General features: G+C 36.0%; 2 protein-coding genes and 1 pseudogene across 5 annotated transcripts; 2 read left to right on the top strand and 1 right to left on the bottom strand.

Annotated features, from left to right (window-relative positions):
* Window positions 1-11,070: 11,070 nt before the first annotated feature.
* Window positions 11,071-28,271, bottom strand: RBM11 (RNA binding motif protein 11). Of its 3 annotated transcripts, none has more exons than XM_072614696.1 (6): window positions 27,883-28,271; window positions 26,101-26,217; window positions 18,045-18,207; window positions 16,056-16,128; window positions 14,366-14,456; window positions 11,071-12,043 (listed from the first exon to the last, which is right to left on the bottom strand). In XM_072614696.1, exons 1-6 carry the CDS (start codon window positions 27,979-27,981, stop codon window positions 11,762-11,764), a joined length of 825 nt encoding a protein of 274 aa, XP_072470797.1. In that variant the 5' UTR covers window positions 27,982-28,271; the 3' UTR covers window positions 11,071-11,761. The 3 variants fall into 3 exon arrangements, with proteins under 3 accessions (XP_072470797.1, XP_072470796.1, XP_072470798.1); XM_072614695.1 differs by having other exon boundaries at window positions 11,071-12,046; window positions 27,883-28,267; XM_072614697.1 differs by lacking the exon at window positions 26,101-26,217 and having other exon boundaries at window positions 11,071-12,046; window positions 27,883-28,266.
* Window positions 28,272-45,719: 17,448 nt separating this feature from the next.
* Window positions 45,720-119,367, top strand: LOC140506957 (lipase member I-like). Of its 2 annotated transcripts, XM_072614693.1 has the most exons (10): window positions 45,720-45,876; window positions 70,202-70,587; window positions 80,634-80,742; window positions 82,691-82,792; window positions 83,772-83,861; window positions 88,014-88,181; window positions 97,869-97,964; window positions 106,070-106,181; window positions 109,704-109,883; window positions 116,962-119,367. In XM_072614693.1, the coding sequence occupies exons 1-10, from the start codon at window positions 45,768-45,770 to the stop codon at window positions 117,047-117,049; spliced, it is 1,440 nt and encodes a 479-aa protein (XP_072470794.1). In that variant the 5' UTR covers window positions 45,720-45,767; the 3' UTR covers window positions 117,050-119,367. The 2 variants fall into 2 exon arrangements, with proteins under 2 accessions (XP_072470794.1, XP_072470795.1); XM_072614694.1 differs by lacking the exon at window positions 82,691-82,792.
* Window positions 56,493-57,022, top strand: LOC140503791 (small ribosomal subunit protein uS17 pseudogene; annotated as a pseudogene).
* Window positions 119,368-144,179: the final 24,812 nt, after the last annotated feature.

Below are 144,179 nucleotides of genomic sequence, written 5' to 3'. Positions count from 1 at the left end.
ATTGTGTATTACCCTTTCATCTGGACTTTCCAACTGTTTTATTCTGTTGCAGACTTCAGATTAGGCTAGAATCTGGGCTAGACCCCACTCAGCACCCATGGTCAAATTCTCTTAGGAACTGTTTGCTTCTCAACTTGTTTCTTCTTCAGAACACTGCCTATTCTCTTCACAGTGGAATAGTTTACCCTGGAAGTGTGATCCAGAACTGGATAGTGAATGACAAGAGTTATTAATTAGAACCAGTGCCCACTCCTACCCGAAATCCAAGTCTTTCTGCATCTGAGACCTCTTTTTTTCTGTTTTGCACAGACTTAATCTTCTTTCAGTTCTTGTGTTATGGAATGATTCATGAGGCATGGCCTCTAGACATTTTTCCCCCAATGTCCATAAGACTCTTTGCTTCCCTATTCTGACTTGGAAATATGATTCACTGAGTTTTTTTTTTTTTATATTTCCAAGTCATGACTTATTGATGATACAGTTTTAAGATCTTTGTGGAGGAGCAGTGTTGGGGAAGTTCACCCTTACTTCTTGCTGTTCTGCTATTTTGACTCTGCCCCTTCTATTGAGAACAGTCTTTAGATTAAAGGATGATTTTTAAAATCTTTAACAAATTCATTTTATCTAGAATTTGTATATTTCATTTTTTTTAATGGGTGAGAATTGAACTCTAGCTTTTTCAGAGACAGAACAATTTTAAGTACTGTGTTCCTCATTTTGAGGTTTCCATAAACTTTTCCTAAGTTCTACATTCAGTCCAACTTACCTATGTACTGCAGTGTCTGACTTCAAAATTTGATGGTTCAAAGTCTGATTTTCTGCTATTCCTTTTCATACAGAAATTTGTTTCTTTTCTTTTTTTGTATGTATCTTTAAATACATATTTAATATTTTATTTCTCCCTTCTTCCATTTCTAACCTTCAGTTTTTTTTATTAAGAAACTCAAATACTCTCCATCCCTTCCTCTCTTCTCCTATCCCTTCCCTGGTACATCAAGAAATTTGAAATGGGTTATGCATGTGCAGTCATGCAAAACATATTTCCATATTAGTCATGTTGTAAAAGAAAATACAGACAAAAAATTAAAAAATAAAGTTTAAAAAATGCTTCCATCTGCATTCAGATTCCATAAGCTCCTTCTCTAGAAGTGGATAGCATTTTCATGATAAGTCTTTCCGAATTATCTTGGATCATTTTACTGCTGAGAATAGCCAAGTCATCAACAGTTGGTCAGCATATAGTATTGCTCTTGATGTGTATAATGTTCTCCTGGTTCTGCTCATTTCATTCTGCATCAGTTCCTGTAAGTCTTCTCAGGTTTTTCTGAAAGCATCCTGTCTATCATATCATATAACAGCATTTAGGGTGAGCCATTCCTCAGTTGATGGGCAACCCCTCAATTTCTAATTCTTTACTACCACTAAAAGAGCTGCTATAAATGTGTGTATGTATGTAATATACATACACACATACATATATATGTATATTTCCTTTTCATTTTGTTTTTTTTTTTAATCTCTGTGACATAGACATAGTAGTTCTATTGTTGAGTCAAAGAGCATGCATGGCTTTATAGCCCTTTGGGCATAGTCCCAAATTACTCTGCAAATCAATTTCAAACTCCACCAACAGCTCATTAGTGTCTCAATTTCCCATGTCCCCTCCAACATTTGTCATTTTTTTCTGTCATATTAGCTAATCTGATAATTGTGGGGTGGTACCTAAGAGCTTTTTTCATTTCTCTGGTCAATAGTGATTTAGAGCATTTTTTCATATGACTACAAATAGCTTTGATTTCTTAATCTGAAAACTGTTCATATCCTTTGACCATTTATCAATTGGAGAATGGCTCTCATTTTTTGTTCTCTTACATATTTCTCTCATTTCAGTTCTCTTACATATTTGAGAAATGAGGTCTTTATCAGAGAAACTTGCTACAATTTTTTCACAATTATGATTACTGTGCATTTCCTTGTCCTATCTTCCCCCTGTTTATTCTACTCTTTCTCTCCTTTCCCTCTGTTCATCCTCAAAAGCATTTTGCTTCACCTACTCCAATCTGCCCTCCCTATTACCTCCAAACACATCTCTTATTCCCTTACCCTCCTATTTCCCTATAGGGTAATATAGATTGCTATACCCAACTGAGGGTGTATATTGTTCCCTCTTTGAGCACTCCTTTTAAGGTTCAAGCACTCCCCCTACCTCTCGTATCTCTACCCCATAAAAGTCCTTTTGCACCTCTTTCATGTGAAATTAAGTACCCCATTCTACTTTTCCCTTTTCCCCTTTTCCCAGTGCACTCCTCTTTCTCACCCCTTAATTTCATTTTTTTAGATATCATCCCATCATATTCAATTTATACCCATGTCCTCAATCGACATGTATTCCTCCTAACTGCTCTAATAATGAGAAAGTTCTTAGGAGTTACAAGTATTATCTTTCTGTATAGGAATATGAATAGTTTAACCTTATGAATCCCTTATGATTTCCTGTTTACCTTTTTATGCTTCTCTTGATTCTTGTATTTGAAAGTCAAATATTTTATTCAACTCTGGGGTTTTCATCAGGAGTGCTTGAAAGTCCTCTATTTCATTGAATGCATTGAATATCCATTTTTCCCCTGAAGGATTATACTCAGTTTTTCTGAGTGATTCTTGGTTGTAATCCTAGCTCTTTTGCCCCCTGGAACATCATATTACAAGCTCTCTGATGAAGAAGCTGCTAAATCTAACATTTTCCTGACTGTGGTTCTGCAGTACTTCAATTACTTCTTTCTGGGTGCTTGTAATACTTTCTCCTTCACCTGGGGGCTGTGGCTATAATGATCCTAGGAGTTTCCATTTGGGGATCTTTTTCAGGAGGTGATCGGTAGATTCTTTCAATTTCTATTTCACCTTCTGGTACTAGACTATTAAGGAAGTTTTTCTTGATAATTTATTGAAAGACGATGTCTAGGCTCTTTTTTTTTTAATCATGGCTTTCAGGTAGTCCAATACTTCATAAAATATTTCTCCTCAATCTATTTTCCAGGTCAGTTGTTTTCCCAATGAGATATTTCATATTTTCTTCTATTTTTTTCATGCTGTTGATTCTGTTTTATTGCTTCTTGATGTCCTGTAAACTCATCAGGTTCCACTTGCCAAATCTTAATTTTTAAGGGATTATTTTCTTCAGTGAATTTTTGTACTTCCTTTTCCATTTGGCTAATTCTGCTTTTCTAAGAATTCTTCTCTTCATTGGATTTTTGTGCATTTATTGACCATTTGACCTATTCTGTGTTTTTAAGGTGTTATTTTCTTCAGTATTTTTTGTGCCTTTTTAATGAAGCACATTACTCTTTTTTCATTCTTTTCTTGCATCACTGTTATTTCCCCCCTGTAATTTTGCCTCAACCTCTCTTATTTGATTTTTAGACTCCTTTTTGAGCTCTTTTAGGAATTCTTTTGGGGCCTAAGATGAATTCATATTTTTTTCTTTAAGGCAACAAGCACCAAGAAAGGCCTGAAACTTGGTACAGAGATTGCTAGTAAGAGTCTCTGAACCATTCCATAGGGCTGTGGAATTTCCAAACAATTAAGAACAACTTTAAATATCTGCTCATGGACAAACCCTACCTGAGGTTCTGATGTTTTTGTTTTTTCTTCAAGAAATGATTGTTCTCTTTTTCAAAGATCACAGGGGCAATTGAGCCAAAAAGTTACAGACTTTCAGCAGGTCCCATGTGGTCAGATCAAAGGCTTGATCTGATTAATACTTTCCTAGGTAGCACAGACATGGACTTGCCACTGGGTGGCACACCAGTAGACAGTATTCTACTTTTCTTCCAGCTAGCTGGAAGCCTCAAAATTTTTAGAGTGATCGCACTGCTAACCTAGGGCTGCTTTGGCTGTACACTGAGGTCATAAACAGATATGGTTATACTGCTGGCTTAACAGCCATTTGTGTCTAGGACTAGGTTCTTAATCTGCTTTATGAAGCACTGGGCATCGAAGCTGAGTTCACAATATACTCTGGATAGTTCACTATACTGTTTGCCCGGTCATTTTCTGAACTCTGGGAGACCCTATGCCACTGGACCTGAACCCAAAGCTCAGACCAGTCTGAGTGACAATGAGCTGATGTCCTAGCTCTCTTTAGGACCCCAGGCTCAGTCTAGGTAACCCTGTAAAGTGCTGATTCAACACTTTACGCATTACCTCATTTGATCCCTATAACCTAGGAGGTATGTACTATTATTATCCCATCTTACAAATTAGAAAATTGAGTCACAGAGATGTTAAATGACTTGCCAAGTACTAGGGAATGTCTGAACTCAGGTTTTTCTGACTCCACATCCTGTACTCATTTCATTGTGTCACCTAGCCTTAAAGTAGTCCATCTCAATATTTAAACATTCAATAAATCAATGGATACACAACTTTGCAAAATCATTCACTGGCTTGGCCAACAAGCATTTAAATGCTTAAAATTGTGTGTGTCATTTTGTAATTAAGCCTGTGGACACAAAGAAAGATCAAAACAGCACCAATTCTCTGAGAGCTAACATTCCAATTAGGAGACAACACACAAACAAGTATACAATAACAAGACATATGTAGAATAAATTGGAGGTAATCTCAGAGGTAAAGTCATTAAAGGAGAGGAATAAAGGCTTATTGTAGGAGATGGGATTTTAATGGAGACTTGAAATACAGGGAACCCAGGAGGTGATGAGGGAGAACGTTCCAGGTATGGGAGACTTCCAGGAAAAACACACGCAGTTGGAAGATGCAGTGTCATGTGTGAGGAAAATCAAGGAGGTCAAAGTCTCTGTGATATAGAATATCTGTAAGGAATAAAGTGTAGGAAGATTTGGAAGATGGGAAGGTTCTAGGTTGTGAAGGGCTTTAAAAAACAGAATATTTTCTATTTGACTCCGGAGTTAATAGAGAATGACTGGAGTTTATTGAATGGAGGAGGAGAGGGTAACAGGATTAGAACAGCACTTTAAGAAAATTACTTTTATATATGAATGGAGGATGATCTAGAGTAGTGATAGACTGCAGGCAAGGGGAGACTATTGCAATAATCCAAACATGAGATAATGAGGGTCTGTGCCTAAGTAGACCTTTCTTTTATGCCTACAACCACCAGGCTGTCAAAGTGTAACCTGAAAGGACAAAGGCAGTCCCTTCTTCACCCTCCAGAGAACAAGGAAGAGAGAAGCATAGTCTTTAGTCACTCATTTTTAAAGGTTTACTGACTAGGCCACTCCTCTTAGTTATGTGACTAAACACTTCTAATGCAGCTTTAATACAGTCTCCCCTCTTTCGCACTAGTCCAAGCCATCATGGAGTGGGAGACCAAGAGACTGCCCAGAGTTTGCTGTGTTAACCTAAAGATACAAGTCATTCAGAGGTACGCTTTCCTAGAAGTGACCAGGGGGAAAGCTCAGCACTTTATGAGGCTGGTAGATGATGAGTCAAGCAGAACTAATTCCACATCCATCCTCAGATGCTTACTATCTGTGTGGTTCTGGGCAAATCACTGAACCTCTCTGTTCCTGAATTTCCCCTCATCTGTAAAGTAGGGATAATGATAGAACCTACCTCCCAAGATTGTTGCATAATGTTTGTACAGCATTTTCCAAACCTTAAAGAGCTAATTCTCCTTCTTCCATGACTTCTAGCTTTCACTTTCATCACGCCACTGAAAATGTCTATAAGGTTATCAGTGACTAATTCCCAAATGCAATGGGCTTCTCTTAGTCTTTATCTTTCTTGACTTCTCAGCTATATTTTATTGTTGTCTATTTCTTCCTCTTGGGTAATCTTCCCTCTCTGAGTTTTCAAAACAGTGCACTGTCCTGTTTCTCCTACTATTTTCTGATCACTTCAAAGTGTTTTTTAATGAATAATAATCCATGTTTCAGCTACTATGTATGGATTTGCCTAAGGGCTAGAGTCTCTTTTTTTTCTCTAAACCCTCTCACCTGAGTTAATCTCATCAGCTCACATCTATCACCTCTATAAAGATGATTTCTATCTATAAACATACCCACAAGGTTATTCTCTGAAATATAGCCCTATATCATAACTATTGAACATTTCCAACTGTTGTCTCATAAGCATCTAAACTCAGCATATCTAAAACAGAACTTATCTCCGCCTCAAACAAACAAACTTCCCTTCTTCAAATGTTCCTATTTCTATTTCAGGGCCTCAGGTTCCAGGTTTACAATCCAGAAGTTGGCCTTAATTCTTTCCTCTCTTTCACTCTTCACATAGATTGTATTAGGGAGAAGGGGCCCGAGTTAAAGGAATAGCTTTATTGTTCCCAGTGCCCTGCAGTATGCAATGGTTCAGGAACTGTATGCATTTATCACCAGCTTAGAGCTCATTACTTAGAGGCTAGAAAAAATGGCTCAGAACTGATCATCTTTGTGATGAGATGAATGACAACCTATTTGGAGATGCATGTGCTCATTAATTTTCTCAGGCACACGAATCTTGTGACATCGTTACTGGGTCACCCAGAAAGGTGTCAGATAACATAAAAATGTTGAGCAAACTCAAAAAATAAAGTCTCCTTTATTAAGGACAAGTTTTTATATTTGAGGAATACTAGTTATTCCTTCAACTAAAAGGTACTAAGGAAACATTGCTGTCACATAATTTAAATAATGTAACCGTGTATTCAATAACTTCTGAAGACTGCTTCTTAGCAGCTTTTAAAAGATAATTTTTGTATTGCTACTATTTAGATATAGAGATTAGATAGGGTGAAAAATGACTTTCTAAAATGGAAAATTTCTCACCCTTGAAATAATATTGGACTTGACAGTGAATTTTCACTACTTGGTAATGGCTTGGTAAGAGTAATTTATGCTTTGGAGGGAAAAGAATAAAATTTTTAAAAGCCCAGGTAATAGAGGTTAGAGAAGTTATATATGGTAATATGATTTTTGTTAAATATAATTTTCTCTTTTGACTAAAATTTGGAATAAAATCAATGACTGAAATCAATCTATGGAAAAAATCCGTTTTTTCTATTGAGAATACTTTTATTATTGTAGAGTTATCATATACACAACAGAATTAAATTAGGAATGTTTACAAACAGATGGCTTTTAAAACCTTCATTACCTTCACACGCTGAACCCTCACCGATTTTTCAAGGAGCAACTCATCAAGAGGTTGTAATTATTGCCTTGTGAACAAACAGAGTTTTGATTAAATAACTTTAGTGGCAAGAATTGAGAACTGGAACTTGCTCTCCAAAGGTCAAAACATTTTAAATACTCTGTATAGCACATATACTTGCTGCTCTTAAACCTAAAAGGTCCATTCTCTTCTAAACGTAACCAAAAATAAATCTGAACCTGATTTAAAAATTTAGTTCAGCAGTACTTATAGGTCCTATTTATTAAAATTACACAGGAATAAATATGTACATTCAACACATTCTCTTAATACACAGAGTGGCTCCTTGGTAGTATTTTTTTTTTGCCTTGATTAGCAAGGAAAGAAAGAAATAAAAAGAAAGGAAGGAAGGAACGAAGGAAGGAAGGAAGGAAGGAAGGAAGGAAGGAAGGAAGGAAGGAAGGAAGGAAGGAAGGAAGGAAGGAAGGAACGAAGGAACGAAGGAACGAAGGAGGGAAGAGAAAAAGTTAATAAAATGTTATATGCCTAGTATTTTCAAGGTTTTGTTTTCCAATTTTTAAAGCAGACCTGATAGAAATATGCAGATAAAGCTGATACACCTTGAGTGAAAAATGTTTTTCAAGACATTTCAGGTTTTAGCACTAATTCAAGATTCCTTCCAACACCAAAAGTGACTACAGCACAGACTTTGACTAAAGTTTTGTAAAAATCTAAAATATCTCCTTTGGAAGTTAATTACCATCCCATAACAAGATCATATACATACAGACATACATACACACATATATACATATGTATATATAATATACATATTCTTTCATAGGGTAAAAGACATGATCTAAGAAGCTAGATAACATTTTATATAAACAATGAGTTGAGACAGATCTAAATGCCATAGTCTAATATTGAGAAATGGTTATTGTTGGCATGGAAAATTCATGAAAATTTTACTTAAGTAGGAATAATTCTTAATAAATAATATCCAAAATACTCTATATCCTAAGCTATTAGCCCTGAGAATTTAGGAAGTTCAAAAAAAAATTAGCACCACTTGTAGAGCAAGGGAGAAGGGAAAGGGGGATAAAAGGTTTAAGAGGCAAGTACCCAACAAGTAACCAAGGTTCTAGTCTTTTAAACACTTGTCCACCAAATTTGGAGATATTGCAATTTTAGAAACATAAGACTCCAGAACGGAAGGAAATGTAAATCATGAAAATGATGAATAAGATGAACCAATTTTTCTACATTGTCCCCTATGCAAGAAAATGATTCCATAGTCTGAATTAAGGAGAATTGGTTTTTTTTTTTCCCCTCAAAAACAAATTCTAACATTTTATTATTTTTAGTAAGAAGTAAATTAAAACATCAGCTTTTTTCCTCCTCTGCTTAAGAGAGCCATCCACTGTTTTCCGTCTCCCTCAACTAGTTTGGGAGGAAGGCAGTGGGCCCAGAATTACCAGGTATTCCTATCATATGTATGTGTGACTATCTCTATGGATATGTATGTTTGTATGTATATATGCATGCATGCATGTGTGTATGTATGTACGTATGTACTATCTATGACAGTTCCAACTCCACTGAAAACACACATCTCCTGTATCTGGGTTATAAGGTGACTCAGAAGATTTGGAAGAGGAGGAGCAAACAGCCCCAAGCACCCTTCTCCCTAAAGGTTCACCAACACACAGCTTATTGCATTGAAGAAAGAAGTGCCAGGAAATGGGTTCAGGGAGGGGAGAAAGTAACTTAGTCCAGAAAGTCTGAGAAGCTGCTTTGGGGGCCCTTGGCCTTCTCACACATTTGCTTTCTTTTTTTTTTTTTTTGGCATGACCACAACCTGCACTACAGCTCACCCTCACTAGCAAGGGAGGCTTTAGTCCTGTGAGAAAGACAAGAAACATTTTTATATCTTTTCAACAAAGGAAAACAAGGAAAAGACAATGTAAATACCCACATTTCCATATATTAAAAAAGCTAAAACACCAGAAAATTAAATAGAACAGCTGCAGGAAGCTATTAGGTGGCAAAAGTGGGTGGTACGTGCCCAATTTTTTCAATTTTGCTTATTTTACCTCAACATTTCTTGTGTCTATAACCACTTCATATGGCTGCCACCTTGGTGCCTTGCAACCTCTTGCCTGGACTATTATAATGGCCCCCTAATTATATTTTAGGACAAAGGGTTTTAGATGAAATAGGTTTGTTAATGAGTTACACCATAAACTCTAAGTCACAACAAACGTCTTAATTCATGAACTGAACTGAATGAAACAAATTATTATTGCATGCAAAATATACAGATGAATAACATAATTCCTGCCCTTGAAGAATATATAGTCATTTGGGGGGTTTGAAGAGGTTGGAAGGAAAAAAATATAAATGGACACATAATTATGATATAAAACAGAATTTATTGCCGTAAAGGAAGTACAAACAAATTTTTATTGCTTTTGAAAGAACAAATGATCATGTGGGTAAGTGAATTCAGGAAAGACTTCTTGAATGAAGGCAGATGGTAGTTGAACTTTGCTTTAAAGGACAGGATTTTAACAGGCAGAGATCAGCGGTGATGGCATAAATAAACAGCAGGACCAAAAATTGAGAAGAGGGAAAAAAACAGGACATGTTTGGGGAATGGCTCATAGTCAAATCTGGGTAAACCATAGAATATATAAAAGGGAATAAGTAACGTGAAATAAGTCTGGAAAGACAGAATAGGGTTAGAATAGGAAGGCCTACCTTATGAAGTCTGAACTTGTTTGTTTTGTTTTTAAGAACGACAACTTTTGCTGCTGCTATAAAAAAGACTATTTCCCCCTCTGAATTAATTCCAAAATTAATTTTCTTCAAAAATTGAAAAGAAAAGAAAGTTTACTTTTCTTTTCCAGTTTGCATAGAAAATGAAGAATTAACCATATTATATAATATTTAAAGGCAGCCAGGGAGATCTAGGTTAAATTCTCATCTCTAATACATATTGGCTGTACTAACTAGATGGCCTTGGCCAGTCACTTAACCTTTTAATATTCTAGACAATTTTAACTGCCTAAGATGATGAGTTGCAAAGAGTGTGCCAACCTTTTTGGTAGAAGGAATTTCATTATCTAATAGTTCTTTATAGCAATGAAATCATATTTAATTTCTACACATTTCTAACATTTTAAATTTTCATGATGTTTAAAACTCCATGTTTAAAATTCCACAGTCTTCACATATTTAATTAAACATTTTAATAATAATAACAATCCAACATTATTAGCTAGCATTTATGTGGCGCTTTAATATTTGCTAAGCGCTTTACAAAGTTTAACCAATTCATGTGTTACAACAACTCTGAAAAGTATGTGCTATTATTATTATTATCCTTTTTACAGTAGAGGATACTGAGGCACAGAGAACTTAAGTGACTTGCCTAGAAGTCACATATTTAGTATTTGAATTCAGGTCTTCTTTGCTATAAGCATTGAGATTTATCCTTAGTATAACCTAGCCACCAGCAAATTATTTGTAGCTCTTTGAATATATGACTTTTAGTTTAAATATGAATCTACATATTTCAAGTTTTAGGGAAATGATTGTCTTAGTAAATTACGGTGAAATAAGTCTTTAAATATTAATGATTAGCTTATTGATCTGGAGATCAATGATTTCATGCAAATCTATTTCAATTAACTTTGGTAAATAGAACAATTATTTGTTCAGGTCTTTGGTGTAGCTATAGAATTAATCTGATAAAAGACATAACTTTGAACAGCATATAATAAATGTAATTTGTTGCACATTATGAGTATTAATCATTGAAATTCATTTATTATGATAAATTGTTGAATAAATTTTTTCATGTTACTACTGGCATAATTTCTTATTCCAAAATAAATTTGCTGATTTATCCTGAAATAATAATTCTATAATGATCTGAGTTGCAAAACAAAAAAATTATTTAGAGATATCAAACTTGAATAAACTGAAAAAAAGATTAAGTTCACTTGGTAAGGAGTTAGATTATCAAGACTGAAATCGATACTAGCAAATTAGTTGATACATTTTATTGATATATTATAATTGAAAGCTTATTTGCATATGATTTAGTAATAAAAAAGAGAAATTCAACCTTATATAGCTCATGTATACACACCTGATAACCCATCAGCTTATTCCCACAAGCCAAGAGAGTCAATAAGTAGTTTTCTGACTATCAGTCTTTCATTAGAATCACATATACCTCAAAGATCCATAACAAAAAAGCTGAATCAAAGAATAGGATAATTATGGAAAGTGTGAGGAAGGAGAATAAAACCTACTTATTCATTAGGAAAAAATGCATTTTTTTATCCCTGCTTATATTTGTTGATTGATTGGCTTAGTAAAACCCATTTCCATGAACAAAGTGTATTTTTTCGCTGAGGCTGTAGTGACTCCCATGAATAGATTACAAGCATACTGATATATCACTTCAAGTTTTCTTCCTTTGAGGCATGAAATTAATTAACAATATCAAAATGGTCATATAAAACATTTAAGAATAAGTCAGAAATCATAATTATTCTAACTGTGCAAAAATGCAATTTTCTTTCAAGTATAATAGAGATTAATCTTTCATTCAAATACAAGATTAATTTCTTTTTCTCTTCTTATACCTTCTGTATTTTTGGTTACATTCTTTTACTTTCCCTATGTCATCTTCTGTGCTACTATCACTTGTTTCCAGCTGCCATTTTCTTTTATTCACTGGGTAAAAGTCCCGGTCACTTGGTTGGTGAACAAACTCAAAAGACCTTGATCTAGCATCCAAATCTGAAAGAGGATTTAACATGGATAATACAGAAAAGCTTGAGGCTAGTGGTGGTGTCATCTGGCATATTGAAGACTGTGCCATCAGATTGTACGTAGGATACTGCTATGATTTAAAAAAAGATTTATGTATAAGAAGACAATAAATGCAACAATTTCTATATACTAGATACATAAGTGCTTATTAAACCAGCATTTATTGGAAAACATGACTATGCATAATAGAGAAGTTTCTGAAATAGACATAAAAGGTAATCAAAATACATTACATAACACTACAATATAGATAGATGAGGTAGGGAGAAACTGCCTTAGTTATTTATTTTAAATTCAGCTTGTTTTACAGTTAAAGGAATTAAGGTTCCACTCAGCTATAAGGATCAGACCTTTAGAATAGAGAAAAAACAAAGTGGATGAAAAACATCTATCAGTCAGCCCATTATCTTGGTTATCAGCTGCAGGACAGTAAGAGGAGACTATTCAGCCTGAATAGGATTTGAATAAATGAAAGCCTTTAAAAAATACCTAACTATTCAACCACACATTTACTTAATGCCAATACTATCTTTTTAATGTGATGTGACTGCAAATCATATAATGCCCCAATTTAGACTATAAAATTCCAAATGCAATAAAGGGATCCATGTTAATGTTAAGTAAGCTAAAAAATGTTACCAAGGATCATTCATACTTAGAAGAAGTAGTAGAAGCAGAAGTAGGGTCAAATTCAAATAGAAAGTAGGGTTAGTTCATGCAGAAGTATCCTTTCAGAGTATATACTGACGTAGTTTTAAAATGTTGTGTTATCGATGTTTTATTGTATTTTTATTTATTCTGTTAAATATTTTGTATTTCCAGTTTAATTTGGTTCAGCAGCATTTGGGAGGCCCACAGGCCATGTTTAACACCTCTGGTGCAGTGGATAGAGAGTAAGCCTCAAAACCAGGATCTTGGTGTAAGTTCTGTCTCTGAAACACACCAGCTATGTAACCCTGGACAACTCAATCTATCAATGCTCTAAAAAAATCTTTAAAATTACAAGTTGCAGAAATGGTACCAATTTGTATCAGTAGAAAGGAGTTGCTTCATCCAGAAATTCCTTATGCTTATGAAAGCATGGCTATCCTTAAACTAAGTTATACTTGAGAAATAGTGTATATCAAAATAGAAAAAAAATATATGTGAACAGAAAAGGAAATGGAATAGACATCTATGAGCAAACCAAGTAATACATAGTCACAACATTAAATGGTTGAGTGGAACTCCTCTAGCAGTGTAGGTAAATTTTTCAAGGACAATTCATGAGAAAAGAAACAAGAACCATATGATAAGAATTGATTTGCATCCATAGAAGGAATAGCCACACTGAAGAAATCTCAAATACAATCAATTTAAAAGGTATACTTAAGCAATAACCTCTTCATTACTGAGGGATGGCTCAGTGTGTACGGGACATGGGGAAGGACATATTTAGGGAGGAATGCCATGAAATCAAAAGATATCAATAAAATAAGATTTTAAGAGAGAGAAAAAATCTGAAGCTATCCTTCCACTTAACTATATATATATAACTTCTGTCTTGTTTCATTTGAAATAAGAATATCAGTATGGATGTGGTACAGTTTCTCTACTAGTATGCTCAGTCACTGATTTAATGACCACAAGCTTGAACCACAAACAGCCAACTTAAAGTTTACAGAATAGTTCAAAATGATATCAATATGGTAATTTTCTTTCTCCTTCTGTAATGTTCTACCCCACAATTGCATTATAATAATATACAATAAAAACTTACACTACTTTTCATAATTAGATCAACCACAGAAAGCAGGTTATAATAGATACAATATTAAAAAAGCATTCAGCTAACAGTGGTCTTTATATTTTTAAGACTGCACTATATACCCTACTGGTCTCTACCTTTCTAATGACAGATTTTGGTTATTGGAATTCCTCCTTGCCATCTGCTTGTTGAGATGACAGATATGTGGAGATTCAGTGTAAAGGTAATGCAAGCAGTATATCAACACACTATAAGAGATAAGATGAAAGTGACACACCAACTTCCTCAGAATACCTTGTGGCTTTAGAACACCTGGATTTGCTCTACGCAGTTCTTCCTCTTTCTTCATATTTTAACTTGATGCTACAAACTGTGCCAAATTAATGAAAAGCCACGTATGGAAAGAGCTGGTTTGGGCATTAGGAAGACATGGGCTCAAGTTCTGACTGTAACACATATTCGCTACATGATCATAGCAAGCCTAGTGCTCCAGGTATTGTATCTCTAAGACTCTAAGTTATGGAGGAATTGGTGATGTGCATCAGGTGAAAGAAATCTCTACACTGCAATTTTCCTATGCTGAACAAACCACAAGTAAAAGCTAGTCCCTCTCCCTAACCAACAACAATAACAACAACTTACCACATTCTGAGAGCCAAATCCCTGAGTAAAGTTACCATCATTTGCTGTAAAGGTTTGTATGGGAAATGGTCTTGATAAAAAGTCTTCATTTCTATAAAAGAGGTAGGAACACTGAAATCTGGAGATTTACACATTATTTTAAACACAAACACACACACACATACACACACACACACACACACACACACACACACACACACACACACACACACACACACACACACACACACACACACACACACACACACACCCCTCTTCTAGGAAGCAGCATATGCCGAAAAGTCAAACCACCACCACCACCATAACCGTGACTACCATTGGACCCCAATAGAGACATCTCAGGATCTTTTGGAATAGCAATTCTTCTAGCCCTTGAGAAGCACTACCTTTGGAGATACAATGCGGTAACTTCCTGCAGATGCTAAAAACCACATCTTTTAAAAACCTAGAAAAGAGAATTCGTCCCACTAAAATCCATGGTATTGTCAAATGGTTCAACATGAGAAATTGATATGATTTTAGCAGTTTAAGTTATACTAAAGAAGAAATATTTGTCTCTGATTTGCAATTGCACCCTAAGAAAATGGGATTTTCCCATTTAACTTGCAGCTGAAATCTTCTATGTTATCTCTCATATTGGAATATTACCTCCTTGAGATCATGGACTGTTTCAATTTTCTAAATACACCTCCAAAGCAAAGATCTGTGTTTAAATCCAGGTTCAAACTTTTACCAGCTTTGTGACTCCGGGCAATTCACTTAACTTCTGCCTGCTTCAATTTCCTCAAATGCAAACTGTAAATAATAACAATATGGAACTCTCCAGGTTGTGTGAATTAAATGATATTTGTAAAAGGCTTAGCATGGTATCTGAAACACAGTAGGTGCTTAGTAAGTGCTCGTTCCCTTCCTTTCTCTTTCACTCTAAAACCAGTTTGTCTAATGTGTTCCTGAATTTTTATAGCTTTCCTCCCACTTCCTTCCACTTCTGAATTTTCTAAAAAGTACTAAGATTTTTACTTCAGTTGTTCCCATGACAACAATGGGTAGAGAAAGGAAAGGGACAGGAAGAACCAGGGTCTACATCAGCTATTTTTATGGATGGATCAGGCACTGTCTAAATCTAAACAAAAGCAATAGCTGCCTAAGTAGGGCATGATATCTTCTTTTTAGAGTTTCCCTTTGGAATTATTACAGTTGGATTTCAACAGCATGAAAATATTAAAGGAGGAACACAGTGTGATTTTTCTCTAAGCCCTACCACCCTTTAGGCACAGTCTTAGAGATTAAGTGGATAGATATCTGCTTCAGATTGGATCACTAAAAATAGTGCAAGCTATAAGACCAGTCTACCAATCTTTAATCCAGCAATATAGTTATTAAAAAAATATAAAATATTGAACGTACTACCACTTGCAGTTGAAAATGATAAAGTTTGTATTTCTTTTAAAATATTCTATTTTCACTTCTCTTTGACTATAACAGGCCTACCTTACTTTATTCTTGAATTTTTGGTAGCAAGGTTTTACACGTTTTACACATGCACATGTGCACACACAGAGAGATGGGTGAATATGCATGTACATCTGTATATGCATATATAAACATATGTATATACATTTCCAACCTTCATTTTCATTGGAATAAGTATATTTCTATCAAATTTTATTTCTACAAATTATTTCATTACCTGTATATTTGTGAATTTATATTAATACAGTTCTCAGCAACTTGGTTACTCAACTCAGCTGAATGTGAACTCCCTACAAAAAACCAAAAGATTATGTTAGTTTTAATTTCCTAACTAGTTTTTTCTAATTTATCATTATATCTAGTAAAGGTTGTGATTAAAAACAGATACATGTAATATATGTCTATGACCTGAGATGAAGGGATAGTATAGAGTTCTTCCATCAAACACACACATATACGCACAAAACACACACACATACATGATTCTTATTGAATTATAAGTACTATATATTCAGTGTGACTGCATTTCATAAAAATTGCATCAGTACAAGACCATAGAAAATATTATTTACATCTTTAAAATGATCAGTGCTACTCTCTCTTTTATGTAAAAAGTCTTAACTTCAAACCTTCAATGATATAGAAAATGCAACTCTATATTGGGGAATGAAAGAGAAGGATGGGGTATGACATAATGTTGGGTGAATCTTTAGGTATGGCGAACAGCTATATGCCCTACCGAAACCATCCGCTGAGCTCTTTAAAAAGCATGTAACAAGATTACACCCAAAGAGATTACCTGTTTAGCTAATTTTCTACTTGTCAGAAATAGAGACAAGAAGCTCTTCTCCCAAGAAAGCAATGTTTCCAGTCCAAAGTGGAAAATCAGACGATAGGAAATGTAAACAAACCACTGGTTGTATTGTTAATGTATTTTTAATGAAATTAATATATTTTTAATGAAATGGGAAGATATTTCCCATCCATTAATAAGCCTATGTGACATGCTCAAGTCACATGGAAGCCTAAGTCACATGAATTTGAGTCACATGATGCCTGTGGTGGGAGGAGCTTACTGAGGAGGTAGAACAGGATGGGGTGGAGCAGGAAGAGCAGAACAGGAAGAGCCGGAGCTAGAGCAGAGCTGAGAGGAAGTTGGTCAGACTAGTTAGAGCTGGGAAGGACAGAGGAAGCAGACAGCTGGCTGTGAGTGAGAGAAGGGCGTTTTACTTAGGGGAGCCTGTTTATAGGAAGGCCTGATAATGTGTATACTCTTCTTGGTTACCATGATGGATTTCGTTTTTTACTGTTAGGATTTGGCTTTCTGGTGTTTGGATAAATGTTTTGTTTCTGTCTTCCATGTTACATTTTGTGATTCAGAATTGTGCTGGTACATTCATAGGCATTGTGGATATCGCATTGGCGCTACGCTGGTTCAGATTCTTTGACATATTAAGAGTGGATTATAAATGCTTATCTAGAGACATAGCTCCAGAAAACTCCAAAACACACAGCACTATTGTTACAAGATTCTCCAAGTCCTAAGAGATGTGGTGTCACTATACAACAATGCACAACAGTATTGATGAAAAAAAGATGACAGAATCATTGATAACTGCAAATATGGAAGGAAGCATCTCTCAGTAAAGTATTCAATAAAATTGTTTTTAGTCATTCCCGTCTCTTTTGTGGATGACAAATCCACTGTTGATCATGCTACTCATAGAAGTTTTTCTCACTGGACTAGAGATTTGGTTATAGGGTGGCTTTTACTAGGCAGGAAAGCACAGCAAAGGGGTCAAATATTTCATAATCAACAATGTACAAGGGAACAAAAAACTTACAATTCTAATATTAAAAATCCCCTAGACCCATGGATCTGGCTAATTCAGAAGCCTCAATTAGATGAATGATGGTATATCATATTAGAACAAAATGGCAAAGACCCCAAGAGATCATGTCATCTAAATATTTCATGCAATAGATGAAGAAACCAGGATATAAAGGGACTTAGTGATTCATTCACACAATAAGTTTGTGGCATAGTCAGGATGATAGCTCAACCCATTATTCTTTAGATCCTTTCTCAGAAAATTTGGTAGAACATTTAGGATTATCTGTTTGACATATGAATTAATAACAAAATAAAACAGAAATACCACATTTTAAATTGTCATAATGTGAATTCAAAAAGTATAGGACTTACCAAATCTATACTGCACATTAATTGGTCTACCATATAAACGAATTCCATTTAACAAAGCTATAGCATAGGATACTGATTCTTGATGTTTAAAACAGACAAATCCAAAAGGTTTGGGTTTTCCTTCTTTGTCCTTACATATGGTCACTCTGGTTAGTGGTCCAGCCTGCAAGGAACTTAAAAGTTATTTTGTAATAAATCTGAAAAGTTATCCTTTACTCTTATGCCAGTTGGTAATTATCAATCATGACCTCAAAGATGACTAATAATAGATACATACAAATTCATATAGCTAAATATTCTTCATATCCTACGTTCTGGTAATGTATTAGACTAATGTAAACCTGTCTCATGGTTTGCTGGAAAACAAGAAATCACTTACAGAATTTAATAGAATATGCCATCATTATTAACTCAGGCATCTTATAATATGTACTCTTAAATACTAATAAAAGCATCTCATATTTGAAACCATTTAGAGAATTTGTCTTCAAAAAGTATGTTTTATTTCTATAAATATGAACATGTAATCTTTGTTATATAAGATAAAAAAGATATAAAGTTATAAAGATAAGTACTTTAGAAGAACATCAACAACAATGTGTGGTTCAATTCCAAATAGTTTAAGTATTTTTCACATTTTGAATGACAAACTCTATTTAAATAAAAATCTTACATGGCCCAAATGGAAATCTAAAATACATAGTCAATGTCGTAACTTTGAAAAACAGATAAGTTCTTAAACATAATATATGATCCCTTTATATCAGAGGTGTCAAACTCACTGCAGGACAATGCCTGAACCAGATTAAAATATAATCAGCAAATGTTTAACAAAGCGAATAAAAATATAATACAATATAATGTCAATTTTGACTGTAGATGACATAGCACTCTTACCAAAATTGAAAAAGAAGTGAGTAGAACAAGTGACCTTTTAACATTCAGTTTTCTTCCTTATATACACTGTCAACATTCAAAGGGAAAAAAAAAACTTCAGGTCCCAGAGAATCAGATTTACATAAAAGGGACTTTGAATTATAGAATTTCACATTTGGAAGAGATAAGGTAGAACTTCACATCAACAAGAGTCTCCTCTAATACATACATATACATACATACATATATATACATATATACACACATATATTTCTATATATATACATATATATGTATATAAAACATGTTCATCTGGTTTCTGCTTGAAAGCCTGTTATGAAAGGAAAACTAATACCTACCACAACATTTCAATTTCCTCTTCTGCATAGCTCTAATTGTTCAGAAGTTTTCTTTACCTCAATTCTACTGTCATCCCTACAGTAATTTATCTATTTGCAACTCTGACTGATTTCTCCTCATTACACCATCTGTGACAAAACAAAACTGATTTATTCCTTCTTCCACATGAGAATTTTTCAAATGCTTGAACAAAGTCTCTGTCACTATTCCAGGCCACATATAACCAATTCCTTCAACTGATCTTCACATGTCTTGACCCTGAGCACTTTCATCCTTGCTTCATCAAACACGTTGTTCACATTTCTGTAAAACTATTACCCACATCATTCCAACAATGTGGTTCCTCAATCAATCAATAAACATTAATTCATATTTGTTATGAATAAATAACATTAATTCATATTTATTATTATTAGCCTACTTAAGGCCAAACACTGTGCTAAGCACTGAGGATACAAAAAGACACAAAAGACAGTCCTTGCCCTCAAGGAGCTTATAATCTAATGCAACAAACAAAATGCAAACAAATATAAACAAAGCAAGCTAAAGCATTAAAATTAAGAGGGGCTGGGAAAGGCTTCCTATAGGAGATGGCGGTATTTTAGCTGGGTCTTAAAAGAAGCCAGGGAGATCTGGAGTTGGAGCAGATGAGAGATAGGAAGATGAGGTTAGTCTAGCCTGTTCTATTTCTTTAAATAAAGGCATATTAGCTCTTTATGATCAGTTTCTTTTTCTAGACACATTTTAACTAGGTTTTTAATAAGTAATTATTGGGAAAATCCTAGCTTTTAAGTCAAGCTCACGGGCTGCAAATTTTTCACACTGCAGTCTCGTCTTTATTTTTGAAAGTTGGTATAGTATTTTTAAAATCTCTAATCCTTCTTCACCTCTTCCATTCTTCCCAATTTTTCTAAAATCACTGACAAGAGTGTAACAATCACACCTACTAGTTCTTTTACTACATTAAGACGTAGTTCATCTGTGATTGACATCAATTGCAGTTAGAGGCTATCATGCTATCTCCCTACTTATCTTTGGAATCAGCTCTCAAATAGCTATCTTGGTTGGGTCCAAAGGTAATCCTCCTTGTCTAAGGAAACAGAAGTAATAAAAACTGAGCTGTTCTACTTTCTATTCAGCATTATCCATTCTATCCACACCAATTACCCTCCTGTTAAGGTGGTATTATTCATGCATTTTTGTATGATGGATGCTCTCACACCAGGGATGCTGGCTCTTAACAAAGCCTAGAACCAGAACAGCCCACCCTGACCCTAAAGCTCTGTCTGTATGGATGTTTTTTCTCTCAACTACTAGGAAAAGTAGGTATAATCCTTGTTCCTTGCAGCAACTTCCAAACCTTCCTTCAAGCAACTTTCCCCTTTTGAGGTTCACTCCATCCTTCTATATCACCTTGTCCATATGACTGCTGCTATTGAGCAGCCCTAAGGCTATTCTCTCATCTTCTTCAAGTTCAGCCTAAATCATATGTGGTGTTGCTATCTAATTCTGAGTTCTCACTTGGTGACGTCAGTATGTATGTTGTTGTTACCTTGAAAACTCTCATTACCTGGTTTAATCACCTGCTCAACTCCTGTGACTTGGGTCAGTCATGTCAAATTAGATACCCACAAAACTCCTACTTTGAGTGCAGCCTGAGCCAGATTAAAATGTAACTGGGAAATGTTTAACAAAATAAATTTTAAAATACAATTCAATGTACATAATGTCCATTTGCATTGTTCTAAATCAATCTGTGGCCCGCAGGGATCCTTTCTATTTGAATGCAATTTCAATGACATACACCTTCAATCAATCTTGGTTATGAAGGTATGATCATGATCTTGATCAACTTGACCCAGAACTTCAAAACTCTCTTATAACAACCTTTTTGTCCTTCCATTTTTTTTTTTTTGGCCTCACTTTGTCGAAACATCCTTCCTTTTTGAGCTCTAGTCACTCCACTTTTCCCAGTTCTCTTATCCACTGTTGCTCTGGCCTTACTTTCACCCCTTTGAAATCAAGATAGATAGTTAATCAATTTAATTTATACTGTCATCTATCCTTGCATCCCTTGCCTTATTGCCACTTATGTTGAGGTTTAAGGGTGTTGGGACCGCAAAATAGTGACATGTAGATCATGCCCAAATGAATTCTACCTAAACCTTCTTTCATTCAAAGACAAGGATTATTAGAACACCGACAGAGAGTGGGCATGATTCTAAAAATCTGCCATATTGGTCAAACTCTTAAGGAATCTAAACATTAGCTAGACTCAAAGAGTTTGAGCATTTGTGACACTTGTATTGACAAGCAGGCCAGATTGAATCTGAACACTTTAAGGGAGGCAAGATGGATCTTTTATACAGAAGACCATGGGAACAGTGAAGGGTTCTAGATGGAATTCAGGAAGTGGTAGTCTAGGGTGGGGTCAGGTGAAAACAATGAAAGGGCAGTTCATTAACTGGGAAGGGCAGATTGCCCCAAGTGAACACCTGGGACTTGGGCTATGTGGGAAAGTTCAGCATTTCTTCCTTTTTCTGATCTAGATCCCATAGACATGGGCTTTTCCTTTGGGGATTCAGATTCTATTCCCATCATTCATGCCTTGTTAAAACTGTACCCTGAATTATTCCTACTGTTATTCCTTCTGTATTCCAAACTAAATAATGCTGAATGACACAAGAAGAAAACACATAACTATATCAATTAAGTCCACTACAAATCTATGAAGTTTTATAGACTTACAGCTAGAAGGGACCTTAGAAGTCACTGAGCCCAATTTTCTGATTTTATAGATGAGGAAACTCAGGCACAGATAAGTTAAGTGATTTGCCCAGGGTCATATTGCTAGTGGTGAATTTGCGCAGAATTTGAATTCAGGTCTTCCTGACTGCAAGTCTAGACTCTACTGTCTTCCATGACAGTGATGTTAAACTCAAATAGAAACGGGAACCACTGATCCATACATAAGGATCTTGGAGGATTGTATATTGACTTACTTTTAAAATATAATATTATCTGTATTTTATTATGTTTTTATTTGTTTTGGTAAATATTTCCCAATTACATTTTAATCTGGTCCAGGCTGCAGCTGGGAGTATTGCTGACCCACTAACTGTGAAATCCTATAACCATTGGCTCTTTCCCTGCTATCTATAAACATAATTAGATCTCAGTCATTCTAAAAAAAATCTTTGCTTGCCCTACTATCCTCTCATCCTAGATCTTTCCTCCCTTTCATAGACAAATTCCTGTTTGTGTGTGAAAAAAAAAAGCTATACTGGTTGCCTCTCCTTCTTAACTTCCCCTTGACTTTTCAACCCTTTGTAATTTGACAACTTTACTGAACTGTTTTCTCCAAGGTAATTGGTGATCTCTTAATTCTAATCAACTTTTCTCAGTCCTCACATTTCCTGACCTCTTATAGCTTCTAACATTGTTGATCAAATCCTCCTGGATACTTACTGCTCTTTAAGATTTTGTGACATTTCTCTCTCCTAGTTCTATACAAATGTCTAATGCCCTCATATCTCTCCTGAGATGCAGTCCTATAGTACCAACTACCTATTGGACATCAATTAAAAAAAAAAAAAAGCATTGTCAATAACGTGCTAGGCACTGTGGAAACAAATACAAATGAGCCAGAGATACACATATAAAAGCAAAACAATCCCAGACCGAAAGGTGTTTACATTTTACTGGAGGAGCTGACCTTAAAATCTATGAAATAATACCTTAAAATGTCCAGATCAGAATTCATCCTTCTCATCAATCTCCTCTGACACTTTTAATGTTCTCTACTGCTATGAAAGTCACCCATGTTCACAACCTCAGAGTTGCTCTCCATCCATCCCGTTCCATTCTCTAGTTGCTATATCTTGTCATTTCTACCCACACATCTCACCATACATTTTCTCTATTCATGCAGCTACCATCTTCATTTAGGCTTTCATCACTTTTGCTTAAATTACTTCACTGGTCTCCTATTAGGTCTCTGTGCTTCAAATCTCTCTAATCTATCTTCCAAGGAACTGTCAAAAAGAAATTTTCCAAAAGTTCAAATCTGACCATGTTACTCTCTTATTCAAAAAGTAAAATAATAGTATTTGTGTGTCTGTATGTAGTCAATAAGATAATATACAAGTTTCTTTATTTGGCTTTAAAATGCTGAATAATCTGGCTCCAGACTATGATAGTACAGACTCTTCACCAAACTGACTTATTTGACATTCCCTGTATAAGAAATTCCACTTCTTATCTCCACACCTTTACACAGACCTGTAAGTCTTTTTGAATGTTTAAGTTTCTTGAATGCTTAGTTTACATACAATAACTTTTACAAGAAGCCTTTCCTTTTTTTTACCTCATTCCTAAAATTACATTTGAAAAATTATATATTTTATTTTTGTACCTATTAGTTCCACAGAGTAGGATATTAGCTCCTTGAGACTATTTTTCATTTCTGACATTGTACATATAGATACATAATAGATACATATAAATTCATATAGCTAAATATTCTTCATATCCTATGTTCTGGTAATGTATTAGACTAATGTCAGCCTGTCTCATGGTTTGCCAGAAAACAAGAAATTACTTACAGAATTTAACAAAATATGCCATCATTATTAACTTAGGCATCACCTACCCATATCTGGCACAAAATGGGTATTTAAAAACACTTGTTTCCTTTCATTTATCTTTCTGGGTGTCAAGCTTTAAAAGGCACATTGAAATCTTCTACTATTATATAATTCAGTTCCTTTTCTTTATGAGTTCATGCTGCATCAGTTCAATTTTTCCACTTCACTTGTGATTCTTTAAGTTGCCTTTAAGGCTCAAGACCCTTAATGCAATTTTATTTACTTGATAATTCCTTTTTATTTTTTCTATCCTGTAGACCAATCTTTCTAAACAATAGCTTCGAAACATAAATTTACTTTGTTTTGTAATTGTATTTGTTTACTTTCTTGTACTTTTATTGTTAGAAGTGCTTACATCTCAAGAATTCAGCTTCATGTCTTTTTTTTCAGAAATATATTATTTTTTTTGTTTTAAATACATCCTTTTTCATTGACTGTTAGGTTCAAGTTTGTAGGATGTGACATTTTGGATTGCAGTTTGATCTTTATACATTGTATGTGTGTGTGTGTGTGTGTGTGTGTGTGTGTGTGTGTGTGTGTGAGAGAGAGAGAGAGAGAGAGAGAGAGAGAGAGAGAGAGAGAGAGACTTCATTTCTTGCAACTGTGGCATAAATTTGTCACAGTTTCTATTTCCTTCACATTTGAATGGTCTGTCTCCAACCTGCTTATAAAATTTATCAAATTTTGTTATCAAATATCAAAACTATTAAATTTAACTATTCTACATCTGGGAGTTGGAAACTTTTTCCCCCAGATTAATATTTTGTATTGTCTCAATGGATGCTTTGTTTTCTGTATGTAGAAGTTCTGCACAGTTCTCTTTTATGATTTCTTGCATTGCAGTAGATTTTTTAAAAATTTGCTGAATTCTATGATCCTTATTTCTGTATACCCCATCTTCAAAGTTAGTTATTTGGGATTGCTTAGAATTAATGTGTTCTTTTAACATTGTCTCTTTTCCTTCCCTTGGGTCAAAATGTCCTGCATATTAATATTTTCATATTCTAAATGTTTGAGTTTCTGAGTTTTGTCATCACAGATTTTTTTCTGCTCTTTTTAATCCTACATTGAGAATTCTAATTTCTGATCTAAATTCATTCCTAATTTCTTCCTTTGAGAATTTCTTTTCTTTTGAACTACTTTGGAGTTTCTTCTTGTTTCATAATCTTAGAGTCCCCAGTTTCTGTCCTTCATTTGGAATTAGTGATTCATTTTCCTTCCCATTATTAAGAGAATTTCGTTTTCTTTGATGTTTTACCAGCTGTTCATCCTGTTTTCTAGAATGCTTCCTGCTTTTCCTCCTTCTATGGTGCACTTTTATTGAGGCTTTTTATCTTGATATATTTGATATTTCAGCCTACTTTCTGCATCCCCATTCATTCACCTTCAGGTTTCCTCCCTTTCACAGCTATGGAAACCCCAAACTGGGCTACAGGACTGCCTCCAACCTTAGTTCTAGGTTGCATTCCAGCCTTTCCTTACATATTGCACATTATTTCCCTTTATACACTCAACATTACAGGAAAACCAGCCTCTTGCTATTTCTCACTGACATTCCACCCCCACCCCCTAAATCCATGCTTTGTACATCTTGTATGTGTGGAATAGACTACTACTTAACCATTGCCTCTCAGAAAACCTAGCCTCCTTCAAAGCTCAGCTCCAGCACTACCTCCTACAGAAGCCCTTTTCTGTTCCCTCCAATCCATCATGCCTCACTCCCCAAAGTTCTATATATTTCCTTTGTATACATTTTGTATTTCTAGATGGCCCTAATGTAATGTAAGCTCCTTGAGGGAAAGGACTGTTTAGTTTCTGTCTTTATAGTTCCTACATGTAGTTAACTCCATGATAGTGAATTCTTTAAATTGTGTTCTACCAGTAATATCACTGAAATGATTCCTATGATATCTGCTGGGACCCTCCTCTATGAACAGACCTTTTCTACTGCTCCGTTCCCTAAGCTTCAAATATGCTTTGTTTATCCAAAACCAAAACTCTCCACAAAATCTCTCTCTTGACATTGTCATACCTTAAATTCTAAAGTTCTCTCTCTTCCTCTTCACTGTAAAAGTTCTACTGGCCAAATAGCTTATACTTACTGCCTCTACATCATCATCCTCCAACTTACTCAACCCCATTGCATTCTTTTTAATTTTACTACTCTCCCCAACCTGCTTTGCTCTTTCAAAGGTCATTAATGATTTCCTTGTTGCCAAATCCACTGGCTTTTCCCAAAAGAAGGTAGGGGTGACATCTTTAGATATGATGAAAAAGTTCATAATCTCAAACTGAAAGAGAGGAAAGACAAAGTAAAGAAAGTTAGGAAGTGATTTTTAAATAAAAATGTTAATTCAAAAACAACTTTTCTTCAGCTTTTATGGTTATCATATAGCCCACCTTCTTCATAATTTCCCATAATGTTTACTTCATGGGTTTTCATTCAATAAGGATTTACTATTATGAATATAAAAATTGCTGCAAAAACCAGTAACAGCAAAAAATGACAAGAAAAAAGGTGCTGTTGTGAACTCTTACAAACTACACCCTTAGGAAAAGCAGTCAAAGGGGGAAAAGGGTATGCAATAAACTGCCAATATAAGGCTATTTCTGAAAAAATAAAGGTCTACTACCCAATTTTATTTAGCTGAATAACCTTATACTTCAAAGTGTCAACATACTTTGAAAGACTCATTGACTTTAGTGTATGGAGTTCATCCCACTGCTATGTTTATTAGTTTTTTAAAAAACTGAATTCCAGACTATTTGAAATAAACTACCTCTGACACTATTGTCATAGTTTATTTTACAAATTATTTCTTCAGATACATTTATATTGGCACTCCTCATTTTCACAGTGTATTGATATGCTCAATTTGGTTTCCTAGTAATATGTTAAATTAAAAAAAGAAAAAGCTTTTCTGTTGTTCAAACCCACAGCAGGAGTTTTTCTTTTTAACTACTGAATAAGTAAATGTGAAGACTAATTGATATTTCCACCAAAGCTTGGCTAGACTGGCTCATTTCATCAAGACTCCCTGTTTTCATATACTTAAAAAAAAGAAAACGATGATGATGAAATTTTGGTTCCTTCTTTTGGAAGACAAGTCTGAATTTGGATCTAACAGCCCTGAGATGACATCTCAGCTCTGAGACATCCCTCCCTTTAGTTTCCTCATCTCTAAAAATAAAGGAATTGGATGACCTTTAAAACTATGATCCAATGATGATAAGAGTGTTTTGTTTTGTTCTGTTTTTAGTGCTAAAAGAAAAAGCTTGACTTAATTTAGCCTGGAGAACATGATATAGGTTTATAGATTTAGAACTGGAAGGGAACTCAGAAGTCATTAACCTCAATATCCTAATCTTATGGATGATGAAACCAAGTCCCCAAAAGGTTAAAGAACTCACCTTAAATCACCCAGGAAGTAAAAGGCAGAAGTAGCACTGGAACTCATATCTTCTGATTCCATCATGATACAATTGAAAGAGCACTACAGAGGAGGACTCCAGAGGAGCACTCCCACTATAGAGGAGCCAGTTTCAAATACTACCTCTGTTGCCTACCACCTATGTGACCTTGAGAAAAATCACTTTACTATACACTGGGCCTTAGTTTCCTCTTTTGTAAAATGAAGGTGTTTCATCAGGTGATCTTTAAAGTCTCTTTCAGTTCCACATGATCCCTTCACCTTTGAGATGGCTATGAAAGCCTTCCATTGCACCACTCTGCCTTACGACCCAAGTTCAAACCTTTACACCTGGCCCTAAATTCCTGAGACTAGGGCTACAGAGACTGGACTTTTAAAACAGAAGCAGGAGGAATGGGAAGTGAGCAAAACAAGGAAGGCGCTACTCTGTCCTCTGAGCTGGAAGAGCCAGGCCCGGCCGGGGTAGGCCCGCAGGCCCAGCCAGCACCTCCTCCGCAAACGCCTAGAGGAAAGAAGGCATGTTACCTGCAGGAACAGCTCATAGAGGATCTCCTCTCGCACCCTAGCCTCTAAATTTCCCACGAAGACCGTCCGGTCAGCAGCCTTCTCCCGTGTGTCTGACATCTCTCTGCGACCGCAGCTCCTTTCCCTTCGCCGCGCTTCAAGCCAGAGCACCAGGTGCGGGCAAAGCCTCCTCCTCCTCCTCCTCCTCTAACCCGTCACCATAGCGATGGGGCACGCCTCCCAGTGACTGGTCAGAGCTCCCACCAATCCGCTTCCCCTCCCAGCTTTAGCGCTCCGCCGGGCTCAAAGCTAAAGGATGCTGAGCGAGGATGGAGGAGATGGAAAGGTAAAACTGAGGAACAGCTGCTTCTGGTCCGTTATTTTATGTACCCATCGTATTTATAAGACACTACTGGATGTCCATTCAGGATAGAACCTGCAAGATTTCAGAGTAGATTCAGAAAGAAGTAGATGTCAGGGTAGACGCTAATGTGCAGTAGATAAAGATGGGACTTCAAGTGAGCACCTACATATTTAAAAACCAACTTCTTTGTGCGTTTTATTACAGAGAAACTAAGTCACAGGATCATTGTGAGGATAAAATGAGAGAATACTCTCTGTAATATTAAAGAACTATAAAGGGTTAGTAAAGCTTGTTCACAGAGACTTGTGCTTGAAGGAAGAACTGGAACTCAGGGGTGGAGAACCTGCAACCCCGAGGCCACTTGTGTCCCTCTAGGTCCTCGAGTGAGGTCCTTTGACCGAATCCAAACTTCACAGAACAAATCTACTTAATAAAATAACTAATTGTTCTTATAATTAATAATAAAAATATCCAAACTCTGAAGTTTGGATTTGTGACATGTGACCTCAGGTTGCAGGTTCCCCACTCCTGAACTAGTTTCTTCTGGTAAGGGAGAAAGAAAGAAAGAAAGAAAGAAAGAAAGAAAGAAAGAAAGAAAGAAAGAAAGAAAGAAAGAAAGAAAGAAAGAAAGAAAGAAAGAAAGGAAGGAAGGAAGGAAGGAAGGAAGGAAGGAAGGAAGGAAGGAAGGAAGGAAGGAAGGAAGGAAGAAAGAAAGGAAGAAAGAAAGAAAGAAAGGAAGGAAGGAAGGAAGGAAGGAAGGAAGGAAGGAAGGAAGGAAGGAAGGAAGGAAGAGAGAGAGAAAGGAAGAAAGAAAGAAAGAAAGAAAGAAAGAAAGAAAGAGAGAGAGAAAGGAAGAAAGAAAGAGAGAGAGAGAAAGGAAGAAAGAAAGAAAGAAAGAAAGAAAGAAAGAAAGAAAGAAAGAAAGAAAGAAAGAAAGAGAAGGAAAGAAAGAAAGAAAGAAAGAAAGAAAGAAAGAAAGAAAGAAAGAAAGAAAGGAAGAAAGAAAGAAAGAAAGGAGGGAGAGAGGGAGGAAGGAAGGAAGATAAGCAAGAGCTAGCTATACAAATATGATGCAGTCATTATAAGTAGTAGCATATATGACTAGCTCCCACATGCATCCTGATCTAGCTATTAGGATTCCTAAAGTCTCAATCTTTAAATTATTTGATTCTCAGATCATGAAACGAGATTTCTTCATTTTTTTTAATAGCTGAAGCATCTTCCTGTGCTTGGCATCCTCTGGAGATACCGATTATTATAGATCCTTAAGCAGGAAAGCATCAGAAAAAAAATCTGTTGCCAAAGTAAGTACTGCATACAATGTTTGCAAATCTGTAATATTTAAAAAATAATACTTTTGAAAGAAACATCAGAAAACAGATAAACTTCATTTTTCAGGTGGGGAGGGCTGGAAGCAAGGATTTAATCAATGATTTAATGATATGTAAACAGCAACCTTTCTCTAACATGGGGAGTTACTTGAGAAACTGAGAGTTAAACTGGTCCCAAATCTCACAGCTAGTACATATCAGATAAAAACAGAAACCTTCACTTTACTTCAGACGTACATAAGAGCTTAACACATTTGATCTTGAACATTCCCCTTCCATTATTAAAAATTCCAAATTTTTTGCTAAATCATCTTACCATTACATTCCTTCCTATGATTCACTTTTCTTACTAAGTACTCTAAGTGGCTGTACTTTGTATACTGTGTATTTAATAGCTTTGTACTCCATGTCTCATTTTAGAAATGTTTGATTGAATCAAACCTGAGCTTTAAGTAATCTTTCCTATGAGTCCTGGGAGTGGCTGAACAGGGCTTAAAAAGAACCAAAGAGTTCAAGAAAGAGCCTAGCTTCTTTCTCTAGATGCCAGCCTCCTTAGAATTGAGCCCAGGCAATGTGCCTATGTTTGAGTCCAGAGCTAAGAAAGGCCCTTTTATAAAGAAAAAAAGGATGAGTGCCTCAGCTCCCCAAGTCCAGAAACAATCATCCTTACTCATTTTAGTTAATTTAAATTAAGCCCTTACTCAGGTAAGGCATTTCTTTTACTTTTGTTTCTTTTGTAATTGCCCTTCTGTATTATTCAACACAACAGCAAGGAAAACAACAAAAAGAAATGATATTCTCAAAGTACCTCACACACCTTTGTACTTTTACAGCATTTAAATATTTTTACAAAGGGTGGTTCACTGGATGGAGAAGGTGGAAATGGATATATTTAAAGATGAAATTTATATTCTTCTAAAGTTCTCTTCTCTCTTCCAACTTCCCACACCATCCCTACCACTCCTCTTCCCACTATCTCAGCAAAAATCCTCTCTTGAGAAAACACAGATTTAAGACAACCCAAGATGGAGGAAATAGTGCAGGCCAGCTCACTTCCAAAACTACTCCCTAAAGATATGGAAAACACACCAAAACCAATCCTGATAGGGAATCCAAGGAAAAATCAGTGAATCATGTTTTCAGCTTTGGTCAGGAGAGAGAGACAGACAGACAGACAGACAGACAGATAGACAGACAGAGGGAGGAAGAGAGAGATCTGTAGACACAAAAGATGGTGTTTACCTATGAGAGCACTCTATGGAGCTTGCCAGTACAAAAACTGAACTGGAGCTCAGTACTATGTACTAGGGCAAGAAAAGTTGTGAGATACAGCACAGAGGTTCCTAAAGCTGTGTTGAGAACAAGAGTAGATGCTGATGATTTAAGAGATTCAGGGACCCCTTAAGGACTGAAGTATAGGAGAGTGTCCTCTGGAATGATTTCACTGACTCAAACATTCTTCAAGTCAAGGTGGCAAAAATTTATTATAATGATATTGGAGTCAGCCAAGCTCCTTAAGGCAATTCCTTAACAGGAATGATGCTAAAGAAGCTTATACAGGAAAAGTAGTGGATTATCTGGCAGATATGCTTATTAGGTGACAACTTACAACCTTGATCACAGGCATCATTCACTACTGGAAACCAGGGGAAGGAGTTTGTCAGGGGTGTATTTTTGGTCTGTTACATCTATAGCAAGATAGCTTTGAGAGGTGATGTCTATAGCTTGACCTCTGGATTGAATATGATAACTGGAAATCAATACATGATAATTCTCTGGTTACAAGATCATCTCGTTTTTGCAAGAGAATTTCTTCAGCAGTTGGCTTGTTCTTGTGATATGGAAAGATAGTTTGTTTTGCTGGGGGCCTGCTCATAACTAATTGTGGGGGAAGGTAGTTTGCATTACTAGGACCCACTTATGAGCTATTGCTCGGCATAGTGTCCTTGGGCTGGGGAAAAACTTTTAAGGATAGTGTTTTGAACCTAGGGAGGAATGTGATCTTGGAATTGGAGTCCAATCACAAGCACTCAAGCACCCCATCAGTGCCAACTGGAAGCTCTGACTCATACCCCAGATTTGAGTGACAAATCAAGTGAGTAGTAAAGTCTAGACCTGTTCCTATGTACTGAGTAAAGTAAGAACAAAATTGACATTCAGCCCAGTACTCAATCTGAAGCCTACTGTGGAATAGTCAGGGCAGGGAGTTCAGACCAAGGGGAAGCCTGTTGGGAATTTTGTAGCCTTTCAGCTATGTGTTGGTAGATATGTCTACTAGCAGTCTGCTAGAATTGTAAACAGGGGCAAACACACAGTTGTGTTCCATATACCCAGATTTATGTCAGCACCTTGCAAAGATCAGACCACTTCGGGTCCATTGAAAGTTTTGAGGTTACTAGCCTGAGCTTCCTCTAAAATCCTTGAAGAAGACAATATTAAATAGTCAAAAAAAGCAGTGGCAGAACCTATTGGAATGCAAAATATCAATAGATATAGAAAAATGGTTTGACAACATACAAAACCCTTTCCTGTTAAAAAAAAAAAAAACCTAGAAAACATGGGAATAAGTGGACCTTTCCTTAACTTAAGTATAATTCACCTAAAATCAATTACCAGAATTATATGTAATGGAGATAAGCTTCATTCCTTTAGTATTAAGTCCTTTCTAGAAAGACTAAGAGACAAGCAAGCGTGCCTGTTATCCGTATTCCTTGTTTGAAATAGTGCTAGAAATGATAAACATCTAAACAAGACAAGAAAAATAAATTGAGGAATAAGTAAATGCAAAGAGGAAACACAATCAGTATTTGTTGCAGATATGATGGTTTACTTAGAAGATACTATAAGTTAATTGAAACATAACTTCAGGAATTGCTAGGACCAGTGCAGCTGGACAGCTCCAGGGCTGTTACGAGGCTCACAGAGCAAGGATGAAAAGACAGGTGGGACACAGCAGTCTGAACAAGCTGAGTTTATTCTAGACATACCAAGCCAATAAATCAGAGGGGTCAAGGTGCTTAAATAGTAAAAAACCATAGGGGTAGCAATTGAGGCATGAAACAGAACAGATGGTGATAAGTAGAAAGGGAGGCCTCAAGGCCTCTTTATCGAAATGTTATCCTGTATAGCAGGGGCCTTGTTTCCTGGAACTTCAACACCCGAATTCCAGGATGTGCACCTGAGAACAATATATCACTTAACTTCTCAAGTCAGCTATTATTTTCCCTTGGAGGAGGGGAACTCTTGATCAGGGGCTCTTTCAAACCCCTCAAGGTTCTCTACAAGGAATGTTGCAGGCTAGAAAATCAACCTGCATAAATAATTAGCCTTTCTGTGTATTACCAATACAACCCAGCATTAAGATAAAAGTATTTCATTAAAATGACCACAGAATGTGTAAAATATATGGGAGGATATACTTGACAAGACGTACAGGAACTCTATAAATATAATACACTCTTTCTGCAAATAAGAATAGATGTATATAGAGAGATATTCTTTGCTCACAGGTAGACTGAGTCTTTATAATAAAAGTGAAAGTACTGTCTAAATTACTTTCCAATTCCATAACAAACTACTAAAACATTATTTTATAGACATAGAAAAAATAATAGCAAAACTGGAAGAAAAAAAATCTCCAGGGAAATTAAAAAAAAAAAATAATAGAAAGAAGAGGGCCTGTCAGTCCTGGATCTAAAACTATACTTTGTTGTTTTTCAGTCATTTTGGTCATGTCTGACTCTATGATGCCATCTGGAGTTTTCTTGGCAGAGATAATAGAGTGATGTGCCGTTTGCTTTTTTTAGCTTCATTTTACAGGTGAGGAAACTGAGGCAAACCAGTTAAATGATTTGCCCAGAGTTAAGCAGTTAGTAAATGTCTGAGGCCAGACTCGAACTCAGATCTTCCTGACTCCAGGACTGGGATTCTATCCATTGTGCCATCTAGCTGCCTCTCTCCTCCAAAATTCTTTGATATTACTTAACAAATAGAGGCCAATGAATGAAACAGATTAAGTATACAGTATACCAAAGGAAATAAACACAGTAAACCAGTCAGTGCTTGATGAACCTAAATACCACAACTACTCACTATTGGTAAAAACGACTCTGAAAACTTGAAGCCAGTCAGAAACTTGGTTTAACCCAATATTTTACACTATATAGCAAGGTGAATGCCATGATTTAGACACAAAGAAGGGCATCATAAATAAATTAGAGGAGCAAAGAGCAAACAAGAAAGTACATTTTAATTCTATGGCTACAGAAAGAAGCAACAGAATCACAGAATATGAAATGGATAATTTAGTTATATAAAATTTAAAAGTTTTTGTACAAACAAAAGCTTTGCAGCTAAAATTAGAAGAGTAGCAAGCCAAATCATTAAGAATTTATTAAACACTATGTGTCAGGCATTATCCTAAGTTCTAGGGATACAAAGGAGGATAAAAACATTCCTTGCCCTGAAGGAACTCATAATGCAAAGAGGAGACAACATGTCAATGACTATATGCAAAGATGATATATACAAGATAAATTGAAATTAGCCTCAGAATCAATAGGAAGTCCCAGGAAAGGGCTCTTGTAGAAGGTTGCAATTTAGCTGAAGAAGGAAACCAGGGAAGTCAGGAGGCAGACATGTAGGAGAAAAAGCATACCAGGTACAGAGAATAACCACTAAAAATGCCAGTGGTAGAAGATGGAGTACAAGGCATAACAAGGAAGCCATTGTCACCATGCATGTTACAGAGTACATGTAAGAAAACAAGTATAAGACCAGAAAAGTAGGACAGGTTAGGTTATCAAAGGTTTTAACAGCCAAATAGAGAATTGTATATTTAATTAGACTCTCTATTACCTCGAGGTGATAGGTAATTCAGAAAAAAAATATGTATTTCAGTATGAGACCCGATAAAGGCCTCATTTCCAAGATATGTAGGGAATTCCTTCAAATTTATAAGAATAAGCCACTTCCCTAATTTATAAATGTTCAAAATATATAAGTAAGTCTTCAGAGGGAGACATTCAAACTATTGTTAGTCTTGGGAAAAAAATGCTACAAGTTGCTAATAATTAGAGAAATGAAAATCAAAAGAACCTTGAAGTTTTTATCTCATGCCCATTTAATTGGTCAAGCTGATCAAAAAAAGGAAAAATCACTGATCCATACAATGACCAATCATAATTCCAGAGGGCCTATGATGAAACATACTATTCATATGCTAATAGTGAGGTGATAGACTCGGTATGAAGATTAAAGCATTTATTTTTAGGAAATGGCCAAATTGATTTAATTGACTGTGTATTTCTTACAAGATTTTTATTTACATATTTTCAGTGGGGAAGGGGACATGAGAGATAGAGAGAAATTTTTTTTATAATTAAAATGCAATTTAAGTTATTTTTTAAAGTGAATGTTATTCATTATGAGATCCTTTTTCTGCCCTACTCTATACTTCAGAATTCCTTGACATCATCTCCCATTCTTTCCTCCATTACTTTTACTTCAGTCTGATGAAGAGATGACCTCAATGCAGCCAGCTTCTTAACTGATACCCTTGCTCTCAGTCCTTGAACAGATTTCTGGAGAAGTGAGGCTGGTGACCTGCACAGCCCTCCCTCATTCAAAACAAAGTCAAGTGCAAGTCATGTCATCATTTCTCTGAAGGCATAGTCTTTTTCGACAATGAAGGATGAACATAATCCTGTGAGTAGATGCAGCTGGCTGAATGGGGACTCAGACCTTCTCTCCAAAGGAAGATAAATTTATATGACCAAAAGATGCCCCGTTGACTTGGGTTTTACTGGCTCCCTCCCCTCCCCTTCCCTTGTCCTGTCCTTGCTCAAAAAACTAAAACTTACTACACTCTGAAGCTGGGATGCCAATGTGCCCCTGCCTAAGGGCTCCTCTGGACCTTCCTACCTTTGAAGTGATTATCAATACTAATTGCTGCTTTTCCCTCCCAGCCTAAAGTCTTTCTTTTTCTTGGCCTCATTAAAGGGGCCATGCCCTGGATACTTCTCAAACAGGCCTATTCAATGAATGGGCATTGCCTCACCTTAAGTGAGTACCTGCAAAGATCTTGGTCTAAAGGACCCAAGATCTTCAGTCTCCCAGTGCACCTGGGTTATCTCCAGTCATCCTGATGAATATCTGGTCACTGAATTCAGATGGCTCTGGAGGAGAAGTGAGTCTGGTGACCTGCACAGCCCTCCCTCACTCAAAACAAAGTCAAGTGCAAGTCATGTCATCATTTCTCTGATGGCTTGGTCTTCTTCGGCAACAAGGAACGAACACAATCCCATCCTCTCTCTTACTCTGTCTGTGTCTTTACTCCTCTCTCCCTCTGTCTCTCTCTCTCTCACACACACCCACACTCCCACCCCTCCAATCTCCCCCCCCCCATCACCACTAGCAACAATTCCTGACCAAAAGACATCAATACATGGATGGGAGATGGCAGTAGAAATCTAGTAGAGGTAATAGCAAAAAGCCTGACAAAGGGAATTAGGACCTGAATTCAGTGACAGAGTGCCTACCAGAGATTCAATGCTTCTTTTCTATGGCTATATAACAACATAGGAATGTACATAAAAAGAGGGTGGGGTGAGAAGCAGGGAGATTGAGAAAAGGGTACTTCTCCAAGGTCTGGCAGTGGAGGAAAGGTAACCTCTGTTGTCTCAGAATGAAAAAAGCCTGCAGGAGAGTGGGCAGAGGGAAAAGGAACTCTTACTCTGGAGGTAGGGGAGGATTCCAGTAATGAATTCTACTATGTGGGAAGAGAAGTGGTCAGTGAATAGATATGAACATCTCATACTAGTTGAGGCCAGGAGTATCTGGTACTTGAAAAGTCTACTTATCCTACATCAGGATGGAGGAAGTTGGAACCCATGCAGGCAACTGGTACTTGGAGAAGTGAGAGAGCATGGACACAGGAGGAGTTTAACAGGCAAATGTAGAAAAAAAAGTTCAAAATGAGAGGCTATAGATCATTTGGGCTCTGTGTGTGTGTGTGTGTCTGTGTGTGTGTGTGTGTGTGTGTGTGTGTGTGAGAGAGAGACAGAGAGAGAGAGAGAGAGAGAGAGAGAGACCGTGGGGTAGTGTTCTTTCTAGCATCTGTGATAATTGCTGTCATTCTGGAAGTGATGTGTAATGGAAAAGGGGAATCCGTGGTATAAACCATACAAGTCAGAGGCAGAAAGCACTGAGAGGGAAGACCTTAGAGTGAAAAACCTTGGGAACATTGATTGAATGAAGAACAGAGTGAGGAGAGACCAGATAATTTTAAGAATCAATAAGACATTGACAGTCTAGAGTAAACAAAAAGAAAAGATGAATAATGAAGAGAATGAGAGAAATCTTTTTTTTTTTGGAAAAAAGTGCAAAAATATAAATTTTAAAATGAAGGAGCAGAATTACCTAAAGGGGAGGAGAGGAAGAGACCATCTACTTAACTAAGAGAAAGGAAAAGGGGAAAGAAATATATAACCGGAGAAAAACAGCACAGAAAAAGAACTAACAAAACCCTAAAGGGAAAAGAGTAACACCTGAGAAGAGGGAATCAGAGGTGGGGAGAGAATCAGTGGGGACAGCACCACCTTAAAAAATTATTAAAGTAACTGATGGAAAATAATGCTATGTTTACAGAAAAAGCGGGGCAGGGGAGTTGGGGAATCATAACTTGAAATATTTTAGAGCCAGATGGAAATATAAACCAGAAGAAAATATAAACCGTCTCCTAACTTTAAATGTGGGTGGTTTAAAAAATCAAGTAGAATGAAAAGGTGAAATTTTACTCCTTTTTTTGTTTTCATCTAGGTATTTAATTCTTCCCTTCTTTATTAATGTTCAGATCATCAAGTAAAATCTTCCTCTTCCCTCTCCTTATTAATTTATTTTTATTTATTAGCTTTTAAAATGTCTTTTTCTGTCCTTTTTTTTTCATCCCCTTGGCTTGATTTTGTGTATGCCTTTGTTTTAGTTATTTATTTTTGTTTCTTATAAGCAATAGACTGTAGGGTTTTGTTATCTTATCCAGTTCTCCGCAGGAATTCCTTCCCTGAATGTTGGTCATGAAAGCATGAATGGTTGTCTATTGAGCATTACAACTCCCAGGTCTTCTGTGCCTAACATATAGACCACTTAAATTATATATTGCTGATGATAAAATTCTTTCTCTTTCTCTACTTCCTTTTTCATACTCTAATGAATATTAAGAAAAATGGTAAAATATATAAAGGTTATGATAGAGAGAAATACTTAGGTGACAGCCATAATAGATCTGTAGTGAAGAAGACAATCCAAATCCATCCACAGACACTAGCTAAATGATTCTGGGCTACTTAATCTTTCTCAGCCTCAGTTTTCTTTTTTGTAAAGTAAGTGTAACAATAGTACCTGCTTCTAGGGATTGTTATGAGGATAGGATGAAATCATATTTGGAAAGTATTTTTGCAAACCTTAAAGCTCTATCTAAATGCTATCATTATTAAATTTCTTAATTATAAATTATTCTCTCAGTTATGACCCAGAAGCTTCTCAAGTAAATACTTTTACTTTCCTATTAGAAAGATGACACTGATCTGAGCATCTTAGTAACTAAACTTCACTCTACTCCTTTCTAGAAGAATTTCTATAAAATGTCTGGATAGGCTTTATTCTCCCTGTTTATAAAATGAAAAAGGATACACAATACCTACATTCTCATATCTAAAATTTAATGTCCACAGTTTTCTTTCGTTTCCTCTTTCCTCCACAGTAGTTATTGTACATCTAGGCTTTAGCAGTTAGGAGTAGAGCCCTTATCCATTTCTTCTCCTCTCATTACTTCCCTTAAGAGAATTGGAATTTGGGTTGTGTCTTCAGTATTGTTTGTAAATAGGTCAATTGGAATTCAGTTTATTTCGGAACATATTGTAAATGTTTAGCTACATATTCATTAATGATTATAAAACTTTAGTTTTGCTGTCTGTCTGTCTCTTTTGATCTGTTAATGATTTTAGCTTGATAATTACACAGTACAATCTCCGTGTTCCAGGCAGGAAGAAACAATTCAAGCAGATGAATCTGCAGCACCTCCACTCAATAGTTCATCTATTGAGCAACTATGCTGTTTCCTGATGCAAATCACAGAAACCTTGAGAACTAATAAATCCATTAGTCATGACTATAAATAAGTAATCCTTGATTACTGTGTATAGTGCACATATTGGAAATGGTAGCCACATAAGGTTTAGTTATTTGAATACAGAGTGAAAACAAATAAAACTACTGATCTTTAAAATTTCTGTAGCATTACCTAAGATCATGGAATTTAGAAAGAATGTTAGAAACTATGTAAACCATCCTCATTATACAAGTAGGAGAAATTGAAAGGAAATTGACTTCTTATGGTAATGCAGGTGATAGAAGTAATGTTTAAACCTAGGTCTGCTTCAGTCTAGTCAATGAACAGCATTTATTTCTGAACACTACTCTCCAATCTGCCCTCTCTTCTTTCAGTCTCTCTCCCCCTCCCACTTTTCTTAACTCTCTCTACTCCTACCTCCCTACAGGACAAGGTACACTTCTATGCCCAAATGATTGTGCATGCCATGCCCTCTTTGAGCCAGTTCCAATGAGAGTAAGGTGCAAGTGATGCCCACCACCATCTTCACCTCTGCTGTAATGTCTTTTGTGCTTCTTCATGAGAGATAATTTACACCATTCTGTCTTTCCCTTCCTTCTGTACCCAGTGTACTCCTCTTTCTTATCTCATCATTATTTTTATGTCATTTCCTCAAATTTACCTTATATCCATATCCTCTATCTATGTGTATTCCTTCTATCTGTACTATTAGTGATACCACTTTTTTAAGAATTACAAGTAGCAGGGCGGAGCCAAGATGGCGGAGTAGAAAGACACACATACGCTAGCTCCGAACCCACAGCCCATAAAATATCTGTAAAAAAAAAACTCCCAACAAATTCTGGAGCAGCAGAAGCCACAGAACAACAGAGCAGAGGAGATTTCTGTTCCAGAGAGCCTGCAAACCTCTCCCAAAAGGTCCTTCACGCTGTGGACGTGGAGCCAAGCCCAGCCCTGCCAAGGCCGTGCGGCGCTGAGAGGAGCAGATCCCAGTGTGCTTCAGGGGCAGAATCTCCAGCAGCCACACGGGTCCCTCCACCCACAGGTGACAGGGGTCGGTGAGAGGGTCTCTTTGGCGGGTAGAGAGGGGAGTGAGGTGCCCCCATAACTCAGGCCCCCTCGGGAGGCAGCAGCTGAGGCAGCGGCAGACCAGGGCTCCCCAAGAAGGCAGGAGCCTGGATCCATTGTTGAAGGTCTCTGCATAAACCCCCTGAGGGAACTGAGCCCGTGAGGCGGCCCTGCCCCCACCTGAGCAGCTGAACTTGATCTCACACTGAATAGCAGCCCTGCCCCCAACAAAGCCCTGAGGCTGGGAAGCAGCATTTGAATCTCAGACCCCAAGTGCTGGCTGGGAGGATCTGGAGGCCAAGTGGGTGTGAAGAGAATACTCAGAAGTCAAGTCACTGGCTGGGAAAATGCCCAGAAAAGGGAAAAAAAATAAGACTATAGAAGGTTACTTTCTTGGTGAGCAGATATATCCTCCCTTCTTTTCTACTGAGGAAGAACAATGCTTACCATCAGGGAAAGACCCAGAAGTCAAGGCTTCTGTATCCCAGCCCACTCAATGGGCTCAGGCCATGGAAGAGCTCAAAAAGAATTTTGAAAATCAAATTAGAGAGGTGGAGGAAAAACTGGGAAGAGAAATGAGAGAGATGCAAGCAAAGTATGAAAAGCAAATAAACACCCTGCAAAAAAATGCTGAAGAAAATAACACCTTGAAAAATAGGCTAACTCAACTGGCAAAAGAGGTGCAAAAAGCCAATGAGGAGAAGAATGCTTTCAAAAGCAGAATTAGCCAAATGGAAAAGGAGATTCAAAAGCTCACTGAAGAAAATAGTTCTTTCAAAACTAGAATGGAACAGATGGAGGCTAATGACTTTATGAGAAACCAAGAAATCACAAAACAAAACCAAAAGAATGAAAAAATGGAAGATAATGTGAAATACCTCATTGGAAAAACAACTGACCTGGAAAATAGATCCAGGAGAGACAATTTAAAAATTATGGGACTACCTGAAAGCCATGATCAAAAAAAGAGCCTAGACATCATCTTTCATGAAATTATCAAGGAAAACTGCCCTGGGATTCTAGAATCAGAGGGCAAAATAAGTCTTCAAGGAATCCACAGAACACCGCCTGAAAGAGATCCAAAAAGAGAAACTCCTAGGAACATTGTGGCCAAATTCCAGAGTTCCCAGGTCAAGGAGAAAATATTGCAAGCAGCTAGAAAGAAACAATTCAAGTATTGTGGAAATACAATCAGGATAACACAAGATCTAGCAGCTTCTACATTAAGGGATCAAAGGGAGTGGAATAGGATATTCCAGAAGTCAAAGGAACTAGGACTGGGACCAAGAATCACCTACCCAGCAAAACTGAGTATAATACTTCAGGGGAAAAATTGGTCTTTCAATGAAATAGAGGACTTTCAAGCATTCTTGATGAAAAGACCAGAGCTGAAAAGAAAATTTGACTTTCAAACACAAGAATGAAGAGAAGCATGAAAAGGTAAACAGCAAAGAGAAGTCATAAGGGACTTATAAAAGTTGAACTGTTTACATTCCTACATGGAAAGACAATATTTGTAACTCTTGAAACTATTCAGTATCTGGGTACTGGGTGGGATTACATACACACACACATGCACACACACACACACACACACACACATAGAGACAGAGTGCACAGAGTGAATTGAAGAGGATGGGATCACATCTTAAAAAACTGAAATCAAGCAGTGAGAGAGAAATATATTGGGAGGAGAAAGGGAGTAATGGAATGGGGCAAATTATCTCTCATAAAAGAGGCAAGCAAAAGACTTATTAGAGGAGGGACAAAGAGGAGAGGTGAGAGAAAAACATGAAGTTTACTCTCATCACATTCCACTAAAGGAAGGAATCAAATGCACACTCATTTTGGTATGAAAACCTATCTTACAATACAGGAAAGTGGGGGATAAGGGGATAAGCAGGGTCAGGGGGACGATGGAAGGGAGGGCATGGGGAGGAGGGAGCAATTCAAGGTTGACAGTCATGGAGAGGGACAGGATCAAAAGAGAGAACAGAAGTAATTGGGGGCAGGATAGGATGGAGGGAAATACGGTTAGTCTTATACAACACGACTATTATGGAAGTCATTTGCAAAACTACACAGATTTGGCCTATATTGAATTGCTTGCCTTCCAAAGGGAGGGGGTGGGAGGGAGGGAGGATAAGAAGTTGGAATTCAAAGTTTTAGGAACAACTGTCAAGTACTGTTCTTGCCACTAGGAAATAAGAAATACAGGTAAAGGGGTATAGAAAGTTATTTGGCCCTACAGGACAGAGGAGAGGATGGAGACAAGGGCAGAGAGGGATGATAGAGGAGAGAGCAGATTGGTGATGGGGGCAATTGGAATGCTCGGTGTTTTGGGGTGGGGGGAGGAGACAAGGGGGAAGAAAATTTGGAACGCAAAATTCTGTGAAAATGAATGATAAAAGTTAAATAAATAAATTAAAAAAAAAAAAAGAATTACAAGTAGCATCTTCCTAAGTAGGCATGGAAACAGTTTAGCCTTATTGAATCCCCCTTTTGTTTTTGATTTTCTTTTTACCTTTTTATGCTTCTTGTATTTGAAAATCTTTTTTTTTTTTTTTTTGGTTCAGCTCTTGTCTTTTCATCAGGAAAGCTTAAAAGTCCTCTCTTTCATTGGGTGACCATTTTTTCCTCTGAAGTTTTGCTGAAGGTGAGAAGGTGATTCTTGTTTGGAATTCTAGCGTTTTTGCCTTCCACAATATCCTATTCCATGCCCCCTGACTATTTCATGTAGAAGCTGCTAAATTCTGTGTAATTCAGACTGTGGTTCTATGATATATGAATTATTGCTTTCTGACTGCTTACAATACTTTCTCCTTGATGTGGGAGTTCTGGAATTTGACTATAATAATTCAAGGAGTTTTTATTTTAGGATCTCTTTCAGTAGGTGATCAGTGGATTCTTTCTATTTTACCCTTTGTTTCTAGGATAACAGGTCAGTTTTCTTTAATAATTTCTTAAAGTATAATGTCCAGATCCATTTTTTGATCATGGCTTTCAAGCAGTACAATAATACTTAAATCATCTCTCCTGGATCTGTTTCCTAGGTTAGTTGTTTTTTTAATGGGATTTTAACATTTTCTTCTTTTTTCAGTTTTGATTTTGTTTGATTGATTCTTGATGTCTCATGGAGTCATTACCTTCTACTTGTTCAATTATCATTTTTAAGGAGTTATTTTCGTCAGTTGGCTTTTTTACCTCCTTTTTCATTTGGTCAATCCCACTTTTTAGGGAATTGTTTTACTTAGTAAATTTTTGTACATATTTTTCCATAAGGCCATTAGCCCATCATTTAATAAAAATTTCAGCAGCTCAATTAGCACAGTGTCTGTGAACACCCACCAGTGGTTATCTGTCTTAGGGAGGGGAGGAACAACCTTAGTACAATTAAGGTAAGAACCCTCTTGACTCAATTTCCCATGAAAGACATTTTCCTCTGGTTACTTCTGAGCCTGACTATGACATCTTGTCATACAATTGGCTACTTATGACTCATACCTGAAATTAAGTAGAACTGATTTTGCTATGTGCCTTTCCCCTCACATAGCAAACTCCATTGTTAAGGACAGGTGTAAAATTATGCCTCATTTTTGTCATTGTAAGAGATACATAAGAGATAAACCCTAGTGGTGACTTTTGATAGTATAGTACTACCATATTGAGGAATTTTGAATTGTCATTTGAATCACAAATAATAGAGACCATGAGGTTTTACAATTTATGAGGCATGTAGTTTATGGGAAATCATACTACAACATCCTTTCATTATGTTAACATGGTAATAATATCATCATAAAAAGTCAATTGATGCAAGATGTGAATTAGTGGGAGATGTGACTTAATAAGAGATGTGACACAGTTTTCAAAAGTGGGTTAAGAATTTTACATGTAAAAATTTCATTGATCATTGTGAAGAAGGTAAAATTATTTTCTTATTTAAAACACTATCTGATAATTTTAAGAGATTAAAATTTTCCAGTTCAGGGTCTTGTGAGGTAACAATTGAAATTTGCTAAAGTGTCAAGTGATGTATGTGACGATTCTTTCATAGCTCTATTTTACTATTTGATTTACTTTTCGTTTGATTATAGGAGTATGCTCCTTCTTTAAGAAGAGCCAGCCTAAAGGAAGTCAGATTAACACTCTCTTAAATCTAAGTTACCAATAAATTTAGTGAATAGATAGATTGAGAAGACTTTATCATTTAATAGCAGAAAATAATTTACAAGAATAAAATAGTCATAAGTTTATAAGGTTTTTCGAAAGGCTAAATTTCCCTTTCTAGCAGAAAATGGGGCTGGACAGAGTTCAAGTTCCCTTTTCTGGCAGCTGGAGAAAAGTTAACCAGAGGTTAAATTCTTCTTTCCAGTCTGAGTGGGCAAGCTTCTTTTTTTTCATAGGCTAGAGTCTAACTTGAGTAATGGAATATTCTAGGGAAGATGGGGTGTGACTGCTAACCATAACCACAAGTTGTTCTTTCCCAGTACACTTTCTGGTTATAAAAGGCACTGCCTTCAGAAAAAGACTTATGGCAAAAGATTAATAAAGTCTGGGAGAAGCTAACTAGTCAGGTGACCTGCCTTGTCCAATTGAATATGTTGGAAATAAGTTTCTGTCACTTTTTAAATTCTTCTTTTTGTTATAAAAATCATCTCTGTAAATCACTATTTGTCTCTGACCTGGGAGCAGTTAGGTAACCTGATTTGATATGCAAATGCTAGCTTTGTAAAATACATCATAGATGGCTCACTGACTTTGTCCTCAGTTTCTTTTTTTTATTTCAAATAATCAATTTTAATGCCAGTTAGAAAAGTGCAGGCTTAAATACCTCCTGGCAACTATATATCCCATCTTCCTTTGTCATTTTACGTTCTTCATCACAGACAGGCTATAAAATAAAATCCACAATAGAATCTTATTGAAATGCCTTTGGGGATCACCCCGAACTCTTAGTGTTTTACAAACATAGTTTTATGCACATACAAACGCAGATGTTATGCCATAATCTAGAAGACTTTTGATAGTAACATTATTGGTAGTACATTAATAATAGAGAAATGTAGATTTAAATAAATACATGACAAAGTAATATAGTAGAAGTGTGTTAGATTTGTAGTCAAACTTACCATGTTCAAATTTCTCATCTGCCACTTAATAAAATGTATGATTTTACATAAGTCACTTAATCTAGATCAGTGTTTTTTTTTATTCTATAAAATAGAATTGGACTAGATAACTTATAAAGTCTCTCTGGGAGCTAAATTTATCACCCTAGAGGGGAGCCAGATTTGAAAAATTGGTTAAGATCCTTGATAATAAACACTGAGTGTAGAATGAGATAGAAGGATGAGACAGTGGATAGGGTTCTGGTATAGGATTCAGAAAAACCTGATTTCAAGTTTTTGCAATCTCTAAAACCATATAAATGCTAGCTGTTATTTATTTCCTTATCTCTGATGCCGACAAAAATAAGAAAGAGTCTAATAGTTTGACATTTAAAATACTTCTATGGTTTAAGAGTAGAAAATAGTGATAAACAGGAGAAATATCCTACAGGGACAAACTGGAGAAGGCGAATTTTGCATCAGAGAAGGCCAGTTTTATAATCAGAATAAGCACACAGCTTGAGTTCTTCTGAATCCTACCGTACTTTCTCAATGTGCCAAATACCAAATGTGCCATAAGCTTCCAATATCCACAATCCTTGACTATTTTGGACATTCCATTGACTGAGATCACCAAGAATGATGCAATTAGTTTCTATTTTTTTTCTAAATTCTACATATCTGGCAAAGAATATGGTTTGCAAAATGTTTATGGACCACAAATTAAACTAAGGGAACAGAAAGTACCTCAACTTCTTAAGCAAAGAGGGAGGAGACTAGAGGGCAAAAAGTGAAAAAAACATTTCAGGGTGTGTTTTTTTTTTTTAAGACTACAACCATTTCCTGCCACTCACTTTGCTTTTTTGAGGGAAATGTAACTCTCATGCAAGGAGAAAGGTTGATCCATGAAGGAATATTTTTCCTTTATAAAACTGGATGTTTATTCTACTTTTCACCAATTCCAAATGTTGAGACTATACATCTTGCTCAGTTTGATGTGCTGGACAAGTTCTGGTAAGATATCTATTAGCAATTTATTTATACTTACACACACAATATTTATATATATTTATATGTATAAATATATAATATAAACTCAGTATTTATATGAAAATGAGTTATCTACAATGTCTAGATAAAAGCAGGCAAAATGGTGGGAAAACTTCATATTTATTAGTGTTAAAATGCTGAATATAAATTTGATTGCTATGGAAAAAGAACACATTTTACCATGAATTTAGACTTACATGTTGTATTTCTTTTCCAGCATAAATCCACAATGTAATGCATGTTTTTGTTAGACACCACAAAACACTCATCTTATGGTAAAGAAAAATTCCAAATTTAAAAGCTTTGACCATGAATAATTTTAATGTGAGCGTTTGTGGTAGTGGAACACTTAGATGGATGATAAAATGTATTTATATTACTCATGAGGCTATAATCATACCAACTTAAAATATGATTTACTTTTTTTATCCTTGTTTTTAAAGTTTTAGGTATCCCTCAGTCCCAAGAAATGTTTGAATTTTATATTTTGATTTTTGGGGGTTTTTTGCAGTTATAAATTAAATGCCCTCTTTATCCATTGGGGTGTGTGTGTGTGTGTGTGTGTGTGTGTGTGTGTGTGTGTGTGTGTGTGTGTGTGTGTGCGTGTGTGTGTGTGTGTGTGTTGTGCTGTGTGTTTTGTTTTGGGGTATTGTTCTTTGGACATTCTACTTGTCTGGCACCTCAAAGTGAAAAAGAATTAACTTTCTTTTCATATATGAGATTTCAATACATATGCTAAATTGTCAGCTATGATAATCAGGACTTTCTGTTGTAACACCAGCTAAATACTAGTCCAGAATTTCTAATGTAACTAGTGGCAGTTGATGAAAGATTGTCCTTTTATCAACAGTTTCTTTCTAGCAAAATGCTAAATGAAACACAGAAACAGACCTTTTAAATATTAACAGTGACAATTAGCGACCAGTAATGAATGACACTTTAATCATATTCAGATGATTAATATTATAAACAGCAAAAGATATAGAGACAATTTTTGGGAGGAGGGGTGGAGGGGATTAGTGTTCTAAAAGACAGAAGATAAATCAACAGCTAACAATTCAAGAGTAAGGAGTTAACAAGCCACTCCACCTCCCCTCCTTCCATTATCTTCTCTCCCCTTTATATTCAGTATAATAATTATAGCTAGTATTTAAATAGTATTTTACCCAAGTGCTGTCCCATTTAATACTTACAATGCCATTAGGATGAGGAAACTGAGGCTAGCAGAGATTTATGACTTGCCCAGAGTCAGACAGCAAGTGCCTAAAGTAGGAGTATGTATATTTACTTAAATCCCCCAGGAAATAATTTCATTTCTGCACTTCACATTACCTTTAGAGAAAGACTCAACATTAATAATATTATAAACAAAATCACATCAATTTAAATAAACATGTATTAAATATCTATTACATGCAAGGTACTGTGCTATGTATGTACCACACTCCTTGCAGAACAATAGAAAACAAACAAGGAATGTACATAGTACTGAGGAGATATGACATGTACAAAGCTCAGTGAATACAAAGTATTTTGAGGAGAAAGACAGTATGGATAGCTAAGAGTACGAGGCAAGGCTTCACTGAGGATGTGGCAACAGAAATTAAGGAGATGATCCTCAGAGATAGAGAGGTGGGTTAGTGTTAATATAGGAAGGAAGAGGCAGTTTGCAGATTTTGAGTAGGTGACCTATGGAATGCCAGTGGGAAAATAAGAGGGCATTTGAGCTGAAATGAGTAATACAAGAAGGGCTGTAGTATACTATAGAATACATTAGTATAGTAAACGTGATTTGAACTAGTTGGTGGAAAACCTCAAATGCCTAGTTAAGGAATTTTTATTTTATTCCAAAGACAATAGGGGCCTTTTATGGCTTTTCCCGGGATGAAGTAGGAGGAACGATGTGGTTAGATTTGCATATTAGGAAGACTAGAAGCAAAATTATTGAAGCATTTCAACATAGTGGTGTTGAGGACTTGAGAGAAATGTGAACTGGGAAATTAGAGAATTAATGATTAAAAATCTTGCATGTTTTTCTATAATGACGACTGTGTTTAAAGTGATTTACTCTGCTTTGGAAATGACAAAATGAAACAATTAGACACAGTCCTACTTATCCTTTTTTAATTATTGCCATTGCATTTAATTATTGCAAAGACAAAACAGGAAGTCTAGAATCCCATCTGTCCAGTGCCTACCTTGTTTTGTTGTCCTGTAAGCTTTGTCTGTTTTGAATATTTTATACTTGTGTTACAGTTTTAGGGTTAGAGTATTTTAAATATTTATTTCCTCATTCTACTTCCTGTATGCATGGTGCAGAAGCAGCTGTCTTAACCAGAAGATATAATTGCATAACTATTCTAAAATTTGAGTAAGAAATGTGTCTTAGATATAATGGCACCATTTTAATTCCCACTGAGGAAATACTCAGAGTTTTCAGGAATAAATATAGATGTCCATGACAAGAATGGCTTAGATTTTGTAGGATGGGAGCCTGATTGAGGAGGACTTCTCCTCCATACATGCACACACATGTATGTGGTATATACATATATATGTATGTATATGTATTATGAATAGGGGTAGGGGCACATGTAGGTATGTGAGTATATTCCCTCCCCAGCAACAAAGAATGAAAAAAAGAAAGAGAAAATGTTCAGCAAAAGTATATATACATTTTTTTGATGTGTTCTGAAAAGACAGTGGAGTAGGTCAGAAATTTCCAGGCTCTCCAGATTTCATCCATAAGGAGACAGAAAATCACCACAAAATGAACATAGAGCAGAAAAAAATAAAGGAGTAAATGTAGCCCCAAAGTGATATTCACAGTGCCTATGGTGGCCATGAATATGCCAGCACAGTTCTGAATTGCAAAGTACAACAGACTCTCCACATAGAAGACAGAGCCAAAACATTTATTCAAATACCAGAAAGCCAAATCCATCATAGTAACCAAGTCTATATATATTATCAAGCCTTCCCACAAACACTAACAATCCTAGCTGCCTGCTTTGTCTGTTCTTCCCAGCTCTGACTAGTCTGACCAACTTCTTCTCAGCTCTGCTCCAACCCCACCTCTTCCTGTTCCACTCTTTTCTGTTCAACCTGCTTAGCAAGCTCCTCTCACCACAGGCTTCATGTGACTAAAACTCACGTGACTTAGGCTTCTATGTGACCTAAATAGGTCACATAGGCCTACTAATGGATGGGAAATGTCTTCTCATTCCATTAAAAATACATTAATTCTATTAAAATACATTAACAATATAGTAAAGCAATTGTCCCTCCTAAGAAATCTTAAGAAGACCTCAGAAAAGATACCAGGAGCTGAAATTTGGTCTGAGTGAAGTGTTAACACCTCTAGGAGACTCTAATGAATTGACAAACTGAATTCTGAGGGAGACAGACTAGCCCTCAAAAAATTTTACCTCAACTTTTATATCATTCACTGACTCTAGAAATTTCACCTTAAGAACTTTCACCTCACAAAATTTTACCTCAAACTTTCATCCAAAGAAAAGCAGAGATTGAATGAGGGAATATTGAGGGGCCCCATGCTATTTCCAGAAGTCAGGCCTAGTGGTACTGACCAGGCATGATCCCGAACTGTGGGTATGAGTGACAAGGAGCAAGTACAAGTCTGATGAGTGCAGTATCACAGAGAGCAAGAATATTTTTGGAACAGCATGGTTGGGGATTAGGGGAGGAAAAGAAGAGTCTTTGCAGTTGAACATCCTTCTTGCCTTGTCCAGAATTCAGAAAATAAATCTAAGAAGGACCTGAGGAGTAGGGCAACATTACCCACAATTTGGGATTAAAACAGAATGATAATAAACTGCTAAAAAAAATAAAATAAGACAAATTAAAAATAAATATGAGTAAGTAAAGGTAAAAGAATCTGACCATTAATAGCTACTTTGGTGTAAAAGAACCCGTTCGTGCCCTAAAGAGTAATATCAGTGGTCACATATACAAAATGAAATCCTAGAAGAACTTGAAAAGGAATTCAAAAATCAAATAAGAGAGAACAAGGAAAAATTAGGAAAAAAATAAAAGCAATTCAAGAGAATTATGAAAAGAAAGTTAACCAAGTAGAAAAAGAGATGCAAAATCTTAAGGAAAAAAATGACTCCTTGAAAACTAGCATTGGGCAAGTGGAATAAAATGAGGCAATAAGACACCAAGATATAATAAAACTAAAGAAAATAGAAGAGAATCTGAAACATCTTCTTAGAAAACAACTGATCTAGAGAACAGATCAAGGGGAGATAATATAAGAATTGTCAGACTACCTATGATCAAAAAATAATCTGGAGATAATATTATAAGAAATTATTAAGGAAGAATGCCCTGAAGTTCTAGAACAAGAAGGTAAAGTAGAAACAGAAAAAATCCACTGATCACCACTTGAAAGAGATTCTAGGAAGAACACTTACAGGAATGTCATATCCAAATTTCAAAATTCCCAGGTTAAAAAGAAACTGTTGCAAGCAACAAGAAAAAAAACACTATTTAAATACTGTGGGAAAGTAATCAGGATTTCACAATACCTACCAGCTTCTACATTAAAAGACTATATGTCCTGGAATATTATATTTCAAAGAGCAAAGGTGCTTGCCTTGCATCCAAGAATAACATTCAGCAAAGTTGGGTATAATCCGAAATTTTTAAAAAAGGATATTTGATAAACTAAAAGACTTTCGGATATTTGTAACAAATAGACCAAAACTCAATGGAAATTTTGATATAAAAGATTCAGAAGAAATGTAAGGAAATCATCAAAGACTAATGATAAGACACTGATTAAGGTCAAATTGTTTATATGAAAATGCTATTGATATTCATAATTATTGGCTATTATTAATAGTAATAGTATTCTTAAAACTGCTATTACTAAGGGAGTTTGAAAGAAGGATTCGGGATGAGTTGGGTATAATGAGGTGATTCTAAAAAACAAAATTGGTCAGGAAAAGCTTAAAAGAGTAAATTATCCCATAAAAACAGGGCATGAAAGAAAGAACTAATACAGAGGAAGCAGGTGGGAGGGCAGGTAATATTGGAACCTTACACTCCTCTGGGTTGAAGAGGAAACAATGTATGCATCTGAAGATTTTTAGAAGTCTGAAGTTCTAGAGAGGTGAGAAAATGAGGGGATAGGCATGGGTAGGGACTTCTAGATAGGGTGCATAGATTAAGATTAAGAAGGTGGAGTGAACAGATCAAGGAAGGAACTTTTAGAAGAATGGGTAAAATAAAGACTAAGAGTAAGGGGAGAAGATAAGGTAAAGGGGACAGAGAAGCTGAAAAGGAAAATAGTGAATAAATCTAAGATGGAAGGAAATTCACAGATAGTAATTATTACTTTGAATGTGAATGGGATGAACTGACCAATAAAACAGGAACAGATAGTACAATGGATTAAAAATAAGAATCCAACAATATGTTGTTTACAAGAAACACGTTTTAAAATGTGAGACACACAGAATTAAAATGGAGGGTTAGAACAGAATTTATTATAATTCAGATGGTGCAAAAAAGGCAGGGATAGTAATCATGATTTTAGACAAAGTTATGACTAAAATAGATTTAATTAAAAGAGATAAAGAAAATTAGATTTTGATAAAAGGTACCATAGACAATGAAGCAATATCAATACTGAATCTATATTCACTAAATACTGTAGCATCTAAATTTGTAAAAGCTAAATGAATTACAGATGGAGATAGATAATAGTACTATAATAGTAGGACACTTTAATCTTCCCCTCTCAGAATTTAATGAATCTAACAAAAAAAATAAGAAAAAAGTTAAGGAAATTAATGGAATTTTAAATAAACCAGATATGATAGATGTCTGGGGAAAAAATGAATGGAAATAGAAAGGAATATACCTTTTTCTCAGCAGTTTATGGTACCTTTACAAAGATTAACTATAGTAGATAAAAATTTTATAGTTAAAAGCAGAAAAGTAGAAATATTAAAAGTATCCCTTTCAGGTCACAATGCAATAAAAATTATATTTAATAAGGGATCAAGGAAACACACATTAAAATTTAATTGGATATTACACAACCTAATCTTAAAGAATTAGTTGGTTAAAGAGCAAATGATAGAAACAATTATTTCATTAAAGAGAAAGACAATATTGAGACAATATTTCATAACCTAAGGGATATAGCAAAAATAGTGATTAGAGGAAATTTTACACCTCTAAATGCTAACATCAATAAAATAGAGAAAGAGCAGACTAATGAATTTGGTATGCAATTTTAAAACTTAGAAAAAGAAAAAATTTAAAATCCCCAATTAAACACTAAATTGGAAAGCCTAAAAATTAAAAGTGAGATTAGTAAAAATGAAAGTAAAAAATTGAATTAATAAATGCAACTAGGAGTTGGTTTTATGAAAAAATAAAATAGATAAACAATTGGTTAATTTTATTTTAAAAAGAGAGAAGAAAACCAAATCTCTAGTATTAAAAAATCAAAAGAGTGAATATATCAGCTTGAAAATAAAATTAAAGCAATTATAAAGAGTTATTTTGCCCAATTATATGCCAATAAATTTAACAATTTAGTTAAAATGGAAGAGTTTTTACAAAAATATAAATTGCCTAGGTTAATAGAAGAAGAAATAGAATATTTAAATTGACCTATTTTAGACAAAGAAATTGAACAGGCCATAAATGAACTTCCTAAGACAAATGCACTAGGGTCAGAAGGATTTACAAGTGAATTTTATCATTTAATGATCAACTAATTCCAATATTAAATGCATTATTTGGAATAATAGGTAAAGAAGAGATTCTACCAAACTCCCTTTATCAAACAAACATGTTACTGATAGCTAAACCAGAAAAAGTAAAAACATAAAAAGAAAATTACAGACCAATTTCATTCATGAATATGGATGCAAAAATCCTAAATAAAATACTAGCTAAAAGATCACCACAATTTTATTACAAAGATTACACATTATGATCAAGTGTGATATATACCAGGAATACAAAAATGGTTTAACATAAGGAAACTATTAACATAATTGGTTATATCAATAAATAAAAATTTAAAAAATCATGTGATTATATCAATAGATGCAGAAAAAGCTTTTGACAAAGTTTAACACTCATTTCCACTAAAAAAAATTTGAATATAAAAATACTAACAGCACTTGAAAGTATTGGTATAAAGGAATTTTTCCTTAAATTGATGAAAAGCATTTATCTAGAGTCATTAATAGCAAATGTTGGAGAGGACATTGGGAAATTGAGACATCAGTTCATGGTTGATGGAACTGTAAAATGATCCAATCATTTTGGAGAACAATCTGGAATTATGCCCAAGGAGTTATTAAATGATCTATATCCTCTGACTCAGCAATACCACTACTTGGTCTATTTCCAAAGATAATTAGGGGAAAAGGAAAAGAATTTATATGTTCTAAAATATTCATAACATCTCTCTTTGTGGTGGCAAAGAACTGGAAATTGCAGGGATGCCCACCAATTGGGGAATGACTGAACAAGTTGTGGCATATAATTGTGAAGGAATACTACTGTGTTATTAGAAATGGTGAGCTCAATGATTTTAGAAAAACATGGAAAGATTTGCATGAAATAATGGAGTGGAATGGAGTGGAACCAAAAGAATATTGCATATAGTAACAGCAATATTGTTTTTGTTTTGTTTTGTTTTTTATTTAACTTTTAACATTTATTTTCACAAAGTTTTGGGTTACAAATTTTCTCCCCTTTTATCCCCTCCTCCCCCCAACCCCAAGCATTCTAATTGCCCCTGTGACCAATCTGCTCTCTCTTCTATCCTCCCTCTCTGCCCTTGTCTCCGTCTTCTCTTTTGTCCTGTAGGGCCAGATAGCTTTCTTTACCCCTTAACCTGTATTTCTTATTTCCTAGTGGTAAGAACATTACAGTTGATCCTAACACTTTGAGTTCCAACTTCTTTACCTCCCTCCCTCTCCACCCCTTCCCTTTGGAGGACAAGCAATTCAATATAGGACAAATCTGTGTAGTTTTGGAAATGACTTCCATAATAGTTGTGTTGTATAGGACTAACTATATTTCCCTCCATCCTATCCTGTCCCCCATTACTTCTATTCTCTTATGATCCTTTCCCTCCCCATGAGTGTCGACCTCGGATTGCACCCTCCTCCCCATGCCCTCCCTTCTATCATCCCCCCCACCCTGCTTATCCCCTTATCCCCCACTCTCCTGTATTGTGAGATAGATTTTCCTATCAAATTGAGTGTGCATTTTGTTCTTTCCTTTAGTGGAATGTGATGAGAGTAGACCTCATGATTTTCTCTCACCTCCCCTCTTTATCCCTCCACTAATAAGTCTTTGCTTGCCTCTTTTATGAGAGATAATTTGCCCCATTCAATTTCTCCCTTTCTCCTCCCAATATTTCTCTCTCACTGCTTGATTTCATTTTTTTTTTAAGATATGATCCCATCCTCTTCAATTCACTCTGTGCCCTCTGTATCTATGTATGTGTGCGTGTGTGCATGTGTGTGTGTGTACTCCCACCCAGTACCCAGATACTGAAATGTTTCAAGAGTTACAAATACTGTCTTTCCATGTAGGAATGTAAACAGTTCCACTTTAGTAAGTCCCTTATGACTTCTCTTTGCTGTTCACCTTTTCATGGTTCTCTTCATTCTTGTGTTTGAAAGTCAAATTTTCTTTTCAGCTCTGGTCTTTTCATCAAGAAAACCTGAAAATCCTCCATTTCATTGAAAGACCATTTTTTCTCCTGAAGTATTACACTCAGTTTTGCTGGGTAGGTGATTCTTGGTTTTAGTCCTAGTTCCTTTGACTTCTGGAATATCCTATTCCATTCCCTTCGATCCCTTAATGTAGAGGGTGCTAGATCTTGTGTTATCCTGATTGTATTTCCACAATACTTGAATTGTTTCTTTCTAGCTGCTTGCAATATTTTCTCTTTCACCTGGGAATTCTGGAATTTGGCCACAATGCTCCTAGGAGTTTCTCTTTTTGGATCTCTTTCATGCGGTGTTCTGTGGATTCCTTGAATATTTATTTTGCCCTCTGGTTCTAGAATCTCAGGGCAGTTTTCCTTGATAATTTCATGGAAGATGATGTCTAGGCTCTTCTTTTGATCATGGTTTTCAGGTAGTCCCAGAATTTTTACATTGTCTCTCCTGAATCTATTTTCCAGGTCAGTTGTTTTTCCAATAAGATATTTCACATTATCTTCCATTTTTCCAATCTTCTCGCTATGTTCTGTGATATCTGTCTTTCTCACAAAGTCCTTAGCATCCATCTGTGCCATTCTAGTTTTGAAAGAATTATTTTCTTCAGTGAGCTTTTGAATCTCCTTTTCCATTTGGCTAATTCTGCTTTTGAAAGCATTCTTCTCCTCATTGGCTTTTTGAACCTCTTTTGCCAATTGAGTTAGGCTAGTTTTCAAGGTGTTAATTTCTTCAACATTTTTTTGGTTCTCCTTTAGCAGGGAGCTGATCTGCTTTTCATGCTTCTCTTTCATCCCTCTCATTTCTCTTCCCAGTTTTTCCTCCACCTCTCTAACTTGATTTTCAAAATTCTTTTTGAGCTCTTCCATGGCCTGAGCCCATTGGGTGGGCTGGGACACAGAAGCCTTGATTTCTGTGTCTTTGCCTGATGGTAAGCATTGTTCTTCCTCATCAGAAAGGAAGGGAGGAAATGTCTGTTCTCCAAGAAAGTAGCCATCAATAGTTTTATTTCTTTTCCCTTTTCTGGGCATTCTCCCCAGCCAGTGACTTGACCTCTGAATATTCTCCTCACACCCACCTCGCCTCCTGGTCCTCCCAGCTAGCGTTTGGGGACTGGGATTCAAATGCTGCTTCCCACCTTAGGGCTTTTGGCGGGGGCAGGGCTGCTATTCAGTGTGAGAATTAAGTTCAGGTGGTCAGGTTGGGGCAGGGCCGCCTCTCAGGCTCAGTTCCCTCAGAGGGTTTATGTACAGACCTTCCACAATGGATCCAGGCTTCCACACGCTTGGGGAGCCCCTGTCTGGAGCCGCCTCTCAGCTTCTATCTCCCGGGGGGGCCCGAGCCATGGGGGCACCCCACTCCCCTCTCGACCCTCCAAAGAGACTCTCTCACTGACCCCTGTCACCTGTGGGTGGAGGGGCCTGTGCCGCCGCTGGAGATCCCGTCCCCGTAGCCCGCTGGGATCTTTTCCTCACCGTGTTGCGGGCGCTGCAGGGCTGCACTCAGCTCCCAGTCCTGGCGCCCAGTCCGCAGCGCAAAGGACCCCCTGCGAGAGGTTTGCAGGTCTCTCCGGAACAGAAATCTCCCGTGCTCCAATATTCCGTGGCCTCTGGGTGCAGAATTCACTGTGAGTTGATCCCCTCTAGCCATTCTGTGGGTTGTGGGTTCGGAGCTATGTGTATGTGCATCTTTCTACTCCACCATCTTGGCTCCGCCCCAGCAATATTGTTTTAAGAATGACTTTGAGACTGTACGGCCCTTGCCTCGTGTTTAAGGAGATCCCAATGGGGCTTTCCAGTCTCCTTCTGTCAGTCTGTCCAAGAGAAGAGGAGCGAGAGAGGAGCAAAGCAGGGCATGGTGGACATCCAGACCTAGTGTGCCTACAAGAAACAGTCAACCATCTTCCAAAACAGTAAGTGAGTGCCTCTTGGGGACACAGCCAAAGACAAGCTGCCCACATACAACAAGAACATTGGGCTGGGCTTCAAGACCCCCAAAGAGGCCATCAAGGGCACCCATGTTGACAAAAAGTCCCCCTTCACCATCAATATCTCCATCAGAGTCAGCATCCTGTCTGGTGTGGTGACCAAGATGAAGATGCAAAGAACATCATCATCCACCAGGACTACCTACATCAGATCCTCAAATACAACTGATTGGAGAAACGCCACAAGAACGTGTCTGCATACCTGTCACCCTGCTTCTGGGATGTCCATGTTGGAGACATTGTGACCATGAGTGAGTGCAGGCCCCTCAGCACAGCCGTGAGGTTCAATGTACTGAAGGTCATCAAGGCAGCCAGAACCCAGAAGCAATTCCAAAGTCCTGAGCACCTTCACACTGGTGGTTCAGGGTGTGGGTATGGGTGGGGTTGCTGGCACTAGAGTGTCTGCCATGGCCAGGTCAGCCACTCAGCTAATAAAGGCATCCTTCTCACATTTAAAAAAAAAAAAGAATGACTGAGCAAATACGTTGTTTTTGTCTGTTATAAATACCCAAATTAATTATAAGACATATGAAAAAAGATGCTATCTGCATCCAGAGAAAAAACTGATTAATAGAAGTATGTACAGAATAATTTTACATAATTTTATATACCTGTTTGTGTCTACTGGTAACTAGGGCAGGGGGAAGGGAAGAAAAAAGAAATTTATGTGACCATTTTGTTGCATATTTGCAAGAAATAGCAAGTTCTGCATAGTCGATTTGCAGTTTCATGTACAATCGTCTTTTTATTGTATTATGTTATGGAAATGTTTGCTTTATTCCATAAATTAAAACACATTTTTAAAGTGCATACACACACACACACACACACACACACACACACATACACAAAGAGAGAGAGGAAGAGAGAGAGAGAGAAAGAAGTACTTTTGCCAACCTTTTTCTCTTTCCTTTTTCTTCATTGCTAGGGAAGAAGAAATGAAGATGATGTTAAAAGATGTTAATAAAAGTTTTAAAATGATTTGCGTAATTAGTTGACTATCCCTGAGGACTCTGTCCCAGACCATCATCCCCTCCCTCATACATACGTGTAGATACATACACGTGTTCAGTCATCATTTCCTTTTCAGATGACTCCCAAATCTACAAACCTTAGCTTAGTATCTCTCCTTATTTCCAGACCCACATTGAACCATTGACCACAGGATATCTTCCATCTCGATGTCCTAAAGACATTCAAAAATCAGGACTTAAGAGCATGCTTGAGCCAACTCAAGTCAGCTCTGCATTTGTTTGTTAATTTTGGATAGTTAAATTTTCAACACGCTCATTTATACTTGGGAAACCGACGAATATTACAAATTGAGACTTGGTTTTTTTTGGCTGATCTACTAGATCTAATAAAGTGATGGAGAAAAAATTTAAAATGCAGATTAAAGTTCAAAGTATATGTACATGTATGTATGTGTATGTATATACAGTGGGAAGGTATATATGTATATATACACATATTTAAAATGCAGATTATAAGCAAAAAAATATTTCAAATGGAGATTAAACTTAAAAGTGTGTCAGGGCATGTCTGTATCTGTCTGTGTGTGTCAAGAAGTCAGTTGTTAAACATTTTCCAGCATAGAAATGAATATGTCCCAAACGGAACCCATCTTTCCCCAAAAACCTTCATTCTTCCTGACTATCTTATTTTTTATAGAGGGCACCCACATCCTTCCACAGCAATCTTCAACACATTACTTCCCCAACCTCTTCTCTTGAAGTTACCACTCTTCTAGCTCCTCATCATCTGATGCCTATACTATTGAATTTACCTCCTACATGGTTTTCCTTTCTCCAGTTTCTATCCTCTTCAATCCGTCATTCACACAACTGGGAAACTGACATTTCTACAGCACAGATTTGAACATGCCACTTCCCATTCAAGAAGCTTAAGTGGCTCCTTATTGACTCTAGAGTAATACAAAGCATCAAATATGAGTCCATCCTATCTCCCCAGATGTCACATTTTTCCCCCTTACACATTCTATATTCACAAAAACTGGCCCACTTGCTGTTCCTCATACACAACATTTGGGCTAGCTAGATGGCTTAGTGATGCTGGGCCTGGAGTTAAGATGACTCCATCTTCATCCACCTTCAGACACCAGCTGTGTGACCTTGGGCAAGTCATTTAATGTTTGCTTCCCTTAATCCACTGAAGAAGAAAATGGCAAAGTACTCCAGCATCTTTGCCAAGAAAATCCCCTGAACTGTCCATGGGGTTACAAAGACTTGGACACAACTGAGTTAACTGAACAATTATACATTTTGTCTCCAGTGTCTGTGTTTTTATAGGCTATTTTGTAGGTTATTCTCCTATGTCAAGAATTCTCTTCTTCCTCACCTCCACCTTTTAGAAGTCCTGGCTCATTTCAAGGTCTCAGCTAAAGAACCATTTCCTGCTCTTCTTCTTTTCTTATTTTTATTCTCAATTTAAGAAATAAAACTTGCATTTCCATAACAGAAAAGAAAAAAAAAGATGATTGCACATAAAACTGCAAATCGATTATGTATTCATAAATAGAAGTATGTACAGAATGATTTTACACACACACATATTCACACACACACACACACACAGACACACAGACACACACACACACACACACACACACACACTTGTGTCTAATGTTAGTCAAGTAGCATTTCCTTGAGAGGCCTTTCCTGAACCCTTCAGTTGTTAGCTTTCTCCCATGGTAGTATCAAAAGTACTTTGTATACATTTGTATTTTTTTTTAATCTATACATGTATCCCCCAGAAAAACTCAACTCATTAAAGTTCCATTTCATTTACGCTTTTATATCCCCAGTGCTGGGTATTCTTTAGGCACATAATGAATAGTTGTTGAATTGAGTTGAACTGAGTTAAATTCACTTTGGACAGTTGTCTATTAGGAGTAACTTTTCCCAATTGTTCTCCAAGCCTAAAGTATGTTCGATGTAGGACAAAAAGGATATTTTTGTCTCCTTGTCTTCTTCTCCAAAGTAACAGTTAAAGTTATTGCTGTCACTGTGGCATCACGAGAATAGAGGTTTGATGCCTTAAAGAGGAGTCTGGAATGATTACACTGACAGATATTTCCTTTCTACTTCTTATGTTTGGTAAAGTTTTTGAGGTCATATCACTTTATTAGAGGAGCTGTTTTTCCATTCCCTGATTAAGTCTTCATCACTCCTACCTCCGTGTCATTGTTCCTTTCTTATAGATAGGTAGAATCAGTATCTGCCACCTCTTCCAAGGGCAGGGGTGCATGCCAGGCCAAATGACTGCAGTGGTGGATTCATAAATCCTGATCCTGTCACATTGCTTAAACTGAGTGTTTCAAGCCCATTGAGTGAGTGAGGTAGGGCTGAGTTCAGTAAACTGGAGCTCTCATTATTATCATTCGATCTTATTTTATTAGGTTAAAAAAATTACCGTGTTGGGGTCTGATTCATCCGACAGAATCTGCTGTAATTATCCTATTTCTGGTATATAATTCTGATGTAGTGTAGTGTGGTACTTGTGTGTTTCTGTGTGTGTGTGTGTGTGTGTGTGTGTCTGGAAAACAAACAAAAACAAACAGTTACTTAACCAAAGTTAAATGGGGTGGGAAGATAGTAAAAAATCACTTTAAAATTGCTTTTCATTTTTTTTACATAAAATCAGTAGAATTTTTTTCAAATAGAATATATTTTATAATAGAGAGAAACGGTGGGCAAAACCTTTAAACACAGTAACTTTGCTACAGTTGGCTATGAGACAATTGCATTTACCCTTATTTATTTTAATGTGCTTTAATGAAGCATGTAATCACTTAAAAAGCCAGTGTCTGGGTCATACCTAGAATAGGTCATTGACCTAGAATAAATTTTGCTAATGCAAGCGCTCTATATAACTAATGCTGACTTAGACAAGCTCCCATTAGGTCAGGTTCCATGTTGGCATAAAAAGAGGCATTCATAGGTCCTGAACAGTTAATAGGAGATTCACATACTTATAACATCAAAAGGTTAATCAATTAAGAATACTACAACACTTAAATTGGGTAGTTGCAGTGCCCTTTTTTCCATGTGGAAGTATATCTAGTCATCAGGAAAGGGTAACCTCTACATTTAGATTAGATTAATAGCCCAAGTACTGCCTTTTTCCTCTTTTTGTATTCCCAGGACTTGGCATAATGCCTGGCATATAGTAGGCACTTAATAAATGTTTGTTGATCGATAATTTATTAAGAGTGAGTTGTATAGCTTTGGGACATCCTCAGGTCTAAAAGACTGGATCCCATGTGGATGAGCTTTTTTTAAGCTCTTAGGTGTCCAGGAAGCCACCGGTATAGAGAGGCTACTAGTAATCTATCTCTAGGGAGGCACAACTTGAGATTTTCTTCTCTCCTCTCTCATTCCCCCAGTCAACACCCAGTAACAGATTTCTTGCTTTCTAGGGGGGAAAACCCCAACCCACCCCAAAACTAGTCTAATATATGTTGTTAGGGGTTGTATTGTGTGTGTGTATGTGAATGCATGCATTTGTGTGTATGTGTGTGTGTGTGTGTGAGAGACACTCATGGCGGTAGTGAACCCTATTAGATATTGTTGTTATCACAGAAGGGATGGGGCTGAAAACTAAGCTGAGATTTCTAAGAATTCTCAATTTTCTGAATGATACTTCACTTTCACTTTTCTTACTCCTAGTTGAATAATGAATCTGGTGCTGCACAAGCCCTAGAGTGCTCCAAGAGGAGAAAGGGGGTGGTGGCCATTTAAGTTTCTCCAAGTGAACCTATTGTTAAATAATGAGGACACTAAAGCTCTTTGGAAAATGCAAGAAACTATATGCATGGTAGCTTCAGATAGTAGTATCACCTGGTAGCCATATTATATACTGTATACCCTAACTGGTTAAGTATTTAGTTATCTATTGAGAGCTTGCTCTTCAGCTGGTTATGGAAAACAAACTTGTTGTGAGAAGCTAGGCTACATTATCACCCCAAAAATGCACACTTAGTTTATACTGCTACGACATAAATGGGCAAGGAAGTGAAGTGAGAATAGGGTGTGACTTATTTGAAAGGTTGTTGTGTTTGACCTTCATTCTAGAAGAGGGCCATGACATCAACATGATGACATGACCTGCATTTGACTTTGATTTGAGTGAGGAAGGGCTGTGCAAGGTCACCAGCCTCACTTTCTCCTCCAGAGTCATCTGGGTCTAATGGACTGATATTCATCAGGATGACTGGAGGTGGCCCAGGATGCAATGTGGGACCTTGACCATTGTAGGCTAAGGTCTTATCAGATTCTCACTTTGAGCTAGATACACCTATTCAATGAATATGCCTCTTTAAGTAGCTACTCAAGGGATGGTCCCTTTTTATAAAAGAAAAAAAAAACAAGCAAGAAATCAAACTGGGAGGGGAAGACCCTCAGGGTTCTGGGTAAAAGAGAAACAGTTACTATTTGAAAGGTGACTAAAGCTGGAATGGTGTAATGTGAGTATGTAATATTAAAATGCCTGGGTATTGAGATGGTTCTTTTCTAAGTGCAACTTTATACAGCCACACAGACATCTTGGTTTTTCTTACACATGAGATTGGATTTGTGTCGTAAACAAAAATTTGCTAAATAATCCACCCTAAGTCTTTCCTTTCGAAGCCCTTAAATCTTGTCAACCCAAGAGCTTTGAAACACCACTTAATGAAACAACACTAAATGTATGTAAGAATATACATTAGTCATCTTTAACTCATGGCAGCTTTCATCTTTCTAATCTTCATTGATCCTAACAAACTATAACGATTTATGTTTGAGGTAAATTTAACTGGGCAATAGTGTTTGTCTACTTTCAGAGCCAGGGACCTCTTGTGACTATGTTTCCTATTTGTGAGCAGTTTTGACCTCTTCAGACTCTTCCCTGGTAGCCATCTACTGCTAACACGGTTGTCCTTCATTCTCGAAGAAGACCAAAATGATGTCACCTTGATAAAATGATGTGGCTGACTGTGGCTGATCAGAGCAATAATGCTCTACCATAGATTGGGCACCGATAGTCCCTGCAGACATTTGGGGTGGTTACTCCATATTTTTGCATCCCACATTCCCTTTGTGCTGTTTCAATTCTGTTTTGCTCATAGAGCACAGCACCCTTTCTGATGTGGACACTCCATGCTGAGCAGTCCTGTGCCAGTGTCTTCCATGTTGCATAATCAAATTCAAAGTTCTTAAGAGAGACCTTGAGAGTGTCTTTGTATCACTTCTTCTGACTACCATGTGATTTTCTGCCCCATGCAAGTTCTTCACAAAATAGTCTTTTTGGCAAGCGTACATTTTGCATTTGAGCAACGTGTCCATCCCATCATAGTTGCGCTCTCTGAAGCATAGTTTAAATGCTTGGCAGTTTAGTAGGAGACGTGGTTGGTGAAGGAAATGTAAAGGTAAAAATTATAGTTCAAATAGAAGGAAGCATTTGAGCTCAGCCTTTACTGAAGATGTGGAGGTACCTGATTGCTCTACACTAGTCCCAAATTGGAAAAATTTGAGAAACCTAAGTCTAAATTAAACCCTAGTTCCAGAGCTCCTAGCCTCTGGGTTAGAAAGCCAGATTGAGGTCCAGTGACTTCAATGATAATCTGAATTGGCTGGTGGAAAGGGAAAAATTTATTTCCAATGTAGCCTTTCTCACTCTGTAACTTTTATTTCTTCCTCCCTTGGACTATTGTCAGGATTTTTACCTTGAATTACCTCAGCAACTCTCAATACAAAGATTTCTCATCAAGGTGCCCAGTGCATTGGATTAGTATCCACTTAAACCAGATTTCCCTAAGCTGGACCTTCAAAAACAAGGGTACCCACTGTTTGTTTTTTGGTCTGGTTTAGTTATTCTTAAAGAGAGGGCAGGGGAAAGAGAAGGAATAGAAGCAGAAATGAATAGGATAGAGGGAAATACAGTTACTAATCATAACTGTCAATGTGAATTGGATGAACTCATCTACAAAATTGAAAAAGTTAGATGAATAGATTAGACACAAGAATCTTGCAATAAGTTGTTTATTTTAAAAAATGCTTGAAACAGAAAAAATATACATAGAGTCAAAATGAAGGGGCTAGAACATAATCTATTATGATACAGTTGAAGTAAATAAAAAGGTAGGACTAGCAACTATGATCTCAGACAAAGAAAAAACAAAAATGGAATTAATGAAAAAGATAAACAGGAAAACTACATGTTGCTGAAGCATACCACAAACAATGAATTAATATTAACACTAAACATGTATACACCCAAAGGCATAGCTTCTAAATTCTTAAGGGAAAAGTGTAAGTTGCAGGAAAAAATAGTAAAACTATAATGGATTTCGATTTAGCAGTCTAGACCAATCAAACGAACAAACAAAAAGAAATAAGCCAGATAGAAATGAGGGGCTAAATGGAATTTTAGAAAAAGTTAGATATGGTAAACCTTTTGATGATATTGTTATGGGACTAGAAAGAAGTATACCTATTTCTAGTTGTGCATATCACCTTCAAAAAATTCAACATGTATTAGGGCATAAAGACAATAACAATGAAACAACATACCAAAAGTTGTAAGATGCAGTTTAAGGGAAAGCATACAATTCTAAATGCTTCTCTTAATAGAGAAAGACCAGATTACCAAATTGGAATACAACTAAAACAGTTAGAAAACCAATAAATTAAAAATCTCTAATTAAATATCAAAATAGAAATCCTGAAAATCAAAGTAAAGATGAACAAATTAGTGACCTGCCAAGACACATGCACGAACTATATGAACATAATTACAAAATACTGTTTACATAGGTAAAGAAAGATTTGAATAATTGAAGATATTTGGAGAATGGAGTAAAATTTACAAGAAAATAATCATTCCCTAATTGGTAAATCATCAAATACGAATAGGCAATTTTCCAAAGAAGAAGTCCAACATATAAATAGTTATATGAAAAATGCCCTAAATCATTAATAATTAGAGAAATGTAAATTAAAATGACTCTGAGATATGACCTCATAACCATCAGATTGGCTAGGACGGTAAAAAAGGAAAATGGCAAATGCTGAAGGGGATATAGGAAATCCAGTGTGTTAATGCACTGTTGTAGGAGTTGTGGAATACAACCATTCTGGAAAGCAACTTGAAAATATGCTCAAAAAAATCTGTTAAATTGCATGTTTCCTTTTATCCTGTAATATCACTAGTAGGTCTATATCTAAGAGATCAAAGAAAAGAAAAAGCATCCAAATATACAAAAATATTTATGACTACTCTTTTTTGTGCTAGAAATTAAAGGAACGACCATCATTTGGGTAATGGCTGATATCTGAATGTGATGGAATACTATCGTATTGTTATTCAGTCATTTTCAGGCATGACTGACTTTCCATGAGCCTATTTGGAGTTCTCTTGGCAAAGATATTGGAATAGTTTACCATTTCCTTCTCCAGCTCATTTTACAGTTGAGAAAACTGATGCAAACAGGTTTAAGTGACTTTAATTAAGGCTTTCCTGACTGCAGGCCTAATCCTCTATCCATCGTGCCATCTTAGCTGCCCTACATGGGCAATACAATAGTATTTTATCATGCCATAAGAAGTGATGAAATTATAGTTTTCAAAAAGCCTGGGACAATTTGTATAAACTGTTACAAAATAAAGTGAATAGAACCAGGAGAACATTTTTTTATCTTAGCAGTATTTTAAAGATCAATAAAATGACTAACCATTATTCCAAGAACTCATGATGAAACATGCTTTCCAATTCCATATAGACCAGTTGATTGATTAAGGTCATCAGACTGTATTGGCCACTTGTTGAGAAAGGAATGGAAATCTGGGATAACCAGATTTGCCTAGCTATATTGATTAGGTTTCTGTACACCCATAAGAGCATATTTATCAATTTGTGGAATTGCAAAGGTTCTGCCAAATGAGATAGCTGTAATGAGTGGACTTGAGAAATTTTGACCAGAAATCAAGAAGTAGAAAAAATCCAGATAGAAGACAATCTAATGATCGAGGGAGGTGAAGAAATAGGGCTTAAGTGAATTGCCAAATCCAGCAAAGACACAATAACTCCAGAAGGCATAGCAAGAGGACGTGCCCAGAAATGTCCAGTTCTCTTTATTGTAAGATTTTAAGGAAGCAATATTGGAAAGAATATTACCTGCACTTACACCACCTTGCTAAAACACTTACTGTAACCCTGGATAGTTCCTGTTCTCTTTGAACCTCTTAGGCTTTCTTGTCTAAGAGGGTATGTCTCACTCAGAATGAAAAATGCTATAGGACCTTAGCATGAAAGGGCCAGGGTCTCACATTGCATCCTGGGCCATCTCCAGCCATCCTGATGAATAACAGGCCATTGGATCCAGATGGCTCAGGAGAAGAAAGTGAGATTGGTGACCTTGCACATGCACAGCCCTCCCTTACTCAAATCAAAGTCAGCTGGAAGTCATGTCATCATCTTGATGTCATGGTCATCTTCGAAGTGAAGGGCAAACAAGAAGACAGCTAATGGACTCAAAGTAAAGATTGAAGTGTATTTTTTCTTGTCTTTATTTTGAACATAGCCAACTTGAAAATTTGTTTTGTGTGACTACATATTTGCAACACTTTCTTTTCCATGCTTTCTCAATGGTTAAGGGAAAGGGAGTGAGGAAGGAGAGGATTTGGAATTGAAAATAAAATTTACTTTGAAAAAAAGAATAATTATGGCGTAGAAGTTACTCCTTCTATAGTTGATAAAATTAACTTTCAAATTGATATGAATGAGAAAATTTTATTTCCTTTGAGAGTTTATTCATGTCCTGATTTGATTTCTCCTTCTGAGATTGGGTTATTTAGATGCTCTAGTTCTAGTTACTGTTAATCTGGGGATTTTATATGTTTCATAACTATTCATCTATTCCAATTATATTTTCAGTTTTATCATGATATAATTAGCTATATTAAAGTCTTCTTATAATTAAAATTTTTTCTCTTCCTTGGTGGTTAATCCCTCTCTTTATTTCAGTGCTTCAGTGGTATAAATTCCTCACATCCTCTCCAACATTTGTCATTTTCTTTTTCTGTCCTATTCAGTCAATCCAATAGGTGAAGGATAGTACCTCAAAGTTGTTTTAATTTGCATTTCTCTAATCAATAGTCATGTAGAGCAATTTTATATGACTATAGATAGTTTTGATTACTTTGTCTGAAAACTGCTTGTTCATATCTTTTTACATGATTTATCAACTGGGGAATGGCTCATAATTTTTATAAATTTGGTTCAGTTTTCTATATATTTGAGAAATGAGACCTTTATCAGAGATATTTGCTGTAATTTTTTTCTCAGATACAATTACTAATTTTGTATTTCCCTCCATCCTATTTCCTCCCCTGTTTATCCTACTCTCTCTTTTCACCTTGTCCATCCTCAGAAGTGTTTTGCTTGATTACTGCCTTCCCTAATCTGCTATCTTCTCCATCACTTCACCCCTTTTTTCCCTTCCCCTCTTACTTTCCTGTAAGATTTCTATACCCAACTGAATGTGTATGTTATTCTCTCTTTGAATCAATTACAATGAAAGTGAAGTTCAAGTACTCCTGACCCCCTCCTCCATCTTTACCTCCACTGTAAAAGTTCATCCATGCCTCTTTTATGTGAGATAATTTCCCCCAATTCTTCCTCTCCATTCACCTTCTCCCAGTACATCCATCTTTCTCACCCTTTCAATTTTTTATATTATCGCACTATATTCAACTCACACCCTTGTACTATGTCTATGTATATTCATTCCAACTGCCCTAATAATAAAGTATTTTGAAGTTATAAGTATCATCTTCCCATGTAGGAATGTAAACAGTTTAACTTTATTGAATCCCTTATGATTTTTTTCCTGTTTACTTTTTAATGCTTTTCTTGAGTCCTATACTTGAAAATGAAATCTTCTGATCAGCACTGTTCTTTTCATCATGAATGTTTGAAAGTCCTCTATTTGATCAAATATCCATTTTCTTCCTTGAAGGATTAAACTCAGTTTTTGTGCTTTAGGTGATTCAGGGTAGTAATCCTAACTCCTTCACCCTCCAGAATATCATACTGCAAGCCCTCTGGCCCTTTAACCTAGAAGCTGCTAAATCCTGTATTATCCTGACCTTGTTCTGCAGTTTGAATTGTTTCTTCCTGGCTGCTTGCAATATTTTCTTCTTGACCTGGGAGGTTTGGGATTTGGCTATTATGTTCCTGGCCTATTCTGTTTTTGAAGATGTCATTTTCTTCAGTATTATTTTTTGTGCCTTCTTCACCATGCTGATGACTCTTTTTTCATGGTTTTCCTGCATCACTGTCATTTTTCCCCAATTTTTCCTCTATTTTTCATATTATATTTTTCTTTTGTATTTTGTCCAGGAATTCTTTTGGGGTCTGAGACTAATTCAGATTTTTCTTTGAGACTTTGAATGTAACAGTTTTGACTTTGTTGTCTTCTTCTGAGTTTGTGTTTTGATCTACCTTGTCATTATAGTAGCTTTCCATGGTCAGGATCTTTTTGTTGTTGTTATTTGCTCATTTTCCCAGGCTATTTCTTGACTTTTAGCTTTATATTAAAGTTGGGCTCTGCTCCTGGGGTGGAGAAGCACTCTCCCAGGATTCAAGTATTTTGTGCAGCTCTTTTCAAAGTTAGTTTGGGGGTTTTGTAAGCTTTCAGTTCTTCTGAGGTGGTATGATCTAAGGAGAGGTGTTTACTTCTCTCCTGTCCTATGCTTTGATCTGTGAGCAACCACAAGCACTCTTTTTCTCCCCGGCACTGTAACCAGGGTCCCTGCTTCCCTGCAACCTCAAATTCTGGTATGCCACTGCTCTTCCTCACCAAGGGACTGTGACTCAAATCTGAGTATAAGCAATATAACTGAGACCTACACCCAGTGCCAGCAAATGTACCCTTGTAATCTCCTCTGACCAGTTATCCAACCCCTTACTACCTAGGAACTGAAAGTTCTAGAAGCAGTTGCTGCCTTTATTGATTCACTTGCACTGAAGATCTGCTGCTGGTTTCCTGTGGCACAGCTTCTACTGGTGCAACCAGAGCTACACTGTGCTCCACTCCCACACAAGTTTAATAGACTTTTCCTATTGACCTTCAAAGTTGTCTTGGGCTGGAAAATTTTTTCACCCCATCATTTTGTGGTTGTTGATACCTGAGAATTCATTTTGAGACATTATTTAAAGTTGTTTAAAGGAGAAATTGGGAGAGCTTAGGTTAAGTCTCTGGCTTTTGTCTACCATCTTGGCCCTACTCCTCTATATTCCAATTTTTAAAAATTCCTTTCACAATGATGATTAATAATCCTGAGAATTACACCTGAAGTTTACTGTTATCTATCTTTTCCTAGCAAGTTACAATTTGTTTTCTTTGACATGATAGCTCTGAAGCTTGGAAACCTCATTTCTGGGTAAGTTAAACCTGAAATTCCTTTTTGCTGGTATTTTGTGGATTCTAATAATCTTTACTTAGTCCTCTGGTTTAGTACTTCCAAAAATTTTCTTTTATGACTTCCTGAAACATGATATTCATGTTTTTTTCTGGAAATCCAATGATTTGTCAGTTATCTAAAATTCATTAACTTCCAGGTCAACACAGACATCACATACATTCTTCTAATTTGACTTTTGTTAAACTTTGCTCTATTTTTTATGTCAATTCACTTTTATTGTTGTATGTTCAATTTTTAATTTGTTCAATTTTATTTCAGTTGTTTACTTTATTTGTATCTTTTCTTTTAATATATCAGTTCTCTTTTTCAGTTTTTGTTAAGTTCTAATTTCACCCTTTAATTTCTCTTGTAATTTTATTAAAATTTTAAACCACTCTTAGATTTCTTTTGTGTATTTCATTGTCTTTTCAGGAATACTAGTTTTAGTTCTTGTGGAAATATCCTTTTCTTATATAAATTTCTCCTGGCATTCTTTCATCACATAATTCTTATTAATTATATTAGGAACTATGAGGTGGAGATTTCCTTGTGGAGTGCTCATGGATTTATCCATTTCCCTTTTGTCATTTGCTGTTTACTTAATTTAATATGTTTAACACTTGTCTCCTAGAATAATGGGCACTTTGGTTTGTAAAAATCCTTTTGTTCAGATATTTTAACAGAAATCTTTTTTAAGTTCTTTGCCTGAACACGGCAGTCTAAACCTCAGGATGCTGACATAGGTCTAGAGCACTATACTGGACCCTACTTTAAATATATGTCACCAGAGGGAAACATTTTCCTGTCTTACAGGTCCAGGTATGAGTGCTTTCTATATTCTTTTTTATGTTTGGCAAACATTTTCTTTGATCCGGTCTTTGTTAACTCAGTGCTTGTGTAACATAATAAGAACCTACAGGAGAACTAAGAACAATCTCAATGTATATACTATCTGTGCTACTCTAAGTTTGGTATAGATTAAATGGAATAAAAAAAATAATTAACATATTTTTCACTAAGAGCCTGTTTTTAAGTTTATAAACTCCTGAAGAATAATTACAATTAAAGGACATTTCAGTCCTTCTGCTTGATTTTGACGTTTTGCATTTCAGATAAAAGAAAAGGATGCCTTAAATTCAGTGATCTGAGTTTAGGAGATGCCTTCATTGACTTGTTTAAGCCAAGACTAAAATCAACAATGATAATGTATACAAGACCACTCAGTAATTGTGGAGAACCCGTATTTGAACAGGATTATACACTCAATGCTAATTTCAACATAACTAAGAAAACTGTCTGGATTATTCATGGATACAGACCAACAGGCTCCACCCCAAGCTGGCTTTTCACCTTTCTTGAACGTTTGCTGAAAAAGGAAGATGTGAATATAATTGTAGTAGACTGGAACTGGGGTGCTACAACTTTGATTTATCAAAGAGCTGTGCAAAATACCAGAAAAGTTGCCATATTTTTAAAGGAACATATTGATAAAATGTTGGTAAGTTTGGCATTTGGAATTTATGACATGCATTACAAAATATGCTAGAATTTGTAAATACATACATATACATACATTTGTATATGTATATGTGTGTGTATAAAAATGTGAAATAGCAATGAAGCATCATTATTACAAGATACTTTCAGGTACCAAAAGGTTTTGAAGATGAATACTTTTACACAGCAGACTGAAATCTCCCTAAAAGCATAATTGTACATGAAACTCTGAATTGGGTCGCAGGGATGGATAAAAATAAACTTGCATTTAAAATTGCATATTTATAATGCTGAAATAATGATTTTAAATTTTAGCAATCTTCTTTCTAGGAGTTCATTCTCTTCTTATTGTTAAATATTTTGTTCTTCTGATATGTGTATATGTTCATTTCATTTAATATTCTAAGTTATACCTCTTGAGAGTAGAGGGAACACAATTTGTAATGTTTTCAAAACAATTCAAATTATATTTGCATAGTATTTTGTAGTGCAGGGAGAATTGTGACTAAAGAAAAACTTTTATACGAATCTGGAATACTGTGGGTCTTATTTATAATATTCTCAGAGAGAGAGAGAGAGAGAGAGAGAGAGGAGGAGGAAATGAACATTCTCAAATAGATAAATGAAGCCCTGACTCATGCTCTGCAGGTCTTGAGCTACATTGAACAGTTGACATGAGGGTAGTATCAAGCAGAAAGGAGCCAAAAGGGACCTACCCATAAAGGTTTAAGCAGCGTTGTTAGTCATGCTTCACTACGAACCTCCATACCTTTCTTATAGGAATGTGTTTTGTTCCTTCAAATTTAAGCAGAAAGAACAGGTCCCTATTCATTTCTCATGGAGAGAAAGAAAGAGGAGAACCCTGAGAAGGGGAAGAAGCTGGGCACAATAAGAAAGACAAGTCAATAGAGCTCTGGGTGATAGAAGGTAGCAGATGTTACCAATAGCGATGACAGCAGTACAATTTTTCCATACTGGGGCTACCTATAATGAGCATTTGAAACTTGTGGAAACATTGTGTTGTAGTATAACATGGTTGTTCTTGCCCTTCCCTCCCATGTAGTCAGCTATATTTTACTTCCCTTAGGATTCTCTTATACCCTACAGAATTTGGGCAGTCCCTCTTTTCTGCCACTGGCTTGAGTCACCAAAGATTGAGTTACTTCAGAGATAGAACATGAAGAAACTCACTAACTCCCCTCCCCCAACATATGATCCTTAATACTACCTCAGTCACTGGGGAAATAAAGGAAACTAGACACAGTTTAGCCCAGTTCCTATATACTATTAGTCTTACTAAGTTTTAGTCCAAAGCTTTGTTAGGCTAGGGTCCTATTGTTTGGGATTTCTCTGTTGAGCTGGATGCATACTGGCTTGCACTGCTGTACTCTTGCGTTCCATGATTACATATTCTGGCTCAGAGGTTCAACTCTCTATATCTAGAATAGAAAAAAGATGAAGGAATAAAATCAAAGCGCTGGGTCTTTTTCTTGGGGCCACATAGCCTAAGGTGGGGAGCTAGGTGGAGAGGTGACCCTCAGAACCCTTCTCCCATATCATATGGCCCCATCAGTTGGTAAATGGAGTCCTTCCCCCTCAGACACAAACGCAGTGAAAGCCAGATGCTGTTTCTTCAGTCATTAAAGATGTAGATATTTCTGCCCACATAACAAAGGAATAAGGCTGCTTCCCAACATGTGACAGAGTAAAACAGAATGTCCATCCATGTTCCAGTCCTCCAATGTACCTGAAGTAGGTTTTCTAGCATTTTCCACATAGGTAACAACATCCTCAGTTAAGTAGGCTTGCACCAAGCCTTGTTGCACTCCCCTGGTTTGCAAAATTTGTCATTGCTGTCAAAGAGGAGGGGTACATTTAATACATTTTCCACATCTGTATTGCCAAGGCAATATTCACAGCACTGGTGGTGACTATGAACATGCCAGCATAATTCCCAGTCGCCAAGTATTAAAAAGTCTCCATACAGAAGGCAGAAGAAACACACTTATTTAGACACCAGAAAGCCAAATCCCAGAACCAGAAAGCAAAATCTGTCATGGTGACTAAAAAGTTAATAAACATGATTGCAGCAGGGGGCAAAACCATTCTCAAACCTACCCCCCTCCCCCAGCCAGGACCTTCTTACTATCTACTGTCATGATCCTGAACCTTGCTGTGTCAGTTAGCCTGCATTCTTTCGCCTCTGACCCAATTCTGCTCACTTACTTCCTCCCAGTTTCACTCTACCCTTTCTGTTCTGCCTGTTCAGTAAGCTCCTCCTACCACCTATGACTTAGGCTTCCAGGTGATTTAAGTAGATCTTATGGACCTATTAACGAATGAGAAAGATCTTTCCATTTAAATTACTATTACAACATCCCCAATCCAGAATAGTCATCTGGGATCTCTGGAAAGCTATAAATATTGTTCTTTCCCTTGCTTACCCATTGCAATAGAGGAAAGAGTTTCAAAACAGTCAGTGGAGCATGATCTTACAGATGGAGGTCATATAACCTTAATCCCACATATTGTAACAGTAGTTTAAATGGGAAGACCTTTCACATTCATTAATAGGCCCATGTGACCTACTTCAATTACACGGAAGTCACGTGGTAGGAAAAGCTTGCTGAACAGGTGGAACAAGAAGAGTAGAGCAGAACTGGGAGGAAGTTAGTGAAAGCAACTGAGAGTGGAGGAGAGAGGTTGCAGGCAGGCGCAGCTAGTGTTGTGAGTGTTTGTTTGTAAGAAGGTCCCAGCAGGACAGGGAGGCTTGGGAATGGCTTTGTCCCTTGCAGTGCTAATGTGTATTGATTTCTTGGTTACTATGAGGATTTGGCTTTATGGTGTTGGGATTTGGCTTTCTGGTGTCTGAATAAATGTTTTTTCTTCTGCCTTCTATATGGAGAGTCTGTTATATTTTGTGATTCAGAATTATGCTGGCATATTCATAGTTAATCTCAATATTGTGAATATCACTGGCAGTATACATATATAGGCAAAAATGACATATCCCCAAATATAAAGTTTTGCAGAGTCATCAAAAAGAGATCATTTTTAAAAGTTTACCAAGATTGCTGCTTGCTTGGTATGTACCAAATAATAAATATACGTATTCCTAAACTAACAAGCAAAAAAAGTGGAGGAGGGAGAAGAGAGAGGAAAAAAAAAAGAAAAATAAAATTGGCTTCCTTCCTCAGCTGGAAACTTGGTCCATACAAACCTTTACAGACCACATGGCAGTCTCCACATAGGGACTTAGAACCTGATCAAGGGATTCAAACTAACCAAACTTCAATCTCTTTCAAACCCTTTTCCTGATTTTCTGGACTTCAAAACTATGACTCTGCTGATACTCAATCCTGAAACTTTTCTCAGCACCTAGGGCTTCCTTGCTGCAGGGCATCCAATTATCCCTGTGGTCTTCTTATCCTTCCACACCCTCTTCTTCCATCAGTGAGTTGTTATACCAATTACAGCTGGGGTTCCTGAACTCGTCATTGTGATATAGCATGAAACCAAGGTCTCAGATATCTGTATCTGCTCTTGCCACCTTCAGGATCCATTTGCACCTACATGACTACTGAGACTGGCCTGTTCTTGAACTAAAATTTCACCACTGTCTTGATCCCATTTGCTAGGGTTCTGCCCAGAAAGGGAAATCTAATTATTTCTAAAATGGTTTGGTTATAAATCTAATGTATAAAACCCAGTAGTTTTAGGAATGCCATTGTCTCCCTTGCTGACATTCCTTAGAGAACCAGTTGCAATGGGAACTCAGCTTTATGGAGTTATATGTGCATAAATTGTTATGTTAACCACCTAAAAAAGGATCCCCCATCTGTGATTTCTAACTTATTTAACTGATTTTGCAAAAGTCTTCTTTCTATTCCTCTGTCATATACATCTCCGCCTCACAGGAAGACTCTGTCTTACCTCAGTGATACTTACTCTCTGTATGATCTTGGGCAGGTCATTTAATCTCACTGGGACTCAGTCTGTGCATCTTTAAGAGGACACTAAGGTCCTTTCTGTCTCTAAATTTAGGATGCTATGGTCTACTCCCTCCCTTATATAAATGGAAAAGTTAAATTTATTAAAAATCTGATGTTATTTAAAATAAAGCTAACCAAACAGTGCCCTGCAGGAATAATACAGCAATTCCTCCTTAGTTAGTCCCATTACAACAATACTAGCAAACTTGTCAGATTTAACCATATATTTGCTGATGTATTGTTAATATAAAATCATAAGGTTAAAATAGAGAATGGAAACATAGAAATAGATATCAATCTAAGCAAGTTAGGATTCATTCTTTCATGGCCCCACTATAAATAAAAGATTCATTCTCTTTGTTTTTTTAAGTCCCTCACATACTTAACTTTTATATTTTAACCTGTTTACAAAGCACATGCCCTAAAAAAGGAAAAAGTTTATTTTTAACATGATTGATTTAACTCTGACAGTAATGGTGGTAAAGTTATTGTTTTCCACTAGAGTTTTGTGGCTTATTTACATGACAGTTCTCAACCATGTGGTGCAGTAGATAGAGCACTGAGCTTGGGAGCAGGAAGCTTTATCTTCATGAATTCAAATCTGGCTTCAAATACTTAATTAGCTGTGCGACCCTGGGTAAGTCACTTAATCCAGTTTGCTCAGTTCCTCAACTGTAAAATGAACAGGAGAAACAAAGGACAAACCACTTCAGTATCTTTGCCAAGAAAACCCCAAATGGGGTCACAAGAAGTGGAAAACAACTCAACAACAAATCATATTTTGTGTCTCTAAATAAATTTGGATCCTTTCCCTAATTTATGGCAGTCAATTTTGCATATTTCCTTGTGTTGTATAGCTAACTACAAGAAGTCTAAAATAAGCAATTTTTTATTTATCTCGGATCCTCATTTAAGATGATATTTTTAAAATTACAAGAAAAATCTGCCAAGCTCAAAATATCATGTTGTTTTTTCTGGAGGGGGGTTTACACTAGAATACATGCAAAAATTATTGACAGAGTCATAGTGGAGATGATAACACAAATAAGTAAAATAAAGAAATAATTTGTGTACAAGTTATTTTAAATTTTTTAAAGAAAGACAGTAGCTTTAAAATAATGTCTAAAACCTTTTTTCATCTTTTTATATATTTTAATAAATTTAAATTAATAATTATTTTAAGCTTTCATTTTTTAAAAATATAGAATTTTAAATTTTCTCCTTTCCTTGAGCTCCTTGACCACTGATTAAGAAGGCAATTAATATTATTTATATATACGAAGTAATACAAAACACATTTCCATGTTAGCTTTGTTGGAAAAAAGCGAGGAAAATAAAGTAAAAAACAGCATACTTCAATATGCACTCAGTTCATTAGTTCTCTTTCTGCAGCTGGATAGTATTTATCATCATAGTTCCTTTGGAATTTTCTTGGATCATTATATTTATCTAAGCTAATTTTTTCCCTGTTTATCATCATTGTTGTTACTGTGTATAATGTTTTCATGGTTCTGCTCATTTCATGTTGCATTAATTCACAGAAGTCTTCCCATGTTTTTGTCTGAAACTATACCCCTCATCATTTCTTATGGCACAATAGTATTCCATACCAACATTTACTACAACTTGTTCAGCTATTAACCATAATTTCCATTTTTTTACCACCACAAAAAAAAATGCTATGAATCTTTTTATACATATAGATTTTTTTTTTTTGCATTTTCTTAGATCTCTGGAGTACAGACCTAGCAGTGGTATTTTGGGGTCAAAGGATGTGCACAGTTTTATAACCCTTTGGGTATAGTTCCAAATTGTTCTGAAGAATGGTTCCGCCAGTTCACAATTCCACCAACATTGTATTAGTGTAGTTATTTTACACATCCCCTCCAGAATTTGCAGTTTTCCTTTTCTATCATGTTAACCAATATGACAGGTTTGAGATTGTATCTCAGAGTTGATTTCATTTGCATTTCTCTATTAGAGATTTAGAGCATCTTATCATGTGACTATTGAGACTTTTGAGTTCTTTTTTAAATGTCCTGTTCATATTACTTGACTACCAATTGGGAAATGGTTTCTTTTAGTAAAATAGATTCAGTTCCTTTTATACTTGAGAAATGAGGCCTTCATCATAGAAACTTGCTGAAAAAAATTTCCATAGTGCCAACTTTCTTTCTAATTTTGATTGAACTGATTTTGTTTGTGCAAAACCTTTTTAATGTCATGTAATCAAAATTATTCATTTTATTTCCCATGATCTTCACTATCTCCTGTTTAGACACAAATTTTTTCCTCATCCTCAATGACAGGCCAATTTTTCCATGCTCACCTATTTTGCTTCTGATCTCATCCTTTATGTCTGGGTCATCTCCCATTGTCCTTATGAATATCTGGCCAGGTGGCTCTGGAGGACAAAGTGAGGCTGGTGACCTTGTACAAACCTCCCTCACTCAAATCAAAGTCAATTGCAAGTCATGTCATCATTTCCCTGATGTCAAAAACAAAGAACAAACAAATAATCCTTTATATCTAAATCATGTCTCTATTTTATCTTTATGTTAGTATATAGTGTGAGATCTTGGCTTCTGCCTAGTTTCTGTCTGATTGTCTTCCAGATTTCCCAGATTTGGGGGTCAAATAGTGAGTTCTTGCTCCTGAAACTTAGATCTTTGGGTTTATCAAACACTGAATTACTATGTTCATTTACTATTGTATATTGTGTACCTCATATATTCCCCTGATCCTCCACTTTACTTCTTAGATAGTACCGGATTATTTTTTGATGATTATTGCCTTGTAATGTACTTGATGATCTGCTACTACTAGGCCTCCTTCACTTTTTTTTCTCATTGATTCCCTTGATATTGTTGAGAGCTTGTTATTATTCTTTTCTGGCTCTTAAAAGTAATTCTTTGGAAGTTTGATTGTTATGGTAGCAAAACCATATTTGTGTTATAGAAGGAATTTGCTTGAACTCCTTCTTTACTTATTTTTTTTCAAATAGTTTATATTGTATTGGAATTAATTGTTTTTAAAATGTTTGGTAGAATTCACTTGCAAATCCATCTGGTCCTGAGCTTTCTTTTTCTTATAGAGTTCACTTTTACATGTATCTTTTTATTTCTTTTTGCAAGATAGAGTTATTCAAGTATTATGTTCCCTCTTCTGTTCATCTAAATAGTTTGTGTCTTTGTAAATATTCATCAATTTCACTCAGATTGTCAGTTTTATTATTGGGCAAGATAGCTCCTAATTATTTCCATAATTTTATCTTCATCGGTGGTGCATACCCTTTTCATTTTTCATACCATAATTTGATTATCTTCTCTCTTTTCTGAAGTCAAATTAACAAATGGTTTATCTAATGGTTTTGCTAGGTAGGCTATTGATGGCAATCCACACTCTTTTGCCTTCCTTTTTCCCTCATTTGCCCAATCTGCTTTTTAAGGACTCATTTTTGTCAGTGAAGTTTGTGCCTTTTTACTATTTGACCAATTCTGCTTTTTTTAAGGATGTTTTTTCCTCAGTGAGGTTTTATATAAAATGGTTACATTTGGTTAATTTTATTTTTAAGGTGTTATTTTCTTCAGTATTTTCTCTCTCTCTCTCTTTCTCTCTCTCTCTCTTTCTCAATTCTTTTTTTGTAATTTTCATTTATCACTCTCATTTCTGCCTTTCTTAAGAAGATCAAAATTTGTATTACCTAAATTTTCTTCTGTATTGATTTGTATCATGTTGATTCTACAACATAACTGATTTTGTACTGTGTTGATTTTTATAATTGAGTCTGCTCCTGTCTAAAGACACCTTTCTATTCTCTTGAGTTGAGCTCAGGAATTCCACCTTATCTCTGAGTTAAAGTTATAATTAAAAGTTGCATCTCATGTACCACTAGCCCCTGGAATACTTCCAGGACATCTGTTTGTTATCCTTAAGCCCCACAAATAACTTGGTACCATTCCCAAAAGATATGGCATCTGTCCTGGCATGTCATTATGCCAATTAGGGGAGTTTTTATCTCTTCCAAGGAAATAGCAGGTCTTATAGTTTTTATCCCTTAGCAAAGATTATAAGGTACAGATGCATCTCATAAAAAATTAACATTCTTTAATTATCAGAGAGGTGTGATTAGCTTCACTTTAATGCCAGTCCACCTTTCTTAGTATAGTCAATTGAAATGCCCCATGCCATCAAGACTCCTTTTCTATTATATATCAATGAAGAGGGTCCCTTCCTTCTCACTGGGGTTTCTGGCTTTAATGGGGTTATTAATCTGTTAGCATTTATATGTATCATTGTTGATAGACTGCTCAGAGTCTATACCTCACTATATCTTTGTTAAGTGTACTCAAGACTTTCCATCACTCTTATTTGATCTTTAAAATATTTTGCTCTTTTTTAAAAAAATTCTCTAGCTCTTCTGAGAGTTCTTTTGGACTTGTGTCCAATCTACACTTTTTTTTGAGATTTCACTTGTAGCTGTTTTCATGTCATTGTCTTCTTCTGAGTTTGTGTCTTGATCCTCCCTGTCATAGAAGCTTTTTAGGTTAAGTTCTCATTTGGGTTTTTGTTCATTTTTCCAGCCTATTTCTTGTCTTTGAAGTTTATTTTAAAGTTGTGTTTTGTTCACCTGAGAGGACGTACTGTTCCAAGCTTTAGGGTTCATTTGTTTTTCTTTGTTCTGCTTTTGTCTTCACACAAGTGCTGGAGGTCTCAGGTTTTCAGTGCTTCCAAAGTAGGGTGATTGAGGATGTGGTGTGGCTTCTTCTATGCTGGTCTGCACTCTAGTCCTTATCCATGATGTACTCCTGATCCCTAGCAACTGTAAATGGTAGCACTCTTCTCTACCCTGAGACCAGGACCCCTGGTCCACTGTTATGAGTTCTTCTCTGACCTGGAAACAAATTTGGAACTGAATAATTGGCAATAGAGTTGCCAGACAGAACCCTGTACTATGCCAAGTGATAATACAAGCATCCCCTGTAAACTTTTTCTGTTCAGTTGCTCAATCCACTTACTGTCTCTGGGCTGAGAAGTCTGGAAACTTCTACCCCTACTGTTTCAGTTGCCTGGAAGGCCCACTGCCAAGCCTAGAGGCCTGTATTGGGCTACCCGAGTCTTTCTTACCTGTCCAGGTCTTCGGCTGGCCACGCCGGATGCACGTATGAGAGAAAGGACGTTCCAGAGTCAAACAGGGGTTGAGCTTTATTACAGGGTTTCGGTTACAAGTGCAGGGGGATCTTCTTTCTTAGGACGAAGAGGGGGAGATTTCCTAAGAAGGCTAAGCTTAAGGGAATGGAAGTAGAAGTACAAGCGGGGAGAGAGGGGGAGGGGAGAGAGGAAAGAAAAGAAGCGGAGCCCTACTTTTCTCTTTGGCTCCACACTTGCTAAGAGAGAGCTTTCTGGCTTCCTCAATCCTACTTAATCTTCAGCCACACAGTTTGCATCTCAATACCGTGCTGTTAGGTAACTAGGTGTGCTCCAATCCGGGATGACCTCGAGGGCAGGGAGACTCCACCCATCAGGTATCTCCGGGGGAGAGGCGGAAATACCCGAGCTAGCCGAGCTAGCTCGGTCTGACCTTCTCGAACCCCCGCTGTTCATGGAGGGCCTCGTAAGACTCTAAGATTTAGAAGTCCCACTTTTACCTGCCCGAGACTGTCCACACGGAATTGAGCTTCCAGTCCCAACAGCCCACCATTGCTATTGCTTGGGCAGCACTCACTCCAGTATCACATACCTCTTCTTTTAACCCCCAAGTTGTCCTGGACTGGAAAAAAATGCCGTACTTCATTCTTTTGTTGACTATGTGGTTCTCAAATTTGGTTCACCACATTATTCTAAAGTTGTTTGGAGGAAAATGTTGGGAGAGTTCAATTAGAATGCTCCTTCTACTCCACCATGTTAGCTCCCTATTCTCATATCTATTTTACAATTGGAATCAAACATAGAATTTGTATCTACTTGGAACTTGAGCTATTAAGAAAACCATAATGTTTATTTCCAAATCACTGTTTGTAAGAATAGTAACAATGTTTCTTTTTTTTAATTTCAGACATTTGGAGCTTCTCTTGATACTTTTCATTTTATAGGAGTGAGTCTAGGGGCTCATATAAGTGGATTTGTTGGACAAATGTTTAATGGACAACTAGGAAGAATTACAGGTAAGAGATTTAAATGGAATTCACAATATAGTCCACTTATATTCATCAGCACTTATTATAGTTAGTGTCCATAAGAGGCATCATTAAACACAGATAATTGTACAATTTAAACAGTTGAATGCCTGAACCACTTTTCTATTAGGATTAAAAAATAAATACTAAGTCTCAATTATGTTTATTTTCTATTTTCAGAGTTAGCCCTTCAAACAAATATAGTGACATCAAAAATAGAAGAGAGGGTGATGTAGTTGTAAAGTTATGTGCAAATGTGAAGGTTGTTATTATTTTGATAATAAGAAAATTGATTTAGACCTTTTTAATAAATCTATTCTTCCCAGAGACAAGAAGTATTAGCAATGCAATTAACAAAACATAAAGAATCTATTTATACTCATTAGTATGTTTCTTGAATGCTTATAGAATCTATATCATTGGCACTGATAATATTCTATTACAGCAAGGACCTGCTATTTTATTGGTGCGGACATTGCGCTGACAACAACAACAACTTTTGTGGAAGAGTAGACTATTAGATAGTTGCCTGTATATTTAGATATATATAGATAGTTGCAGTATATTAGCCCCCTCAAAATCCCTCTCTGATCTTTTATCATCATATGGAGGTTACATAATTTGGAGGTCCACAAATGTGTCAGTGGAGCAAAAGTTTAGCCCAGTTCTGGAAAACTGGAAAGGCTTATCTATATAAATGTAAACTATTATAAGCGTGCCAATCAATGGAGAGCAAGCCTGGCATGGTGACCCATGAAACAGATAAAAAGTATGAAATAGACATTATTCCTATATACCTTCCTTTCACTTCTGTAATGGAAGGAAAAAGACATTAAAGGCAGAAAGACAGTACTAAGACTCATAATTCATAGTCAGCAAACACTTATTCAGTTATTGGTATCTTTGATGTGAGATCTTTGACAACAATAAAGAAATAGCTCCTAGAATAACCTGATCTCTCTACTTCTGGTGCCCCCAACCTTTTACACATTTTGCATATAGTCTAAATTTTTTTTATGTGTACATGTTGTCTCCCACTATAAAAAATACAAGCTCTTTCAGAGCAAAAACTTTTAATTTTGTCTTTATGTCCCCATTGACACATTTTTGGCACATTAAGTACTTGCTTAAGAAATGTTTGTATTTAGACTGATATCAATATTTTCACTATAAATGGAAACAGGAGAAATAGGACATTACAATTTAATGGAACCATGGTTGTAGGTCTTCCTATAGAATAAGAGTGTTGGTTTCCATATATATCCTAATCCGAGAAGACACTTCTGGTGGATAAGTTTTATAGGGTTAGCTTCTTGTTAAGGTTGAAACAGATGGTCTTTTAAGTTATCTTCCAACTCTGAGATTTTGTAAAATATCTTTTTCCTTTGAAATATATGTATATGTACATTTATGCATTATGAATTTGTCAAGAAATCAGATATGGTTATTTATTCATCTCCCAAGTTATTTTTAAAAAATTAAACATTATTCCAACCAATCATGTTATAAGTTTTTAAACATGATATTGATCAAAGAATTAAATTATTAATTTATTCCTTTCATTTTGGAGCAATTTTTTAATAAGTATCTATCCAAATTTTAAAAATATGTAGCTACAATTGTACAATTTGTGTTAGTGAATAGAGGGATCATTTTAGAATTATGACAATTTTAGTTCAAGTCCTACTTCTGACACCTACTAACTTATGAAACCTGGAGCAAATCCCTGAACCTCTCAGTCCATCAGACAACTCACTAATTTTATGAATTATAGATGAGTTGTGGACCTTCACCTGTGTTTAATGATTGCACAAATGTCACACTCCCTACATTAATAAAATTATAACTGAACAATAACAAATAGTTCAGGTATGTTTTTATTTGTTCTGCAATTAAAATTGAGTGCTACGATGAAAATTTTCTTTTTGAATTTCAGGTCTTGATCCTGCAGGTCCATATTTTTCTGGGAAACCACCACATAAGAGATTAGATTATACTGATGCACAGTTTGTTGATGTAATCCATTCTGATAGCAATGGTAATAGTACACTATGCAATTTTTGCTTTTCCTATAGAAATGGAAGCAAAAGTAGAAAGTCTGGAAAAATTCAAAAAAAAAGTGAAAAGCGGGGTTTATACCTTGAGTGGTATGAATAGACCTAATTCTATAATTCTATATAAATTAAATATGTTTACTTTATAACATTATGGAATTTTAACTTAGAGCAGAGATTTTAATTAGGACTGAAAAAAGGTGGGTGACAATAATTCAGCAAGGGAGTTTATAAAATTTCTACATTCTTGCTTTGCTCAGCCCCCATCAGATATTTTGTTCATTTGTAGATACTACATTTTAGGAAGTGCATTGATAGTCTGGAGTGTGTTCAGAAAAAGATGATAAAGATAGTGAAGGGTATAAAGATCATACCATAAGTTAAAGAAACAAGCTATTACTCTGAAAAAAAAGACTTAAAGGCAACAGGAGAATTACTTTACTGAATTCAAAGGTTGCTGTGTGGAGGAGGGATTAGATTTCTCCCTAAAAGGCAGAATTAGAAAAAATGAGTGGAAGTTTCACAAAGACAGATTTGGGCTTTGGTTGAATCCACAGGGAGATAGAGGACTTCCCCTCATTAGATCTAAAGATTAAATCTAAAGATCTAAAGGTTAAATGATCTAACAGCACATATCATTTAAGGGATTCCTGAGATTCTGTCCTTGAGAAAAGGACGAAGTCATAAGGATTTGTTATTTACTCTCTGAAGATTGTTTATGTGTTAGCATTTTCTTAAACCCTGATTGGAAATGATATTACATTAGAAAATAGTGAAAATTACATAAAGAATTAAGAACTTTGATTGATGGCTAATTCTTAATTATTCATGTCATAAAAGTACCCTTTTTATTTAATTGAAGGTATTATGCAGGGCCTTTAATTTTAAATGTATAAAATGTTTCTGTATATGGTATGTCTGTTTTCTTTTTCTTCCAATTTTGTGACAGTGCTTTTTCTTTAGCTCTTGGAATCAAACAACCTTTGGGACATATAGATTTTTATCCAAATGGAGGAAAAACTCAACCTGGCTGCCCAAAATCAATATTTTCAGGTATATCATTGGCATTTTCTCCAACAAAAGTAGTTTTATGTTTAAGTTTAGATTAGAAGTGCAATTTTAAAAATACAAGGAGAAGTTACTAGTTTAGACTAGTAGATATCATTTTGCCCAAATTTTCAAAGAATGTTTTGGATCTATAACAATTGGTTATGTTGATAGTAAAATGAGATCTCCCATCTCACCATCTGACAGCATGTCTTCTATCTCATGCTACATTTGTCTCGAGGGTGATGCATTGTACTTAATGATGAACATTCTCACACCTGGTCATATCCTACACGTCCCAGAGATTCTAAACCCCTGTGGGTCATCATTAAAACCTTATTCCTTATTCCCTGTTACCAGGTTCATTAGTCTCATCCCTCTTAAAACTCTCACTCAAAAATTCCAACCAAACACCACCAAGCCCTTCTAAAACACCCTGTAGAATACCTATTTCAAAGGCAATAAATTGTTACATCCAAAATCTTTTCCCTCCCATTCTTTCCATCTTCAGTGGTTACTGAAACCTGGCTTGACCCTGATGACACAGATTCTCTGGCTACCCTTTCTAGCACTGGCTGTAACTTCACTCATTTTCCTTGGCTCACAAATCAAGGTGGAACAGTTGGAATACTTTTTGCTCCCTATGGCCACTTTCAAATTCTCTTCCTAGCTGTCATTCAGTAAGGTTCATGCTCTTCATCTCTACCACCCAATCAAAATCCTGGCAGCTGTTGCCTGCCAACCTCCACGTCTCTCCCCTTCTTTCCTCACTGAGTTTTGTCTCTGGCTCACAGTTTTTCTCTCCTGCCCTAATACTAGGGGACTTAAGCATACATATTGATTTGTCCCTCAAATTTCCTAATCTCAATCTACTCATTTCCCATGAGCAATTCTTCCATCTCATATCAACTACATACAAAGATGTTCATAACCTTGATATTGATATCACTCACAAATGTAACACCTCCATGTTCTAGAATTTTAAAATCTCCTTACCTGACCATAATCTATTGACTTTCCACCTCTCCCTCTGCCTTCCCTTATCAAACCCAACTCTACACCCACACCGTAACCTCAAAGCCCTTGACTCCTCCCAGGACATCTTTCTTGCACTAACCATTCTCTCCTCTTTTTCGTATATTGAAGCTTTGGTGAAACAATTCAACTTTACACTGTGTTTTGCTATTAAGTCCCTAGACCCCTTATCATTTCACCAATTCTGCTTTGTTTAACTTCACCACTGACTGACTCCCACCATTTATTTCCTTCACTCTTACAGCTGAACAAAGGTGGAGAAAATTAACTAACTATATTGATTGGGTCTACTACGAATTTATATAACACAATGTCAACAGGGCCCTTACTGCTGCCAGGCAATCCTACTACACCTTTCTTGCTGCTCAGTCATTTCAGTTGTTTCTGACACTTCATGACTCCATTTGGGACTTTCATGGCAAAGATATTGGAGCAATTTGCTAGTTCCTTTTCCAGTTTCATTTGACAGATGAAGCATCTGAGGCAAAAGGGATTAAATGAGTTGCTCAAGGTCACACGGCTAGTAAGTGATTGAGGCTGGATTTGAACTTAGATTTTAATGACTCCAGTTCTAGCAATCTGTCCACTGTGACAGCTGCTCTAGTAACTCACTCTCCACACCTGCTCTTCCAAACCTTTCCATCCCTCTTCAAATTTCTTACAGCTTTCTCCTATCCCACCCTCTGATCTGAGAACTTTGCCTTGTATTTTACAGAAATTATTTAAGCCATTTGCTGTGAATTCCTTCACTCTTCCTTGTTGGGGGTGTAAGCTCAGTTCCATGTGGACAGTCTTGGGCGGGTAAAGGTGAGAGCTTCTAAACCTTAGAGTTCTCATGAGGCCCCCCAGGAAACAGCAGGGAATTGAGGAGTGAGATCTCATGTATTTCTGCCTCTTCCCGTGAGAACGTGATGGGAGAGAGCATCCCCGCCCTCGAGACTGGTCCGGATCTGGGCACACCTATTGTAATCTAACAGGCACGGTATTCAGGTGCAAACTATGCGGCAGGAGAGCTTAAGTAGGGTCAGGAAAGCCCGAAGGCGCTCTTAGCGCTGAGGGGCCCTTACAGGACAGAAGGTCCCTTTTCCTCTCTTCGCTCTTCCCTCCCCCCTCTCTCCCCACTTCCACTTCTGCTTTCATTCTCTTACTGTAAGATCTTTGCCTCCTTGGGAGATTTCTCTCTCTCTCCTAAGGAAGAGTTCCCCCTGCACATGTAACCAGGACCCTGAATAAAGCCTAACCCTTGTTCGACTCCGGAAAGTCTCTTCTCTCATACATTTATCCGGTTTGGCCAGCCGAAGACCTGCAACATAGGTAAGGTAAGACTCGGGTAGCCCTCAGGCCTCTAGGCATGGCACTTCCTCATCTTTTATCACACTCATGCCTTCTGCTATTATCTCTGTCTCAAATGAAGAGGCCTTACATCTTATCGAAGCCATCCCCTCTCTCTACTTGCACAAGATATCCCATTTCCATCCCCATTCTATCACTTATTTTCCATCTCCCCTGTCTATTGGCCTACAAGTATGCTCATGGTTCCCTATTCTCAAAAATCCTTTGCTTGATCCTTCCATCCTTGCTAATTACCATTCTTTAATATTTTCTGCCTTTTGCATCTAAATTCCTTGAAAAGGCTATATATAATAGGTATCTCCACTTCTTTGCTCTCTTTTCTTAACCCCTTACAATCTGACTTCTGATGTCACGGTAATGGTCTCATTGTGTCCTTTGTTGTAGATCAATGGTAAGTGATAATATTATAATGGAGTTCTTCCACAATAAATATTACTTTTAGATATTTGAATAAGGTCCCAGGTAGGTTTTGCTTTGTTTGGGATTCTGTAATACAGTACAGAATAATTAATAATTAATTAACATCTAATAATATAATAAATTGTTTAGTGAGAAACCTCAAGGTATTAGAAGTAGTTTGTGAGAATCTTCAAAATGGTATGACACTTGAATTTATACTACACAAATAACACAATTTTCTATACACATAATAAATATTTAATAAGCACTTAATACTTAATAAATATTTATTGAACAAATGAGTTTAATATCAGAATGAACTAATAAGTTTAACATTAGAATGTGACCAGTATCACCATCATAATATTAGTATAAATTCATTTCTGAATTTGTGATTAACATACAAATAATAAATAATGTACATTATTCTGAACTTAGTAGCTAGCACTAGTTAAACGTTTCTTGAATTGAATGAAAATGTCCCAATCATAACAATGACTGGTTTGCCCTGTTCATACGTGGGGCCATACTCACATTCAACACTCTCATTACCAAAATATATTGTTCCCTGCTACATTATCACTACACTCCAGATTCAGTGTGGTGGGAATACAGAAAAGAGTGAAGGAGAAAGAACAGAGAATTTAGAGGTAGAGGCTGTAAGTTCAAATCCTTCCTTTTCTCACAGATGTGTGACCTTAGGAAAGTCACTTAGCCTTTCTAAGCTTTAGTTTCATCATTTGAAAAATAAGTTTAGAATTAGATGACCTCTGAGGTCCACTCCATTTCTAAATCTGGGATATTGACCAAACAGATAGCAGTTGGCTACTATGGCTATGGGAGAGAGGGAAAAGTAACTCATCATAGTCTCATCATATTATCATATCATCATAGACTGAATGAATGCCAATATTCCTGTGATAAGGCCTGATTTTGGAATTGGAAAAGAATTATTTAGACATGTTCATGTTTTCTCATACCAGAAACACATTTATTTCTAGAAACAGTCATCTAGATGGTAAAATTAAATTTCTAGTACATTTATAAAAGCCTATGTACATACTCATGTACATGAACTCTAGCATAATGGTTATACTACCATAATAGCATTGTGTTTTTAGTTATAAAAAGCTTAAATATGTCTATGAACACTTGTACAATGGAATACATTTGCCATATAAATTTTTTCCAGTAGTAATTGTGAATATTGTATTTTGCAGGTAGATTTCTTTTTAAATTATATTCCTTTCATTGCTGAAAATATTATGATCTCAATTGCAGCCAACATTCAATTATTTACAAGGCATACAATTCAAAATTTACATTTTAATTTAACTAAACATTCATTTCACTGCTTTTCTTTCCATTCAGGAGCTTCATTTATTAAATGTGATCACCAAAGGGCTGTTCATTTGTTTATGACATCCTTGGAAACAAAATGTGATTTAACTGCATATCCTTGCTATTCGCACAAAGATTATAGGAATGGCAAATGTACCATTTGTGAAGAGTTTAAACCCAAACCATGTCCCAAACTAGGTAAGCATTATTTCACACAAATATTGTGCTTTGTGGTAATAGTTAATTTGTGACAATATTTTCACCAAAAATGCACATATATTCAGTTTTTACCTGGTAAATATTGTATAGAAAATATTCCCAAGATCTTTTAGACAATTACATTCTGAGCTCTGAAGCTCTGAAATCTAAGAAGTAAATTCCATACTTGGAAGAAGTTTTGAGTACTTTTATTACAAATTAACTTTTTAAATTTCCTCTCCATGAGACTTTTTTTATCTCTTCAAATACTGTAGACACTATAATGAGTCATTTAGCTGTCTGCCTCCATTCTTTATTTCCTCAATCTCAGATTGAAGTTTTAGAGGTAATCCCCATTTTGAAGGACTTCTAGAAATCACTTGGTTTTAGCTGGGTATAAAGTAATATTATATTTACTTTCACAAAATCTTTTTTATTGGCAGATATTTTTCCACTGAAACATGGAAATCTGACAGTAAATTCTGGTATTCTTATAGCTTAGAGCATCTTAGTGTAACAGATTGAAGCTTCTGAGGAAGTAGGAGCACTAAGAATTGTTATCAATGGTTAATTTCTTCATTTGCTTTCAAAATAGAATTTAATTAAATACAATTCATACTTTTTTATTGATTCCTACAAAATTTTGACAACTGAGGCATTCCTGAGAGGTAGGTTAAACACACACACACACACACACACACACACACACACACACACACACCATAGAATTTAAACATTTGAAAGGATGTTGGAGATCATCTATTTTAACTCCCTCATTTTACAGATGAGGAAAATGGATCATCAAGCTGTTATATAACTTTTAGCTTACACTTCCTTTTACATTTTAGAGCTCTCTATGGTTAAGAAATATAATAATATTGCAACTTTCTCTGCCCTTTTTGTCATTATTATTTATGAAGAGTCTCAAAGAGAACAAAATATAAATCCAGACAGCAGCAATAAGCAGGTCCCTACTGAATCTGAGTTCCTTCACTCTTCCAAGGTGTTGGGATGACTACATTACATGAGTAAACAACTTATTTATCTAATGTAGCTGTTGCTCTTTAGGGATGTCTACAGATCCATCTGTATTGTGACTATGTCTGTTGGCGGTCCTAATTAGAAGTTAGCACTGTCTGTATCCTTTACCCTAGCCCCAGGCCTTACCTCTATCCAACCCCCAGGAAATCATGTCATTTCTTTGGGGTAGGAGTTGGGGAGCCATGAATAAAAATATACCTCTAGAGGATGTGGCATGGGGTTGTCTTCATGGTCTATGCTTCCATATTATCATGGGCTAGGTGAAAGAAAATATATCTATAGAGAGGACTGAAATAGGGGTGGGAAAGAGTTGAAGGGACTAGGTCTACTCAGGAACCCTGACCATTTAGTATCTTTTGTCCCACTCATGAATCTCTAGTTTTGTGAGTTATGTGTATCCTGTTCCTGGTCAGAGTATTCACCATCATTCCATGGTACAGATATGTTCAGACTCGAAGGGGGCAGGGATCCCTTACAGGAAACTTGGAATCTGGAGAGTTAGAACCAGGAGCCAGTCAGGTGCACTTTGGTATGACAGCTCACTGACAAGCCTTTTCTTGGACTTTTATCTAAATTACAATGCTTCAAGTTGTTTTATCCACTGTTAGAAAGAGCAAATGTGGAGTGAGAAAACAACCATGTCTATTATGGTATGGTCCACTCTACACCATAATCCTACTTTAACAATTTTGAAGGTTTATTACAGATGATGAATTAATTTTGTAGGTAAACCAATAGTACCTTCCAGGTAAGTCACCTGGAGTTCCTATTACATGTTCCTGAATATTCCATTATTCCATATTATTCCATTATAGGGTTACATTCTACATTTCTGAAATGAAAAAAAATAGTTGGCATTTCTGAGGTAAAACTAGATATACATTTTTGCAATAGTCCTGAACAGGTTAGCAAAAGTATTAGATCAGCTATGAGACCACTTAATTATGCTGTGCCTGTCATAGATGAACAAATCCCTGCACTGCATTCGTACAAGGACTTTCTGGTGGAGTTTTAAAGAATTGGAGGATATTCTGTCTGGGAATGAGAGGTGGTAGTTGCCATCATTCTGACATTCTGGCAATAGATTCTGGAATAAGCAACTAAGTTCTTCTAGCTCTGTTTAATTTTTTCTCGAAAGTACCAGATTCCTTATTTTGCATTTGATAATGCTTCCTGATGAATTAAAAGATTATTAGGCCAAATACTGTTATAAAGATATAACTTGACATAGAAGGAATAACACTGTACCTGTAGTCAAGAGACCTGGGTTCAATTACCCATGTAGACACTAAAATGGTCCTGTTTTAATAGGGAACAACTTCTTTAAATCTAATTTTTCTCATTAGAAAATTTCAAACAAATAAATGAAGAGATAGATCAATAGATAGATCAACTGATAGACTGAGAGATCAAACAGATAGATACATAGATAGAAAGATAGATACATAGACAGACAGAGATAGATAGATAGATAGATAGATAGATAGATAGATAGATAGATGGATGGATGGATGGATAGATGGATAGATGGATAGATGGATAGACGGATGGATGGACGGACGGACGGACGGATAGATAGATGAATGGAAGGATGGTTGCCAGACATATAAACAGACAGAAAAATAGAAAGGGGCTAGTAATGCTTACATTACCTATACCAAAGGACTATAAGGAAATAAGAGAATATCAAGTTTCAATAACCTCCACAAATGTTGGCTGTTAAGAGCATTTCACAGAGTTGCTGTGAGGAAATATGGGAACAAATTTCCATAAGTTCCTGCAAGACACTTACCTGTGTACAAAAGAATATAATTTCCTTGAAGTTAGGAACTGTTTTGTACACAGGTAAGTGAAAACAAGGTATTTTTAAAAAGAAAAAGAGAGTTAACAACTATAGCTGTTATATATTGTAAATACTAAAAGTCAGGAATTTCTCTTACAGGCAATAGTTTGCGCAAATCCAGAGATAAAAGAAGTTAAAAACCATTTCTGAGATTATTTTGTGGTCAAATTTGGACAAAAGAGAGATACAGTCTAGACGATAATAAAATTGCATGGATTCAGAACCATTCAGGTCAGAAGAAAGTCATTAACAGATTGATATCATTTTGAAGGAAATCTTGAGTGAGCTGACATAAGGATCTGTACTTGACCTTTTCTTGCTTACATTTATTCAATAGCTTGGATAAAAGTCACAGCTATTTTTTTATTAAATTTATAGATGAAAAAAGCTAGATGAGACAAATCTGGTTTGAACGTATAGTGAAAGAATGAGAATAATATGACATAAGTCTGAAAAGTTAGTCAGTAGCTAGATTGTAAGGACTTTAAATGAAAGGCTGAGAAATGCAGTGCTTATACTAAAGACAGAATAGACATGCTTGGACCTTAGTATTTTGGGAGCTGAAGATGAATATAATGTGAAGGATGACTTGAAGAAGGAAGAGAATAAAATTAGGAACAATTAAGAGGTTTTCATAATAGTCAAAGTGAGAGGTCATGCGGGGAGCCAATAAATATGGAGATCATGGTGCCAGTTCAGCTGAATGCTCAAATGTTTTGATATCTTGATAATGTACATATGTGCATATAGAAATTTAAGTATATATTAATTGTGTATCTGTATATATTGTGAATATGCACATGTATGCATGTAAAAACAACATATCTTTAGAAATATTAAATATATTTGGAAGGAGACAGGGTTTCTGAAGCCAAATGGTACGTGTCATTGCTATAATACTTGTGTGAATAGATTCACATGTGAACCACTTATAAGTGGTTAGAATGCTGCGTCTGACTTCAAATCTGACCCGAGCCTCCTACTGACTTCATAATCAAACAAGTCACTTAACCTCTACCTGACTCAGTTTCCTCAGTTTTGAACTGGTCACTGGGTTGTCATGAGAACTAAATGATCATATATTTGTAAAGCATTTAACATGGTGCCTGGAATGTGGGCACTTAATAAATGCTATTTTATTTTTCCATTCATTTTTTGCTTAGATTATTTTAATTTTTTTTTCTACAGTTGTTGCTACTTGGGAGCAGCAGCTATGTCAGCTTTGCAGCTTAGCAAACAAGCCCTACCATTTGCTGACTATTTTCTCAGAGTATTAAAGGTTATCTTCAAAGTAAGAGCTCTGTGAATTTTTGTTTTGCATATGAACAAAGACACACTCTCTCTTCAGTGTTCAATGATCAGTTTTTTTCTCCCTGTGGTAGTGAATTATGTATGCCCTCCTCCTGTCAATGGTTAATTCACAAACTCAGGGAAGTTGTGTCTCCAAATGTCAGGGAGAAGGAATTTTTCTTTTTGTACCCAGTTGGTATATGTGTTCTGTGAGGAACTAGAAGAAATATCCTTGTCTTTGAATCATAATTGCTGTTTGCACTTGTGTGTTCACTATAAAGTTAACATTCAGAATTACAGGATTCCAGTGAGTATCATCTTGGTGATTTCTGTACTCTTTCTTATAATGCAGAGTTCAACCATACCTGCCAATTTAGCACACCTTTGGTTTGTGTGCTGCTTTATATTGGCCTGAGGAGAGCAAGCAATGTACTGGACGTCTTTGCTGTAGACACTGCATGCATATTAGGGGACAGGAAGGCTATCCGTTATATCATCCCTCACTTGCCCATAATGACATGTTATGATAACTAATCCTTTAACCAACTTCAACAGTGTTCATAAGTATAATAATACAAAAATCTAACCACAGATGGAATAAAATTCTAAAATTTAAATTCCTTTTATTTTCATTAAAATAAAATAGCCAATTATAACATAAAATTTAACAAAATGAAGAGTAATTCATTTGCTCTTTGACTCCTAAATTCACATCTACTTATAAAGACTTGTTGGACGTACAAATATGTAACATATGTTTGATAACATATACTATATATAGATGTGCATGTACATAAATACAATTGTTTAGTATCTACTTTTAATAAGTCTTTTATGTTTTCTTTTAATATTGCCTTTTTGTGACTCCATAATATGCCATTATATTAATGTAAGAGTATAGGGATTCAATCTGTGATTTTCTTTAGATGTCTCTTAGGTAAGGAAACTCTTTTTACCTATGCGGCTTGGTACCTTCTTTGCAATTTACAATCTTAGAATTTTCTAAAGTACAGAGAGGTTAAGTGACTTGCAATTCAGTCGCTAAGCACAAGGCTAGCATGAAGCAGAGGCAAGACTTCAACACAAGGATTACTGCTTTTGAAACCAGTTGTCCATCCTTTACATCATGTTTAGTTTTGTATTAACATGCCATAATCTATACAGATTTCTGGTTTTTGTGCATATAGATATTTTTGTATAGTTAAATATTCCTTTCCTCAGTACCCTAGGATAATTCTAAAAGTGAAATCACTAGATCAAAGAATATGACTAGTTTTCTAACTCATTTGCCTATTACAGATTATTCTCCAAAAATTTACACTTGTCTACAATCCCATCAAGCAATGTAATTGAATGCTAGTTCAGTCTCACACTCAGCCTTGCAAATATCAAATTCCACATTTTCTTCTATTTAAAATTAATTTTTAAAGTATTTTAAGATATTTTAACTTAGTAATCATCAGCAAAAGCAAATATTCAAATAAATATTGGACACAAAGTCAAACACTCCCAATGAAGTACAGTTTCTTGTAAGATGCATATTAACTAACAAAAGGTCCTGTTTACATTTTCCCTTCTGACCTTTTTTTTCTGTATTTTGAATTTTAACTTTCTAATTTTTACATAATCATAGTTATGTTGCTCTCATTTTTTTTCTGTTTCATAGAACATAAGCAAGGACAGTTTCTTTTTTTCTGTCTTTATATAGTCTGATGAGGCTGTACAAATAGTTGAAGAAAGAAGGAAAACAAAAGGTAAAGGAAAAAGGGAAATACAGACCCAACTGAATGCAAAATTCCAGAGAAAAAAAGGAGAAATAAAAAAGATTTCTTCAATGAACAAAGGAAAGAAATGCAAGAAAACAACACAATGGGGAAGACAAGAAATCTCTTCAAGAAAATTAGAGATATCAGGGGAAAGTTTCATACAAAAATGGGCATGATAAAAGACAAAAATGAAAAAGGGTGCTTAACAGAAGCAGAAAAGATCAAGAAAAGGTAGCAAAAAAAAAACACAAAAGAAAGATGCAAGATAGATCTTAACATCACCAATAACCACAATGGTGTGGTAATGGATTTAGAGCCTGACATTAGGGAGAAATCAAGTGGGTCTGAGGAAGCATTGCTAATAATAAGGCTAGTGCAGTTGAGCAAATCACAGCTGAGCTATTTAAAATCCTAAAAGATGATGCTGTTAAAGTACTGCACTCAACGTGCTGGCAAATTTGGAAACCTAAACAGTGACTGGAAACTAAAGTAGATTGGAAAAGGTTGATCTTAAAGAAGGGCAATACCAAGAAATGTTCAAATTACTGAACAATGACCCCCATTTCACACACTAGCAAGGTCGTGCTTAAGATTCAGCAAGCTAAGATTCAGCAATATATGAACCAAGAATTATGAGGAGATCAGGCTAGTTTTTGAAGAGGCAGAAGAACTAGAGACTGAATTGCTGACATTTTCTGAATTATGGAGAAAGCAAGAGAGTTTTAGAAGAAAAAACTATCTACTTCTCTTTCATTGACTACACTAAAGCCTTTGACTGTGTGGATCACAACAAAATGTGGCAAATCCTGAAAGAGATGAGAATACCAGATCATCTTACTTGTCTCCTAAGGAACCTGTATGAGAGCCAAGAGCAAGAGTTAAAACTGAACATGGAACAACTGATTGGCTTAACATTGGAAAAAGGGTGGAACAAGGCTAGATATTGCCACCTTATTAATTTAACTTATATACAGAGAACATCATGCAAAATACCAGGCTAGATGAATCAAAAGCCAGAATTTATGTTGCCAGGAGAAATATCAACAATCTCAGATAAGCAGATGCTACTGTGATAGAAAATGAAGAAGAATTAGGAAGCCTCTTGAGGAGGATAAAAGAGGAGAGTGTAAAACCTGGCTTGAAGCTTAACATAAACAATTAAGATCTGGGCAACTGGTCTCATCACTTCCTAGCAAATAGAGGAAGAAAAGAAAGAAGCAGTGTCCGATTTATATTTTTGGTCTCAAAGATCACTGCAGATGATGACCCTAGCCATAAAATTAAAAAACACTTGCTCCTTGGAAGGAAATCAATCAAAAATCTGGACAATAAGCTATAAAGCAGAGACATCACCTCGTCAACAAGTGTCTGTATAGTTAAAGTTATGGTTTTTCCAGCAGTAATATATAGCCATGAGAGTTATAGATTATAAGGAAAACTGAGCACCATCGAATCAATGCTTTTGAATTGTGGTCCTGGAGGAGACTTTTGAGAGTCCCTTGGAACAGTGAGGAGATCAAATCGGTCAATACTTAAAGAAATTAATTCAGGCTATTCTCTAGAAGGTGAAATATTAAAGTTGAAGCTTAAATACTTTGGTAACATAATGAGAAGACAGGACTCACTGGAAAAGACCCTGATGTTGGGAAAGAATGAAGGCAAGAGGAAAAGGGGACAGTAGAGGATGAGATGGATAATGCTATGGAAACAACAAACATGAGTTTAGACAGACTTCAAGAGATAGAAGAGGAAAGATGGGCTCGGCATGCTATGGTCCATGGGGTCATGAAGAATTGGTCATGACTGAAAGAGTAAACAGAAACAATATTCCAGTACTTAGCAAAATACCTGCAGATAACAGTTTAACAAAAATTAATGGATTGATTCATTTACTTTGCATAATTCCTTTATGCCTTTTATATTCCTCATATTTATTATTTATTTCATATAAATTAGATAGATAGATAGATAGATAGATAGATAGATAGATAGATAGATAGATAGATGATATAAATGAAACATTGACTAAAGCCTAGGGGTAGAAATAGAAAAGTAAACCATTACGTCTTCTTGAGGAACTCATTTTAACATCAGGAGCCAACATATATTTAGAAGTTTCAATTGCAAGTCAGATGGAATGGTCCAGGGGTGCTTAAGGTACAGCAATAAAACCCAGGGTAATGTATCTTCTTTAATGTAATTTCTACTGATAATAATGTGGAAATATTTGACAGTGCCAAGGATTTTGGTGGTAAGATTTTATTTTTCTGGTCTTCACTAACTGTCCCTGCTAAGGAGTCAGAGGCTACAGCCCTGAGCTATTGCCAGGCTGCATATCCTCAATAGTTCTTCCCTGATCACAGCTGCTAGTCTAGAATAGTAGCAGAATGGTGGGTACTTCTATGACTCTTGACTTCTGTGACTTCTTGAGCTTGTCTGCCCACCTGTCACAGATGCTGAGCCTGTGGTGTTAATTACGGCGAGGTAATTGGCAGTTTATCCACAGCAACTGCTCCCTTCAATGACGGCTGTGAAGCCTCGGCTAGAAGTAGGGCTTGTAGTTTGGGAGACGTTGCTATTTTCAAGGCTCTTGGATTCAAGACTCAGAACTATCTATTGGTATCTGAAAGGAGATGGTGGCTGAAATTGTGGCAATGTTTTGACTTGCTTTGTACATGGTATTATCTGTTTCTTCTTCATCCAAGTGCTTGAGCTAAAGAAGTCAGGTTAGATCTAAATGTAAACTTTTAGCATTTAGACTAAGTATGAGCAAATCTTTAGCACCCAAGCAGTACATGCTTACAATCTCACTAGTTAAAACTTATCACTGTGATAGAAAGATATTCCATTACATTCATATTAGCCAGTTACTCCCCAATTATTACACAAATAAATGATTTCCAATATTTCACAAATATGAATAAAACTGTTTTTCCACATTTTACATATTTAGAGATAGAAGAAACCCTACATACTCCAATATCCTCATTTTAGAAAGAAGAAAAACAAGTCACAAAGAGGTTAAATAATTTGCATAAGATTATTAAAATAATGGAAACATAAGACTAGAATCCAGATGTCCTGATACTTTTTGATATACCACATGAGAGCTTGAGGAGACAAATATGTGAATAAAATTAATATTTAGTGGATTTGGAGAAAAAGTTAAAGTGGATTACAAGATTAGTACCATGAAATACTACCAATTTGCTCCATTGAATTCATTCAAAATGTCAATTAGCGAAGACCTAGTCACAATATAATATTAAGAACCTGGGCATATGCACCATTGATTAAGCATTGCCTCAGTCAAACTGGGATATATTAAACACTTTAGATGGAAAAGGCCAAGGTCCCACACTGCATCCTGGGCCATCTCCTGTTGTCCTGATCTGTATCTGGCTACTGGACCCAGATGTCTGTGGAGGAGAAAATGAGGCTGGTGACTTTGCAGAGCCCTCCCTTACTCAAATCCAATTCACTTGCATGCCATGGCACCACTTCCCTAATGTCATGGTCCTCTTCAAGAATGAAGGACAAATGCCAGCAAGCAGCAGAAGCAACACAGCTATATACAGTAAGAGGGGCTCAGAGTATTTTGAGGAAATAGGATTCCTTTGTGAACTACTGTCAATTCAAAAGAGAGCTGGTTTTCTATTTGAATCATTTTTCTTCTTCAAAAATTCTATCTCATGTAGTTTATGTACATTGCAACCTTATTTAAAGTTTACGTACTTCAAATTGCAGGTTATTATATGGACCAGTGGAAAGACATTTTAATTAAAAGGCAGCCTCCTGGACTGAATGTATACTTTGATACTGCTGACAAGGAACCATTCTGTAGTGAGTTGTAAACTTTTTTAAAACATCTTTTATATTCGTATGTTATTCTGACTACGTATTCCATTATCCTCCAAAAACGCAAGATCCTTTCAGAAGTGGTTGAACTCAATTGTTACTAATGTGAGAATTATAAAGATTGTATTACTATATTAAAAAATTGTGGAAGGAGGAGAGAAAGCAATTGGGGTTAAATGGCTTGCTCAAAATCACACAGGTGAGACTCACAGGTGCCTGAGGTAGACTGAACTCAGATCCTCCTGACTCCATTGTCCATTGTCTGCCCTATTCACAGCGCCACCCAGCTGCCCTGTTTTATTTTAGACAAATACTAGAACTTAAATACATAATAAGAAAAGAAAAAGAAACATTATCAACTTAAATATAAAATAAGAAAAGAATAAACGTGCCATATGTGCAGCCAAACCTAGGAGAGGATTCAGAATATATGGCAATAACATCATTTCAAGAAAGTTTATATATTAAATACTGTGTATATGTTGAAAGCTGTTCATCTTTTCTTTGTTTCCTTGTAAGTTTTCTTTTGTTCTCTGCCGTATACTTTTATTTTGTTGTTTTTCCCCCTTTCCCATCCTACCTGCCACCCCAAGGCTGTTACAATTGAGCATAGATATGTTTATATATAGGTATTGACATATACATACATGTATACTTATGTATACATGCATACATATATAAACATATACTTTCCCTAAGAGACTTTACTCCTACTCTTGTTTTCATGTTTGCATATCTTTTTTCCTGTCTCTTCTAACTCCTCTACTTTAGCTTCTACCTGCTACCTTACCCTCCTATTACTTAACCTACCCTACTCCAGCAATCCCTCTCTCATCCTCCCATTCACCTAAATCTAAATACCCATTTGTATATTTCTTTGACCTATTCCATCCCCCTTCCCTCTAAAGCTTGCTCCCTTATCCACCCATTCCCCTAAATCTAAAGACTCTTTATACTCCCCTATTAACCTATTCCCTCACCCCTCTAAAGATCCCTCCTTTATCCTCTCCCCCCTCCCTATTCCCTTCAAGTTTTATTTCTTTCTAAATCTAGAAGACTTTTATCCACTTCTAGTTGCATATGTATTTTCCCCTCTTAAACTCATTCCTGATGAAAGTGAGTTTCCAGAACTAACAGCCTCCTCCCCTCTTTAATTCCTCCATAACAGTTCTTCCTCTTGCACCTCATTTGTATAAGATAATTACTCTTTTAGCTGCTCTTGAACGATTTTACTTTTTGAAGCCATATCATATGTTGGTCTACCCCAATCTTTCTCATAAGCTACCTAGTTACTAGTAACAATCTTAGACATAGGCTTTACATTTTCCATACATAAAAGTTAAACATGCTTTCTTTATTTGGTCCCTTGTAATTGGGTATTGGTATGTACCTTATATTTCTCTTGGCTCTTGTATATCAAATTTTCTATTGAGTTCAGGGTTTTTTTTTCTTTTTTCTAAACAGAGTCCTGAAAGTCTGACAGTTGATCAAATGTCCATTTTTTTTTATTCAGAATTATGCTTAGCCTTGCAGGGTATGATATGTTCAGCCAGTTCTTTTCCTTTTCAGTATATTGCGTTCCAAGACCAGCAGTCTTTTAATGTTATCAATGCTAGGTCTTGTGTGAATCTAATTGTGATACCATTATATGTAAATTGCTTTTTTCTTGTTGCTTGTAATATTTTGTCCTTGATCTGGGGGTTTGGGAATTTAACTATAACATTCCTGTGAGTTTTCATCACTGGATCTTTTTCAGGTGGTGATTGGTAGAGTTTTTTCTATTTCTACTTTCCCCTATTGCTCTAATGCTTCAGGACAATTATTTCTTGTATTATTGTATGAGAATTCTTTTTTGATCAGAACCTTCAAAAAGTCCAATTATTCTTGTTTTCTCTTCTTGATCTGTTCTCTAGATCTATTATTCTTCTTAGAAGATGTTTCACATTTTCTTCTATTTTTTTATTTATATATGTGTGCATGTGTGCGTATGTGTGTACATATATATTTATTTATCTCCTATAACTTTGCTGGCTTCCCCTTGCCCAATTCTGATTTTCAAGGAGTCGTTTTCTTCCTTAAGATTCTGGATCTCCTTTTCTAATTGGTTGACTTTCTTGTCATAATTTTCTATTTCTTGTATTATTCTTATGTTTCTTTTTAATTTTTCCTCAGCCTCTCTATTTGATTTCTAAAGTCTTTTTTTAAGTTGTTCAATGAATTATTTTTGGGCAGCTGACCATTTGGTATTACTCTTTGGGGTAAAAGAGGGTTTTTTCCTTCAGTATCCTCCTCTGAAATCTTACCTGTTCTTCTCTATTCCCATAGTAGCTCTCTGTGGTTGGATTCTTTCTCCTTTGCCTGTGCATTTTTTTGCTAATAATTTAGTTCTTATTATCACCTCTCTTCCTGAGGCATGAGGGATGGTGCTTCTAGCCACTGATCCTCCTTAATTCTCCCCTCTGACCTTGAACTCAAACCAAGACCTCCAGCCTTAATAGACCTTGGCTTAAAGGGGTCGAGATCTCCCAATTCATCCTGGGTTATCTCCAATCATGCTGAGGAATATCTGGTCCCTGGATTCAGATGGCTCTGGAGGAGAAGTGAGGCTGATGACCTTGCACAGCCCTCCCTCCCTCAAAAACAAAGTCAGGTGCAAGTCATGTCATCATTTCTCTGACAGCATGATCTTCTTTGACAACAAAGGACAAATGCAACCCTTTGAGTAGATGCAACTGCCTGAATGGGGACCCAGCTAGCTAGGTAACTCAATTCCTCCTCTCCTTTCTGCCTCCTCCTCTTCTTCCTTGTCCTCTCCAAAGCAAGTTAAATTTAGATGACCAGAAGATGCCCAGTTGACTTGGGTTTTACTGGCTAGATTATTTCCTTCCCTTCCCTCCCCTTCACTTGCCTCCCATCCCCTGCCCTCCCCTAGATTTCCTTCCCTTCCCTCCCTTTCACTTCCCTTCCTTACATTTCCCTCTCCAGAACCTTAAACCTACTGTACTCTGAAGCTCAGATACCACAGGGCCCCTGTCTAAAGACTCTCTTCTGCACCCTCCTGGCTTTAGAGTAATTATCAGTAGAAACTGTTGCTGTTTCCCTCCCAGCCTGATATCTTTCTTTTTCTTTGCCTCATTAAAGGGGCCATGGCCTGACTTCTTTTTAAATAGGCCTGTTCAATGAATGGGCCTAACTTCACCCTAAGTGAGTACCTGCAAAGACCTTGGCCTAAAGGGCCCAAGGTCTCCCATTGCATCCTGGGTCATCTCCAGTCATCCTGATGAATATCTGGTCACTGGATTCAGATGGCTCCAGAGAAAAAGTGAGGCTGGTGACCTGGCACAACCCTCCCTCACTCAAAACAAAGTCAAGGGCAAGTCACATCATCGTTTCTCTAATAAATTAAGTGATATGCTCAAGGCAGATAGGAAAGTAGCAGAGTAAAGATTTGATCCCAAAGCAACAAACTCCAAATCTTACTGGTGCTTTCTCCATGCTATGACAAGCAAATTTCTACCTTCTCCTGCTTCCTCATCCCCTTAAATCTGTAATTCAGAATTGCTTTGGACATAAACAAGAACTCCCTTCTGCTAGCACTCCCAGTCTCACAACTCTATACAACTCCCAGTTGCTGTCCTCCTGTTGATGCCATACACCCAGAACCTCATCATAACCTTTAATCCTCCTATTCTCCCCCAATTTCCTAATGCATCAACCCTGTTCTGTTCTCAATTTGCTATCTTCGTAATCTTGACCATATAGTTGACCAGTTTAACTATTCCTTCCCTTTGAACACTTCATTTTTTTGTTCTGTTGACAAATCCCAATTCTGAGTTGCCCCAATTATATGCCCTTTTTACTCCTGTTTTAAAGTTGTTCTGAATCACCCTGGAGTTAGTAATACAAGAATTCACTGTTCTCAATTATGCCTTCACTACTAAGAGCTAATATTTGTATGTTACTTTATTTGTGAATTATTTTTTTATATTATCTCATTTGATCCTCACAACAACCTGTGAGATTAGTGCTACATGACAATCCATTTCCTTTTCCTGGGTCACCTTAATCATGCTCCCCAGAATGGCGCAGTGAAAAGAAGCCAAACTGGGACTTGAGACCTAGTTCTGAATCCTATCTTTGACACTCGCTAACTGTGAGGCAAGGATCAAGTCACTGCATCTCTTAATGTCTTTATCTATAAAACGAGAATAATCACACTTTAATTACTTCACAGGATAATGGTAAGCAACAAATGAGACAATAAATTAAATGGTATATAAACTTTAAAAACTACAGAAATATCAGGCATTATTATTCTTTCCTAGCAGATAGCACTCTTTCCCTGTCCCCCTAAGCAGAGTATCTACTTTCCTATTTATTAAGAAAGTAGAGTTTATTTTACATGAGGGTCTTTTTCTTCCCCACTTAACACATCAAAATCCCTTTTATATCATCTTTCATCCTGTCCTTTTAACCTAGTTTCTGCAAATGGATGATAATTTTCCATGTCAGTTATAACTCCATTTTATGACGTTGATCACAGCTTTACTTATCTTTTCCCAGATCTTTCAATCAGGCTTTCACTCTTTCATCTTCAATTTCTCCTTATCTCTTTTTTAACTCCTTCCAAACTTCCTAAAATATGCCCAGGTGTCTCTATACAAATGAACTTAACACTGCCACCTCTTCAAGATGAATAGTTTTTTAAATCTGTTTTATTTCTGATTTATGGAATAAAACAAGCATTTCCATAACATAGTATAATATAAAAGATGATTGCATGTGACACTGCAAATCTATTACATACAACTTGCTATTCCTTTTAAATATATAATAAAGATATCATGTAATTTTCTCTTTTTCCTTTTTTCTTCACTTCTCCCAACCATGCCCTAGAAATGGCTACCATCACACACACACACATACACACACACACACACACGTGAATGTGTGTATATATATATATGTATATATCTGCACATGTTATGTATAATATGTGTGTATGTATGTGTATACACATATATATGTAAAATTATTCTATACTTATAAATTCTTTCTCTGAATGCAGATAGATTCTTCACATATCCTTTATTTTTAATTCACATTTTTATAATAGTCAAAATGACTTAGTCACTCCAATTCTTTCTTAAAACAATATTGCTGTTACTGTATACAGTGTTTTTTGGTTGTGCTCACTACATTTTCACCATCTTGTTCAAGTCTTCCCTTGCCTTTCTGAGATCTTTGAGCTCATCACTTCTTATAACACAGTAGTATTCCATTACAATCATGAAACCACAACTTGGTCAACCATTACCCAATTGATGGGGATCCCTGCAATTTCCAGTTCTTTGCCACCATAAAGAGAGCTGCTATAAACATTCCATTCACATTCAAAGTTATAATTACTATTTGTGAATTTCCCTCCATTTTACTTTTACTCACTATTTTCTTTCTTAGCCTCTATTTTTACCCTTTCCCTGTTACCTTATCTTGTCCCCTCATCCTCCTACTCCCCAGAACACTCACCCCTGTACAAAGTTGTCTATATTCCATTCATTCATCATCTCACTTTCCAATAATTTCTTCAGCCCTATATAATTTGGCTTATGACTTCCATGAAACTATTTTCTATAAGATTTTGAAGAATCTCAACTGCTAAGTACAATGGCTTTTATTGTTTTTGTATTTTTGGTTTTTGGTATTGTTGAAGACGCCTCACTTCCTGGATAATCTTTTCCCTGTTGGTTTTTTGTGACTTTGCTCTCTCCTAGTTCTCCTCCCTCCTATTTGAGTATTCCTTTAGACTCTACATTTTTGGATTATTATCCACTGTATTTCTAAAGTGTAAGTGACCCCTGTTTTCTTGACTCTTCTTTCTCTATTCAGCTACATTTCATGTGAACACAGATAGTTTCCACTCAGAATTATTCTGTTTTTTTCTCACAGTTTTTCCAGCACAGTTAATAAGATCAAGTGTAGATTAACAAAGTGAAAATTGGGTTGATCTTCAGAGAGTCATGGTTAAAATCTCTCATAAATATGATATTGAAGGAGGTAAATCATTCCTTTGACCTAAATATTTGATGGATAACATTTATTATCTCTCCTGCTAACTGTGTAAAACAGCATTTCTCTGGCACTGGTGTTCATAGTAATATTGGAGAAATGTAAATTTTCTGCCTCAATCCTATTTGTGAACTCTCTAAATGTAGTTTAATCTGTGATCTGACTTAGTTTACCTATAATGTTTGTTTAACTGTGTTTGTGTAAGAGATGATGATTGTTTAAGTTTCTTTAATTTTTATGACATTGAGGGAAGCATGGGATTATGAATCTGTCTTTCCTTTAACTTCTGGGGCCAAAAAGGAATATAAGATTACAATACGTAAAATAATTATTTCTTGAATTTTGTCCATAAGAAGTTTTACCTAGGTTTTTACCCCTGATAATTTCTGCATTGTGGTACGAATATTTCAGCAACAGTTACCTACCACATAAACTCAGAGAGGGGTTATTTCTCCCCTAAAATGTTAATTTAATCACAATATTTAGTCATTCTGTATTTTCTATTTTCAGGAGTCTGTCTCCTAACTTTAAGAATTTTAGAGGCCATATATTTTACTTTTTCCTCTTATGACTTGAAGTTTCACAGTGCTTTTAGCGCCTTCAATGCTAGACCCTTTCAGTACACACTTACTTGTTGTTGTACATTATTTGTAGCATAGTTGGTGAAGATGTCTTCTCCCTATTAAGGATTAAAAGACTATAAGACAGAACATGAGAAATGAAAAGCTTTACTGAGAATCCAAGTCAACTCTCCCAATATCTCCCTCTGTGCCTGTTCCATTCTATCCCTTTCACTACATGTTTACCAAACAAAATAATAAGAATTTAACTTAAGGTAGGGGTAGCAATCATGATCTCAGACAAAGCAAAAGAAAAATAAACTCAATTAAAAGAGACAATCAGGGGAATTATATTTTGCTAAAAAGTACCATAGCCATGGAAGTGATATCAAAAATTTTTACAACAAGTTTCTCTAAGGCCTCATTGCTCAAATGTATAATGAGTATAGAACTGAGTCAAATTTGCAAAAATAAGAACCATTCCCCAATTGATAAACAGTCAAAAGATATAAACAGGTAGTTTTCAGAAGAAATCAAATCCATCTATAGTCATATAAAGATGTTCTAAATAATTATTAATTACAGAAATGCAAATTAAGACAACTCTGAGACACTACCTTACAGCTTCAGAAATGACAAATGATGGAGGGGAAAAGAGAAAAAACAGGTACACTAATGAATGACTGGTAGAGTAGTGAACTGGTCAAAGCCTTCTGAAAAGCAATTTGGAACTATGCCCAAAGGACTATAAAATTGCATCACTTTTGACCCCATAATACCACTGTTAGATCTGTATCCCAAAGAAAATAAAGAAAAAAGGAAAAGGACATATATGTACAAAAATATTTATAGCAGCTCTTGAAGAGATGCTTATCAACTGGGGAACGGTTAAACAAGTTATGATGTATAATTGTGATGGAGTACTATTGTGCTATAAGAAGCAACAAAGGGGATGGTTTCAGAAAACTCCATGGCAAGACCTATATAAACTGATGCAAAATGAAATGAGAAGAACTGGAAGATCATTGTGCACACTAACAAATAATGTTGATGATCAACTATGAAAGACTTGGGTTCTTTGATCCACATGATGATCCAAGACAGTTTCAAAGGACTCATGATGTAAAAATGCTCTCCACGCCCAGGGAGAGAACTGATGAAGTCTGAGTGCTAGTGGAAGTATAATTTTCTCATTTCTTTACTTTTCTCGCTTTTTTGAAATACGGCTAATATGGAAATGTGTTTTGCATGCTGTCACATATATAGTTGATATCATATTCTCCTCAGTGAATCTGGAGGAAGTGAAAAGGAGAGAATTTGAAACTTAAAATTTAAAAGGAAAAAAGTATGTTTAAAAAATAAATAATAAATGTTTTAAATGAATTTAACTTATAGTATTTAAATCCATTATTACATTGATAATGTTGCCATCAATTTGAATCTATATATTTTATTTTTCAGTGTATCATTACATTCTTGATATTGTTATTTTGGAGAACATTACAAAGGAAGGTTATATGAAAATCAAATTAATAGATGCATATGGGAAAGTAGAAGAATCAAAAATCAAAAGGTAAGTAATATAAAGAATTACAGAAACACTAAATTTGAGATTTGAAAGGACCTTCAGTGGCTACCTAGTTTAATCCATACAAAACAGGAATTTCCACTATAATATATTTAACATGTGACTGTCCAGCTGATACTTGAAGATTATAACAGAGAGGGAATGTGTCACTTCTCTATGTCTTCCATTCTAATTTTGGACAGTGCTAATTGTTAGAAAGTTTTTCTTACATCAAATCTAATTTCACCTCTTACAAATTCCAACCATAGTTCTTGGGATTATTGTTCTTCAACCAAAAAGAAGTCTGCTTCCTCTTCAACAAAATAGCTCTTTAAACTCTTGGAGACAGTTATACTTTTCCACCTGTACCATCTCTTCTCTAGGCTAAGAATACTCATTTCTTTAAAATGAAATTCAGATTCTAAGCTCTTTCACTATCCTACTGCCATCCGTGGTAGAGCAAATTGTTACCTGGAACTATGCCCCTCTTAATGCAAGCCCAAGGTCTCAATAATTTTTGTCAATTTTTTGTTTGTTTCTTTGCCTAGGATCACAATGCTGATATATTGAGCTTGTAGGTCACTGAAATTCCCACCACTTTTTCAAAAGAATTGTTATTTATAAAGCTTATTTTAAATACTATAGATAGACAGAGAGAGAGAGAGAGAGAGAGAGAGAGAGAGAGAGAGAGAGAGAGAGAGAGACAGAGAGAGAGAGAGACAGAGAGAGAGAGATGGTAAGCCTTTACATTTTCCTTACTAAAATTTAATTAGATTCATCCCAATGCTTCAACTCAGAGGTGTTAAACTCACAGCAAATTCTACAAAACTTCTTGGATGCATGGAATTGGGAAATGTTTAATAAAATGAATAAAAATATAATTCAACATAGATAATGTTAACCTGTGGTTTTCTAAGTCAATGTGAGGCCACCAGGGATTTACCTCTCATGGAGCTTGACACAATTACTCAAAATTCTTCTGCATACTGATTCCGACATCCAATGTGTCTTCTATCTCTTCTACCTTTATGTCAGTTACAAATTTGATGAATATGCCATCTTCAACTTTTCCCAAATCACTGATAAAAATGTTAAAGAGAACCAGGCTAGACAGAGATTCTGGAGATTCACCACCAGAGAACTCTTATCATGTTTTTGTTGAGCCACTAATAAATGATTTTTTAATGGGCCTGTCCAAACAATTCTATGTCTATATAATGGCATTATCATCTAATCCATAACATTTTATCCACTCTTCCTAAAATTGTAAATTGTAATTATATACACAGAATTCCCATCATCTACTAATTCAGAAATCTTATAAAAGCATAGGAAAAACATTGTTAGTCTGTAATGACTTATAATTGATAAGGCCCCCTTTTACCCATCTTCTTCCATTTCCAGGTGTTCTCCAACCAGAATCTATTTAATGATCAATCCCTCATTGAATTTTCCCAGGAACTGAAATCAAGTTCATTGCACTACACTTTACAAAATCTATTCTCTTCCCTCTGTTTGAATATTTGGGTGAACATTTACCCTTCCTAAATCTTATAATATCTCTGACATTTTCCATGATTTTGAAAAATTAACAGAGGCTCAGCAAAAACATCTGCCAGTTCTTTCAGGATTAAAACATGTCAATCACCTGGGCTAGGTGATTTGAATTCAAGGGAAAGTAGATATTCTCTTACTACCTATCTCCTAAATTATATTGGGTATCTCCTTCCTCTTAGTCATTTTTTTCTGTTATTCACAGCGCAGAGGTCATTCTTCTTGGTAGATAAAATAGAAATAAAATTATATTTGAGCAACTCTGCCTTTTCTTTGTTGCCAAGTTATCATCGCCAAATTCAACCCAAGTAAAAATTCTATCCTTTCTTTCATGTTTCTTTTTCTCACCATATAGCTTACAACAAAATAAAAGAAACACGAGACCTATTTTTTTCTTACCTTATCTTCCTTTGCTAGCCTTGGGCAATTTTGAGCCTTCTTCACATTTTTTATAGCACCATGTCATGCTCTTTATATCTATCTTCCCATAATTAAACTTGATTTCACCTTCAGTATCGCTTTAGTTACTGGATTTCCTTATACAAGCTTCTGAAAATACAGTGCCTGTCACTGTTCCTTTGAATATGGTATTAAAAAGGATCCAGAGTCATGATTCTGTCATAGATTTAACTTCCAGCAAATCTTGGTGATACTTTGTGGTTAAGTTTACCCCATTGTCCTAGGATCACTTTTTCTTCTCACTACTTAACCTTTTGGAATTGTTGTACAGATGCATCAGGACAGACTTATGCACATCTTAACTGCTATTGTGTTTTGTTTGTAGGTGCTTGCTAGGGTACCTAATTTTTACCATATAGATAGGCAATCTTTTCCCTCCTTTCATTCTTTTAAAACACTGTTTTGATTACATTATCAAGACACCATTCAAATAAATTCGTTCTGATTAGCCATTGTTTACTATATCTCTGGCTAGGAATTTTTCATCCTTTTACTTTAAGATGTGATCCAAAAGTTCAAATGTCATTCTCAGATACAATTTTCATAACCAGCTATTCATTTTCAAATTAATTTTCCTCTTCAATATATATTTACCTTCAATAGGCAGCAGTGATGAAAACATATGTGCCTCTATAGTCATAAGTTTCATGCCTAAGACTTCACACTGGTTAGCAATACTTCTCAGATTCCTTCTAGGAATGTCATTTGTGCCTGTGTAAATCCTTAGAAGTAGGTAGTTTTCCATTTTGATTGACTTTCTCCTGGAACACAGATAACTATCATTGGAATATGGCTTAAAAAATACAAGCATGGTACCTAATGCTGTGCTTTCCCCATTATATTACATTACTTTCTGTTTTAAGTTATAAGGCAAAGATATATTCGCATTGGTGAAATGCTATAGCAAATTGACTGTGAAATTCAGTCAACAGGTATGTGTATTTTTACTCTGTTTTCTAAATAGCAGTATAATATTTGTTTTTAACTTAAGCGTTTAATTTTGTCATTATTAAATTCTTTTAATTATATTTTGGCAATGCTTAGAATTATGTATTAATTTGGATTGTTATGTCCACATTTTTTAAATGGAAAGAATATCAAGAGTTAAGAAAGTTGAATCCTGTTAAATAACAGAATACAGTTAAAAATTCATATGATTACTATGATAAATAGATCATTATTTTTTCATGAAAAGCTGCAATCCTAAATCCTACTTTGATTTATTTTTTTCCATAATGAGCAACAGTAAACTAATTTACTTAGCATTTTCCTATAATTAAGCATTATACATAAATTTTGTCATTAGTAATAAATATGACTTTGTATCAGATTGCATGGAGAAAGGACTGTTGGCTTAATTTTAGATGCTCTCAGCAAAATTGTCCTACATTTCTGTTAAAATTATGTAATTCAGTTCTTTTCATCATCAGACGTAATTAGTAAAGTTCTGCGCTGTTTAGAATTAAAGACTTTATTTTAAATCATATATGATGGTGTGTTCTGTTTTCTGTGTAGTTACATGGCATCGTATCCTGTCTATGAAGAAGTCAGTATTCTTGCTGGATTTTACTATGACTTCAAAAACATATCAAAAATTGCTTTGACATATTCTCAAAAGAATGCAAAACCTAAGTGCTCTAAGTGCAAATACAAGATTCAACATATAAAATTAAGATCACTTACAAATCCAGAAAGGTAATGTATATAATATGGATGGTGGGGTTTTTTTTGGAAAATATATATTTTAAATATGGGGAAGCTAGTAATCAATTTGATTAAAGAAATGGTGAAAAATTGTTTGTTTGTTTACTATACTACGTGTCTGACCACGAATCTGTCAGCTTTATGTTTTAAGATGTGGTTCAGAAGTTCAAATCCCATTCTTAGACACAAGTTTCACAACCAGCTATTCACTTCTCAAATTAATTTTTCTCTTCTGTACCTTTTGCTTTTGATAGGCAAGAGTGAGGAAAACATAACTCTTCCTCCATATATTTCCCAATCCAACGTTTACATTCTGAATTATCTGGTTAGCCTACCCATCCTCTGCATGTTACGCTATGGAAACTTTTTGTTGGAGTATAACATGTGTCACAGGGGAAGACTTTGTAGAAATTGAAAATCTTAGTGCTTTAAATTATGACTATATTCATGCATTGTCTACACCATTAAAGGAAACAAAAAAAAAAATCATCCTTTAAACCAGGACAAATATACTTGTTTTACACAGTAGATATAGTAAAACTTCAGTCGAAATCAGTCTCTTATAAATTTAACCATTTTAAGTTCAATTTGGAGTCATAATTTTTTTCAGTACTAACACATTTAAATTGTGCTTTTACAGTTAGTAAACATTTTACAAACACTCTTTCATTTGAACCTCACAAAAAGTTGAAGTATACAGAGAGATTCATTGTCTCTATTTTATGGGTGAAGAAACTGATGCTTGAAAAATTAATGACTTGCCCAAGTTAGTAAGTGGTATATTCAGGACTAGACCTAGGTCTTCATAAGTTCAGTGCAGAACTGAATGTTATGTTTTGAATTTGAATTATGGTTAGAAAGGAGGTGTCTAACTAATTTCCTGTATCACATTCTGATCTTCACAGAAATATTTATTTAGATACTTGAAGAAGAAGTGGACCCTGCCTGAATATTAATAGTTGCTCAATGTTACACTTCATTTCCTCTTGTATAGATCTCTCCCTACCAAAATTTGTAAGTCAAAAAATGACGTGAGCAGGGCTTTAATTATGGATAGAATTCCAACATGTAGGCAGAAGGAGATCAATTTAATAGAAGGGTAGTGAAATAAACAATGAAAAAGAAGGAAAATGTTTTTAAAAATTATTTAGGATTCAATGATTATACCAGTTTGGTGGAACAATGGGAGCAAACAGCAACATGATGGAAGAAAAGAAAGTACACTGTCAGATTGTAGAGAGCATTAAATCCCAGAATGAGGAATATGGACTTTCAATGGTTTCCCATTAAAAAAAAATGAGTAAAGAGTAGGAAAAGAAATGAAAATTTGAGTAAGGGTAAGATCAAGCACATGGTGCAATTTTAAACCACCCCATTACCACTACTAATATTACTACTTAATCTATTACCATTACATTTCCATAGTATTTTAAAATTTGCAAAGGTCTTTGTTTACATTATCTCAATTGTTAATGTGTAAGGGGAAGAGCACTGGATTTTGAATTTTAAAAAATGTGTTCAGATTCTGATACTGACACTTCTGAACCCTGTGGTCTTGAGCAAGTCACTTACCCTCAGTGGCCTTTGGTTTCTTAATATATAAAATGAAGGGGCTGGACTCAGTAGCTCCTTAGGTACTTTACAACTATAAAGACAGGGTACTGTAAAAATAGACAAAAGATTGTAGTTGGAAATGAAGTACCAGGTATGAGAAACAGTAAGGACTTTTCGACTAGATTGTGTGAAACAGAATAATGTGTAATATCTCTGGAAAGGTAGGTTGTGACCAAGTTGTGAAGGGTCTTAAAAGCTGAACAAAAGAATTATTTGTTTGTGTGCTCCTGTAAATAACAAGGAGACAATGGATTTATGAAGTAGGAGAGTGACATGGTCAGAATTTCGTTTTAGGAAAATCACTTTGATAGCTCAATTGGGGATGGATTAGAGTGGAATTAGATACGGCAGAATAACTAATTAGAAAGTCATTGCAACAGTTTAAGTGAGATATGATGATGACCTTAATTATACTGATGGCTATGAGAAGAGAAAGGGGTGGATGTGAGCAGTGCCAAAGTAAAGCATTCATTTGTTTATATCTTGCTTTATTTTTTTTTCTTGAATTAATGCAATCCTTGTACAAAATCACTTTTTTTTCCTTTCAGTGTTTTCTCCTAGATGGCATTTTGGAGATAGTGCAGTAGGTAGAGCACTAGACCAGGAGTCAGAAACACCTGACTTAAAATCTGGCCTCAGACATTTACTAGCTGTGTGACCCTGAACAAATCACTTAACCCCTTTTGCCTCAGTTTCCTCTTCTGTAAAATGAGCTGGAGAAGGAAATGGCAAATCACTCTAGTATCTTTGCCAAGAAAATCCCAGATGGACTCACAAGGAATCAGACACAGTGAAAATAAATTAATAATATTTTATTGCATAGCTCAAAATATTAGTATAAGAAGACTACTTTGGAAATAGGGGTGGTTATTATCTCAGTGTGTAAAAAGAAATAAATACCACTGTCATAGAAAGTGCAGGATGAAATGGAATTAAAAAGAAATGTCAAGAAAGCCAATTGAAATAATAGAGGCATTAGGTAACAAGAACCTGAATGAACAGTAGTAAATTTGAGAAAGAAAGGAGTAGATATTAAATACATTGGTAAGAAAGAATTGAATTCTTTTGTAGTCCATATTGTAAATGCTTTAAAAAGCTGTATCATCTGACCAAAAGTTTGAATTGCTTTATCTGTTATAAACTGTGTTAAAAAAGAAAAGAAAAGAAAAGAAAGAATTGACAAGTAGTATGACAATGGAAAGAATGAAGATTTGGAGGTAGTAGCTAAAATGTCAGATCTGCTCTTTATTATCTATGTGACTTGACTATCTTTCCCTACACATAAAATGAAAAGGTTTAGATATATAGCCTAAGAACTTAATCTGTGTATCTCAGTGATTAATTGGATGTAGGGATGAGGAGAGGCAAGAAACTATCAGGAGTTATGTATTGGAATTATATAGAAATTAATCATTTTTAAAATGCTGTTGTGAGATCCTATAAGATTTCATAAAGATGTTTATACTTGCCAGATTTTCTCCATTGGTTTATAACATTCAAAAGCTACTTTGATTAGGGATGTAATTTTTTATTTGTTTCATATTTTATCTTTCCCAATTACATGAAAACAGTTTCAAAAACTTTTAAACAGCTTTAACACAGCTTTGGGGCTTTTTTTTAATTTTGAGTTGCAAATTCTGTCCCTTCCTTCGCACCTTCTTTATTGAGAATTTGATATAGGTTATAGATGTGCAGTCATGCAAAATATATTTTCATATTAGTCAGGTTGTAAAAGAAAACAGACCAAAAATCTTAAGAAAAATAAAGTTTTCTGAAAAGCATGTTTAAATCTCCATTCTCATCAGTTCTTTCTCTGGAGAGGGATAGCATTTTTCATTCTAAAACCATTGGGATTGACTTGGATTATTGTATTGCTAAGAATAACTAAGAATTCACAGTTGATCATCATATAATATTGCAGTTATTGTGCAAAATGTTCTCCTGGTTCTGCTCATTTCACTTTGCATCAGGTCATATAATTCTCTCCAGGTTTTTCTGAGAGCATCCTGCTCTTCACTTCATATAGTACAATAGTATTCCACCACAATTATGTATCACCATTCCCTAGCCACTCACCAGCTGATGGGCATCCCATCCATTTCCAATTCTTTGTCACCACTAAAAGAGATGCTATACATATTTGTATACATATATTTTCTTTTCCTTTTTTGTCTCTTTGAGATAAAAACCTAATAGTTGCATTGCTAGGTCAATGCATATGAATGGTTTTATAGTCCTTTGGGCATAGTTTTTGCTCTTTAGAATAGTTGAATCAGTTCCCAACAGTGCATTAGCAGCTCATTTTTCGCACACATCAGCTTCAACATTTGTCATTTTTCCTTTATGTCATGTTAGCCAGGTCAACCGATAGGTGTACAGTGGTACCTAAGAGTTGTTATAATGTGCATTTCTCTAATCAATAGTGATTTAGAGCATTTTTTTCATGTGATTATAGATAACTTTGGCTACTACATCTGAAAACTGTCTGTTCGGATCCTTTATCAATTGGGGAATGGCTCTTAATTTTATAAATTTAACTCAACTCTCTATATATTTGAAAAATGGGGTCTTTATCAAAGAAACTTGATAAAAAAATTTCTCACATTTATGATTATTCTGTATTTCCCTCCATTCTATTTTCTCTCATTTATCCTACTATCTCTCTCCTTTTATCTTATTCATCCTCAAAAATGTTTTCTTCTGGCTACCATTTTCCCTAATCTGCCCTCCCTACCACCTTGTTCTATCCCCTTCCCCTCCCACTTTCCTATAGGGTAAGATAGATTTCTATACCAAAACATGTGTATCTTATTCCCTCTTGAGCCAATTCCAAAGAATAAGATTCAAATGTTCCCCCTGCTCACATATCCCATCTTCCCCTACACTGTAAAAGCTCTTTAGTACATATCTTCTGTGAAATAATTTACTCCATTGTATCTCTCCATTTCTCCTTCCCCTAGTGCATTCCTCTTTCGCCCTTTGTTTTTTTAAGATATCATCCCATCATATTCATTTTACACTGATACCCTCTATGTACACTCCTTCCAACTGCCTTAATAATGATGAAGTTCTTAGGAGTTACAAGTATCATCTTCCTATTTCAGAATGTAAACAGCTTAACCTTATTGAATCCCTCATGATGTCTCTTTCCTATTTACTTTTTTATGTGGCTCTTGTGTCTTGTACTTGACAGTAAAAATTTCTATTCAGCTCTGGTCTTTTCATCAGGAATGATTTAAAGTTCTCTGTTTCATTGAGTGTCCATTTCCACTCCCAAAGGATTATATCCAGTTTTAGTTTCAGATCATCATATTCCAACCCCTTCAATCTTTTATTGTAGAAGCTGCTAAATCTTGTGTTATTTGATGTTTGTGGCTCCACACTATTTGAGTTGTTTCTTTATGTTTGAAATATTTTCTCCTTGACCTGGGAACTCTGGATTTGGCTATCATATTCCTAGGAATTAATCATTTTTAAAATGCTGTTGTGAAATTATATAAGATTTGATAAGGATGGTTACACTTGCCTATTTCTTGACTTTTAGCTTTATATTAAACTTGGGCTCTCCTCCTGTGGTTAAGGAAGCAATGTATCAATCTTAGAGTTTTTTTGTGCAGCTATTTTCAGGACTAGTTCTAGAGTACTGTAATTTTTGTTTTCTTTCAAGGTGGTATGACCTATGGAGACCTGTCTTTACTACTTTCCTGGACTATACTCTGGTCTTTGACTGACCACAGCTTTCTTTTCCTCCCTGGAACCATAAACAGGGTTTTAGCTCCTCTGTGGCCACAAGGTCTAGTGGGCTAGTGTTACTCTTCACCTAGGGACTAAGACCCAGGACTGAGACTTGGATCCCACTATTGGCAATGCAACAGAGTCCTGAAACAAATTCCAGCTTACTATCTGTGTGCTGAGATCTCTGAAAGCTGCACCTTGAGTTGCCCCCAAGACCTGATGCCAGCTTGTGCCCAGTGTAGCCCACTGCTATCTTGCCTGGGCATTGCCTTCTCTGGACTGAGCCCCATTCCCATGCCAGTACAACACATATTTCATGCTGAACCTCTAAGTTTTATTGGACTGGAAAATTGTTTTACCCCATATCTCAGTGAGTTCTGCCACTTCAGAATTCACTTTGAGGCACTGTTTAAAGTTATTTGGAGGGGAATTTGAAGGAGCTTAGATGAGTCCATGCATTTTCTCCACCATCGTGCCCTTTTGGTGACAGACTAATGATAAAATAATAATTTAGGATTAATTCATATACAGATAAATATTATAATACTAATACAATTTTATAGTGCTTCAAGATTTGGAACTTTCTCAGGTAGAATATATATTTAATATATAATTAAAATATATATTAAAATATAATATTTAATATATTAAAAACATATTTTGTGGAGAAGTGACTCACCTCTCCTAACATACTAGCAACAACTTCTGACTAATTGCTGCCAACCAGCAAACAAATACAGGAGTCCTAGGAGTAGCATCCACCCCTAGACCAACAGTTCCATTTCTAGTCCAGTCCCCAACCATCATCCAGGAAGGTAACTCCTATGGAGAAGAGACCACCTATTCCAACCAACTGCCAACCACTATTATGCATATGGCAGGCAAGACTGAAGCAGAAAAGTACCCTTTCAGAGAGACATGAGACAACAGTGCCAGCAAACTCAAACCAGTACTACCACCTGGAGACAGCTCAGGAGTCTGAAATCAAGAGCCTTGGTAATGGCAATGTTTTAAACCCAGCAGCACCAGTCATTTTCCTGGGAAACAACCCCTGTGCTGATGTCCTGAGACTGTTCCTACAGAGTTATTTACTAAAGAATTCAAAAATACAGTCACCAAAACCCTTCATACTGTCAAACGGTTCAACATCAGAAACAGATATGATTTTATCAGTGGAAATGACATAAGAGACATATCATCTGCTTTACCACTGTACCCTAGGAACCATGAGACTGTTTCATTTGACCTGCAGGTGAAATCTTCCATATGTGTTGTTTCTCCAATTAGAATGTGAGTCCCTTGAAAGCATCTTATTTTTCATATGTAGTCAGCATGTAACACAGAACTTTACATATCACTGGTGATTAATATTTTTTCCTACTATCATTCTACTTAAGCTCACTCACCCACCAAACTGGTTCTATACATTTCTATCATCTCTTAAGGTTTACAATATGCTTTACTCACCACAACCATGTGAGGAAGAAAGCAAAACCATTCTTGTCCCCTTTTATAGATGTAGAAACTGAAACTTGAAGAGAGGAAATGGGAATGACAACATAAACTCAGGTTACAAGCTCCAAACTGATCATTTCTGGTCTTCTCATGATACCAAAGTGCTACTACAGACTTAGCCTATTTGTTAGGGAAAAAATGTGAAGCTTTGCTATTGTGCTGATTCATTTCCCTCTTTTCTTCCTTTTTTCTCTCCCTCCCTCAGACCACAGCTTTGCAGTTATGACTTTGAGCTGAAAGGAAATGTGGAAACAACACTCAAACCATGTTCCTGTACCCCAACAGATATGTAGATGAAGTTGTATTTCACATTGGACTTTATATTGGTCAAGAAATCATGATGATGGGAAACTATAGTAATTCTGTACTGAAGTTTCCTTTTCCAGAAAAAAATCATTCAATGTTAAATTAAAATGATCCTCTATTTTGGAGAAATGTTGGGAAGTCAATATATAGAGAACACAGTAAAACAAAATGGAGTTTCTGAGGATAGCATGATATTATTCAACTTATTTTTATATTATCCATTCCATAATTAATTATTGTTAATAAATGAGAATATATTTGGGTAATGAATGGAGATCTGCAGAGTTTCCTCTGAAAAAATTAAATATTCTGCCTAAATGATTCTCAGGTATTTTTAGTATCTTATTGTGGTAGAATAAATTATTATTGTTAATGATGCATTTTGATAGTTTTAAGGTTTAAAAAGCACAATATTTTTAATTCTAAGTTTATGATTCTATGAAACCATGAGAATGAAGCTTGCTGTAATACCAAAAATACTAGAGGGATCTATCTATTGGTTGAGTGGGAATAACTGAACATAATAAAGTTTTAAAAAATATGAACGTAACTGGAAATAATGGAACCATTTAAAATACTTAATCTGAAGAATGTAAAAACATACGGGAAAATATGAAATGATGAAGAGCAAATAAAATAAGATCAATGTGATACAATGGAAAGGACATTTTATTGGAATTAGAGAACTTGGACTTAACTCCCAAGTCTGCCACTTACTTTCTTTCTATTCTCTGGATCTCAGCTTTCTCATCAATAACGTGAGGTAGTTTGAAGTGATTACCCCTGAAGTCCTTGCTTTTGTAAAGGCTTTAATTTAATGTTTTAATGAGTTAGCATTTTTTCTCTCCTTCCCATCCTAACTCCCCCAATTGGGGGAGATAGGGAGAAGAAGAAAAGAAAAGCCAAGGCTTGTAAAAATACGAACAGTCATGTTGCTAAAGAAAAGAAATTGTCATATTCTGTATCTTAAATCCATCATTCAGTTGAGGCACTTTCCATTTCAAAGAGTACGATCCTATAAACCAAAATAATTAGTTTAAAGGTACCAGTTATTTATTTTTAATAAAAGTTAATAGCTATTAGGGTACGGAGATATTGAAAACAAAAGCAAGAAATAGTACTTATATCCTTTACGTATCATAACCCGATAGAAATAATAATCAATTTAGGAACCACAAACAAAAGATACAGACCCAAACAGAGATTTAATACAAAATCCTAAATTATGAGTCAAAGAATGACTCATAGAAACAATGATTATATAAAATAAAATGATAATGATGAAGCAACATACCAAAATTTCTGGGGTGTGACTAACAGTGGTCAGGAGAAAAATTACTTCCCTACAAATACACATTAGAAATAGAATGATAAATAACAAAAGAGAGGATTAAGGTACTGAATGTATTTTTTTAAGTTAGGAAGCCAACAAAAGTAAAATAGCCACACACAAAAAAAGATATTAAAAACTGGAAAAAAATGCTGTAGAAATGATAAATAAAATTAAAAGCTTGTTCTTTGAAAAGACTAATTGCACTACTAAATCTTTAGGATATTTGGTTAAAAAGAAGAGGGCAAAAATATTTTTAAAAATTAAAATATCAAATGACCAAAGTGAAGTAAGAAAGCCAGAACTGATGTTGAATTCCCTGATGTGCACACAAACCATTTTAGAAGATGACTTTTCTACTGGACCTCACGTTATTTTCCCTCCTGTTCCAAAGGGATTCAGAACTGGTCTTTGCCTTTTCTTGTGCATTCCAACTCCTGCCTTCACACTTGGAGACTTCAAAAAATTCTGACTTCCCCTTATACATCTATTTTTCTTCTTTAGCTCCCATTACCTGCTCATTTACTTTACCTCAGATGTAGGAAGAGCCTATATCCTTCATCTCATCATGGTTATCAAGCACTTAATTTCCATCATTTAGAATTTAATTCTGAAACCTGTTTTAAGAAAAACATTCATCTGATTAGTTTGCAAGAACTACTGATTGATATCGGAGAAAATGGAAATTTATCAGCTGTATAGCTGCTGGATGGGATTGAAAAATGAATGTAATGATTTAGTAAGCACAGTAGTATGCCTTTCTTTCATTTGGGCCTGAACATCTATATTATGTATCTATGTGAAGTATTTTTGTGTCAACTTTGACAACCTCTAAAGTGAAATATCAAAATAAACTATTTGCATTGTTATATCAAAAGAATGTTAATACATGATTTAAAAAAATTATATCCTATGATATTGTTCTTACTAAGATATGAATAATAATTTAAGTAATATCCAAATACCTTGTTTCATTAATAAATACAATGAACTATTTAAAGCTATCACTTATTAATTTTTATTCATGCCAATTGAAGGAAAGAGAAAAGTCTTAATTGGACCAAAAAGGTGTGTTCATCCTTTGTTGCTAAAGAAGACCATGCCATCAGAGAAATGATGACATGACTTGCGCTTGACTTTGTTCTGAGTGAAGGAGGGCTGTGCAGGTTACCAACCTTACTTCTCCTCCAGAGCCATCTTAATCCAGTGACCAGATATTCATCAGAATGACTGGAGATGACCCAGGATGAGGCAATTGGGGTTAAGTGACTTGCCCAAGGTCATACAACTAGTGAGTGTCAAGTGTCTGAGGTGAGATTTGAACTCAGGTCCTCCTGACTCCTGCACTGGTGCTCTATCCACTGCACCACCTAGCTGCCCCTGGACCAAAAATACCCAAAACAGAAGAGTCTAAGCCAATTGTAACATATTTCATTCAAGGAAAGAAAACTCTTGGTGACCACTAAGTGACATCTCATAATAAATGGTTTCCCCTTATATCCATAATGGACGTTCATTGGTTAATCAGGACAAATTGAAGGGAATCCAACAAAACAGAAAGTGCTCCATATTATCCTTCCTTGTATCACTAATGAAATTGATGCTCCTTATTCCAATTGAAATGAAACATTGAGTTCAAAGTCAATTAGCTGAAATGTGCTTATCCTTTTATAAATTAGTTCTTCAGTAAAAATAGATAGATTTACTATGGTTCTATTGGGTAGAGAATTTTGAGTGTCCACATTAAGATGCCTTTGCTTTCTATGTAATGAGTCTATTAAGCAGAAGTGAGTCACAAGCAATATGTACTGAACCAAGAGCATTATAGCAAAAGTCTGTTGGTCAAAGAATATTCAAAGGCACTGAAAGCATTGCTTGATTGCCAAAAATTATATAGCCATCTTGAAAGTTTTCCAGCGTTGTTCTTAAAAACCAAATTTTGACATCTAGGAAAAGATTCAAGTGATCCAATAATGCATTGTCCTTAATGTAAATAATTGGAGTACAGTGTCTTGCTTTCTTCTAAAGATAGGCCACAGATTTACAATGCAACAGTCTTTCCTCATAAATGGAATCATTCCGCAGAAAGACAGAAAATCTGCTGTCATTCAGGTAATTTATTTGTCATCAATGCATCAAGCCCATTAAGTTGTCATTGCAATTTTGTTGCAAAGAAATGGTTCTTTGCTTTCAGTCAATGTCCTACAAAAGGAAATCCTTTTTGCAAATAAGGCAAAGTCTTAATTGGACAAAAATACTCAAAACTGGAACAGTCTAGTCCTATTGTGATGTATTGAATTTAATGAAAAAACAAGTTGTGATGAAATACAATCTTCTCCATTAATTATCTCATAACAAATGGTTTCCCCTTTTATCAACATTGGATATTCGTTGATTCATCAGGACAAAATAAAAAGTTATTCCAACAAAATGGGAAGTGTCCCAAACAATGCTTCCTCGTAGCACCTCTTATCTATGGAGTATATGCTTGTTATTCCAATTAAAATGAAATATTGAGTTCCATTTCAATTACTTTACTCCAGTGTGAATGAGCATATCATTCTTAGGAAATAAGTCTTCATTAAAACTAGATAGATTTGCTATTATTTCATTGATTAAAGAATCAAACCCCAATGCTAAGATCTACTTGCTTTCTCTGTAATGATCACAGTCCATGAAAGAGCACAGAATCACAAGCAATATGTAGCAAATCACAAGGATTATAGCAAAGTTTCCTTTGTCAAGGAATATTCCTAGGCACTGGATCCATTGTTTTATTCCAATTAATTAAATAGGAATCTTCTTGAAAGATTTCCAATATTGTTCTTAAAGGCTGCATTTTGACATCTAGGGTAAAACTCAATGTGGCACTAACTTCAATGTAAATAAAGAGTTCAGTGTCTTGCTTTTCTTTAAACCAGAGATTTTCAGGAAGTTTTACAGGAAGAAGTTTTCTTATAAAAGGAAACCATTCCACCAAAAGACAAAAAAGCTGTTGTCATTCAAAACATTTTTTTTTACTTCTTAGAACCTCACTATTGTCATCAATTCATCAGGTCCTTTAAGGTTACATTAGGGTTTCTTTGACCAGTAAAGAGTTGTTCTGTTTCAGTAAATGTTCTACACAACGAAATCCTTTCTGCCAATTAAGGGAAAGAGAAAAGTCTTAATCAAAGCCAAAATACCCCAAACTGGAACAATCTAAGCCTTTTGTAATGTATTGAAGTCAATGAAAGAAAACAAGTCTTGGTGAAATACAGTCTTGCCAATTAAATGACATCTCATCACAAATGGTTTACCTTATATCAACATTGGATATTCATTGATTAATCATGACAAATTGAAAACGTACTCCAAAAAAATAGGGAGTGCCCCATACCATTGGCCTTCGTAGAAGGAATCTTATCTTAAGAGATGATGTTCCTTATTCCAGTTGAAATGAAATACTGAATTCCAAAAGAACACTTTATTCAAGTCTGAATGTGCTTCTCCTTCTAAGAAGTAGTTTCTTAATAAGTAAATAAATCGCGTGTGTATACATATACATATATATATTTGCTGTGGTTCTATTTGATACAGCATTATGAATTCCTATGTAGAGATCTCCTTGCTTTTTTGTAATGACCAGAGTACATTGAATAGAGGTGAATCAAAAGTAATATATACTGAACCATGGAATTATAGTAAAGTTGCCCTGGCAGGAAATATGCCAAGGCACTAAAGCAATTGCTTCATTCAAGTAGATTACTTGATTTATGAAAGATTTCCAGCATTGTTCTTGAAAACTGCATTTTGACATCTGGAGTAAAATTTAAATGCCCCAGCTTTGGCTTCCTTGATCCATACTATTAGCATCAATGCATCAAGCCCATTATGGTTCCATTATGTCTTGTTTGCCCAAGAAAGGGCTTCTTCTCTTTCAGTCAATGTTCTACATGAAGAATTCCTTCTCTCCAATTAAAGGGAAAAGAAAACTCTTAAATGGACCCCAAATACTAAAATCTGGACCACTGGACATCTACTTTAATATATTGAATCCAAGGAAAGAAAATCAGTCTTGATAAAATACAATCTTGACCGTTAAATGTCATCTCATTACAAAGGTTTTCCCTTTCTAGTCATGCTTCACAAAATTGACTAATCAGGACATATTGAAAAGGAGCTCCAAAAAGACGAAGTGCTTCATTCCATCCTTCTTTCTAGCAGTGGTCATATCCTCAAAGCTCATGTTCCTCAATCTAATTGAAAAGAATCATTGAGTTTTATGTAGATTACTTTATTCCAATCTGAATGTGCTATCAATAGTAACTGTTGCTGTTTCCCTCCCAGACTGATGTTTTTCCTTTCTTTGCCTCATTAAAGGGGCCATGCCCATCTTCTAAAACAGGCCTATTCAAGGAAGGGTGTTACCTCACCTGCATAGACCTTGGCCCCAGTGCATTTTGGGTCATCTCCAGTCATCCTGATGAATATCTGGTCACTGAATTCAGATGGCTCTGGAGGAGAAGTTAGGCTGGTGACCTGCACAGCCCTCCCTCACTCAAAACAAAGTCAAGTGCAAGTCATGTCATCATTTCTCTGATGGCATGGTCTTCTTCAGCAATGAAGGATGAACACAACAAGCTTATCTATTTCAAGAATGTGTTCTTTGGTAAGACTTTTCCCTTGCCCTCAATTGACAGAAATGATTTTTTTTTTTGGTAGAACATTTAGTGAAAGAGAAAACCCCTTTTGGGGTAAACAAAATCAAATGCAACCTTCATAGGGCTGATACATTGTAGATAATAGTGAGGCTCCAGAATGTCAAATAAGTTCCCTGAATGACAGCAAATAGTCTAGCTTTCTTCGCAATTGTTTTCACTTGTAAGGAAGCATTCTCTGATTGTAAAGCTTTTGCCTATCTTCGAAGGAAAGCAAGATACTGAGCTCTCATTCATTTACACTGAGGTCAAAATACTATAAGTCTGACACTAGATAGCAAAGGACAGGTTTTTAAAACAATGTTGGAAAGCTTTCAAGAAGATCCCTTATATAATGTACTGAAATGAAACATTTCATTTCATTGCCTTGCAATGTTGTTTCACGAAGGGACTGTGGCTTTAATCCCCAAGTTCAACACTGCTTACTTAGGATCCAACTCTGTTGGGCTGACTATGGTCATTACAGAGAAAGCCACACAAGGCAAACATAAGCATTCAAAAGTTCTTTATGCAAAAACTCCAAAGCAAATAGATCAGTTTTAAAGAAAAACACATTTTTTAAAAGAATAAGCTATTTCAAGACAGAGTAAGGTCAAAAACATTGAATTCAGTGTTTCATTTTCAGTGGAATGAGGAACAACAACTTGAATTAGGAGGAAAAAATGGTATGAAGTCCATAACTTGTTTCAGTACTATTTCAACTGGTGCTGGTGAATCAAGGAATATCCGTAGCTGCTACAAGAGAAAAAAAAAAAAACCCTTTTCTTAAAAGATAAACCATTGAACGGGAAAGATTGTATTTCACCAAAGTTTGCTTTGTTTCATTAAATTCAATACATTTTAATAGCCTAGAACAGGGGTGGGGAACCTGTGGCCCACATGTGGGCTTCTAAGTCCTTGGGTGCGGCTTTTTGACTGAGTCCAAATTTTACACAACATATACTTTTATTAAGGATTTATTAAGGCCCTAGACTGTGGAGTTTCTAACTTTTGGACTCTGTTAAAACTTTTTTCTCACTCAATTGGTAGAAAGAATTTTCTTTGGTAGAAAAATTAGTACAAGAGAAGAAATCTTTGAGGGCAAACAAAATCAAATGCAGTTTTAATAGACTTGATACAATGTAACTGTGAGGATATATGTATTTCTCTATGTGCTAATGGGATATTGTCACAAGCCTGGCTGGGGGCTGGAGGGCAGATATTTTGTAAGAGCTACTCCTACATTACCATCTTGGTACATTAGCTTATCTAAAAGTTAATTAAGTCTGGCTGACTGATATCAACCAATAATCATAAAGGCTGATCATAAAGCATTTAAAAAGCAACCATTAACCCCTACGGGGATACCCTTAAAGGTCACATGGTAGCCATGCTCTAGAGACCTACCTAAGCTGTGCAACTGGGACTTGGGATAGTAGTTCTAATGCATGTGCAATAAGAATCAATGTGTTGACAATTGAATCAAGTTTATTTTGGAAGTCTCTGTAGGAGATATAGAAACTTCATCATACTTTCCCACATATATGTCACTTTCCACATTTTGGGGCAATTGCTTTGTGCTAAATTAACCACCATACTCAGGGAGAAAAGAAACAGGTCATACATACAGAACTTCTGTAGTCTAACAAGGTTTATAGAAGGATATTAGATATTTTTTTTGACCAGTAGAGGTCTCAGGAGGACTGGAGATGAGACAAGATGCTCCTCAGGTCTTTGTTTTCATTTGAGTTTCTACCAACATCCAGGTAGTTGCTTGGGTAGGCATAATAAGTATTCTGTAGAGACTAAATTCCTAACTTTTCTTTATCTCTAACTAATTAGCACTTCTAAGGAGGACAGCAGATTCTTTTGTAGAAAAGACAATAGTTTTTGCTCTAAGGATTTGCACCTTTCCCTTGATATATTTCTATGAAACCATGTCAATTTATTCACTAAAAGAAAAGTTGTCATTTGTAGATTTAAAAATTCTGATATATATCCTTATGGGACAGGAATAATATCCTAATCCCCTGCCTTCATACACATTAGGCTAGGCTTGCTTTAAAAGGTACACCTTTGAAAATTGATTAGCTCAGGGAACTAAAGGCTCAGGTTGCCTATTGATATAATTTCTTGGTCATGAATACAAAACAATCTAAAGTACTTCAGCTTCACTCTAAGGGTTAACTGGTGTAGCATGATGTGTCACTTAGAAGCCAGGAGATTTTGTCCTTGATCAATATATTTGTTTAGTATCCTTTGTTATTGGTAGCAAAACTCCTTTTGGTAATTGGTGAATTTGTCTCATTGCACTTCATTATGGAACCTAAACTACCAGACAACTGGTCCCAGATTCTCTGCCTCTCTCTGCCTCTCTCTCTCTCTCTGTCTCTCTCTCTCTCTGTGTATATATACATGTGTGTATACACATACACATACATCTATATATATATATAATGTGTGTATACATATTATATATGTGTGCATGTATATATTAATGATATCATATTATTTATATCTATGTATATACACATGCATAAAGTATATACATGTATATACTACATATGTATAAAGCATATACACATATCTATAGTACATTTATATATGTGTCTATATACATAAATGCATTTTATATATGCACACACATATGTATGTGTGTGTATAGTACATATATGTATACATAACAGACAAGTTTCTAAAACTAAACATGAAATGTAGTCATCACTTCATTGACACTGACATAAAATGAGAAACTGACAAATAGGAAAAATCTTTGTATCAAGAATCCCTGATTCCCCAACTGATAAAAGGTCAAAGGATATGAACAGGCTGTTTTCAGAAGAAGAAATTAAAGCTATCTATAGTCATATGAAAAAAATGCTCCAAATCACTACTAATTAGAGAGATGCAAATTAAAATAACTCTGAGGTTTCACATCACACCTATCAGCAGATTGGCTAACATGACAAAACAGGAAAATGATAAATGTTGGAGAAGATGTGGGAGAGTTGGAACACTAATTCATTGTAGGTGGAGCTGTGAGCTGATCCAACCATTCTGAAGAGCAATTTGGAACTATGCCCAAACGGCTACAAAATGTGCATAGCCTTTGACCCAGCAGTATCGCTTCTAGAACTGTGTCCCAAAGAGATCATAAAAATGGGAAAGGGTCCTACATGTACAAAAATATGTATAGCAGCTCTCTTTGTGGTGGCCAAGAACTGGAAATCAAGGGGATGCCCATCAACTGGGGAAAGGCTGAACAAGTTGTGGTATATGAAAATAGTGGAATACTATTCTGCTATAAGAAATGATGAACAGGAAGACTTCAGAGAGGGCTGGAAGGACTTATATGAACTGATGCTGAGTGAAAGGAGCAGAATCAGGAGAACTTTTTTGCACAGCAGAAACCACAGTGTGTGAGGAATTCTTCTGGTAGGCTTAGCCCTTTACAGCAATGCAAGGACCAAAAAAATTCTCAATAAACTCTTGAGGAAAAATGCCTTCCACATCCAGAGAAAGAACTATGGAACTGAATTACAGAATGAAACAGACCATTTTCTCTTGTGTTAAAAAAAAATCCACGACAGTTAAAGAATTGACACAAATAAGGCTAAAAACTGTTCCTCAACAGGGAAGTGAATCAAAGTGTAGATGAAAAAATTCTAGTTTTCAAAAGAACTATAAACTATGAACAAGTCACATGAAGTTTGCTTCAAATTATTAATAGGAAAAATACAAATTAAACAATTATCTTTGCCTATCAAGCTTGCAGAGATTGCAAAAGCCAGAAATATTCAGTGATGGAGTAGCTATAGGGAAAGAGCCATGCTAATACAATACTGACGGAACTGTGACTTCTTAATTCAACATTCTGGAAAATAATTAGGAATTATATGATAAAAGACACTTAATTGTTTATACCTTTTGATCAAGTAGTCTCACTACTAATATCCCAAAGAAGTCAAAGACAGGAACAAAGAAAGGCTACATATGTACCATAATATATTCTTTTTGGTAGCAAAAACCTGGAAGCAAAGTGAATACCCATCATTTTGGAGAATGGCTGGATAAATTGTGGCATGAACATGGGAGACAGTGGTTTGTGTGTGAGGAGTGCCAAGAAGGCCAGTTTGACTGGACCAGAGTATGTGAATAAGAATGGTGTATGATAAACAAGGGACTGTTTGGAGCCAAGTTGCATTATGAAATTCAATACCACTAGTTTATCAAATTGTATTTCAACATATATTTCAGGAAAGTTCACAATTTCATTCACAGGGTCATATATTTAGAATTAGAAGGAATTTTAAAGGCTAAATAATCCAACTCCTTCATTTGACAGATGAAGAAACTAAGGCATAAGATCTTAAGTGACTTGCCCAAGATTTCAAAGCAATTCCTCTCTCTACTGGTCTTATAAAAATTTGGGTGGCATTTGGTCTTTCCTTATAAGAAACTACATATAAAGTAAAGGAATTATTTTATACCTGAAAAGGTTCAGAAAAATTCTACTGCATACTTAGCTATACTCTGTGTGTGTGTGTGTGTGTGTGTGTGTGTGTGTGTATCTGTGGGTACGCACATGTCTGAAAGCATACTGAGCTTGAATTGAGCTTGCATTGAGCTGGAGGGGAACTCATTGGTGAATTGTCTTATTTCCTCCTCTAGAATTAGTCCTTGTATGTTACTTATTTCTTGTCCCAAAAGTTAATTTACAGCTTTACAAATAGTCATTCATTTGATCTAAGTTCTCAAATTTATTAGCACATCATTGTGTGCAACATTTCTTAATGGTTTTCTTTTTTCCTCTGTTGTGATCTCTCTTTTTTTTATTTCTAATTTTGGTGATTTGTGTTGTATCACACCTCTTTAGCAGTAAATTTATTAGTGATTTATCAATTTCATTGGTTTTAAAGTTCTTGGTTTTTTTATAGTAATTCTTTTATTTTTCGTCTTAGAAGGTAAATATTTCTTTGCCACTTTAAGGGACCTACGATGGCATAAAGTTTATACTTTCAAGGAGTGCAGATCCCAACCCATCCACATATTCACAAATATGAATATATCTCATAAATCCTTCACCTGCTAGAGGCCTTCCACTTGCCTTGATATTCTGTAGATACTCATGGAAAGTGATTATCCATTATTTGTTGCTTCATGACCCATCTGATTCTTTTTCTGGTGGTACACAGTTTAGACTTTTTCTAATGGAAAATTATTCATTGGTAACATGCCGCAGCCTGTTAACTACACACCATGTGTCTCTCTTTTGTCCTTTGGTTGACCCACAACTTTATGTTGAGGCATTTTATAAAACATTGCATTAATATTCTTGTATAAAGGATGAAAAGGTGCAGGCTGACTAATAGAAAAACTGAACCTATTTGGACTTGGATAAACTAGCATTCTCAAAGAGTAGTTTAATGTCACTTTGGCAGGAGGTCTACAGTGAAGTATCCCAGGGATTTATGCTTGCCTTAATTTTCTTTATTATGTTCATTGAATTTTCAAATAATACAAAGCTGAGGAAGACAGTAAACATACCAGATGAGTGAGTCTGAATCCAAAAAGTTTTGTCAGACTAAAACATTGGGTGGAACCTAATGAGATGAAATTTAATAGGGCTGATGTAACATCTTATACTTGGATTAGAAAAATCTCCTCCACAAGGACAAGATAAGGGAGACATGTTTAGACAGCAGTTTTCCCCAAAAAGAGTGGGGGTGTTTAACAGACTCCAAATACAATATGCTTCTATAGTTATTGAAGTCAAAAAAAGCTAATCAAGTAATCAACATGCCAAGTATTTCCAGGCACTAAGAATACAAATTAAAAAGTCAGATAGCTCATGCTTTCAGAGAGTTTACTTGGACTTCATTGAGAGAGCTATAGTTTGCATCTCCAACTACATATTGTACATTTCTTTTTTTTTTTCTGTTTTCTTTTCTTTTTTTAATTTATTTAACTTTTCAACATTCATTTCCACAAAATTTTGGGTTCCAAATTTTCTCCCCATTTCTCCCCTCCTCCACCCCAAAACGCCAAGCATTCTAATTGCCCCTATCACCAATCTGCCCTCACTTCTAACATCCCTCCCTTCCCTTATCCCCATCTTCTCTTTTGTCCTGTAGGGCCAGATAACTTTCTATACCCCATTATCTGTATTTCTATTTCCTAGCTACAAAAACAATACTCAACAGTTGTTCCTAAAACTTTGAGTTCCAACTTCTCCCCATCCCTCCCTCCCCAACCATTCCCTTTGGGGAGGCAGGCAATTCAATATAAGCCATATCTGTGTAGTTTTGCAAATGACTTCCATAATAGTTGTGTTGTGTATGACTAACTATATTTCCCTCCACCCTATCCTGCCCCCCATTGCTTCTATTCTTTCTTTTGATCCTGTCCCTCCCCAAGAGTGTTGACTTCAAATTGATCCCTCCTCCCATTGCCCTCCCTTCCATCATCCCCCCCCACCCTGCTTATCCCATTCTCCCCCACTTTCTTGTATTGTAAGATAGGTTTTCATAACAAAATGAGTGTGCATTTTATTCCTTCTTTTAGTCGAATGTGATGAGAGTAAGTTTCATGTTTTTTTCTCTCACCTCCCCTCTTTTTCCCTCCACTGAAAAGTCTTTTATTTGCCTCTTTTATGAGAGATAACCTGCCCCATTCCATTTCTCCCTTTCTCCTCCTAATATATTTCTCTCACTGCTTAATTTCATTTTTTTAAGATATGATCCCATCCTATTCAATTCACCTTGTGCTCTCTGTATGTGTGTGTGTGTGTGTGTGTGTGTGTGTGTGTGTGTTGTGTGTGTAATCCCACCAACTACCCAGATACTGAAAAAAGTTTCGAGAGTTACAAATATTGTCTTTCCATGTAGGAACATAGGCAGTTCAAACTTAGTAAGTCCCTTATAATTTCTCTTTGCTGTTTACCTTTTCATGCTTCTCTTCATTCTTGTGTTTGAAGGTCAAATTTTCTTTTCAGCTCTGGTCTTTTCATCAAGAATGTTTGAAAGTCCTCTATTTCATTGAATAGACATTTTTTCCCCTGAAGTATTATACTCAGTTTTGCTGGGTAGGTGATTCTTGTTTCTAGTCCTAGTTCCTTTGACTTCTGGAATATCATATTCCACGCCCTTCGATCCCTTAATGCAGAAGCTGCTAGATCTTGTGTTATCCTGATTGTATTTCCACAATACTTGAATTGTTTCTTTCTAGCTGCTTGCAATATTTTCTCCTTGACCTGGGAACTCTAGAATTTGGCCACAATGTTCCTAGGAGTTTCTCTTTTTGGAGTTTCTCTTTCAGGAGTGGATCGGTGGATTCTTTTAATACTTATTTTGCCATCTGGTTCTAGAATCTCAGAGCAGTTTTCCTTGATAATTTCATGAAAGATCATGTCTAGGCTCTTTTTTTGATCATGGCTTTCAGGTAGGCCCATAATTTTTAAATTGTCTCTCCTGGATCTATTTTCCAGGTCAGTTGTTTTTCCAATGAGATATTTCACATTATCTTCCATTTTTTCATTTTCTTGGCTTTATTTTGTGATTTCTTGGTTCCTCATAAAGTCATTAGCCTCCATCTGTTCCATTCTAATTTTTAAAGAACTATTTTCTTCAGTGAGCTTTTGAACCTCCTTTTCCATTTAGCTAATTCTACATTTTAAAGCATTCTTCTCCTCGTTGGCTTTTTGAACCTCTTTTGCCAATTGAGTTAGCCTATTTTTAAAGGTGTTATTTTCTTCAGCATTTTTTGGGTCTTCTTTAGCTAGGTGTTGACCCACTTTTCATGTTTTTCTTGCATCTCTCTCATTTCTCTTCCCAGTTTTTCCTCCACCTCTCTAACTTGATTTTCAAAATCCTTTTTGAGCTCTTCCATGGCCTGAGCCCATTGAGTGGGCTGGGATACAGAAGCCTTGACTTTTATGTCTTTCCCTGATGGTAAGCATTGTTCTCCCTCATCCAAAAGGATGGGAGGAGGTATCTGTTCAGCAAGAAAGTAACCTTCTATAGTCCTATTTTTTTCCCTTTTTTGGGCATTTTCCCAACCAGTTACTTGACTTTTGGGTCTTTTGTCAAGAGTAGGGTGTACTCTGGAGACCTGTAAGATATCAATTCCTTCAAGGTGGCACAATCAAGTGTGTGCTGGTCTGGGTGCAGGAAAGGATTTTTGTGCCCAGAGTCTTAGCAGCATTTCCTCTCCACAGGCACCTGACCTCCAGTTCAGCCAAGTTAGCACTGGGGGTGGGGGTGGGATTCAGTCAAGCTGTGGGGGCAAGGCCTCTATTCAGTGCGAGACAAAGACCAGCTGCCTCAGAGTGTCTACACAGGGCTGAGGCAAGACTCACCTCTTCAGTGCCCCCAGGGGTTTTTACAATCCAGCTATGGTCTCAGGCTGCTGTAGGGGCTGCCCTGAGAACTCCTGCCACCTGCCCAATGTGAAGGCCCTTCTCCCTTCCTGGCCAGCTGAATAAACCCTGTCACTGACCTTTGGCCCCTGTGGGTTAAGGGATCTGCAGACCCTCTGCTGCTGGGACTGGGGATTCCACAACTGGAGATTCCACCCCGAAGGGCTGTTCATAAGCCAAGTGGGGGCAGCCAAGGCTGGGCTGGGCTCCACGCTCTGAGCTCTGTTCCATGTCTGGTGCAACTGACGTTTCCTGTGGGTCTTTCAGGTCACCCTGGTCTGGCAATCTCCTCCACTCTGTTGTTCTCTTCTTCTGCTGCTCCAAAATTTGTTGAGAGTCCCTCTCTACAGGTGTTTTATGGGCTGTGTGGGGGCAGCCTCCATATGTGTGTCTTTCTACTCTGCCATCTTGGCTCTGCCCCTCCATATTGTACATTTCTAACTGGATATCATCTATTCATATAAATAAATATCTATTCATTTAGGGTCAGTAAATCTATAATGCATATCCATTCATTCTTCATTTGGCATTCATATATCCAAACTAAACATGTCCAAAACCAAGCTCATTATCTTCTCCCCAACACTTCCCTCCCTTCCAAACTTTCAGTCAAGGGCACCATCATTCTTTCAGTTGTACATCATCCAAATACACAACCCTGGCATTATTCTTGACTCCTAACTTCCTAGCCCTCCATTACTCCTCCTTTTGCCAAATCTTGTCACTTTTATCTTCCTCATACCTTCTATATCTTTATCTTTCCCTCTGTTCATCTGGCTACCACCCTAATTCAGGCTATTCTAAATGAGCTTCCTACCCAAGTCTCTCCCATCTCTGATACATCTTCTACTCAGATGCCAAAATAATTTCCCTGAAGGACAAGACTGACCATGCTGCTCTCTATTCAATAAACTCTGGGGTGAGTAGGATCAAACATAAATCCCTTTGTTTGGTTTCTAGAACCCATTGAAACCACACAACAATCTACCTTTTTCACAGTATTATGCATTACTTCCCTTGCTGCACTCTGCAGATCAGTCAGATTGACCTTGCTGTTCCTCATGCATGACTATCCAACTTCCTCTGCCTTGCACTGGCTGTCTTCCATGCCTAGAATATTCCCACTTCCTTCCATCTGAATTCCTTGTTTCCTTCAAAACTCTTCTCAAGAGACACCTTCTATAGGCAGTGTTTCTTGATCTCCACTACTGTCCCAAGCTGCTATTGTCCTTCCCCCAGATCCAAGTCACAGTCCTGTGAGGCAGTCCCAGGGCAAAGAGGAACACTAGTATACCAGATCTTGTGACTGCAGTGAAGACAGGAACCTTCATCATATTCTAGGGTATAAAAGGGTGCTTATGACTACTCACAGACCAGAGTACAGGCCAGCGAGTAATAAACACACCTCTCCTTAGAGCATCCTACCTGGGAAGAGTTGAAAACTTATAGGTCCCTAGAAGTATCTTTGAAAACAAACTGCATAAAACCTATGAAGTTTGGGACAGTGCATCATCCACCCTGAAAGTATAGACCTACTTTAGCAAAGAGTTAAAAGTTAAGAAATAGGCTGATAAATGAGCAAACAACAGAAAAAAAAATCTGACTATAGAAAGTTACTATGGTGACAAGGAAGATCAAAACACATGTGCAGGAGAAGACAGCAAAATTAAAACTCCTACATCCAAAACTTCAAAGAAAAATAGGAATTGGTCTCCAGCTGTGGAAGAGCTCAAAAAGGATTTTGAAAATAAAGTAAGAGGGATAGAGGAAAAATTGGAAAGAGAAATGAGAATGATGCAAGAAAATCGTGGAAACAGTCAACAGCTTGGTAAAAAAAAAAAAAAGAAAAAAAAAGGTTTTTAAAAAATCCAATGAGGAGAAGAATGCCTTGAAAAGAAGAACTGGCCAAATGTAAAAAGAGGCACCAAAATCCACTGAAGGAAATAACTCCTTAAAATGAAGAATTGGTCAAATAGAAAAGGAAATACAAAACACCACTGAAGAAAACAATTCCTTAAAAAGTAGAATTGAGCAAATAGAAGTTAATGACTCCATGAGACATCAAGAAACAATCAAATCAAACCAAAAGAATGAAAAAATAGAAGACAATATGAAATATCTCATTGGACAATCAACTTACCTGGAAAATAGATCCAGGAGTGATAATTTAAAAATTATTGGACTTCCTGAAATTCATGATCAATGATCTTTCAAGAAATTATCAAGGAAAACTGCCCCTATTTTCTAAAACTGGAGGGCAAAATAGAAATTGAATGAATTCATTGATCACCTCCTGAAAGAGATCCCAAAATGAAAATTCCCAGAATATCATAGCCAAATTCCAAAGCTCCCAGGTCAAGGAGAAAATATTGAAAGCATCCAGAAAAAAAGCAAGTTAGATATCATGGAGACACAGGACAACACAAGATTTAGCAGCTTCTGCATTAAAGGATCGGAGGGCTTGGTATATGATATTCCAGAGAGTTAAGGAACTAGGATTACAACTAAGAATCATCTACCCCAAAAAACTGAGTAAAATCCTTCAGGAGAAAAAAAAATGGACACTCAATGAAGTACAGAGCTTTCAAGCATTTTTGATGAAAAGACCAGAGTTAAATAGAAAATTTGACTTTTAAATATGACTCAAAAGAAGCTTAAAAAGATAAACAGAAAAGGGAAATGATGAGGGACTTCAGATTAAAAAGATTTTCATTCCTACATGGGAAGATGATTCTTGTAACTTGTGAGAAATTTCTCCTTGTTAGGGCAGTTAGAAGAAGACTATACAGACAGAGGGCACTGGTATGAGTTGATGGATGATATCTAAAAAATTAAATTAAATTGAGGAGTGAGAAAGAGGAATGCACCAGGGGAAAGGAAAAGGGTGACACAGAATGGGGTAAATTATCTCATGTAAAAGATGCAAGAAAGACCTTTTACAGCAGATGGGTAAGCTAGGGGAGGAGCAGAGAATGCTCAAACTTTATTCTCATCAGAATTGGCTCAAAGAGGGCAAAATATACACATTCAATTAGAAAGAAGAAACTACCTTACTCCACTGAAAAGTAGAAGGAGAAAGAGATAAGAGAAAGGAGGGATACTTATAGAAGAGAGCGTAGATAAAGGGAGTCAGAAGTAAAACTTTTTGAGAATGGACAAAGTAAAGGGAGAGAGAGAATTGAATAAACAAGGGGCAAAATGAGAAGGAAGCAAATACAGTTAGCACTCATAACTGTGAAAAAAATTTTGAAATAAATTTCTCTAATAAAGGCCTCATTTCTCAAATATATAGAGAAATGAGTCAAATTTATTAAAAAAAAAAAGAGCCATTTCCCAAATGACAAATGCTCAAAAAATATGACATCAATTATCAGATGAAGTAATCAAAGCTATCAACAGTCATATTAGAAAACGCTCTACATCACTATTGATTGGAGACATGCAAATTAAAATGATTCTGAGGTACTGAGGTATTACCTCACAACTATTCAACTGATAAATAAGACAGAAAAGAAAAATGACAAATGTTGGAAGGAATGTGGGAAAACTGAGACACTAATGCACTATTGGTGAAGTTGTGAACTGATTCAACCATTATGCAGAGCAATTTGGAATGATGCCCAAATATTTATTTTGCCTCTTTTCTGGTGACAAAGAATTGGAAGTTGAGGGGATGTTTGTAAGGGCAAGCAAAGTAGGATCTTTTGTTGTTTTGGGTTTTTTTACTAAAAAATTCCTCTGATTGAATAATGTGATTGAGGAGGGTATTTCCCACCCATTGATGAGCCTGGGAAGATTTGTAGGAAGGCTCACATCTTTTGCTAATGAAGGGACTGATTCTTAAGGAATGTGATGCCCTCTGGCTCTAAAAAAAGTACAAATGCTCTGAAGGTGAGGTTTTACTTTGGGGCTTAGTTTTTAGAAGAAAGTTTGTGTGCCAGATGAGACTCTGGGAAGTTGCTGAGTAGCCCCCAGGCTTTGAAAACCCAGATGTTGGTGCTTACCTCTCTGGTAACTATGGTCAGATGGTTGGACCTGTCTGTTGATTTATGATATATTTATTGCTTATGTAAGACAGTTTGGAAACTCTGTCTGATGACTTTTGATTTCTCTGTATTTTCTTTGAAGTTCAGGGTGCTGACTTTTTCAACTAGGTAAATGATATATGTGCTTGATTAAAGGAGATTGTTAACCCCTCAAAGGTTGCCTTTCCTTTTATAAATGCAGATCTAAGAACCTATGATAGTAGGCCCCACTCTGTATGTCGGGGTACTTACTGATACATTATGGCAATGAGGATGGGATCTGCATAAATTAAAAGGAAAATATGAGGTTTTGTAGAACTGGTATAATTGTCTGTTGTTTCCCAGTTTTGCTGGCTATGGCTCTGTGGAACCCCGGGAGGTAGGGATGGCCAGAGCTAGGGCTCAGGCGGATTAGCCCAGCTCCTGATTGTGCTGGAGGAATGAAGGCCCTGAGAGTATATTGTATTCAGAATCCAGACCGGAGCAACTTGAGCTTGGAATGAAGCCCTGGACCAGAAGTGAAAACTGCCAATGTGCCAACCTTGAGAGGTGAGTGGAAGAACAGGAGGACAAGATGGAGTGGAGAGCTGCCTGTGCACAGATCCAGGTGGGAGCTGGGAGTGGCTGGCTCCTGCTGAAGGAGGAGGAACCCGGGAGCTCCGAGTTCAGCACCAGGGCAAGATGGAGCATTAAGTGTGCTTTTTTGCAGCGTTCTCCTGAAGGTATGTTGTAGTGGGCAGGTGTGGATTGGACTAGATGGCCAATGAAGGTTTTGTCTAACTGAAATTCTGTGATCCCCTCCACGTTAACTTCAGCCTGTCTACCCTTTGGGTCCAGTCATCCAACAAAGTTCCCACTAACTATACAATCATCTAATCCATCTCATTCTCTCTTTTCCATAAGAATAGAACAGAAAAGTTAGTCAAGGGATTTCCTAAAGTTAGGTAAATTCTTATCTATGGCATTCCCCTTATTTATCAGTTTAGTAATTCTATTTAAAAAAAAAAACAGGAAATGAGATAAATTTGGAATGAACTATTCTTAATTAGGCAGCTAGTGGTACAGTGAATAGAAGGCTAGACCTGCAGTCAAGAAGTCCTGACTCAGACACTAGTTGTGAGATCCTGGACAAGTCATTTAACCTCTGTTTACCTAAGTTTCCTTAACCATGAAATGGGGATAATAATAGTACTTATCTTGCAAGATTGATGTGAGAGTCAAAAGGTATTTTTTTTAAACATTAAAAGGGCTTATTACAGTGCCTGGCACATATTTAATGCTATATAAATGTTTATTCTTTGATGAAATCAGGCTAACTCTTTGCATTCACTGTTTCCTTAAAAACAAAAACAAACAAAAAACCCAAACAAACAGTTGTGTGGATAGTTTTTACACCAAAGTCCTTCCCAGCTAGGGTCCCTCTCTCTTCTTAAATTGAATCCTCCCTTGTGACAAAGGTAGACAGACAGTTAAGCACAAACAATAAAATGCAAAAAAATTGAGTGACCATGCTTCACTGTGTATGCAACATTCTGTCCTTGTAAATTTTCACCTCTGAATGAACAAAAAGGCAGCCAGAGATAGAAGCAATTGCATTTGTGTACGTGTACTACAGATTGTCCAGCCACGTGGAAGACAGGGATGCTGCTCCTCTAATACAAATCACAAAATCTACATGAAGGTAAAATAATTCCCAATCATTACTCTTTCATCATTTGGATATTTTCACAAATTCCAATTTCACAAGAAGCAGAAGATTGGGAAAAAGTCTTGACATTTCTTGCTGTCAATTTCATCTCTCAAAGGACTGAAGAAGCACAAGAGGGAGTATTCAAGTACAATAAGAATATATGCTTTTGTCATATAAATTCTCAGAAATCTTCCTCTAAATTGTGGAAGGCACAGTAAACTGGGCAGAGAGTCGTAATACTAGCACTTTATTTTAGCACATTTCTGCCCATTGAACATTGTTACTGAACTGCCTGTCACTGTCCCTCTGCATTGATGTAATACTTGGGATTGTCTATTGATGCAGCAACAGTAGCCTGTTGATGCATCAGTAGGCAATTCCAAAGTAACCTTACAACAGCCTGCTTTATAGAGTCAGATCAGTAGCATAAAACAATGGCCTCCTTAAATCCTACTTTATATTTGGCATTTTGTTTGTCTTTTCCTCCTACAGATATTCTGCATTTGCTTCCATTCCTCAGGTCAATCTCTGATTAACTGGCCTTAGTTAGACCTTTTATCAATAGACTGAATCACTGTAAACAGACTTTAACACATAGCACCACATCTTTTTCCAGATTACGATCCACCACCTGTAGTTACTAAGATATCTACTATTTCTCTTGCCTGCATAGTGCCCAAACTTCTTGACACAATCTATCCTCGCCAAGTAGAATTATTGAAAATGTATTTGAAAAGTTCTCCTTTTATTCTCATAAAGACTATAAGCAACCTCTATCCCTGACAGTCCACTTTAAAGAATCTATATACATCTACTTTATTCTTGATTAGATAACTTTAGCAAATTGCAAATTAGATTGATTATAACAGATTTTTTTTTTCAATTTGGAAGAATCTCTTTCCATTGAACAAGCATTAGTGAATGCTACAGTATATGTAGACTTTTATAAAGTGGGGATCTTTATAACAACACTCTTACTGAGGAATTGGGTTCCTAGAGCAAAATATTTTTCCCTTAGTCTTTATAGGGCTACCATTAAGGGTGTGGGAGTCTCTTCTCTAGTGCTAAATGCTTGTTGACAGATGTATTAGTTAACTGTAAACCTAATGAGTTAAAATAGAATGACTTCCTAGGAAGTTTAGATAAAACACATTTCTGATAACCCAACCAGGCACATCTCACCAACCTGAAGGGTGTAGGGTTACTTACTTGTAGCTGAGTACTCTACATGACTTTCTACATTTAGTGGCCTTTTCAAAAGAGTGAATATATAGCATCTCAGCATCTGCACTAAAGGAAAAAATAAAAGGCCCATGTACAAGACTTACCCTGTGTTCAAAAAAAGATTTATTAAACAAATTCCCTCCAGTGAACCAAGGTCTCAAGAGGACTTCAGACAGAAGTTGAATGCTGTTAAACATGTGCCAGTAAGTGTTCAATAACCAGTTTTCTCTGGGGAAAAAAAGTACATTGGTCACACTAAGTTTAATCTGCATTATTAAATTTTCTCCATCATTTTCTTAAGTCTAATAGTTAAAAAAAAAAACAAAACAAATTTGCCTATTTCTGAAGTGCAAATGCTTACACTCAAAATTTAACAATCATCTCTGTTTGAGTCAGTTCAAACTGACTCTAGTACACTCCTGCATGCCGCAGGCCTTCTAACACTGATTGGGATCATTCTGAAGATGGCTTCCCAGTCTTCTTTTTTTGTATTGGATGGGGGAAAAAAAACTATTTCTGAATTGCGTTAGAAATATTCTCTCCTTTTCTGGGAGTTAGTTCTAAGACAGTGATCAGTGGAAAGCCAGATGTTTCCTACTGTCTCCACTTCCAGAGCTATACTTTGGGATCTTTGATCATAGTAATTGGTTGAGGGGAATGGGAATAGGAAAGTTGAGTGTTCCCTGATTTTTTTAAGGTTGGCCAACAAGGGGATATGGAGGGTTTTCTCCAATGCTAAGTGTTATAGAGCTATTTGATTCAGATGGACGCAATTCATATGATTATCATTGGAAAAATAGAGTGAGACTTTCATGCCTGGTTTTAGGTATGAAAGTAAAAAGGAAGGAATTCTTATAAGATACATGTCAAGTGATAGGGGCATATACAATTTCAGGGAGATGTGTCTCTGATGTTATCTGGCAAAGTTAATTTAGGAGCAGCCTTGGGTTGTTCTCTCAAAAAAGAAATCAAAGGTCCTATAAAGGTAAATAGGAAAGGAAATTAAAAGCTATCAGGACCATCCTCCTCATTTTGGAGATAAAGAAAGTGAGCCTGAAAGAGGTGAAGTGACTTGCCCAGCCTCACATAGCTGCTAAGGTCTAAGGTGGGATTTGAACTTTAAGATCTCACTGACTTGAAGCCCAACATTCTCTCCATTACTCCACCTCACTTTTTCTTTTCTTCTCTTAATTTGGTTAGCATTTTATATGTGAAATTCTCACCAATATTCCACAGGGGAGAGGAGAAATAAATTTCCTGTACCTAAAAAATCTCATTGGGAAAAGGCATACAGATATGCATCACACTGCATCTATGAGTATAAATTCTACAGCAAGCAATATTAACATTTTTACAACATTCCTCAGAATAAGGAAGGACAATATTTACAGTTACAAAATGCTAAGAAATAAACAATTCCACCAACAATTTTTAAAAAAGCAAACTCAACTCCATATCCTTAATATGGATAGGTAGAAGGTGCAGTGAGTAGAATATGACTTCTGGAGTCAGGAAGATCCGAGTTCAAATCCAGCCTCTTATGCCAGTTGTATGACCCTGGGCAAGTTACGTCCTCTGTCTGCTTCAGTTTCCCCAACTATAAAATGCGGACTGCATTTTATTGTGACAATAGAAAGAAAATATTTGTAAAGTGTTTAGCACAATGCTTGGCACATGGTAAGTATGACATAAATGTTGACTATTATTATTCTACACATAACAAGAAGGGTAGTGAACTGCTGCAGTCACAACTTAAACAGGTCCTACAATACGCCTGGTGAAAGTATATCCTAATTTTGAGTTTAAGTTTCTCTAGAAGTGATTAATAAACATCTCGAAAGTGTAACCTGCCACCATATAAAGTAATCAAATAATATTAGCTTTACAATCTTTCACCAAAAGACTTGTAAATACGATGAAAGAACTGCTGGAATTCACTTTCACAAACCTTAAAGTGATATGTAAATGTGACATGCTCATCAAAATGAGGAACACACAAAAACTTTAAATGCTTGAACAGATACACATATGTATATATATATAAATTTAATACAAATGAATTACTACAAGAAACAGAAGCTCTGGAAGATATAAATTATTGATATGGTACATAATATTCTCTACAAAAATATGTATACACAAACTATATAGCCTAGTACATGTCATATACATATATAGTAATATAGGTATATGTATACACATATACATATTGTATAGATATTCTCTGTGTGTATATATACAGATATGCATATAGCATATCTGTATATATACACCATACAAACAACATGTGATACTGTGGGTGTGTGTATATGTGTATGTAGTGTGTATATAGTATACCTGTAAATACACATTATTTATACAGACTATATATGCATGTAGCATTGTATAGTATATCTATATGTGCTGTGTATATGTAGTATAAACATATTGCATATACTGTGCTTTATATAGTATATATGGGGCAGTTAGGAGGCCCAGTGGATAGAGCGCTAGGTCTGAAGTCAGGAAGAATCATCTTCAAGAGTTCAAATCTGACCTCAGACACTTATGAAGTCAACTTAACAAGAACAACAACAGTGCTGTGTATAGTGTATCTAATATAGCACCCGTAGTATAGCATATATAGTGTGTAGCAGAATATAGAGTACATAGGTTACAGTATATAGAGTTTACATAGTAGAGTATATAATACACAATAGTGCATTATATATAGCATAGAAGGTGTATGTAATATAGTATACATTATATATGTAAAATGGTACATTTTGTGTTGTTCAGTCATTTCAATCATGTCTGACTCTTTGTGACCACATCTGGGGTTTTCTTGGCAAAGATACTGGAGTGGTTTGCCATTTCCTTCTCCAGCTCATTTTGCAGATGACGGAACTGAGGCAGAGTTAGGTGACTTGCCTGAGGTCATCCAGAAAGTAAGCATCTGAGGCCAGATTTGAAATCAGGAAGATGAGTCTTCCTGACTTCAGGCATAGCACTCCATCCCCTGTACCAACTAGCTACCCCAGTGTGTGTGTGTGTGTGTGTGTGTGTGTGTGTGTGTGTGTGTGTGTGTGTGTGTCCCACAATTCCTTGCAATAATTAGATGAAATACTGGCAGGAGTCTATAACTTTGATTTACTGATGTTAGCTGATACAGGATCCCCCAAGTGTGGAGTGTATCAGTAACTGTGTATCAGTTAACCTTTAAAAGTTTTACCTGACTGATGTTCTAAATAGATATCGCAACCACCTTCCCACAACTCTCAAGTATTCCTAGAAGGAAGGATGGCACAGTTAGTAGTTACCTCTATTAGTGATTTATATATCCTTAAAAGAGACTTTTACTCTTAATAGTGTCTACTTCCACTCTTTCTCCCAGCCACTGTTCTCCAGTGGCAATAAAATTTCAGGGAAATAAAAATAAATCTGCATTAGGAAAGGTTTAATTATCCCTTCATTGTAGGACAAAATATATCATTGAACTATGAAAGCTTTTTTCCCTTTGACTTTTTTTTTGTTAAAATAATAGCTTAATAATAATAAAATCAGGATGACCGGAGTCCAAATCCTACCTAAGACACTTACTGGCTGGTGGACTTACTTAACTTCCACTTAATTTCCACCTACCTAAGTCATTTATTCTCCACCTACCTCAGTTTCCTCATCTAAAAAATAAGGATAATAGTGGCACCTGAATTCCAAGGATGTTGTTAGGATGAAATGAGAGAATATTTGTAAAGCACTTCGAGAACCTTAGATTACTATTAAAAATACTAGCTACTAGCTAGTAGTAGTAGTAGTAGCAGCAGCAGCAGCAGCAACAGCAGCAGTAGTAGTAGTAGCAGTCATAGCAACTCACATCTATGTCAATGCTTTATCATTTACAAAATATTTCCCAAACAACATATTGTATAAAACTTTCATCAGCATATTAGAAATAGGTAAAGCAAATAATATCAATAAACTCAGTATAGGCAGTTCTTTTAGCTCAAGTTCTCTGAGCTCAAGTGATTCTTCCCAGACCAGGCAGCAAACCTCCTTTTCTGGACAAAGACCAAAAACAGTAAGAAACCCACATTCTTCTTCCTCATCATACTCATGATCTGAGATGACCCTTCCTCTAGGGCCCTAGTTTTATAGTGCTTGATATCTGGACAATACAGATGAAGCAGACCAAAAATACAGACTCTCATTGGTTGATAGTCCTTGCCCTTCACCCTCTAAGAAGCTCTGGACAAAATATGGAATCCCATTGGTTGACAAATGGAGTAGGGAGCAGACTTTAACAGACCCACCTTGACCTTCCAGGAGGTCCTACCAAGCCCATGGGCAGGCTCATGGGGTGGGGCTGATAAGATATCAGAACATCTATATGAGCCATCTCCCTATGTTGGGCAACAAAGGGATGACAAGGGAAGGAGGGCAGCAAAAATAGCTGGAGGACTTTCTATGTAATTGAGTCACTTGTGTCACTTTGGGCTTGGTGACCATAATAAGAAAAAAAACAAGGATGGAGGGCCTCTAGTTAGCTTCCTATGATTAAACAAGTGAACTTAACAATCTGCAGTTCACAGCTCTGAGGCCTGCTATTGGAACTTATAATCGCTACCCCTATGGAATCATATCAAACTGATTAACACTGATTGGATTAAACTGGTGTCCAATAAATCATCTATTACAGCTCATGGTAAGTATTCCCTGTGCCTTCTAATTTTACTTTCTATAGGCAAGACAAAAAAATCTAGTAAACAAGTCTGAAATTTGTGCTTTCTTAGTTTTCAAACTCAAAGTCTCTTCCATTTTCTCATAAATAATTGGGGAAAGACTCAGAAACAAGATAAGCCCTCCTGGGCCTTTCATATACAGATATAAACTTCATAAGCCTGAAGGGGGGGGGGGTCCCTTCTTGGATCATCCTTTTTTTTCCTTTCACATTCAGATAACACATTCCCTTCCCTTTAAATTTTCCATTCCTCTGGCAAATCAACTATAAAAATTAAACATACCTGAAGTATGTTACTGGTAGTAACTTTGAACCCCAAGTCCCCTAAGGTTTATGTGTTACCAACAGGTCTGGGTAGAACACAGACAAGTCTATATACTGAAGGTAAATTCCAAAAGCCACCATGACACCTCAGTTATAAGGAGAAAGTATTTCAAGTATGATCAATGTTAGAGAGCAGTGCTGGCATACAGATGTCAAACCAACTGATCTTTGGCGCTATATACAATGCAGCAACTGGGAGCACATGGCCAGGCGTGACTCAGAGAAGTGTGTTGCAGCTTATTCATGGTCAAGTATTTTTTTACATTTCCCTATGTTTTCTTTATGGGTAGCTAGATGCCACAGTGCCTGGAGTCAGGAAGACCTGAGTTCAAATCTTACCTCAGAAACTTACTAGTTATGCGACCCTGGGCAAGTCACTTAAACCTGTTTGCCTTACTTTCCTCATCTGCAAAATGAACTGGAGGAGGAAATGTCATACCTTTTCAGTATCTTTGCAAGAAAACCCCAAATGCAATCACAAAGAGTTGAACACAACTAAAAAATGAAATCTTGTCACTTCTCTTTTTTAAAATGTATAACAAAATGTATAATAAAATTTTAAGTTTAATCTGCATTATAAACATTTTCTCCATCACTTTTACAAGACTAGACAACCCACAAAACAATAAATCAAGCTCTAATTTGTAGTTTTTACTAATTTCTGAAGTGCAAATTCTCCCACTGAAATTTTTACAATCTACTCTCCCAGGCC

The sequence above is a fragment of the Notamacropus eugenii genome, chromosome 5 (assembly GCF_028372415.1).
Source record: "Notamacropus eugenii isolate mMacEug1 chromosome 5, mMacEug1.pri_v2, whole genome shotgun sequence".
In the NCBI taxonomy this organism is placed as follows: domain Eukaryota; kingdom Metazoa; phylum Chordata; class Mammalia; order Diprotodontia; family Macropodidae; genus Notamacropus; species Notamacropus eugenii.
The sequence above is the reverse complement of the archived record's forward strand: the minus strand, read 5'-3'. Positions and strand labels throughout refer to the sequence as shown.

Coding starts and splice junctions, on each gene's coding strand:
- LOC140506957 (XM_072614693.1), top strand. CDS start 45,768: ATGAAGGAATATTTTTCCTTTATAAAACTGGATGTTTATTCTACTTTT. Junction 70,588..80,633: donor AACATATTGATAAAATGTTG/GTAAGTTTGGCA, acceptor TTTTAATTTCAG/ACATTTGGAGCTTCTCTTGA. Junction 88,182..97,868: donor CAAACCATGTCCCAAACTAG/GTAAGCATTATT, acceptor TTCAAATTGCAG/GTTATTATATGGACCAGTGG.
- RBM11 (XM_072614695.1), bottom strand. CDS start 27,981: ATGTCAGACACACGGGAGAAGGCTGCTGACCGGACGGTCTTCGTGGGA. Junction 26,218..27,882: donor TCTATGAGCTGTTCCTGCAG/GTAACATGCCTT, acceptor CCTCTCTTTCAG/TTTGAGATTATGAACTTTTT. Junction 18,208..26,100: donor CCTTTGAAAGAGCAAAGCAG/GTTGGGGAGAGT, acceptor AGTTCCTTGCAG/GCTGGACCACTAACCAGAGT.